At 38.6% G+C, this 143,100-nt stretch overlaps 10 protein-coding genes and 1 long non-coding RNA gene across 13 annotated transcripts; 8 read left to right on the top strand and 3 right to left on the bottom strand.

Annotated features, from left to right (window-relative positions):
- The first annotated feature begins 468 nt into the window (after positions 1-468).
- On the top strand, positions 469-14,008 carry LOC111339564 (uncharacterized). 2 transcript variants are annotated; one of them, XM_088734812.1, is made up of 10 exons: positions 469-889; positions 1,598-2,140; positions 2,882-3,082; positions 8,954-9,022; positions 9,680-10,061; positions 10,305-10,832; positions 11,086-11,171; positions 11,743-11,798; positions 12,332-12,450; positions 13,236-14,008. In XM_088734812.1, the coding sequence occupies exons 1-10, from the start codon at positions 631-633 to the stop codon at positions 13,315-13,317; spliced, it is 2,325 nt and encodes a 774-aa protein (XP_088590938.1). In that variant the 5' UTR covers positions 469-630; the 3' UTR covers positions 13,318-14,008. The 2 variants fall into 2 exon arrangements, with proteins under 2 accessions (XP_088590938.1, XP_022801977.2); XM_022946242.2 differs by lacking the exon at positions 8,954-9,022 and having other exon boundaries at positions 472-889.
- Positions 1,305-3,513, bottom strand: LOC148721975 (uncharacterized). Its single transcript, XR_015992144.1, has 2 exons — positions 3,310-3,513; positions 1,305-3,058 (listed from the first exon to the last, which is right to left on the bottom strand). It is a non-coding gene; the product is annotated as an uncharacterized LOC148721975 (long non-coding RNA).
- A 3,199-nt stretch (positions 14,009-17,207) lies between the features above and the next one.
- LOC111339547 (fatty acid synthase) lies at positions 17,208-39,079 on the bottom strand. Its single transcript, XM_022946224.2, has 14 exons — positions 38,287-39,079; positions 37,612-37,967; positions 36,700-37,285; positions 29,516-29,623; positions 28,164-29,384; positions 27,632-27,859; positions 24,340-25,357; positions 23,754-24,117; positions 23,340-23,627; positions 22,661-22,928; positions 22,264-22,542; positions 21,458-21,918; positions 20,062-20,311; positions 17,208-19,030 (listed from the first exon to the last, which is right to left on the bottom strand). The coding sequence occupies exons 1-14, from the start codon at positions 39,077-39,079 to the stop codon at positions 17,997-17,999; spliced, it is 7,254 nt and encodes a 2,417-aa protein (XP_022801959.2). The 3' UTR covers positions 17,208-17,996.
- LOC148721976 (uncharacterized) lies at positions 30,340-34,456 on the top strand. The gene has a single exon (XM_088736076.1). It carries the CDS (start codon positions 30,596-30,598, stop codon positions 34,454-34,456), a length of 3,861 nt encoding a protein of 1,286 aa, XP_088592202.1. The 5' UTR covers positions 30,340-30,595.
- On the bottom strand, positions 38,964-51,073 carry LOC148721977 (uncharacterized). 2 transcript variants are annotated; one of them, XM_088734813.1, is made up of 2 exons: positions 49,560-51,073; positions 38,964-39,098 (listed from the first exon to the last, which is right to left on the bottom strand). In XM_088734813.1, exons 1-2 carry the CDS (start codon positions 50,869-50,871, stop codon positions 39,061-39,063), a joined length of 1,350 nt encoding a protein of 449 aa, XP_088590939.1. In that variant the 5' UTR covers positions 50,872-51,073; the 3' UTR covers positions 38,964-39,060. The 2 variants fall into 2 exon arrangements, with proteins under 2 accessions (XP_088590939.1, XP_088590940.1); XM_088734814.1 differs by lacking the exon at positions 38,964-39,098 and having other exon boundaries at positions 46,373-51,073.
- Positions 51,074-51,197: 124 nt separating this feature from the next.
- Positions 51,198-74,923, top strand: LOC111339562 (centrosomal protein of 112 kDa). The gene is made up of 32 exons (XM_088734811.1): positions 51,198-51,618; positions 53,374-53,440; positions 53,642-53,759; positions 54,596-54,652; positions 55,144-55,195; positions 55,317-55,362; positions 57,109-57,391; positions 59,055-59,091; positions 59,623-59,687; positions 59,999-60,085; positions 60,611-60,710; positions 62,375-62,493; positions 63,054-63,197; positions 64,026-64,121; positions 65,021-65,079; positions 65,923-66,052; positions 66,419-66,511; positions 66,728-66,787; positions 66,896-66,975; positions 67,102-67,237; positions 67,649-67,756; positions 68,171-68,272; positions 68,659-68,739; positions 68,821-68,865; positions 70,009-70,107; positions 70,397-70,483; positions 71,338-71,400; positions 71,659-71,711; positions 71,942-72,038; positions 72,309-72,398; positions 73,084-73,149; positions 74,529-74,923. Exons 1-32 carry the CDS (start codon positions 51,489-51,491, stop codon positions 74,673-74,675), a joined length of 2,997 nt encoding a protein of 998 aa, XP_088590937.1. The 5' UTR covers positions 51,198-51,488; the 3' UTR covers positions 74,676-74,923.
- A 3,482-nt stretch (positions 74,924-78,405) lies between these two features.
- LOC148721978 (uncharacterized) lies at positions 78,406-80,788 on the top strand. Its single transcript, XM_088736589.1, has 2 exons — positions 78,406-80,047; positions 80,561-80,788. Exons 1-2 carry the CDS (start codon positions 79,813-79,815, stop codon positions 80,722-80,724), a joined length of 399 nt encoding a protein of 132 aa, XP_088592715.1. The 5' UTR covers positions 78,406-79,812; the 3' UTR covers positions 80,725-80,788.
- Positions 80,789-87,625: 6,837 nt separating this feature from the next.
- LOC111339553 (substance-P receptor) lies at positions 87,626-90,086 on the top strand. The gene is made up of 2 exons (XM_022946232.2): positions 87,626-88,014; positions 88,177-90,086. The coding sequence occupies exons 1-2, from the start codon at positions 87,799-87,801 to the stop codon at positions 89,068-89,070; spliced, it is 1,110 nt and encodes a 369-aa protein (XP_022801967.2). The 5' UTR covers positions 87,626-87,798; the 3' UTR covers positions 89,071-90,086.
- An 11,881-nt stretch (positions 90,087-101,967) lies between these two features.
- On the top strand, positions 101,968-104,331 carry LOC148721979 (substance-P receptor-like). The gene is made up of 3 exons (XM_088736475.1): positions 101,968-102,007; positions 102,577-102,803; positions 102,967-104,331. Exons 1-3 carry the CDS (start codon positions 101,968-101,970, stop codon positions 103,852-103,854), a joined length of 1,155 nt encoding a protein of 384 aa, XP_088592601.1. The 3' UTR covers positions 103,855-104,331.
- Positions 104,332-110,412: 6,081 nt separating this feature from the next.
- On the top strand, positions 110,413-118,805 carry LOC148721980 (substance-P receptor-like). Its single transcript, XM_088737166.1, has 4 exons — positions 110,413-110,547; positions 114,253-114,341; positions 116,122-116,348; positions 116,512-118,805. The coding sequence occupies exons 2-4, from the start codon at positions 114,302-114,304 to the stop codon at positions 117,403-117,405; spliced, it is 1,161 nt and encodes a 386-aa protein (XP_088593292.1). The 5' UTR covers positions 110,413-110,547; positions 114,253-114,301; the 3' UTR covers positions 117,406-118,805.
- Positions 118,806-133,262: 14,457 nt separating this feature from the next.
- LOC148721981 (substance-P receptor-like) lies at positions 133,263-135,858 on the top strand. The gene is made up of 3 exons (XM_088736788.1): positions 133,263-133,302; positions 133,955-134,181; positions 134,345-135,858. The coding sequence occupies exons 1-3, from the start codon at positions 133,263-133,265 to the stop codon at positions 135,260-135,262; spliced, it is 1,185 nt and encodes a 394-aa protein (XP_088592914.1). The 3' UTR covers positions 135,263-135,858.
- The last annotated feature ends 7,242 nt before the right edge of the window (positions 135,859-143,100 follow it).

Raw genomic sequence — 143,100 nt, forward strand, 5'->3', positions numbered from 1 at the left:
AGTACTAGCACGCTAAAGTTGCTCAATTTTACTGTATTTTTTGCATAATTAATTAGGTAAAAACCTGAATTTTCGTTTTTCCCCATTTCCTCGAACACATTTTATTTTTCAAACTTTGAAATATTTTTTTTTAATATATCTCTCTAAAGGGGTTTTCCAGGCAAATTATCAGAATTTTCGATTTTTTTAGCCTGGCCAGCAATTCTCGATATTTACAGTCACGGCCTCTTAAGCAGTATTTTTAATTACTGTTATCATGGCTGTTTTTAGTTACAAGATCTAAACTGGCATAATTTTGTCTTAATTCAATGAGACAATGGTTCAAGAAATAGCTTTCGCAGGTGACGAAGTTTCACTTTCTTATTCAAACCTTTACTTCCGTTTTTCAGAACTGGTAAAAGCCTGGGTACGATTTGTACACCTGCTTCCTCAATAACTTCCTGCGGAAGCGAACAAGGGGAGTACCCTACTTTCGAGCCTCAAAATATTTTCTAAATATACCCAGTGACAACTCTAGTAACTGTTAAAAGCGATCAGGTCTCAATCAAGGAATTCAGTTTGTCTGTGGAAGTCGATCAAGGCAAAAAGCTCATATTTCACGATTGTTCTGAAGTATCCTAAAAACAGAGTATGGATCAGCTCGAAAGCGATACTCATTTTTCTGTTAACAATGAACTTGGTTCCTACGAAACCCAAAAACTGAAGTTGTCGTTGAAAGAATGTATGGCTGATGCGGCATCCACGAAATGCGCAGAGAACGGCGTGGTTCAAACTCTGGAATACTTAGGAGAAATGGAAAGAGAACGTATCGTCTCTCCAGCCAAATTTGGGTCGATGGAAACGGCGCTTGAAACAGTTTCACCCAGTGATATTACTAATTTTGAAGAAGGTATGTAAACTGAGGCACTTCACTACTAAGAAAAGCGAAACCTTTATAGGTTTTAGGATGGAGATTACGCTGTCAGTATTTGCTTGATGTTTCTTTCGTCAAGAATCCTATTATTCGATCATCGTTAGCCCAGCCCGGAAAATTATTTGGAATGCTGTCTATCCTGTGTTTTAAACCATTATAGATCCGATTAATACATGTAGTTGTGCCTCAGACAAAATTAAAGGGTTCCGTGCACCTCGATTACCCGGATTCCTCAACTATCCGGACTTTTTCTCTGGTCCCAATTTTCTGATGAATAATTGTTAATGTTAAATATTCGTAGCCATATTCTTTTTAAAACTGCAGCGTTGAAGAGTGAAGTAAAGGCGATGTTCTTCTTTAAAACAAAATGACTTACTTCGACATTTTAGGCCAAAGTAAAAACATTTTTTATTACTCTTAATTGTTAATACACAAGTGTATAGGGGTACTCACAACGGACAGTGAAGATGTAGGCCAATTTTTTTCAAAACGATTTGTAAATGTTTTGTTTCACGATTAAATGTCGCTTTCTTGATTAGTTCAGCTTTTGTTCCACATTAACATTCATATTCTCGATTATCCGGACCCTCGATTGTCCGGACTATGTCGTTTAGTACTAACGAGTCCGGATTGTCGAGGTTCGACTGTATTGACTTACCGTCGCAAACTCCAATTTTTCCTTAGAGCAAGAGGGTTCAAAAGCAATAAACTCCTGTGAGAAAGGCGAGTTTCAAATAGAGAAGACTGAGGAAAACATTCAACCAACAAACAAACAGGTATCATCGGAGGGAGCCGTGCTCTGTCAAATTATGGAGAAGGGCAATTTAGCCTTTGCACACAAGGATCCCCAACGCGTTGTTGGGACCAAGGCGAAACCCACTTCACCCTTGCCAAGAACTGACCATGGTAAGCAATTAAAGCTGACATTAGCAGCCGAACAAGTTAAGTCGAAAATCAATAGAAATGAATCTGGTAATAAGCTGAAGGAACATGTTAATGAGAATGGGACCTTGGAAAACAGTGGCTTTGAGAACGTTAAGACTAAGGAGACTGCTCTTTATAACACAGCGGCAGAAGTGATCACAAGGATACCAACCTGTCCCACTCGTTTCTTCGGATTTCAAGAAACATCAGATGAAGATGTAGTCACTCATAGTACCAAACAAATCAAAACCAATTTGCAAGATTCCCAAGAGATGGTAGCTAACAAAACTTTATGCAAAGGGGGTATGTGACTAATTACTTTCCTTTAGTATATGTTGCATAATTATTTTTTGCTAATAGCATGTAGTCAGAATGTACAACTAGATTACAACTGAGTGCATGATACATAAACAAAAAATTTTCTCAAGACTGGTCAACAGTTCACTGGACTGCATGATATGTTACCAAGGTAAAGAATGTCTATAGATTTGACTTTGAGTACTTTAAGTCAGTGCTCATCTTTTTCTCTCAATATAAGGAAACTAGAGCTCAATTTGAACTGAGGTGGACCATGATAAGGAAAGCAATATAAATACATGGTACTCTGACTTGAGGACTTAAAAAAACTGCTCATTGCCTCAGTCAGCTTTAAAAACAATTTGTTCACAATGTATTACTGAGGATAATGAATTTATAGATGAAACAATTTTTAATGTAATAGAAAAATCCGAGCCCCATCTGTCCCATCTGGGGCTCGGATTTTTCTATTAAATGAATTTATATGCGGCAAAAATGATATGTTTCAAGAAATATCTATTAGAAAAGAACAGCTATGTTGAATCTTGAAAAAGAGGTAAACCAACTTAAAATTTCAATATTGCGAGATGGCCTACCATGAACTGAAAGGAAAATTTTCAAGAGGAAATGGTCTGTAATTCAAACTGTCACCCCGTTTGAGTGAACTGCATGAGTCCACATTGCACCACAACCCTGAATAGTTCAATACCAATATTTCTTATCATTATTTAAATTATCCATTTGCAGAAATTGTGCCCGATGGGGGCAAGGATTCACCCTTGCATCCAACAGAAAACCTGTCTTTACTTTCAAATTGTTACAGTAAGGCAGGCTATTCAGTCTTGGTCAGTGATGGAAGTCTCTGTGAAATTACATCTGAAATGGGCCTTGTTGAGATGGAAAATGGAACTGCCTTTCAAATTGCTGTACAAAATAACAATGATTATGGTGAGTTACTGTACAAATAGGCAGTTAATAATTAGTGTTCATTGTTTTGAATGCCATATCATTCCACTGTGTCAGTTACACCTTACAATAATGGGTACAAGTTTCAGGGCATCTGACTGGATGTGGTGGTGTGGATCCGCATAATTCGCCCACTTCCGCATCCTTGGAGCATTTTTCCGCATAAAACTAGAAAATTTCTACATATAAGCGAGAAAGCAACTGCTTACCATCCTCAGAAGCAAAAATAGCGAAAAGATTGATCATTTTGAAGAAGTTATTCACCCAAAACAGCGACGAAAACACGTCTTTCGTTCGTAAACAATTTTAAACCGCCAGGCGTTCCATGCATCAGTCTGGTGATCAATGGGCCTGCGTTCAACTTTTGTTTTTGAGACTTCCGGTGTCCAGTTTTCCTCGTCCGATTTATTGGCTGGTTAATAAGTTTCGGACAGACTCAACGACGAAAAATAAGAAAAACTGCGTTGAACCATAGTTAATCGATGAACTATGGTTGAACGAAGACATACCTGTCCACGAATGGCAGCAAAAGGTCAAACATGTTGTAAAGGTCTAAAATTCTCGGTAAGACGTTAGCGTGTATTTTATACGTTGGAAAAAGCCAAGGGAGCAACTTTAGTAAGTTTTAGAAATTTCCGCATAATCTGGCGTCTTTTCCTCGTAATCGTCACTTTCGTCAGCATAATATTGCCGAAAATCTCCGCGTAATTTTCCATTTTTTTCCGCACCCTATCAGAGGCCCTGATTAGTTTGTACCATTGAAGAAGTAATAATAATAATAACAATAATAATAATAATAGTAATATTTAGTTCATTTAATATATAATGCACACATTTACAAAATTAGTCCTAAAACCATAAAATTTACTCTAAAAAACTTATAAGAAAAAAAAATAGCAACTTAACATACCTAGAAACAATAGGCTAAAAATTAAAAATATGCTGATGAATAGACCGGTTCACGCTCTTGAGTGCATGCTGGGTAATTAGGGCAAGCAAATCCAAAATGGCGGATACGAACAACACTCTTTTGCTCGATCTGAATACTTATAGTTCAATATAGAAGTCACAGCTACATTTTGAGCTCTTTATGTTATTGCCATCTCGCTCAAAAGTCGTTGACAGTTCAATATCCCAACAACACGATCATGGCCACGCACCTCGAAGATTTTTTGGAACTTTCATGTGGGGAATTGCAGTTTTATCTTAAACAGCGAGGTTTGCCCTCTGGAGGGACACACTCGGATCTTGCTGCTCGTGCTTTGGTAGCTTTTGAACATAAAACGCCTATTCGAGATTCGGCCGAAAGCCAAGCCAAGTCACTACAAAATGAACATGTAGAACTACTACGCACATGCGGTATAAAGGATCCGTTATCCATGGTCGATTGGGAGGACTGTGTAACAAAGTGGCCGCATACAAACATTGGTCAAATATTCTCGTTTATACTTGGAAAAAAAGCTTTCGACACTGACTATATTGGTCAATATAAAATCAGAAAAGCGTATTCATACTTTAAAAGTGGTTTTGTGCACACTGTATACTCAAAAACAATTCATGGACAAGACAAAGTTCTGTTGTTTGCATCTGTCACTCCATCTCAAAGAATTCGCGAAGAACCTCATAAAGTGTGGATAATTTGTAAATCTCCCGGTGAAATTCTTGGGGCATATTGTAGCTGTACAGCTGGATACAGTCAGTGCTGTAATCATGTCATAGCCCTTTTATATAAAGTTGAGTTTGCCAACCAGAAAGGTTTCACAGATCCTTCCTGCACAGATAAGGCATGTGTGTGGAATAATACTAGCAAGAAAGACATCCAACCCATGAAATTAAAGGACATGGTGTTCCAAAGCCACAAGGTAGTCAAAGAAAACCCAAGTTATGCTATTAATAGCAAGGAAAAACAGAACTTTGATCCTCGGCCAGAATCCTTGAGGGTTGTTACCGAAGAAAGCAAGCAAAAGTTTCTAGCTTCTCTTCGAAACATAAATCCTGATGCTGTCATCCATATTTCATATGCACCACCAACTTCTGATGATGTTCCCCCATCACTACAAATTATAGCTGATGATATATCCTCTAAAAACAATGGTGTAGATGCTGATGAATTAGTGAGACAATTTCTGGAACAATTATCTTTCAATGACAGTAGCATTAAAGAATTAGAAAAGGCCACAAGGGATCAGGCTAACTCCAGTATATGGAAAGAGCAAAGAAAAGGTAGAATAACTGCATCTCATTTTCATGAAGTATACACAAAGACAAAAACAATTCTTAGAAAAAGAAAGCCAAATTGCAAAGTAACACCTCTTCTTGAGCGAATTTTAGATTGTACCGATCTGTCAATGATACCTGCCATTAAATGGGGAAGAGAACATGAGAGAGATGCTGCTGCATCATTCTTTGCACAAGAATCCAAAAAACACAAAAATGCAAAGCTTCAGACTTGTGGCTTGTTTATATCTAAAACTTACCCTTTTGTGGGAGCTACCCCAGATGGTATTTTTCACTGCGATTGCTGTGGTCATTCTTGTATTGAGTATAAATGTCCATACTCACTTGCAGACATGAAATTTGATGAGCATTGGAACAATACAACTTATCTAGAATTAGTGAATGGGAATATCATGCTCAAGAGAACCCACAGTTATTATTACCAGATACAAGGACAAATGGCCCTAACAGGATGTCCTAAAACCTTTTTTGTTGTTTGGACTCCACTTAGTGGTGCTCATATTGAAATTATTGAGTTTGATTTAAAACTGTGGCAAGATATCATACCAAATCTAACAATTTTTTTCAAGACTTATGTTGCTAGGGTGTTGCTAGGTACTAGGCCTATTTATTATTGTGCTGTCTGTGAAAAACCCTGTCTTGAGCCAGATGAAATTGAATGTGATGATGAAAACAGTGTTCAGTGTGAATGTTGTATGCTATGGTTTCACTGGGCCTGCTCAAATTTTGAACAAGAATCAACATTCATTTGCAGATTTTGCAATGAACAAGCAATAGATAATGATTAAAATTATAGAGTGGAAGCAATATGACCTCAACAAACTACTAAATAGTACAAAATAGTGCGGATGAAACCAAAACATTATAGTATTTAGTATTACTAAAGTTTCAAAGTTATTGTTTGAACATTGTTGTAGCTATATACAAACATGTTTGTGTAATTCCATAAAGGAATTGTATTCTAGAAGATGTGTAAATAAACTTGACTACCATAGCTTATAACCTGTGAGAAAATTGAATGGGAACATTTTGGACTGGTACAAAATGCAAACATAATTGATGAAATGAAATCTATGTACTCAAAGGCTTTTTCATATTACATATTGCTGCACAAATGATGATTATGTCATCCAAATGGGAAAGAATGCTAATGGGAATTTCTTGCTTTAACATAGCAAAGTCTTTAATTCGCTTGATAGCCTGCTCGACATAAATCCGTACATTAGCAATAAGTGATGTGTTCCTAACATCAGCACCTGACATCTGGAGATTGGAATGCTTGGAGGGTGGAATTGTTAGAGAACATTGGTAGTATGCTAACAGGTCATGAATCTTGAATCCCCTGTCTGCCATAACTTGGTCATGTGGCTGAAGATAGTTTAAGAAACCACTGTTTTCTACAATAAAAACATCAGATGACCTCCCACTGAAGGTCTCAGAGACAAATGATATGTGGCCATTTGGTGTTATCCCTATCAAAAACTTTAACGTGTAGTGTTGTTTGTAATTTGACCAACACATTGCCGCATTCTCTAAGCTTGATGGGGTTTCAGAGAATAGTTCTGTGCAGTCAATGATGACTCTACACTTTCTGTAATATCGTCGAAACATATCAGGCATATTTCTTTGAATTAAATACCTATCTGGCCAGGAAATCATCCACTTTAATTCTTTAGACATCAGCTTAACCCAAGTGGTAAAGACAGAGCTGACAGTCGCCTCGGAAACTTTGAACCTTAAAGCCAGATCAAATACAAAGAGTCCTAGCTTGATTCGCATCATGGTTAGCAAAAACTCTTGCTCCAAGGTTAGAGCTCTCTGTACATTATTTGACCTGGGCTTGGTGGTGTCCTTCAAAGCACTTTCTTTGTCTCCTTTCCAGTAGTGCATACACATGGCTTTTTCAAAGAGTGTATTAAACATCAATTGAAATGTTTCTACGTTAGGGAATCCAGTGAAACGCTGGACATCTTGCTCTGTTGTTAAATCAGCAAACTTCATACTTCCGTATGTTAGCGGATTTATTATCAAGCATTGAGTTCCTTCTTCTTTGAAGCTTGAGTTATTGGATGCCTCAGCAGTAGAGACAACTTCGTGTCTTGCCACAAGCTTTCTTTTCTTGGGTGAAGGTTTGTTAGAGTCACTTGGCACCATATACAAAGTTGGAGTTGGTGAGGAGTACGTTGGCTTTCCATATTGAAAGTGATTCGAACAAACAGTCTTGTAGTTGCCGGGTTCGAATCCAACAAGTCCTTTGGATATGCTGGCAATCCATTGGGCTCTTTTCTTTGGATCCTTCGGAATAAAATGCCAGCGAAGATTTTCGACATGTGACCGTTTCACTATCTTTTTTGGATATCTTGAGTCGTTGTTACAACCTCCAACACAACATCGGTAGTTAACCATTATATATCTTATTTTTTGACGCATTAAAATCGAAAATTTGCTTGCCCTAATTACCCAGCATGCACTCAAGAGCGTGAACCGGTCTATTTAGTAAAAAAGGAAGGTCTTGAGTTTTTTCTTAAATAACAAAGTGTACTTGATTGTCTTATTTCCAACAGAATAGTGTTCCAAATCTTTGTGATCTTTCTTGAATCTTTCTGTTGTTGTTGTTGAGTAAAAAAATTTTCATCTAGCAACGGGCTTACCTTATTAAATTAATTGTAAGGTGGAGATGTTCAATCTTTTTTATAATTAACAATTATTCGCCTCAGATTCGGTGAGTATCGTCGAATAATCCCCAAGACTAAGTCGAGGGGATTATTCGACAATATTCACTGAACCTGAGGCAAATAATTGTTTTAGTATAATTTCAGAGCTGAACAACAGAGAATTTTCTGAAATCATAACATTTTAGTAACATTTATTACCATTTTATTTTAACATTTTATATAACCTGCGTGGAGCGGTTTATATAGCATCATATAAGGAACTGCTCGACCATTCAGATTGCTAGAAACTCTTTGCTCAGCTCTGAAATTATACTAACTAGAATTATAACCTCAATACATGACAAAAATGATTTATCAACTAAAACAGCTCACAAAAAATATGAAAATACAGTCGAAACTCTTGTAAGTGGACACCCCTCGGGACGGGATAAAAATGTCTGTAACTGGAGCTGGCCGCTTACGAGAATAGTTCTCATAAGTGGCCACTAGAGGTGTTGGGGATAGATGGCCGCTTACAAGGGCTTGCCCAGCTAACAATAAATATTGGTATACAAAAAAATACTGCAGTATCAAATGACACTTTTGTTTTATTGTGCCCTATACAATCCTATGATAATGACAAATAATTGAACAGTATTCCAGTCACAAGCGCATATGCTTCAAAATGTAACCGGACATGGATGATGACAAAACAAACATTGAAATATTCACGTGCACTTCACATGCACCTCCACCAATGTAATCTATTGCATAACTTGCACTTATTGCAAAAAGATTTACATCGGCGAAACAGGCAGAAGACTAGGTGACCGATTCCGAGAACACCTTCGTGACGTGGAGAGGAATGACAAGGACACATCGAAACCAGTCACTAGACATTTTAATTTACCTAATCATTCTAAGCAACATATGGCAATCTGCGGTCTTTCCTTACACTTAGGTAGCACGGAAAGCCGTAAAACTCTTGAACAAAAGCTCATCTTTCACACCAGCAGTCTAAATCTCACAGGTATCAAGGAACGCTTTTCATTCCATTAATTTGTTTTTCTCGTTGCCATGTTCCCACTAACAACGTAGCTCCATTTTCTGCCTTTAAAAGCACACACAACCCACAATTCCTCTATTTGCTCCGACGAAGGGCTAACGATCAAAACGTCAGCTTTTATAATCGTAATGGTGGCCAATTTACCATTTCAACTTTGTTGATATATTCAAATTAAACATTGACAGAAATACCGTACTGTAATTACTGTAAAATCATTGTGACGAACGGCAATGTAAAATGGTTGATTGATAAAAACAAGATACTGAACAGAGGTTGTTGATTTTCTTTCGGGTGTCTGCTTACGAGAGCTTAAAACAAAGAAAAAGTCTAAGTCATAATCCCTGAAAGTGTCTGCGGCCGCTTACGGGAATGTCTGCTTACGAGAATGTAAAAATACAGAGTTTGTATGGAAGTTAAAACAGGGTTTCAAACAAGGCGGCCATAAGTAGAGCTGTCTCCTCACGAGTGTCCGTTAAGAGAGCTTCAACTGTATGCAACAAGAGAAAAAGAAGTAATTTAATCAACATATTTCTGGTTGAATTTTAAATTACTGATATTTTTGTGATCATGATTTGTATTTATAATTTAATTCTTTCTACTGTTTTTTTTTTTTTTTTGAAGCTGTGGAAGTGGACGTCACATTCAGTGGCAGGTTTCTTGGGTTTTGGACTGTGGATGCTCGGCAGTCATATCCTCTGATCATCGAGGGTTCTGCTTGGGAGAATGGCAAGCTAACATTTATTAGTGAGCCATCTGAAACTGAGCATGGGGTGCTTTCAGAGCCAAATGGAAAATTAGAATTGGAATTTAAGCCTGAGGCAATGCTGCTGTTTGTTAGGCATTTAGGAACAGAGAAAAGACATGAAGTACTGTTGACTGATTTCAAGTTGGCAACTGTCAGTGACCTCAGAGATGAGATTAACCAAACACTGTGGGACCAACTTGGGTGTATTACTTGTTTGATTAAAGATGGAGAAGTTCTTGATGAACTGCAGTTCATAAGGTAATTGCTATCAACAATTAAACTTTTAAATAGAAAGAAAACAATAACAGTTATGATCATAGTAATTGTAATGATGATAGGAATTGGCCCTGAAATATAGCCTCTTTAGAAGAGTAATCAGGCCTGCATTCATACACAATCACAATTGATTCCAAGAGGCAACATCCAATGGATAAATTTATTTTCATTTCAACACTGTGGTCTACTCCCTGGAAATATTAAGTTCCTTCTTGTTCTTTGTAGATCTTACTTTTTAAAGAATGGTGACATTATCGAAGTCCTAACCAGTGAGGAGCCAATACTGATAAAGTCCTGTCACATGGATCCCTTTACTCTCTGGGTTGATCCTCGCTATGATTCCATCGAGTCAGTGAGAGAAACAGTTGCCACAAAGATGAATGTCGACATTACTAGAGGAAACCTTTCCCTTCTACTTGATGGGGAACATATTGAGGAAAGGAGAGGCCTCCTAACCAAAGTATTCCTACAATCAAGAAAGCCAGTTTTAAAGGCCATAGTAGCTTGTAATTTCATAAACATCACTGTGCACCTTCCCAGTAAGGAAGCAAAGAGAGTTAGAATCTCCTGTTTTGCAACTGTAGATGAACTCAAGAGATGTCTCAATATACCAACCTCTGGTACCTTGCTCAAGGTTGGTGACAGAGAGATTCAAGAAGGCAGTGGTCTGAAAGAGCTTTATGACCTTGGAATAAGAGATGAATCAGAGGTGATGGTGACCTTTCCCACCGAAAGCAGAGCAAGTTCTTGCGGGTAAAAAAAAAAATTTGTTAAGTTAAAGGTATACTGCTTTTAATTTCATGATATCAATTATATTCACAATTATAATGTCACCTTTTCACCAATACAAGGTTTAACAATACAAAGGACATCTTAAAATCTTAAGTAAAGTTACACATTGCTGCAGTAGAAATCTTAAAAAAAGTTCTAAAGATGTGTTTTGGGCAAGAGACATGGTGTTTTTCTCAGTTTTAATAACAGCTCACATTTTTTTCTTTAATTTTAGAGACCCAAGCCATGAATCAATCCCAGAAGAACTGGCTGAAAATGAATCTCATTCTCCATCATCACACATCCTGGGTCGCTCATCTGGTAATTTTTAACCCACTACAGTCTTTTCAAATACAGAATCAAAAGAACTGAATGGATAAAGATCAATAGTGTTACAGCTAAACATAGTCATCTAATAGTAATCATGTCACTGTGAAAAGTCTTTAATTATCCCTTTCACTCTATGGAGTAACCAAAGAGTAACTATGTCCTATTACATCATCACCACACTGTCAACCAGAAAGTGATGGCAAGAAAAGAAAACTTTGATGAGAGAGTATGGCCTGGCAGAGGGTAAAAAAATGAATTGAGATTTTAATCCATAATTAATATTTGATAATTAATAATTAATTTAGTGATAAATTGAGATTTTAATCATTATCCTGGCTTGTAACAATTTCATTTGTTTGTGAAGGATAATTTTTTTATCCTCACAATGATGTTAATATTATCAGTTGTTATTATTTATCATATCCTTAAGTAAATATCTTCTCATTTAACTCAATGGTCTCATGACAGTTTGTTTAACTGAGGGGTATATTAAATGTTCTTCAAAATACTGTGTGATACCACACAGTCTTAAGTAATTTATTTCCGTGTGATTTGTTTCCAGAATTTAACCCTTTCCCAGAGGACATGTATGGAATTTCAGGTCACTTCAACAACATGGTAAATAAACATTTTCATGTATCATCCTCAGGCCATCCCCTTTTGTTGGTTTAGCATTGAATGTGTTTCCTGATATTGGGTAGGTTGGTTGGATTGAAAAAAAGAAAAATCAAAACAAGTCTCTGAATAGGAGGCCTGGTACCCCAGCATCATTTAAATAAGTAAATATTTACACATTTGGATTAACAAAATGCACAATATTCTGCTAAAAAATATTCCTGATTTCGTTCCTGCAGTTTTTCTCTGTACCATTACTATGCTTATCTTTCAGATTAAAAGAATTACGTAAAGTGAAAAATAGTTTGAGTACATCCATCATTACTTTTTTTTTTTAAATTCCAAACACTTGGCTTCATCAGTCGGACAACTCTAAAAGGAGAAAAAAAAAGAGGATGGCCTTCATTAGATTTTTATTGAGCAAGTCTTCCTCCCCATAACTTGTTTTTATTCACTGATTAATTTGCCAATTGGAAAGAGTTATTCCATACCCTCTAAGAAAACTATGCCTTCTTTGTTGAATGATATACTTGCAGGAGTGGATAGGAGAGGATGAGTCTTTTTGTGGCTGTTATCAACTGGACAATAGGAAAAGAAGATTCACAAAGAATAGATTGAAGTCAGTCACTCTGGTTGTTCAACTGTGCTCTAGAAGGCGAGAGTTATCTGGATATTGTCCAAGTACATAAGGACCATACTTGGAGATCGACATTAACTCAATTTCATGCAGGAGGAGAGCCAAAGCCCTATGTAGACATTTGCTAGAGGGCTTCATTTTAGTATGAAACACATAGCAGGCAGGGAAAAACTAATTAAACTTTTGAGGGCTAATACAATTTAACCTTGAGATCATGCATCCAGTTTCATTATACATTTTCATGTATATGATCTTAACAGTGCACATCCCTTCTTATCATGGTTCACATGTACCTTGCTAATTGGCTTGGTACGCCAATGATTTATGTAGATCCCTATGCTTGTTTCCATACAAATCACTATCACCACCTATTCACCAAAACAATGATTATGTGCTGGGGATAGGAAACTATCTACCTTCACATAGCTTTTCTGATTTCTTAAAAATTATGAGAAAAGGAAATGCGAATTCCCACAGGAAATTAAGAGATGTAGAGGTGAAAAATCTCTCAGAGTAAGAAATGTTGAAAATGAAAGTTTTTTTTCCCTGAAAGAAACAGATGCAGTACTAGAAACACCACTAATTTGAAGTAGTTCTGGTCTGTTGATACAACAGAATTCTATGATCTGTTGTTTTTTACGTGTATATTTATACCGAGGCTGTTGTTTAGTTGAAACACACGAGGCTGTTGTTTAGTTGAAACACAAAAGCTCCAGCTTACCTGGTACATATTAATACAAACATCACAATTTAATATTATTTCTTAACTTAATTCTCAACTGTTTTTTCTTGCTGACCTCTAGATCTGTGTCGCAAATGCTGTCTTGCAGCATAACTGAGAACCACACTGCAGCCAGATTGATATCAGCCTCTTGTATGTTTTAATTGCTTGAGAAAAAAAAAAACAAAGACAGTTCAAGATATGGAAACATCTGTGGTTTTTGAGTCACGCTGTGTACTGAAGATGTCACGCAACCAACTTGTTCCCATGCATCCCCCTGTTGGGACAATTTTTCGATTGCGAATGTACGGTTTTTTAGACAGTAATTTGTAAGTTGTTTATGATTGCCTGAAAAAAGTTTTGTAAGTAAATGAGTGGTGGATGATGGGTGATGTATTGTTTCAAAAATTCAATTATTTAACAGTTGATTTCTCTAAAATGCATATTTATCTGTATCATGCGTATTAAACTTGAATTTTACGTTAGCAGGAGGGGATACATAAAATAAAAAGTAATAAAATAATATGTACTTATTGACTGAGTGGGATGGCCGGACGGGAAAATATTTGGCTCGAGGTCATGACGTACGGACTGTAGTCTCCTTGCAATTTTCATTCAGAATCAGAAAACCCTTTCGAACTGATTTTGTGCTCTTAAAAAATCATCATCTCATAGGAACTTGACTTTGGAGGTAATAAATGAGTTTTTGATCGAACGATCGTTTAAGGAAGGAAAACAAATAGCCGTCTTTGATCGGCTCAGTTTGACTGACTGCTTAAAAGATTTATCTATTTATCTATCTTTTTTTTTTTCGGCTTGTCGATTAAATTTGCTTCCTGTGTCGAGGAAACTAAACACTGCTTTGGACCTTTAATGTTTACGTGCATATTTTTAGTTACTTGCCTTGCTCATAGATAGTAGAGGGGAATATGCCTTGCTCGTTAAAAAAGTGTCTGATAAAACTAGGGGTTTGGCGTATATCCAGATCGGTATTTAAAACGTGAATTGAAAATTTCCACATAAATGTGTTACCGATGATTTGATCAACCTCAGCAAGAAATTTCCGTTAGCTTTTGCGAAAACAAAGGATAGAAATGCTTTTAATTAAGTCGTCAATAAGCATTTAAACGATGTGGTTTCTCGTGAGAAATGTCACTTTCTTGTCAAGTGCCGAGACCATGTCCACATCAACAAGAAAGAAAAAAAGAAAGAAACTGAAAGAAAAAATTACCGTACAAAATATAGAGTCACAATCATTGTTACTCCTGGTGATTTGATATAATACCTTTATAAAACAAGCCTGTTACAAGTATTCCAAATGGTTGTCTCTCGTGTTTCCTGATTTTCGGCGGGCCTGGATATTTTTTCATCATAAGACTAGGCATTGGTTGGTAACTCGAATCCGCGACAAATTTTTAACTACATTTATTTTGTCATGCCGTCTTGGTTTGTACTTGATTACAATTTGATTTCCTTTTTCGGGTATGGGGCTTGGAACTTAAAATCCCCCAATTATTGATCATGAACATTACCTTATTTCTTTTTAGGATCGACTCATTCATTGTTAAAGATTATTTCTTTCTTTTTGTATCGATAGAATATCAAACTTTTCACTACTGACGCAGCAAGTAATCAACGAAACATTAAAGGAACCCTACTTTTCTGGACCACGTAGTAAAGGAAAAACGTACGCCGTTTTCGTTTTCCGACTGAGGGCGTACTGAAAATGTTACGGTTTAGCACGCGCATAACGAAAACATGGAAATATTTCCCACGGCTTCCGCTGCTCTCACTTTAGCTCAGATCAAAGTTACTCTGACTACTTCTTTTCTTTTTATTGAGATTTCCTTATGATCTACAATTTATCGAGCAAAATGGCACGCTTCATGTAAAGTAATCAGTGCTGTATCACTGAATCGTAAGTTGATTTACGCGTAGTTAATCGCTTTCTACTTCCAGCCTGCTATCACTATTCGCCGAATTCGACAGAAAATGTCCGAATATTATAGATACAGTTTCTGCTCTGCACAGGGCAAAATATCGAAAATTTTACAATCTTGATTCAAATAATTCAAAGGGAAAGAGCGCATTCAGTTAAGTGATCCAGTATTTCTTGTAGTGTCGGCATTCACGGAGAATCTTTTTTTTTTTTCAAAGATAAAAAACAGTGTTGAAGTTGGAGATATAAGTAAGTCAGTCAAAGTAAGGTTTTCAAGCAAGTCAGAGGCCACTCAAATCATTAAAACGGCCATCTTTTTCAACCTCGCAAGGCATTTCAAAAATTCTTCCGTCGGTAGTGGCGTAAGTCGGCGGTCGAGACAGCCCATGATCAAGTCTTTCTTGCTGGGCTTTCTTTCTTCCGTTCTTTGCCAAATATTTCTTGCAATGTCTCTTGTTGCAGGCAAGCCATAAATGAAAATATCCCAGCATACAAAGGAAGCTACCAATCAAAACCAGTATACATATCATGACAGGGATTGAGATGGTTCGTGGCATCATTGTGATGGTTTGCTTCGTGTTACGATGACTGTTGTAGCACTGAAATGTTCGTTCCTAGTCCGCAACAAAGTAAATTTCAAAACATGCTTGCGTACGATCGAAGTAAATTTTCTTTGCGAATACAATAAAAATCAGCCAACGAAATTTAGAAGGCAGCTGATTTTTTATTTAAAATTCGCTGAGCACCTGAACAAAACCTTGAAGCGTCAGTTCCAACAAAGGAAAAGATGTCAACTGTCAAAGAAGAACTTGACGGATGGTATGGGACGAATATAACAAAAAACTGAAACATTAAATTAGAGCTACCCATTACAACTAGAAAGATCTCATCATATCACAAATGAAGAAAAAAATTTCAACCAACTCGTTTAACCATATACCTCGATAATCGAGAAAAGTAGAAATAAACATAACTCTGCTTTAAAAATGTTATTTTACTATACTTCCGTAGCTTCGTGATAAGAATATAATAAAAATAAATTTCACTTTCAGTAGGAAATTTTTAAAGAGTTATTTCGGCATGACTTATGCCATCATCAGCTCAATGTACTGAACTTTGTTTTTACACGTCAGTGATGCAAATACATTGTAAGTTAAAATCGAATCGCAATATTCAAAACTAGTACCGTTATTATAGTTAAAGTAAACAATAGCGCGCACTTGCAAACGCAAACGCACTTCTGAATGTCCCTTTTCTCCGCCCAAAATGTAAACATCTTAATGAAGAACCGATACAAGTACCACTTTCCCACTTCCTTTTCCTGTTTGAAGGTAATTGAAAGGTTTTGTTTAGCCTTTGAGCAGGTCCTCATTGTTAGCGATTCCGTTAGAACTTTAATGATATGCATATGCATAAAAAAAATCACATGCGTCTGATTGGATTAAAACGAGTGCGTTTTCCATGTAATAAAGTACATAGTAAAATTACGCGCGTCTGATTGGATGAAAACGAGTGTAAAGTTGTAACGCGAATGCAAATTACAAATAGCGCGCTTGCTGTCAAAATTTCGTTTGTCTCTACTTCCTGCGGGGCTTTTTTCATGTAAAAAGTAATAACATGATTTCTCGTGCAATTTGATGTAATGAGCACTTAGGCTTGTGCAATTTTGTCGTCTTTGAAAAAGTTTACCTGGGCTTATTAACACCCTCTTCTTTGCTTGCTAGAAGTTTAGGACTTGGAGCAATGCGAGCCCGACGTCATGTGTGCAAGACTACTAGATCACCTGCAGACCTCTCACCAGTTCGCCTTGCTCAAGGCCTGAAACTTACTCGCGGGTGAAGCAGCGTTATAAGTTCTATACGTTCGATTATCAAAGGCAAACATTTCCTCCAGAGACTTTTGCGTGGATATCATCTGATTGACTGCGCGTGCTATAGCTAGGTTTTCCTTTTAAATGTTTTTTGTTGTTGTTCCTTTGCAGAGTACGTGACGCTACTTGTGGCAATAAAGTAGAAGCCAAATTACAAATTTTATCATTTCTCTCTTCAATAATGATGAGAAGGAAAAACGCTTGTCTGTTGGAGTAGGGGCAGCCAGATAATCACAGGCATAAACTTTCAATAAATTTCTTGAACCTTTATTATGATCCACTTATCGTTGATATGATTCTCGTTTGATTTAACGTAACACCATAGAATTCTCAAGCCTCTAATCCTGAGGAGCAAGGTGTGTGTGTGTGTGTGTTGGGTGTGTGTGTGTTGTGTGTGTTGTGTGTGTGTGTGTGTGTGTGTGTGTGGGGGGGGGGAGGGTTGAGGGGGGAGGGTGAAGGAAAGAGGGGGAATTTGGGTGGGGTCGTATGTTCTTTGAAAAAGTTTATTTCATTAAGACCCTACTGTTATGTACCTACAATAACAGCTAACCAACGATAAGCATTCGTGTTTCTTCTTCCAATATTCTATAAGAAACCCCAGACAAAAAAATGCATAATACCCTTTGCAGCAAAAGCAGCATGTATAAATTTCAAATATCATTTTCTATGGTTTCCTTTTTTATATCAAATTTCTGTGGAATAATTTAGTTCAAACGATAAGATAATCGGAAGAAGATTATTTACAATCCCACTCCAAATTCCACTTTCAACGAACGACAAGCTCTGTAATTGGCTTTGATCTACAAACACTAAATTTTGACCACAACTACCAGTATTTTCTAAGTAATATATACTGCTTCCATCCAAACACAACACTCTTTGAAACCAAGTCTACTTAAATCCACTTCTATTTGAAATTACCCTTGACCACTTCAAATTTAGTGTCATTACAGACAAAACTGTCCTGTTGTTTTTTTTTTGGTTTACTTAGGTGCTTTATGCAACCTTCGTCGCTATGGTAACCCCGATAAAGTTCAACTGCTCAAAGCCTTAGTTACAATGTTCGCTACTTCCACGGCGCTCTCGTTTTGAAGGAAAGACTCGTGATCACCCTCGACCCAGTTCACGCTCAACTGACCACTGCACACCTCACGCAGACTGAAGTCGTCACCTAGATTCCTGCCCATCTCGTCTACAATTTTGGCGCGAACAAGATGTACGTTGCCATGGAGACGCAAAGCCGGCTTGTATTCCTCACCCATGCGCAACAAAGCCATAAAGCTCGTGATGAACCTGACAAGGCTCCCTTTGTCCAACGCTGGATTCGCTTCAGAGATTATGCCAGCTGTTACTTGGATTTGTTTGTCAATGGATGTTTCTATCTGAAGAACTTCTACGAGCTTGGCTTTGTCAACAGGTGCGTACTGCAGTGCTAGGGCACTCAGGCCCTCTGCCACAGCTCTTGGTTCCCAAGACCCTTGGGGCTGAAGAGACAACCTGTTTCTATGCCACGATGTATGTGCTGCAACATAGGTGTGTGATCCATCCAATAAGATTAAGCTCTCCACCTCGTTTGTCTTTTCCAGTTGCAGCGCCATCTCCATTGCCACAGATGCCCCAAACGAGTAGCCAGCCAGACGGTAAGGACCTTGAGGGATAATTTCCCGGATGCACTTAATATAGCTGGCTGAGAGAGACTGAATCGAATCATTGGGGGACGTCAAGGAGTACTGCAGGCCAAGCACAGGGCAAGAGAGATTGTTAGCCAGGGTACGCAACGGCTCTACTGTCCCATTAATATTGTGGATCATAAAAAGCGGTTTCTGCCCATTTTTCACATCATTCATTTGTACCAATAATTGCTCGCCAATCTCTGGGAGGTAAACGTTTGTTGCTTCAATGGTTTTTCCTTTCTCAGTAGCCTTTTCAGAGTCCTGGAGTGCATCACCGCTGGTCAGTTCCCGCATTTTATTCACTGTCAGTAGTCGCACGTCTTTCATACTCATTTGAATGTCGAAGTCTCGTTCCAGGGTTTGGCGGACTTCAACTCCCATAAGAGAATCAAGGCCTGTAGTGAAATAAACCGTGTGAGAATGTTGTTGTTTTATGATATTAAGCCTTTTCCCTCCTTTTAACCAATTTGGCTCAGTTTCATTGAATCTAAATCTTAAAAATGACTATGGCCTCTGAGGACACTATTAAACTCATAGTGGCATGAACACAGTCATTTAAACAACTAGGATTATTATACATTGGAGTCACCATCTATCTTCTCATTGGCTAAACGCCCACAGTTAATTCTGGGAAACAGCGCAACGTACAGATTATTCACTAATCTGTACCTACAGATAAGTGAATAATCTGAGGTTGCGCGCGCAATGCATGATTTCCGGTGGAGCAATGTCAAGTTCACGGACAGCGTAGTAAGAATGGCTTCTCGATTCGCTTCAACGACCCAGCGAGAAATTGAGAAATTACTTGAAGGTAAAGATTCGGAAAATACTAAAAGATCGACAATTTTCTTCAATGATACTTTCTTTAGAAATGCATTTAACTTTTCTGCACTTGACTGTTTTATAAAAACGGTGAAAATTTGTTTACCACACAGTTGTACATTTTTAAGTGTTCGAAAATAAACTGTGTTCGCTGCGATAATGCATTTGGTGTTATTTTCTTTAAAACAATGTATAATTAAACAATTACTGGATGAGGTTTTTGTGATATCCGGAATAATCAAGGTCTCGGTTAGTGTTATCAGCCTCAGCCTTCGGCTTCGGCTGATAACACTCACCTCGGCCTTCGGGTTCGGCTGATAACACTCACCTCGACCTTGATTATTCCGGATGTCACAAACACCTCATCCAATAATTGTTTATAATCTTCCGTGCATTGGCAAAGGATAAAAGGTGTTGTTTCTGCGTTCTTTCTGCGTTCTCTCCTCGACCTTCACCATTCTAAATTAGTGTTCAAATCGTTTGAAAATTCCGTGGCCTTATATATCTCTTCAACGTCTAAACATATCAGCCACATTATATTACTAGGAAGCTGTTAGACCATAATACGCTACACTCATTAAAAACGATTTTCAAACTATGTTACCAAGGTCAGCTAAGGTCGTGTCAGGGTTGACTGTAGAAACATCTTTCACTCCAAGAATATGCGCTACAGCTCCAACCAGGTCAGATCCAGAACCCTTATCTCCCTTGCTCATTATCTTGGATGCTAAAACATATGATGACATCACGGGGTGAGCCTGCGATAAGAATCTGTCCAGCACCGCTAAGCAGCTACTCATGCGCTGCGGAAGTGTACCACCAATGACAGTCTCGTTTGAGCCGCCCATGGTATCCTGTGACAAACAAAGCACAGTAAAAAAGTTAATTTTGAGACTGATAACTTTCTTAACAAGAACTCTTAATCAGTACAATGAAATATATGAGGTTCATATATTTTGAACTGCGGTATTAGATACGTATGATGCACGATCCTCGCAGTAGATAGCGCTATTTAAGCAATAGCGAAAATCAGACCTGAAAAAAAAAAAAAATCAGGCCTGTACGGGATTCGAACCACTGACCTCTGCGATACTAGTGCAGCGCTCTTACCAATTGAGCTAACAAGCCAACTGGGAGCAGGCCGTTAAGTTGATTCGTAGTAAACCCGTGAAAGTGATAAATCAGTACAATGAAATATATGAAGTTCATATATTTTGAACTGTACAGGCCTGATTTTTTTCAGGTCTAATTTTCGCTATTGCTTAAATAGCGCTATCTACTGCGAGGATCGTGCATCATACGTATCTAATACCGCAGTTCAAAATATATGAACTTCATATATTTCATTGTACTGATTTATCACTTTCACGGGTTTATTACGAATCAACTTAACGGCCTGCTCCCAGTTGGCTTGTTAGCTCAATTGGTAAGAGCGCTGCACTAGTATCGCAGAGGTCAGTGGTTCGAATCCCGTACAGGCCTGATTTTTTTCAGGTCTGATTTTCGCTATTGCTTAAATAGCGCTATCTACTGCGAGGATCGTGCATCATACGAAGAACTCTTAAGACATACAAAAAGAAAGACTAACATTTTCAAATGATACAACTATAATTGGACAGCCCACTGAGGGAGAATCCGAGGGGGGGAGGAGGGGGGAGAAAAACATTTTTTTTATTTTCTGTCTCAAACACAGATGTTCCAATAAGCCAGTATGGCAAAAGGATGGGTGGAGCTCAATCCTTTGATCCCAAAGAATGCCTAGCAAATAATTTCTCCTTGCAATATTAGCAGCCAGATTAAACATAGGTTACGACCATAGAGAAAATGATCACCAACTAAACAAGCTGCTGATTCCTAAGCGTCAGTATCTTAGGAAATGTACGGAGAAGAGTATGGATAATATGCATACTGATGTTAAGGAGTAAAGGCTAAAGACGAGGGGATGATAACTTATCACTTATCACCTATAACTTATAAGAGGTCTAGTAAGGGTTACATACCTGAATAAGGCCCACGTCTCCAATAGCACCCCACTGTATTGCGACTCCAGGGAGGCCTTCTTTCACACGATCCTCGCATATTCTCTCCATAGCCGAGTTGGCGAAGCCGTAGTTGCTCTGGCCAGCATTACCACGCCCACTGGAAACGGACGAGAACACCACGAACCAATGAAGCTCCTTAGCGATATCCTTTTGTCGAGTCAGCTGATCAAGATATATGGTACCATGATACTTGGGTTTGTTGACCGCCTGGAATGCCTCTATGGTTTGATTCTCGAGCATACCATCCCTCAGTACAACTGCCAGATGAAAGATTCCTCCCAAGGGACCGAGTTCGCGAGCCTTTTTCAAGACACAAGCAGCGCCTTCTTTTGTGCCAACGTCATCTGTTAGGGAGAAAACTTTCACACCCATTTCCTGCCAGACTTTGACGCGACGAGCCTGGTAACCAGTGCGAATACCTGTGAAGAAATATCATCGTCATAACGTGTGACAACAAAAACAAACAAACAAACAAACAAGAAACAAAATCATCAGGAAATGACCCAGGCATTGCACAGAACAGTTTTCCACATCTAGCCATACAATACTTCCTTATTCTAACCATTTTACAAAATAACAATCAACTGTGTTCAATCTTGTTGAATATCGCTCTCTAAAAATCCTAAAATAGCGCTCGTCAACGACTACCAGAAGCTCCACTCCATTTAAATTCTATTTGTCTTAACGTACTAAACTTAAACAGGGCTGAAAGTAAAAACAAATATATTTGTTTCAAAATTGCTACAAGTCCGCGGGACACCTACCTCTTCGACTTGTCAGAACCAGAAAACGCGCACCTCTCTCAACCAGCCAATGCGCAAGTTCCAGACCAAAGCCACCCAAGCCTCCGGTGACTACATAACTCTTACAGGGGTCACACATGCTGCGCGCATGCGCCATAAGTTTCACCACTGATTTGGACCCGTCTTCTGGTTTGACTTGAATGACTACCTTTCCAATATGTTTTCCCTGAGCCATGAAACGGAATGCGGGCTCAATTTCGTCACGATCGAACACTGTGGTTTTCAGAGGTCGTACAGCACCTGTAAAGATAATACAGAAATATCGTTTTTAATCCTAAAGGCCCTCAAATGTTCATGTTTCTGCTCTATCTTTTACAAAATAGAATTCAATAATTAATATTCGAAGTTGTTTAATTACCTGATTTAATTCCTTCAGTAAAAAGTTTTGACACTTCGATCCACTCCGGGTTGTCCTCCTCGAAAATAGCATCCAACAAGATTCCGTGGAAGGACACATTCTTAAGGAACAAAGCCATGCCCAAAGGAGTGTTGTTTGACAAGTCATACTTTCCGATTTCAAGGAAGCGGCCGTGTCGCGCCAAGCATCGCAAACTAGCTTGCAACTTCTCCTCAGCCAACGAGTTGAGTACAACGAGCACGCCACGTCCATTAGTTCTGTGCATCACCTAAACATGATTGAAGGGTAAACTTAAGCGACCTTTTCAATTGAGAATGGCAAACTTGGTGTTGAAAGTTGACATGACCTGTTCCCCAACTCCTCCTCCCACCTTCGAAAAAGAAAATAAAAGGAGTGGAAAGAAAGAAAAGTAAATCCTTATAGCAACTTTCCACGGCTATTCCTCATCCGATATTTTTCACAGTCTAATAATGCCACAGAGCTTTTGAAAACGCGATGTTTTGTCAAAATGCTGCAAATTATTATCGCTCCCAAACAGAATTATCCATCCTCTGTCGATGAGATGCTACGTCAAAATGCTCGCGTTTAGCTCCCGTATGTTTCATGAAAAGCATATAAACTGTTCAACAAATAGCTCGGTAGTGTCAAAGTTCCGATTTTCTTTTCTCGTCTAGCTTACCATTTGTTCAAAAGACAAGTCTCGAGAGTTGCCGATATTGTGGGGTTTAAGATCAGGGAAGGTCGTCATCAGGTACTCCCTCTTCTCTTTCGTTCCCACTGTCGTGAACACTTCACAACCCATTTTAAGACAGATGGAGATGGCTGCCTGGCCAACTCCTCCTGATCCGGAGTGAATAAGGACTGATTCCCCTGGCCTGAGGTTTGCACGGACAACCAAAGCATAGAAGGCTGTAGAGTAAACCACTGGGACAGAAGCTGCTTGCAAAAGCGTCCAGGTTTTAGGTACCTATAAACCAAAGTATGCCAATTGAGTAGATAATATACACACAAGAACACTTTGAGAGATGATGAGTAAAATGCAGATGATAGACATTCACCTAAACAGCTAAAATTTGCCTTACAAGTAAATTACCTTCCAAGTAAACCGCTGATCTGCCATGACCGTGGTTGCTAAAGCCTGCGCCGGTAGCAATCCCATGATCCTTTCACCCCTCTGATTTCTGCCAGAAAACTCCATTCCCAGGATACAATCCTGGTGTGCTAAGTCTCCAGGAAGGGCATCCGGTGGCAATTTACCTGTAGCAAGCATGATGTCACGGAAGTTTAAGGAAGTGTAGTTGACTGTACACAGCTCTGTGGTTCCTTGAGTTCCTGGGGAATATTTCAGATGAGAGGCAATCCATCGAAGTGAAGAGAGGTCTCCACGTGTCAGCACGTTCACATACGCGTGCTCTGTTTCTTCACTTAAGCTTGGCGAGTCCTCCAGAAGAACATGTCTGATAGGAAGATTTAACAAGAGCGATAGGAAATAATGAACTTGAATGGATACGCCGTTAAATGCAATGGTTCGCTAAGATTTTCACGGATCTGTTTTTCAGATCTCATCTGAATGCGTGACTAAAACTCGTAACAACAAATAAATTATCACCAAAATAAAAATGGAGTTTTAAAGGTGGAGATTGAACATTTAGTATGAAATACAAAATGAGTTTATCTACCTATAGGAGCCGAATTTGCCACCTTGGAACACGTTCATGACCAAATCTAACTTAATCAATGACTCGAAGTGTCCCATAACCTTGGCTTTCTCTTCTGGGCTGGCGAAGAGACACCGAATCTTCTCTCCACCCAACTCCTGTCGCAGGCAATTTGTCATGCCTACTATTCCCGTAGGGGACGTAGCGAATGAACGAAGCCATATGGGTGACTTGTCACCAGACGCCATAGCAGTCTGAAGCTTGGGCAAAAACTCGAATGTTTCGTCGACGTCGATAAAGACTGGTTTCTCCTCTGAGGTATTCGTGAGCCTACAAAGAAGGAGACTTGACACGGAGCCGGTCCTTTTCATTGACACTACATTGAGTCCAACACCTCGCAAAGCTATAACCCATTGCTGATCCGTCAGGAAATACTTCTGTTCTGGTCCGTTTGGAGTGAAACCGTTCTTTCCAAAAACAGCATGCACTACCTCCAAACTAGCTGTGACTTCATGTAGCAGAACAAAACCATGCGGGCTGAGAGCAGCCTTGATGTTCTCCAACGCACTAGAAAGGTCCGATGTCATATGGATCAGATTGGAGGCGATGATAAGATCACTTTTGTTCACAGCACCTGGCGGTTGCTTAGAGACATCCCAAGTGCAGACCTGAACGGAATCATCTGGGAGCAGTTCAGTAATGCTAGCCAAGAGTTCTTCAGTGTTATCTGTAGCTGTGTAGTTAAGTTCAACCACAGGATGAAGACTTATCAAAGGCACAGCACGCAAAAAAGTCTTCCCTTCTGCAGCACCTACTTCGCTAATTTTTAAATTAGTGCCAACTTTGTTCTCGATGACAGTGTCCAGCATGACTTTCAAGAAAGGACCCTCTTGTATGGCTTCGAAGAAGCTTTCTTTACTAACACTCTCACAAATAGAGCTTGTGGGTTTTGGATCATCAACATATGGCACAAATGTGAACTTTTCCAAGACGGGAACTTGTCCATCTTGTTTTTTAGGTGCTACGGTGGCATGAAGACCTGGCAAGTGATAAAGGACTAATGGTTAGAAATTATAGCGGGGCTCCCACGCGCGCGTGGGGCAGAGCCCCATACCCATGGAATATGGTCAACCTCTCTTTGTTTGGTTGTCACGTGACTGACCGTGCGTAGGTACGTGCCCCTGTCATGTATGCTATCACGAAAGTACTATAAGCATCATGGGATGAAATAAACCACGAGGTTTGGCTGTTGTGTGATACAGTACATAACTCCTTCAGATTGCACGGGTAGGCTAATTTTTGCGTTTGTAATATGAATGACACTCGATTCAGCCGAAAATTAACGGCTAATTTTTGCGTCTAGAATATATATGACACTCGATTTATATTGTAAGAAATAGACATCTTTTTTGAGAGACATGTTTTGGCATGCTTATGCCATCTTCAATCAATGAGTAACAGAACGTGAGTAATTATATAACAGACAAGTAGATGAATAAATTTACAGTATGATGTAATACAAAAGCGGGTACTAATTACAACGTGACACCAAACATCAAAGGTGTGAACTAAAACGCTAGAAAAGTGTTATAATGCTGTAATTGTTTGTTAAGTTCAGGTTTGATCTTATTTATATAAAAAGCTTCTTTGAGTTTTGAATCAGTTGAGTTGTTAGCAGACTCCAGAATACTAAAGCAAGAAAGGGAGTATTTGTTCTTACAAGAAGGAGATGTGTTGAAATGCTTAAAAATATTCCATCATGCTACAAAATTGGCCTATCCGAACTCTTATTGACCGTATCAACAAAATCAACAACACCTCTTCCGGCCTTCAAAACGATCTTGAGAAACTTTCCGACACTTTAAAACGTAATTATTTTCCTTCGCATATTATTGAAAGAACTTTCAAGCGGTATCTTGACGGGTCCTCCTCTCAAAATAGCCGGAACATCGATGACAATAATACACGTTACTTTAAACTCCCTTTTGTCGGCTATTATTCTAAAATAGCGAACCTCAAACTCAGACAACTCACTAAGTGCTTTTGTAAATCGGACCTAAATATCAAACTAGTTTTCACTTCTTTTAAAATTAAAAACGCGTTCAGTGTTAAAGATCGTACTCCTGATGCTCTCAAATTCGTGGTAGTTTATCAATTTTCTTGAGCGGGATGTAATTCCCGTTATATTGGCGAAACTAGTCGCTACTTCTCTACTAGGATAAAGGAGCACACGGAAAGCGATAAAAACTCGCATATTTTTAAGCATTTCAACACATCTCCTTCTTGTAAGAACAAATACTCCCTTTCTTGCTTTAATATTCTGGATTCTGCTAACTCAATTGATTCAAAACTCAAAGAAGCTTTTTATATATAAGATCAAACCTGAAATTAACAAACAATTACAGCATTATAACACTTTTCTAGAGTTTTAGTTCACACCTTTGATGTTTGGTGTCACGTTGTAATTAATACCCGCTTTTGTATTACATCATACTGTAAATATTTTATTCATCTACTTGTCTGTTATATAATTACTCACGTTCTGTTACTCATTGATTGAAGATGGCATAAGCATGCCGAAACATGTCTCTCAAAAAAGTTGTCTATTTCTTACAATATTTATCATACTTGCTACTACTACGACCTTCTGGAAATATCATACACTCGATTTAGCTGTGAATTAACGGTGAAATTTTTGGTTTCAATATATGTGACACTCGATTTAGCCGTGAATTAACGGCTAATTTTTGCGTTTGTAATATGTATGACACTCGATTTAGCCGAAAATTAACGGCTAATTTTTACGTTTGAAATATATGACACTCGATTTACCCGTGAATTAACGGCGAAATTTTTGGTTTGAAACATATATGACACTCGATTTAGCCGTGAATTAACGGTGAAATAAATTATGTCTTTGCAATAATCTCGCGAAAAATTTGGCCGTGAATTAACGGCGAAATTTTTGGTTTGGAAAATTATTACAAACTAAAAAATTTCGCCGTTAATTTACGGCCAAATTACGGCTTTCTATATAATATTAAATTTAATTTTTTTGCAAAATTTAATTTACACTGAATGAATTATTGGCTAAAAATTTTTAATATATGTAAAGAAATTTGATTGCAAAATTTTCACTTATTGGAAGCTCCGCTTTTAGGCTTGGCTAAATCTATATATTATTGTGTTTGCTCAATTAAACCCCACGATTGAACTTCAGATGAATCAAAGTTAGATTCTTCTCACAACTTAAACCCTACCAAACTGACAAAACATTAGAATCAAGAAAATGTTTCTTGTGCTCTAAGGTTACCTTTGAGTTCTACACCACCAGCCACAACCAGGTCCATCTTTGGATCAACCTTTACCTCACAAGTCCCTTCTTTTGCTTTCTCGAGGTGGATGGCTGGGTCAATGCGTAGTGATCGTAGTCTGATAGGCAGCCTCAATCCTCGTCCAGGAAGTCTTAGAACTGACAATTGAAGCATGGTGTCCAGGAATGATATCCACTCTCCTGTCCACTTGAGTTCACCTTTTGTGCCTAAAAAAAAACAATGAGGTTAGATTTCCCGATGCAAGACACTGAGGCATTCTTGCAATTTTTGTCCTTGTGGCTGTCGTGTGGAAAGTTTAAGTTTCATCGATCAAAACAATATGTGATAAACAAAAACATATTTTTTACACAGAGGATAACGTTACTAGTCCCTGGTATGGCATCTCAACTCTTTATAAACATCATGCAATGGGAATTTAACCTTAAAAGATCGCCTTGAGAAAGGACATGTTAGTTACAAAGGATTGAAGTAGAAAAGACTCAAAAGCTGGATTGAAGACGGAGAACCAACCTGAACTGTTTACTCCCAAAATTCCTTGAAAAGTAGGTCCATAGTCATAACCACGCAACCTAAGCTCCTTGTAGATGCAGTCTGCTGTCAAGTGCACATCTCCTTCTGGTGGAGGAGCTGCCTTAAAGCCTTCACTCAATGCAGGCAATTCTGGCATGAAGATCTTGCCAGACACTGCTAGGCTGTCTCCTTCAGACACATCAAACTTGTTGGAAGCTGGCATGAGACGCACTGTTAGAGTCACTGAACCAGTCTTTGAGAGAATTATAGCCCTGTGGATAGTTATATCTTCAAAGGCGACTGGAGTGTGTTCCAGAAGAAGCCCAGCAGATTTGGCAAGGGTCTTCCAGGCCAAGACCAAGTAACCTGTAGCAGGGAAAAGGACTCGCCCATCAATACAATGTCCTTCAAGGTACTTGTCTACTGATGATGGTGATATGTCAATCTCAAAGTTGCAAGATGTTGCTGTACCACCACTGCTACTGAACTGGAAGCTACTCATTGTGGGAACATCCCATTCCTGAGAATGGTCCCATCCCATGTGAGGAGCAATAGAAGGAGTTGAGACATGGACAGGAAATGATGCCTTGCTTGTAGTAATCAATGTTGGATCAAAGTTAATTCCACTGGCATAAAGTCTGCCAAGGCCTGTCAGAAAGAACTCCAAGTTGTTTGGATGTTTCCTTTTCATTAAAGGGATGTTTACAGATTGTGGGCTGAGAGATCTCTTGAGAATGGCCTGAAGAAGGCAGTGTGGTGCAATCTCAATGACAACAGCATCAGCTGGGATCTTTTCTAGTGCCTCTTGGAACAGAACTGGGCTAACCAAGTTGTTCACATGGTAATCTGCAGAGGAATACTTTGCCAACTCAGTGTCCCAGCTGTCTTCAGGAATAGATGTACTTATCCAGCGTGGTGACCTCTTCTTTGGTACAATGAACTTCAGCAACGACTCCTTGAGCATTGGGGCAATAAGAGCCATATACTTGGAGTGGAATGCAACACCAGAGGTGTTCACTTCCTTTGCAAAGGTTCCTTCCCCCTTTAACTCCTGCACAAATTTATTGACAGCTGCAGCATCACCAGAGATTGTGACAGTGTCTTCAGCATTGTGGCAGGCTGGCCAAACACCTTCAGGACACCTCTTCTTGGCTTCTGCCCAAGTGAGACCCACTGCAGCCATAGCTCCCGGAGAAAGTTTAGCCTCCTGGATACAACGACCTGAATCGAAACAAAACAACCTGTATAAAACTTCTGTTTCCATAAACTTAACACGTCTGTCTTTTTCTAATTGAAAGATTGTCATGAGTAAAATTGATCTCAGCCTATCCGATAACATTAAAGAACCTCACCTCTCCAGTAAGCAGCCAAAACTACTTCCTTAGCAGTAAAACTTTCATCAGCATAAGCACAGCCTAGCTCTCCTACACTGTGTCCAACTATTCCATCTGGGGTTATTCCTGAAACCAAAATTAAGGACAAACATGAGCAGAAGGCATCCAACGATACATGGCGATAAGAAAACAAGTCCTAAGTAACGATGAGGATCGCTGTTTCCAAATAGTCATACTGTTAGGTACTTTTTGAAGTTATTTCCAACAATGATGGGCAAAGAACTACCGTAATTTCCAGGCGTTTACCCGCGGGTAATCTGTTGGTTTTGCCTTGAACACGCGCCACTACGGGTAATAGAGAGGTGGAGGTTATGTGACAATTTTGAAATCTACAGGCAGTTGAATTAAAAAAAAGCACTCACCCACCTGCGTTTCCACCTCTCAAATGAATTTTATTGTATTAAGAGTGCCACAAAGCGGCACGAAAACATGCCGACTCTAGTTTATTTCATGCACGACGAACAAATTTTTATCGGCACGCGTGTAAACAAAACCTTGATGGTGACAAAAATAATCCGAGGATACCCGGCGCATCGGTGACAAATTTCCAGTTACGGTAACACAAGCTTGAGCAGAAGGGAATTTTCCCGTTTTAAGGGACTTGTTAGGCTCAGTAGAACCAGAGATATCGATATCTTTGAGAAATCAACAAATCAACATGGCGCTGAACGATCGCTCGCACAAACTGTGGTTGTAAGAAATGTTTTGACTGCGTGACATGTTGTGTTACAGCTTTAATAATCGTTACTTTTGCTTTCATGTTGCTAAGTGATTAAAGGATCGAATTTCGAATCATGTGAAATGTAGATGGGCTTTTAGAAGCACGTTGGAAGTAGCTGTTAAGATTATTAAAAACGTTTAATTCTGCAACGCGAGTCTTCAGTGTCACAGGGAATTGGGGCCGGCAATTAGACTCCCCACACTGAAAGGTGGCGACCCTGCCAGGACTCACTGGGACTTAACAGGATCACAAGATTATTTCTTCGAACGGGAATCAACACACGTGGCAGCGAGTGGAAAATTATTGTTCAATTCAGCATGGCTCAAACGGAGGACAAATTTAGGAAACAGCTGGAAGTAGCGAAGCTAAAACTGGACGAAATCATGGAAATCTTAGCGAGTGGAAACGCAGAGGATATTTCTGGGGCGTACGAGCAGATTGGAGAATTGATTAAGCGTTTGGAAAAATCAAAGGATGCGACCGCCGATTACTTGATGGAGACGGACAAAAACCTGGAGTACATCAAACAATGGACAATGGATCACAAAGACGACATTTCAGCGTTCAGAAAAGTACGCGACCAAATGAAGGGTAAAATGGAGGAGATCGCAGGTAAAGAAACAGAATTGGAACTCGAGAAGCAATTGTATACGCAACACAAGGTGAACGAAGAGCAAACGAAGCTCAAATTGCATCAACAAAAGGAAATTGAGGAGGCTACTTTTCTTCAAAACCAAAGACAAGAAGAGTGGTACAGAAAAAAGCTGGAATTCGAAAAGGAAATTACAGAAAGTCAGTTACAACGAATGGAAGAAGCGAAAGCCGGGAAAAACACCACTGCGCCGCAATCAGTGAAATTACAGAAATATACAATAACACCCTTTTCCGGCGATTATAAAGATTGGTTACGATTTTGGAACCAATTAACGGTCGAAGTGGATGGTGCCGCGATCTCAGAAATAAGTAAATTCAATTACCTTTTGGAATTAGTAAAAGGCAAGCTAAAAGAAGACATCCTCGGGCTGCCGCACACAGAGGATGGATACGGCGAAGCGAAGCGGATTTTAGAGCAAACATATGGAAAGGATTTTAAGGTCCACAAGGCGCTCATAAAAGAGATGGAGGAACTTCCGGCCATATCAAACATTCACAGGATCGCGATCATTCACGATTTCTACAACAAGCTCTCAAGAGTGGTTCGCACCCTTAATAAAATGAAAAAGCTAACGTCCGCTCAAAGCATGGTGTATACGCTGATGGATAAGCTAGGTCCGGTGCGAGAAATACTTGTTCAAAAGGATGAAGACTGGGAGGAATGGGGATTGGAACAACTCGTGGAGAACTTACGGAGGTACATAGAGAGAAACCCCTTGAGAGACAGCGAAGACAACAAAAGGAGGGCAGAAGATTTCAAGCATCGCCCGTGGATAAAAGAAAAGGAAAGGCCCGAAAAGCTTCTTTTCGGAAACAATGGGGGAAAGCCAGGCCGCAGACTAAATTGTGTGTACTGCAACTCTCAAGAGCACAATAGCCTTAACTGTACGAAAGTACTTGGCATAGCCGCTAGACGAGCTATATTGCAAAAGAGTGGATTGTGTTGGAACTGCACTGGTGGAGGTCACGGCGTGACACAATGCAAGTCAAGAGGATGTAAGAACTGTAACCGGAAACATCACACCTCGATATGCGACCAAGAGAAATCTACACTTGATCAATTTCAGAATCCGAGGGCTGAGAAGAGTATGAGTGCACTCATGAACCACGCCAGTACCCTTCATCCAACAGTACTAGCGAAAATCGGTGAAAAGGAAGTGCGTGTGATGTTTGATTCGGGCGCCGGGAGTTCCTATTTGTGCACGGATGTAATAACAAAACTTAACTTGAAACCTGCGAGGAAGGAGCAACGCTGCATACAGCAGATGTGCGGGACAATGCGGAAAATCGTAGAAGTATACAATGTTACCGTACGTTCACTTGCCGTCGAAGGGTTTTCTATTGACGTCGAATGCATTAACGCCGAAAAGGACGTACTGACTCACCTGCCAAACCCAAACATCAAGGCCCTAAAGAAACAGTGCGGCAGATTCAGGAGATTAACCTTCACCGAGGAGGCGACAAGAGGCGACACAATGCCAGTCCATGTCATTCTGGGGGCAGCAGACTACCAAAGGATCCGCACTACAGAACCGTTAATCCTGGGGGCGAATCCTGATAAAGATTCGGGCGCAGAATTCACGATGCTTGGTTGGACTGTTTATGAAAGTCGACCAGTTACAGAAGGTGTCACAGCAGAAAAGCAATTCCTTCTCACGACGGGTCAAGAAGAGTTTGAGAAGCTGTGCTCGCTGGACGTCTTAGGGCTCATCGATACAAGGACAACCAAGAACAAGAACATACATGAAGATTTTCTCCGGCAGCTAAATAAGACGCAAGGGGGATTTTATGAAACAAGGTTGCCGTGGAAAGAGGATCATGTACAACTTCCGACTAACAAGAACCTGTCAGTGGCTCGACTGAAAAGTAAAACCAGGAAACTAGAGAGAATGGGGAAGCTGGAGGACTACGATCAGATAATGCAGGAACAAGTGGCCGCTGGAATTATGGAACCTGTACCCCCTTATAAAACGGGCGAGGAAGTACATTTCATTCCCCACCAAGCAGTCATCCGAGAGCAAGCAGAAACGACAAAGATGAGAATTGTCTACGATTGTTCATCAAGGGCCAACATCCAGACCCCCTCTCTCAATGATTATTTGGAGACTGGACCGCCACTACAGCCTCTCCTGTTTGACATTCTCCTCCGGGACCGGATGCGGAAACACTGTGTTACCGGAGACATTCAGAAAGCGTTCCTCCAAATTCGGGTACACGAGCAAAATAGAGATGCACAGCGGGTCCTATGGTACGACAACCTAACGGATAGAAACATGGCGGAGTACCGTTTTACGCGAGTGATATTCGGAGCCACGTCGAGTCCGTACATCCTTGGGGCGACTTTACAGACGCACATCAAAGGTTACAACGAAGCGTTCAAGACCACAGCGCGGGCGCTTTTAGAAGACACCTATGTTGATGACATTCAAGGGGGAGGCGATGTGGAAGAAGACGCGGCTAAATTTAAAGAAGAGGCTTCCTATATAATGTCAGAGGGCGGTTTCACACTACACAAATGGCACAGTAACGTGGAACAACTAAACTCAGCTGAGAAAGTGACGGAAGGAGAAGAGACGTACGCTAAGAGTCTAGTGGGAAATAGAGGAAACAGAGAAACTAAAATCCTGGGTACACTGTGGAACAAGGCGCACGACACACTGAGTATCGACTTCAAAACTTGCTTAAAGGAGGACAAACCTCTGACAAAGAGAAAAATGATTTCAGCAATCAACAGCATTTATGACGTGCTAGGGTGGGGCTCTCCGGTCACTATCACTGCTAAGCTCCTTTTCAGTGAAGTATGCCTTCTGAAGTTACATTGGGACACAGAATTACCAGCCAAAATTCAAAGAGAATGGAAATCATGGAGAAACAGCCTGCAACAAGTACCAACCTTGATATTACCTCGCTGTGTTTTCCAGCAGAATCGAACTCACTTTGAGATTCATGGTTTTTCGGATGCGAGCAAAGTTGCTGTTTGTGCTGCGTTGTACATTGTTTCATATCAAGAATCGACACCCGTAGACCAGAACTTACTCGCAGCGAAATCAAGGGTTGCGCCAAAAGGGTTGAGCATCCCGCGTCTGGAGTTGGTCGTCGCGCACACGTTGGCAAAACTTGAAAACAACGTAAGACGAGCATTGGCTTCCTCTCCCATTACAGCCTACCATAACTGGGTGGACAGCATTACCGTACTCTGCTGGCTGGCGAGTCGTGGAGAGTGGACAACTTTCGTACGCAATCGAGTGAAGATAATTGGTGAGCTCACAGAGTCAGGAACTTGGAGGTACGTCCCTACGACGGAGAATCCCAGTGACCTTGGTACACGAGGATCAGCGTCAAACAAGCTCAAAGAGTTTTGGCTAAGGGGACCAAGCTGGCTATCGGATGAGTCCGCTAGGCCTGAAAAACCAGCCATTCTGGAAACAAATGAGGCTAAAGCGGAGAGACAGAAGAAAGAAACTTTGCTACTGGCTGAGGACAAAGCGCATGGAGCCGTCAAGACTGGACAAAGGGTCTGTTGAACAAGTTCCCTTACTGGAAGTTACTGCGCATAACGGCATATGTGAATCGATTCAGAGATGGTTGCAAGAAATCAAGACGGGTTGGACCAATCACCAAGTCTGAAATTGGGGAAGCAGAGAAAAAATGGATTCTGATCACACAAGAGACATGTAACATGAAAACTGACCTCAGACTAGCCAAAGATGAAGATGGATTGATTAGGCGCAACGAAAGAATCCAGGGGTATACTCCCATCTTCATTCCGAGAGAAGCAACGTTAGCGCGTCGCATCATCGAGCACAACCATGTACAAACCTTGCACGGGGGAGTGGCAGCGACCATGAACAAAGTGCGCCAGAGGTATTGGGTTCCAAGACTGAGATCCATAGTTAAGAGTGTTCAACGTAGTTGTAACTATTGCAAGAAATACCGCGCGACAGCCCTAAATGCTCCACCCACCTCAGCCTTACCGACGTTCAGAACAGAATTCACCGAACCGTTTAACGTCACTGGAGTAGACTTTGCTGGGCCACTAATGTACAAATCTGGAAGCGAGACTGGAAAGGCTTACGTCGCGCTGTTCACATGCGCAAGTACAAGGGCTGTACATCTGAAGCTTTGTAAGGACATGACAGCCGAAGAGTTCAAACGAGGCCTAAAAGAGTTCGTTGTGCGACGAGGCGCGCCAGATCTCATAGTCAGTGACAACGCCAAGACCTTCCAAGCGATAAAAAAATGGCTATCGACCCTACAGAAAGACGAGAACCTCTTTAACTATCTAGCCACAAAGGAGATCAAATGGAGATTTAACATGTCCCGCGCGCCGTGGTGGGGCGGATTCTTCGAGAGGTTGATTGGCATCACGAAGAACGCTCTTTCTAAAGCAATCGGACGAGCGTTGTTGAAATTTGAAGAGCTTGAGGTTTTGTTGGACGTGGAATCATTCCTGAACAACCGACCCCTTTGCTACATGGGAGAAGAATTTGAAACACCGGTAATCACACCAAATCTACTGTTGCGTGGGCAACCAGTACCTTACCTTGAAGAAAATTGCGATGAGATGAGCGACAGGGAAGAGATGACCAGACGACTAAGATATTTGAAGGCTTGCCGAGATAACGTCCGTAAACGTTGGCTAAATGAGTACCTTCACGCCTTGCAGGAGCGATTCAACTCTCGGCCCGAAACACGACATGGCACGACTTGTATGAAAAAGGGTTCACTGGTATTGATAAAAGACACGACGAAGAACAAAGCAACCTGGAAAGTTGGGCGTATCGTTAACCCAATCGTTGGAAAGGATGGAGTCACCAGAGGATACAAGATCCTAACTGGCAGTGGGTACGTCATCAAGAGGCCCCAACAGTTGGTATGCGATTTGGAAATCGGTGGTGTAGGTAATGACTCCAACTCCTCTGAGAGTAACGCCGGACCGAGCAGCGATGTTCGACAGCAGCGACAGGTGGTTAGGGCAGGGCGACAAGCAAGGCGCGCAGCAGCGGATCGTTTGGTAGGAATAATGGCCAACGAGAACGAGGAGGATTGAAGAACCGACGCCAAACCTCCTGTAGTTGAAGTTGCGAAGAACGTTGTGTGACAGTTCGTCACGCTAGGAACTCAATATCGGAACTATTCTATGCATTTATAATTGAACGAGTTCTCATTTATTCCGCAATCATTCTGATTTTAGAGGACACGTTGAGCAGTGTGCTTAATTCAGTAGCCAGTTATTACAAAGTTATTTCGAGCTTTAATAGGGGGAGGGTGTAAGAAATGTTTTGACTGCGTGACATGTTGTGTTACAGCTTTAATAATCGTTACTTTTGCTTTCATGCTGCTAAGTGATTGAAGGATCGAATTTCGAATCATGTGAAATGTAGATGGGCTTTTAGAAGCACGTTGGGAGTAGCTGTTAAGATTATTAAAAACGTTTAATTCTACAACGCGAGTCTTCAGTGTCACAGGGAATTGGGGCCGGCAATTAGATTCCCCACATGGTCACGCATTCGCATTCTGTCAAGTATGAAACTTTGTGAATTCTAATTCTAGAGCCTTTTTATACAAATTTTCTTTGCTTTTAAGGTGCAGGTTATCCACCAGTGCGGGCAATCTGTTGACTTTGTTTTCGCCGTATGCAATAATCGGCCGGTGCGGGTAGTAGGCCGTGCGGGTAAACGGCCTAGGGTCTGATTTCAAACTTCTGGTATGAACTGACTAAAAACCTTTTTCCAATTTACGAGAAAAAAATAATAGTAAAGCTCACCCAAAGCTTTCAAGCAATCAACCAGGGCAATCTGAATGGATGCTAGTCCCACAAAGGAGTTGATGGTTTTGGTGTATGTCTCATCATCACTCTTGGTAATAATCTTAACTAAGTCAACTCCAAACTCCTTCAAAATGTCAGCAGTCTTGTGAATAGATTCACTGAATGTTGAAATCTGCATCAACTTCTCTCCCATACCAGACCACTGAGTGCCCATGCCAGAGAACACATACCATATGGAACGCTGATTCGACTGTAGCTTGAGGACTTCTTCAACATCGTTCTCACCACCAACAATTGCATAGCCTCTATGTGAGAAAGTATTCAAGGGTGTGGATGAAACCTCTGTTAGCAAGGTCAACAGACCTTTACTCTCAATATTCTCTCTTGCAAACTGCAACATTTTCTTTACACATTCTTCAGTCCTTCCTGATGCAGGGATCACTATTGGTAGGGTGGGCTTTGGATATACTTTAGGTTTGGGTGCATCTGGGGACCTCAAGATAACATGAACATTGGATCCACCAAATCCAAATGAATTTATTCCAACAAGGCCGCCATTCCAAGGCAAGGGCTCTGTAACAACCTAAAATTGACCTAGGTTATTAGTTTCTACAGATACTACAGCATCTTCCTACCATCTATTTCATTCCTTTCTTGGCATACATCTGGTAAGTATTTAATACCACTAGTGAGTTATACAGGTTTCTCCATTTCTTTGGGGATCTTCGAGTGCATTACCAATTCAACTCCAATCAATTTAACACTCCTCAAGATCCCCTGTTCTTTGTCTCTCACAGCTAAGTACTCATTTTTACCCAACAACACCTACTATCAGGGGGTAGAAGAGCAAAAAACTCTTCACTATTCTCTCCTATTCTTGATTCCTTACAAAGAAATGGAGTCACCAACCTTAAGTCTACCATCAAGAAGAGCTGGAATGTCCGGATTTGGCGAGTTGAAATGCAGGTTGGGTGGGAGGATACCATGTTGCATGGCAAGCAACACCTTGGTCACTCCACACAATCCTGATGCTGGTTCAGGATGCCCCATGTTGGATTTAACTGAGCCAATAAGGAGGGGTCCTGCTTCAGGTGCACGTTTCTCACAAAAGACAGATGTGAGCGAGTTCAGCTCTTCAGGATCACCAGCCTTGGTGCCTGTGCCATGTGCTTCAACATACACAACATCTGCTGGGTTTATGTTAGCTTCTTGGTACACCTGTTCCAGCAGTTGCTTCTGAATAGCTCCACTTGGGTAGGTTACACCTAACACACACATGAACAGATTACTAAAATTAAGCTTCAGTGGTAAAGTCAAGATATTTTAAAGTGTGGAAATGTCGCTTTCATCCATTAGTGAGAAAAAAATGCAGGCTGAAATTCTATCTCAGTTGCTTAAAAGTTCTTCTCCAAAGTTTTCACCAATCAATCTACATGTAAATTCTAAGTTCCTAAGTTTTTCATCAATATTTTATAAAAAAGGTTTGATATTCATTATACACAAGAATAAAAAAGGTAAACATTAGAGCTGCAGTCACAGTCTGATCTGTCAACAGTACAAGTATGAAACCTTTGATATCCTCACCTTGTGTCTTGTAGCCATCAGAGTTGGTTCTTGAGTTAATAACATGAGCATAAATCCTCTTGGCAACAGATCTCTTGGTTAGGTAAATGGCAACACAACCCTCAGAACGACAATATCCATTACCACTCACATCAAATGATTTACATGCACCATCAGGGGACAACATGTTGAGCCTTAAGAAGTCTACTGAAGTGTTTGGCTTCAATGTAAGACTCGCACCAGCCACCATAGCAGCATCACAACTTCCTGATCTGATCGCTTGCACTGCACAATCCATAGCAAGCAGTGACGAGGAGCAAGCAGTATCTATAGCAAAGCTTGGTCCTTTAAAGTCAAATGTGAATGACACACGATTAGCAAACATGGAACGGGAACAACCAGTCATACCATAGCCAACAATGTCTTCAGTGTTTGCACTGAAGGCTTCAAAAGCTTCTGAGCCACTGGCACCAACAAAGACACCAGTCCTGGAATTACGAACTTTCTGGGGATCAACAGCAGCATCAATCAGTGCTTCATATGTTAATTCGAGTAAGATTCTTAACTGAGGATCCATTCTATGGGCTTGCTTTGCATGAACACCAAAGAAGGTTGCATCAAAGTGCTTTATGTCTTTGAGTTTTCCACTACGTTTTGGCAGGCCATGAAGTCCAGGCGTCCAGCGTCGATCATCCTCTGTAACCATATCCTCCTTGTTCATCAGATGTGACCAGAATTCCTCTGCATTGTCTGACTCTGGAAGCCTGCACGCCATGCCTGCCACCACAATGTCATCTAGCTGCTGTTGGACCATGTTTGTTTAGCTATCTTCCCTGCAAAACAAAATGGAAAATTTGCATGACTAAGTCACTCATTAGATGACATAGAAATAAAGAGCCACTCTTGTACACTGCAAACATGGGCAAAAAGGCATATCAGTTGTAGTTGGCTTGCCGTATGGGCTTTATATCTCAAACAGCATAGCTGCTCACTCCTCCCATATGGAGAAAGTTGTTTAAGTGATGTTCAGATAAAAAAACCAATATAGCAGGCTTAACGGGACATCACTCTTTCACAACTATATTTAGAAACACTGAGTATCTTGTCACAAATGTACCATTTTCTCTTGAACCCCTTTGACTCCAGCACAAATTTTCTGCACTAACTCCCAAAAGCTTCCCAAAGAAACAGTTTTAAATATGTAAGAATAGATGGACATTTTGACATATGTCTCTTAATATTTAGGATCCGCATGATCAAACAAATCCTAGGTACAAAGGTATTGACATCTTGAAGGGATATGACATCCACGATGTCTTAGTTAGCTTGATGTATTTAATCCTTTCAGGTACAGCTGGCAGTATATGCCGTTAGAAAATACCCCCAGATGCGTATTTATCCAATTTATTTGTACATACACTTACTTTTGTGTACCACAAAGGCTAATTAGAGTCTTTTCGCTACCATAGAGCTATTACTAGTAGAGTACTTAGTGGGATTAACTAATACGATATATTGTGGAAAAATATTGCGAAAAGCCCTCTTGCTTTCTCTCATTAATTAGGTTTTCAGGTTTTTAGCGACCTCCTTAAACAATGAATGTAATTCCTAATCTGCATGAAAAACGTTTACAAAAGGTCAGGTGCATATCTTTTGTTTGAACAGACGATGGAAACTTTGCAGTATTAATTAGATTGCGTGAAATCTCAAATTGCGGTCGTATGTGTCGGAATTAATTTCATCAAGTCCTTAGATTGTTTATTTAGATATCACGAAATAGTGGAAAATACAATTTGTTTCTATTGAAATACTTAACTCGGAGAACTCAACCCAAGCGAGTTTATGCTTCTCCCGACTGAACAAAACAAATTACGAATTAAAATGTGAACTTCAAAACCTGTTTCAATGGTTATGCCTAATACAAATTAAAAGTGTACTCATGGCTTACGTACTTGAGGTGGTTTTTTCTGACTATTTGTCGATGTTGAAGGCGGTTTACCACCAGTTAGAGCTGTGAGCGTAATGAACATCAGCAGCTCACAGACAAGAAGGACCTCAGAGAGTATCTTTCTTCCAGGAGAATCAACAAGTCCAGTTCGACTTGATGTGCTTCGGGTGCTAGGCCTGCGACCTTTCATTGTGCGCTGGAAATTCAAACTCTGTATGCAAACAGCGGAGCTGGAATACTACGGTTGAGTCTGCAAACAAAACCTCACGAAGGAACTATCGCGATGGAAAGTCACAACTAATATCGAAATCTTTTGCTTACATATATTCTTATAGGCGATTGCAATATCGATAGCTGACTCAAATTTCGCGAATGACGTCAATAGTGGAAGCAGTACATCAACCACAATCCCCTGTGTCCAGAGCCCTTTCTCATAGAAATTCGCAGTAGGCACTACTCAAATAACACCAAATTCAGTCTCTCTGCATCAAGACAACAAAAGCATTCATTTCTAATATAATCGTGCAGTATCAAAAACAAAAGAACATTTCGAAATGTCAAATGTCAACCCATGTTGTTTTCTGTTTACGATCATCATGTTTCATTCACGTGCAAAACTCATGTGACCTTATCAGCTCAAAACAATGTTATATTTTTATCCCGATCGGAAATAAACGCAGCAAAAGTCATCAATAAGTTAAGCTCTATGACATAAACATTCAACTCCAAGAAAGTTAAAGCGCTGAAGATTGGAAATGCGTTTAGCTAACAATTCAAATATTTTACGTTCTTGGGAGTGTTGTGCATGTTAAATATTCCATTTCTCTGCCCCGTTGCGCTGAAAATGCCTTCACATTTGTCGTTAGCACACTACTTTTTGGATCATCTGCCGAAAAAAGTCTCAAGAGTTGAGCTTCGCTTTCCGTTAACATGACACTGCTTGCCACATCGATAGGCCAGATCACGTCCGCGTGACTTACGGTAAGTTGCGTTACACTAGTTCAATACTGCATCACACAAATAAAAAGATTGTTTACATTGATATGTAGGGCTGACTTCAAATCCGAAGATATAAAAGCACAGGGGGCCAAGACAATCGACGAGTCTGGTTGTTTATTCGAAGTATAAAGGAATATATGGGAGAATACTAAAGAGTCTTATTATCGTAAACTTATATCACGAAATGTCTGAGATAAAGCTCAAAATAAATGTAAACCTACCTTGAATTTGAGCCATTTCGCTCAAATTCGCCATTTAGAGCCACAGAAACGACAATACACAGCAAGTGAGGTAGGTTTACATTTATTTTGAGCTTTAACTCAGACATTTCATGATATAAGTTTACGATAATAAGACTCTTTAATATTCTCCTATACATTCCTTTATATTTCGAATAAACAACCAGACTCGTCGCTTGTCTGGGCCCCCTGTGATAAAAGAGGAAAACACAGGCGAAGAAGGGATACCACCAGTTTAACATTTAATTCACAATGAGACAAATCTGACAAATTTGCATCAAAATATGAAGAACGAATTTAAAATGGTTCATCCACACAAATTACAGACTTGGTTAAGCTCGGTCAAGCAATGTGGAATTATCTTGCTTAAAATTAACTTAGAAAATTTGTGAGCTACAAACACCCTCATGTGCTTGATTTTAAAATTTTATTTAATATATTCTGTTACTCAAAATTCAAAGGGTGGATGGGACCCGGTGAAACAGCCTATTCAATCTCTCTCAAAATTCATATTCCACGAAAATTACGAGGTCGCAACGGTACTTTTTACGAACGAACTTAACGAGGTGGCCTCCATTGATCTAACGTTGACTAAAACAACTGGCTAACATAAGGGCATGCATCAATTTCTTTTTCAAAGCAAAGCAAAGTTTTCTAGTTGGTCGACGAAGTCCAAACAGAGTTTTAGTTCAGAAAGACTAGAAGCACAAACGAGTGAGTGTTATGCGAGTCTCACTCAACCCCAAACATATTTCGTCTTCATACGTTTCTTTGAATTTAGCATTTGCTGTCAAAATCAAGACTGCGACCGGTTGACACACCTCCGACACCCCACATGTTTTGACCAATCAGAACACTCTAAGTACATTCAACGCAAGTGCGATCACATGGCGTGTGTCGGCTGGCGTGTGATAAAAGAATTATTCCTCGAGTCTCACCTTAAAATAAATAATTTGAAAACTTCGTATGGGTTGTACAATGCAGTGCGCAATTTCTTTGAAACGTTCCCAAAAGTTCTGTTAAATTAACCTGTCTCGATACAAATTCCTTACATCAATGATTTGAACTAAGCACGTTTAGGTTGCCCTGGATGCCCCTTAAACCCATCCCTCACATTTGATCATCAACAGGTATTAAATGCTCAAGTTGACCGGGTTCGCCGAGAATTTTAGCCTGAAAAAAGCCAAATTCAAGGAGAGATGGAGATCTAAGATACTTGGCGAGGGGGTGGGGGTAGGGAGGGATGGGAGTGAGATAAAGATACTTCAGTTCTACTGTCTGAGATCCGATACAGTTTGAGACTACTACAAACAACTGTGAAACGTTAGCGTACGCTTTTTCCTTACTGAAATATCTAACTGGCCATTTAACTGTCTGAATCGCGACTTGAATTCTTTTATTGTTCAATGGTCTTTCAAGAAATCAAGGCGTTTGCAAATAACAGAATGATCTGGCCTTACGCTTGAGCTTCCCAACGCATCATAATCTCTTGCATATGAAAGGCAAACTCCTTCAGTTCCACTGTATGAGATCCGATACAGTTTGAGACTACTACAAACAACTGTGAAACGTTAGCGTACGCTTTTTCCTTACTGAAATATCTAACTGGCCATTTAACTGTCTGAATCGAGACTTGAATTCTGTTATTGTTCCTAATTAGCAAAGCACACAGATTTATCAGTCTTCCTCGGGTCCTATCCGATTCATCTCTAAAATGCCCCTCCCAATTTCCTTAAACCAGAAACTATTTTCAAAAACACTATTGAGATGGAAATTGACTCCGATACGGTTTGAGAAGACGAAAATTGAAATCATAACATTAGTGATACTCTTCTCCGAAGACAGCAACCTAAGCAAACCCAAACCGAGTTACGTAACGGAAGCACACCGGGTTAGGTTGCAAACCGTGTTTGCTTACTTTGAGTATCGGCGCTCTTGAAGTGAAGGAATTTTTTTTCTGAGTTGGAAGCAGGCCAGTCATCAAATAATCTCCTTTTCGCTTTTTTTTCCCCGATAAGTTGCACCTTGTTCTTTGAGCTAACATTACTTGAACGTCTCCTACACTTAACTCTTTCACCGCCGGGTTTTTTTTTTTTTTTTTTTCAAAAAAATGAAAAAAACAGACATTTTGAAAAATAAATAAAAACAATAACAGACAATAACAACTCACCGTTACCGCGTTATTACAAATAGTCAACTGATCAAGGAAATCCAAACAAAGCCTTCAACTCACAGAGACTTACAACACAGTTTGGTACAAATTAAGCACTGCAACTATTATCCCCCGTAATCGAATATTTCGCCCTTAATATCTTACACCACGTAACCTTGCACGCATCCCCATCAGAGCGCTATGCTATGTTTTCACGTGCAATGACAATGGTCAACTCGTGGAATCATAGGGTATCGCTATCTCCAGCGTGCAATCACAAGATCTAAATTCATTGACTGCACTGTAAGGATATCCCCAACTCTAGTAAAACGCTCATTGATATATCATTTTTTTAGACTTAATCCTTACATAATTTTTAACAAGGTCACTTGTAAAGTTCCGGCTAAAATTATGTTGACTCCTTAAGAATTGAACGTGAAAGTGATCGTCTAAAAGCCACCCATTTAAGTGAAGAGAAGACGGACTTTTGTGAGTTGGTGTTTGAAACGAAGTTTTCGTATGAGGCAAAGTAATTTGTCTGAAGCATGGTAGAACCTTCCATGAGTCCATTGTACATAAATGTGTGATCAATAAGCGGTTACTATATATAGATGACTGGTGTGTCAGATTACGATATAAGGTGGCACTTTTTTTTTTTCTTCACCAATCACTGGATGAGCTTGCTGCGTGCTCGCCCAGTGATACTAAGACAAAGCTTGCAATGATTCAGGTATGCAAAATGCATTGTATTTAGTGAACGATTGGGGAATCTGCCTCGAAGTTCCCTTGTGCCTAGTTTGGGTTCATAAATCCAGACCGGAAGTGCTGCGGTTCTTGTCATTAGACTCCTGTCGTTGTAAAATCGCCAGTGACTGGTTCGTTTTCCACTGTTCGCCAGGACAGGCTGAATGAAAAAGAGGTCGACAATCGACTTCCACCCAATTTCGTCGATAACAAACAAAATTGTTCAAAACAAAATTTAATCAAACATATGCCATATTTACCCAAACCTTGACACCATCTGAAATATTCTGGCAAAACACAATGGGCCACGAATTACAATTTTTATTCCTCGGGCAAAGAAAAAAACTCTCTCAAATCACGTTTTTTCGGCTTGAGAGCATGTCTCTCATCCGGGGAACGCACCAAGGAATATTGACTACCACGTGCGAGAGAAGCCGACAGCAAGAAATTGCAATACCCGGAAAATGGAGGACTTGTTTTGACAACCACGTTTCCGACAAAAAGTATTACGCCTTCGCCCATGAAACTGTAAACTTTCGTCTGTTTAACTTGTGGCCAACACGTGGTTCTTGTCTGGGAAAATGTTGATAATAATAAGCCGGTTTTCAAAACGGAAAAACCTCATGATCACGATAAAATTAGCTATTGTTGGAAAAATTCTTCTCTCTGATTAAAAATAATTTGATCTAAATTGCATCACGAATAAATTTATCTCGTTTTTCCTACAAGTGTGCGGTGCAATTTGATACACACCTTACAAACCAGTTACGTAAGCCACTCGTTGAGCCTTAAAAACTGGAATTTGTAATTCCTTCGTCGCCTTTTTGCTCGTCTAGCTCGGCTTCAACGTTTTCACGTTCTTCTACGCTGGGAATACACTAGTTTTCCCCCTAATTCTCAAGGAGAACAACGATAGGAAGGTTACACCGGTAAGTAAATTTTAAAAATTTATAGGTCACAAATTTTGTCTGCATCCTATTCATTGTCTAGTTTCCGTCTGGTATTTAGTGCTCAAATAGCTTCTTTGAGAATGTTCATAAAGCGTAGATGTAGTGTCGTTACCTAATACGGTCATACGCTAGGGCCCGGATGTTAACGCACGAGGCGAGCTAGGCAAGAGAGTGTACATGTATAGTAGTGAAAGCATGAATTAAAGAAACGTTCGAGTAGAGCACTCGCCTGTATTCAAAGCCACTTACCCTCCATTACAGTAGATAGAGGTGCTGACTGAATACAAAGCCTGTACAAGAAAAACGTGTAAATGTCGACGATGGCTAAATGAAAATATTTATTTTTAAAAGGCAAAGTTCTTTCGATTTCATGATGAGCAAGTTCTTTATTATTTTGTCAAGAGACACTCCAATGAAAAAAAGAAAACAAATATCTGGGATGACTTTTATCAGTGGATCATATTTCTTTACACTAGCCTTTATCGCTGGTCGAATGCTGATTTTTGAGTCTCTCTGTGTTTTTCGCTAAACATATTCACAATCTTATACCATGAGAAACGAAACCATGTTTAATTGTAACTTCTCTTTCGCGAAGGGTGCGTAGAATCCAGTTCCTCTGAGCTAAGGGAGAGAAGCGTGCGCTAAGCAGGTGTTACGTAAAGCTATAGGGCGAAAGGGAGTTTAGGCTGGTCGAAAGCTGAAACAACAGAATCGCTGCACATACTTGAAGTGCAAATCCTCGCTGATAGCGTGTATCAGCGAGGAGCTGGGTGACGAAAAGTTATTACACAGCTAGCGGACAATTTCCTGAGGTACCCGAGCCCGTGGACCTAAAAGTACACCTTGTCCTCTTGTTCTAGAGAGCGGGTAAGATTTTGCCAAACTATTTACTAACACGCTCGAAAAAAGCTTAAAACGACACAAGATCAGGGGGTCAACGTAGATAAGAATTACGCAAAGCCAAGTGAACTATGTCGATTGTTTTGATTTTAGTTGGAAGTGATGATATTTCGGTAAAGAGTCCTTGCATAGAGGAGAAAAAATTTTTTTCCTAATCCATACTATGAGAGGACAGTTGGCTTTTAAAGAACATGATTTAATGCAAAGGGCAAACCATAACTACCGAGCAACAGATTGCATTTTCCAGTTTACACAAACAATATTAAGTACTTGGACACCAAATCTAATTTACTCAGGAAAATCATTGTTTAGGTAGACTTGTTGCTATGTATAAAAAACGTACGGTAGATCTGCTTTGCCAACTTAACATGCGTCAAGCGGTATAAAACATGGTTTACTTCAGCATGCTAGGCTTATTAATTCCCCAAGTGTTTCTCTGTTACATCCAGCATTTCTCTAAGAGAAAGCTTGAGGGGATTCAGGAGCGAGCACTTAGGGCGGTGTACAAAACTGGATCAGCGTCCTATCAAGAACTGCTAAGTCGCGCCAAACTACCGACGTTGAACAATCGGCATCTACAAGACATTGCCACTTTGATGTTTAAAGTTAAGCACAGTCTCGTACCCGAGAATATTTCTGACTTATTTAATATAAAGAACACTCAGTATAACTTACAGAATAGTGACTTCGAACTGCCAAGATTCGAAACTGTAAGATTTGGTACGAATTCTATTAAATATATGGGACCTCTCATTTGGTCGAAGTTACCAAGACACCTAAGAACGATTGAAACTCTAAGTTCGTTCAAGAAGAACATAAGAAACGTCGACCTTTCAACTCTTGTTGAAATTTAAAATTTAACTAAATAACTTTATAATCTTTTTAATTATCTACTGTAAATAACTATTATCTACATATGTAAATGTATTTGACTTTTAAATTTTTTAGTGTCCCCCATTGGCTTATAGCTAAAAACATAGACACTTAAATAAAGTTCTTCTTTCTTTCTTTCATTCATTCATTCATTCGTCCTTATTCCTATCAAAATCCTATTTGAAAGCTAGTCATAAATGAGAAAAGCAAAATCAGGGTTTTGACCACTGGGCTGTCTGAATTCTGCAGCCTTTTCGGAACAAAATTTGTTTACTAAACCCACATTTGTTTTCTTTACCTAATTTTCAGTATTTCTCATTGTTTCCCTATCATAATTTTCACAAAGAACAACAGATTTCTAGATTAGGAATTCTAAATGCAAACCAAAACTCTCCCTAAGTCCTAAGGCTCTATCATCTCTTGGAACAAAGGTTTTATTCATTAAAGCAATGTCAATGACAAGGGCTCTTGGAAAAATTAAGATTGGGTGTTCACATTTCAAATGTGATGGGATCAAGCTCTGTTGAACAGCAGTATAGAGAGGTGTTTGGACAGAAATTAATCCACAACTATTTTTAAGTTTTCTATGTTTTGTCAAAAATTCGAATTTAATCCTTTAAACTCTAGGAGTGACTGGCAGCATCTACGTTCTTCTTACAGCAGTCATTCATTAAGGTCATGTGAATACACTACCTTTTTCCCCTAATTCTTCTGGGGAACAACAATAGGAAGGTTACACCAGTTTGTAAATGTTAAAAATTCATAGGGCACAGAAACTATTTCAAATTTTTTGTCTGTATCCTAGTTTTTTGGTCTGGTATTGCTCAAATAGCTCCTTTGAGAATGTTCATAAAATGTGTAGGTGTTGACAGAATACAGAACTTGTAAAAGAAAAACATGCAAATGTCGACGAAAGCTAAATGAAAATATTTATTCTTAAAAAGAAAAGTTCTCTTGATTTCTTGACGAGCAAGTTCTTTATCATTTTGTCATGAGACACTCCAGTGAAAAAAAAGAAAAAATATGTGGGATAACTTTTATCAGTGGATCACATTTCATTACACTAGCCTCTATTGCTGGTCAAATGCTGATTTTTTGAGTCTCTCTATGTTTTTTGCTAAACATATTCACTATTAGGAATTGATCACCAGCCTAAAAAGCTTTGAGGGTTAAACAAATTCTCCTTGTCAGCACCAAAGGACGTGTATGGACAAGAGTATGGGATAAAGAGCAAGGAAGAATAAAAGGAGATGAGATAAAAATGCGACATGGCAAATATGGCAGGGTTAGATGAGAACCAGATGCAATTGTTTCCAGCTGTAAGTGGAAGGAACAGCGGTGAAAACATACATTTTCTCAATTACAAATTTGGACATATGAAATTCATATATGTGTACTGCAGTTTCATGAAATGTATGAAAGTGATCTTTGCAGTAATGAATCCTACTTATGTAGTAGTGGAAATAAGGCCTGAAAAAACATTCAGGCCTGTACAGGATTTGAACCCATGACCTCTGCAATACCGGTGCAGTGCTCTACCAATTGAGCTAACAAGCTAGCTGGGAGATGGTCATTACGTTGGTTTGTATTAAACCTGTATAAGCGATAACAACGAATCTGAATATAAGAAAATCATGTATATGTGGAGTGCAGTTTCATGAAATGTATGAAAGTGATCCTCACAGTACTTAATGAACCCTACTTATGTAATAGTATTCTAAATAGCCTTTGTTATAAATAACCACATCCTTTGTATGTGCCTTGATTCTCGTTGGCATCTTTAAATTCATAGTCTAAGATTATCAATTAAGAGTTTTTAAACTGTTAATTGGTAATAAGTATTTCAGTGTTGGATTTTACCACCCCCACCCTATGCAGACTCACTCAGCTGCACCTTGTGAGTCCACAGCATTTTTACCTTAATGATGACAAATAATGTTGTTGATAAGTGTACTGAGACCACATTAAACTACTGTCAATTGCTTTTTACAACAATATGACCGTCAAATAGAACGATTCTTTCAATGCAGTAAATGGTTTGAACCCGGGGGTAACATGTGAAGGTGTAGTCTGATCGTCCGGGTGAGTGTAGTCCTGAGGACTGTTGTCGGTGGCAGTGACTGACGTTTCGACAACCTGTGCAGAAGTCATCATCAGAGTCAAGTGATGATTGTTGTCAGTAGACAACAAGTGAATGATTGTTGTCAGTCTACTGACAACAATCATTCACTTGACTCTGATGATGACTTCCGCACAGGTTGTCGAAACGTCAGTCACTGCCACCGACAACAGTCCTTCTCAGGACTACACTCACCCGGACGATCAGACTACACCTTCACGATTCTTTCAATGCGTGACACATTGTGTGACACATTGACCCTCGCAGCATTGTCTGGGCTCTTATCAACAACAGCAAATTGACATTACTGCCAGTTGTGGTAAAATAATAAATCTGTATGATTCAAGTTATAGTGTAATACTTGCCATACCTGGGGAAATACAGACAAGATCTTGCCGAACCTGGCAAATTTGCAACAATTTTTCCCTGTGTACCTCCTCTAAGCTTCTGAGTTCATTTTGAAGGGCCTCTTTTTCTTGTCGCAACCTTGATATTTGTTCTGATGCCATAGACTTGTTTGCAGTGTCTTTGGTTGTCCTCATCACCTTATTGGATTCTCCTTGAGTTAATTTTCTCAAACAAACAGAATCTTTAGCTTTAGGTTTCTCTTGACACTTCAGTGTATATTTCTGAAGTTCTCTAATTTCTGACAAAAGTTTACTATCAAGCAGAGATAAGGCATCTGCTAAATTAGCTCGTCCCTCCTCACAAGATTGGAGACTTGCTTTGATCTTCTTCCATGTTTTAGAAACTTTCCTGTAGGTTGGTTCTTGAGCATTCAAGATTTGGGAAAGTCTAACTTGACGCCCTTTGGCAATTTGCAAATCACTGCTTGGTGTAATTCCCTGTTTTTGTTGAATATCATCACACTGTTCATCAGTATCTTTTGCTGCATCTTCCAATATTTTTGCATCTAATACAGTCTCCATCCATTTCCAGAACGTAAGCTCGTTTAAGGACCAGCAAACAAGAGCCTTTGTATAGTCACAAAACCACTCAAGCCTCTCTTGATATTTTGCAAGTTCATTTGGGTAGCGCAAAAAGTAGATATCTTGTGATGAGAAATGGCTGGAACTTTGAGACTTGGAACTTTTTGGTATTGAATGTAACTTGCAGATCACTCTTGTGTGTTCATTTCTGGCACCCAAAAGGCTTTTCAATGAAGTGTGTAATTTGTTGTACTTCAAAATTAACCTTTCAGCAAGATCAATGGTGCTGTCAAAATCGTTTTGCTTTATTGGTTCTGAACAAGCATCAAGTCCTTTAGCCAAGGGAATCTTTTCATACAACGTTAAGTTCAATGGAGGATCCTCAAAAACCACAGGCTCAAGCTTTGCTATTAAGGCAGACGTGACATCTTCCTTCGCAATTAACCAACCTAAAGCTAATATCAATTCTCTGCTGCCACGTGACATATCTTCTGGGAGCTGGTAAAGGCTTTTCCCTCCATATCCTTTGTGAAACAACTCATGCTTACAGAAAGCCACCATGTTATTACCACTGATAGCTTCGGGTTCCAAATCGTCCACAGAAAGGACTTTTCGAATTGTAAGCCATAGCGACTCTGTTGCTTCATCCTTATCAAACTTGGCCAAGCGAAAACTCTCTGCAGACACCTGTGTAGTGGATTGACTGCTTAAGACGGTGCAAAGTGCTTCAATTGTTTCCCGAATTTGTGCCATGGTGAAAATTAGACTTAGGAGGAGTTTGGTGAGTTTTGAAGTTTTGCCGCCATCTTGACTATGAACGCATGCTCCCTTGAGGAAAATAACTGAACACAAAGAACGTGGAACGTGACTTCACGACCTGTCCAGAAAAATTTCAAAATATTCAGGAAATTTCTTGTTCTATCATTTTTTTCTTTTTTTTTTTTTACCAAATAATCCTATCATAACACCCCTCTTGGTTGAAATAATCTTTCAAACAATGAGAGAAAATAATTCCAAAGCAATTAAAAATGTTACTCATTCCCAGGCTACTTTCTCTCAATCCCCTCACTTTCGATTTCTGTTTGTTTCAACCGTTGGCGCTTTTTACAAACTTCATTTATAATTTATGAACGTAAAAACAGATGTTATTGTTAACGGGACCATTATTTGGGTGACTTAATCTGCCCAAATGAAAACAGGATACAAACGAAACAAGAGATATCGGATCCCAGCGTGAAAAAAACAGCTAGATATTTATACCCAAGGAACTTGCTGCGAACAACGGACTTATTTTCTCAACTTGACGTTTCTAATCTTTTAATTAGTAAAAACTGGCTCTCGCCTTTAGTCATTTGAAGTCAACTGATAAGATGGCATCTCATCGTTACGGGGAGCTGAGTGGATTCGATTCAGGATCGCTTAGTGAAAGACAAGACTCAATGTTTGACCGATATCTTGATGAAATGAAACCGTACGTCCTTCGGCTGCCTCACAAATCAGGTACAGCTTTCAGATCTTGCCGAATTTTAACCTTTAATTTGCAGATTTAACGCAGTTGTATAATTTTTGTCGTGAACTTGAAAACAAAACATATCAAGTATTGTGATAGTTGTTGCATGCACTCAGGGCTTGGTAATCTTTTCATAGATGCATGTATGCACGGGGATTAACTCCATAACAACACAACAACATCAGGTACTAGATCGCACAAACAGTCCTTTTGGTTGACCGTGAACATTCTGTTACCATACACTTCTTTGTTCGCTAATTTTTATCTCAGTAGATAGCTTTTCTGACCAAAAAGTCTTACTTTGATTCTGCATTGCAAAGTCATCGCAAATATATTTCTTCCTCCTTTACGAGACATTTTTTATCATACCAATAGACACAAGTAATCCCAGTAGAACTCTTTCAGTCGCTTTGAGATACGAATGAACCACTTTAAACTTGATGAAAATATTTCCTTCGCTTTCGGATTATTCAGAATTGATTTCTGCCACCAAGTGCATGTGATCTTATTGGTGAGAATCACTAAATCAATTCATATTAGTTAAAATAATTCATTCTAAATGCTAGTCTTTTCTTACTACTTATCTGACTGTTTAAGATAATTTGTTTTTTTCTTTATGCACATGTACTTTAATTGTGAGGATGGTACTCTCAGATTTTGCTTATCAAGAAAGTTAATTATTGGTGTGACAAATTTCTTGCTTCCTTTTGTGTATTAAATCCCTACTGGTCAGGTGTCAATTTTGTCCTTTACTTTATTTAGACAAAACTGTAAATAGATTGACTACTAGCAGAAATAAAATTCCCAATGAAGAAGTACTAAAAATTTGATTTTCACAAGAAAGGCAGAAATTTATAAGGTTCCTTTATGCCAAAAGCTATGCTTTATGCCAAAAGTTATGCTCACCATGGACAGAGCATTCATATTCTTAATGAAAGAAGTGACATACCTTGTTTTGGTTTAGAAACAAATAAAATCTAAGCATTCTTTTAAATATGCCTGGAATCAAGATAATGTTGCTATAATTAAATGATTATCCTTTTTATTATGCTTAAAAATTATCAAAGTTGAAGGATTAATATTTATAATCTAGATGTTGAAGAAGTACTATAGTTTTGCCTGTTTCAAAAACACAATTTCTTTGTGAGGTATAGGCAATGTACCATTTTCATCTTCACATGGGAAGATAACAATATCAACATGATTACCAGGTTTTAATCAATATAGTGGTTTTGCTTTTACTTTTATTTAACAGAAAAACATTACATGCCCACTAAAAGTTACAAATAAAAATTTTGTCTTCCCTTGTTTCCATGCCAATCGTGCAATATCTGCAAAATGTACAAAATCAAGGCTGAATTCAAAGAAACCCCTACCAGCTTCACAAGAAAGTTGTTGTTAAATTATTGCAAATATTCTGTAAACTTAAAATGCCAGAAAGATTGTCTTTGCTATTCCCTCTCCTACCAAATAATGCAGAAAGTGAATCTGTTGTGTTACATACTTTTTTTACTGTAATTTAAATTCTCTGAGTTAATCTTATATTTTTTTTTTGGCTCTCATTGAGAAATGAAGATTGAAAATAAACATTATTTTGTCATCAATTTCAGAGAAAAATGAAAATTGCATGTACATGTAAGCTTTAATTTTTCATTTTTCAGGAAAGAACAAAAAATGAAACACTGGTATTCCATTTAAGAACCTTTTGACATGAAATTACAAAACTTGCTTCTGATTATTTACAGAGAGGCAAAGAGTGGCATTGTGGATTAAAAAGCTGTGTGAGCCACCTGGCCCAGGAACAAGTGGAAGGTGACAGTTAACAGCAAATAACAGTCAGTCACATTGATTAAACATAACAGATAAGGACAGATGAAACTCCTTAATTTTTTCACATTTTGATCTTTTGTTCCACTAATTATTTTTTGTGGAAAAATAGTAAATGCTAAAACCAACCCCAAAATTTCCAAATACTTATGGGAAATATTTTGTGTGTTGATAATTTCTTTACAGGAAAAACCGCAATCTCTATGCTCAGCTTTTGCTACACATGGTTAAACGCAACCTGTTAGAGGAGCCATTTACCAGAAGACCTGAGGCAGGACCACTTAAAACCTTGCCATCATATATGGTACTTAAGTGTTCAAGTTTTTTTATTATTCACTTATTTTTTATATTATCAGTACATATTTGTTTCATTTTGACTCACAGTCATTAGGTATTTGAGGCACACAGAGGCAGTGTGGCCGAGTGGTTAGAGTGTCGGACTCGTAATTCGCTGCTCCTGGGTTCGAGTTCCACCCTGACCACTGGATTTGTTTCATGGTAGACCTGTGTTCAGATCCTTGGCCACGCTTGTAAATAGCCAACTGGTTTGCCTCCAGCTGGTTGGGGTTCTTAATGATGTTTGCAAGGACCACAATGGAAACTACTGGTTCACCAGTAATTGTGTAATCCTATAAAAATACTTTTTTTGTGTTTTTTTCTTTTTTTGTTGAATAGGCTATGTTTGATATATACATGTACAGTATGTAAGTACAAATGTATGTGCTTATCAACCCACAAAGTCTCAATTAGACAGCTTCAAAACTTTAATGTAATACTGATCAGTAATTGTAAATAAAGCATTTTTTGATTGAGTGAATCAAAACTGAAACCAATATATCCTAGTGACCAGAATCAGAGGAAAGGGAAAAAACAGGTGGGAACCAATGAAAACTCAAACTAAAAGCAAGCAAACTGCCTAAAGTGCAGAAAAACACATGGGTATTGTACATGGGTGACTAAGTCGTATTTAGTTTTATTTTTTTTTTATCTGAGTGGCACAAGTTTTGTGGAGCAATCATAGACTGAGGGAAGCAAAGCAAAAACCAATGCAATCTCTGATTACATTGACACAACTTGAAAATGACTCTAATAGATAGATCAATCACAGCCTGACATATGAACTTCTGAACCTTTTTGCAGTCTATATATCTTGATGAACCTATACACAAGAGAACTGCCAGTGCAGAACTTGAAGAGGTATTTAATATATTTGGTAGAACTTAGGTGTAATATTGTAAAATCTGCACTGAAGTATGCAACAGTTCACCAGGAAAGATTTAATATACATGATGTATCTGTTGTGGTTAAATTTGAGTTTCAGGCTGAAAATTTTCTTCTTTAGTGGTTCTCTGACTTCCTTGTCTACTTAACCTTAGTTCTGAATGAGTAGAAGTAGAAGTAGAAGACAATGTAAAATTGGAATTGATCAATTGTGGGCAGATATTTTTTTCAACTAAAAAAAAATTCATTGTAATGTATTAAGCAAAAAAGAACAGAATTGAGGTTTCTAGATATTGTAATTGAAAATTGTTGTTGAAAAAAATTTTATGTTGAGACTCCTGATAAAATGACGAAAGAACGATTTGCAATTTCTATTTTGGTATGTTCATTTTAAAGAATCACATTTTTACAAGTACTTTTAAAGTGGTTTTTAAAGCTGTTATGTTCTTTTGTTTATAATTTTGAAGGAATTTGGTCATAAACCACCAGATTGGCTTAAAGAAATCCCCAGTTCATCAGGTATCTGAAGTAAAATTAATAAACCAAAATTTATTTTCTTTATAAACTGCTTTCACAACTTAAAAGCATATAATATGATCAGTATATAGATAACATGTAATTTATATTGTATATTTTTCAGGAAGTGCTCTTTCAGATATCTCAGGAAGCATCACCTCTACCTCAAGGTGTGTAAACTTTCCTCAGAAAATTGAATTTAAAATTTTGCTTACATTTCCTCTGAGAAAAAACCAGGAAAGATTTATTACTCGACGTTTCGGGGTCATCGTGACTCCATTATCAAGAGACTAGTTTAAAAACATGCAAATAAGGAAAGGTACAAGAATAGCATAAATTAGACTTAACGGCTTAAACAAACACCTTGGCGCGGATGGAATCCGTTTGCACGTTCAGTGTTGGCTTACGCATGCGAATATACAACATTTCTGAAAAAGCCTTTGCCCAGGATTGGTTCAACGAGACGCACAGCTTGAACATCTCTAAAGCGGACCTAATCGACCTCCTCCGAGCAGCTACGAAAAACCAGCTTTTCCAGTTTGACGGTGCTTTATATGAGCAGACAGATGGAGTCGCTATGGGTTCTCCCCTTGGACCGTTGCTGGCTAACGTCTTCATGTGCTCGATTGAGGAAAACCTCGAACGACACGGTCAACTTCCGCGCTATTACCGGAGGTACGTCGATGACACCTTGACCGTAATGCCTGATAGGGTGACCGCCGGCCAGTTTCTAGACACCCTTAACTCTACCCATCCCTCCCTCCAGTTTACCATGGAAGTCGAACGGGAAGGATCCCTTCCCTTTCTAGGAACTGAACTGCTTAACCGTGCACCAAAGATTGAGAGTAAGGTCTACATCAAAAGAACCAACACGGGTCTCCTTCTGCATTTCCAGAGTCATGTTGACATTAAGTACAAGCGCAGCCTAGTTAACACCATGGTGGATCGCGCTTATCGATTATCTTCTAACTGGTCTTTCTTCTTCGAGGAATGTGACCGCCTTAGAGGGGTTTTTCATAACTTGAAATACCCAAAGCCACTGGTTGAAACTACAATCAAGCGGTTCGTTGAGAGAAGGATTTCATCTGCAGAACCCTGTCCATCACCAGACGTACCATCGGAGACTGTGAGATTAGTGTTACCCTTCAAGGACCAGTCGTCAGCTAATCATGTTAAACAACAACTGAACAGTCTAAGCTCGAAGTTAAGCGTGACTGTCCAACCAGTGTTCGTTAGCCCTAAGCTCGATCAACAACTTAAGCAACACGAAATTAAGCCCCCTATTGTTAACCAACAATGTGTCGTTTATGAATTTAAATGTAACCTGTGTGATGCAGGGTATGTGGGCTATACTCGTGGTCACTTACACGAGCGCGTAGAAGGGCACACAAGGAAATCATCTTCTATCTACAAACACTACCACCTCCAGCACAATAGTGAAATGCCTGAACGCTTGATCGAGCAATTCAACGTCATCACGAAATGTAACGGCAAATTTGATTGCCTTGTTAATGAAATGTTGTATATTCGCATGCGTAAGCCAACACTGAACGTGCAAACGGATTCCATCCGCGCCAAGGTGTTTGTTTAAGCCGTTAAGTCTAATTTATGCTATTCTTGTACCTTTCCTTATTTGCATGTTTTTAAACTAGTCTCTTGATAATGGAGTCACGATGACCCCGAAACGTCGAGTAATAAATCTTTCCTGGTTTTTTCTATGCCTTTGCTTTAGCAAATTTCCTCTGAGATCTTTTTAATTAAACAGGTTTTGGTTGGCTCACCTGAGACTTAACATAATATTTCTCATATTAAGGAAAATGAAACTTTTTCCCTGTTTATATACAGTCTCATCTAAATACATATTTAAGTGAAAAGAATTTGACAAAGTTATCAAAAAACCTAACGTTTGCTTTCAGAGAGTTGCCAACTACCAGTGGTGTAAATCCAGTCACTGGGCCAAGATCTACAACTTATAGCACTTCCAGTAGAGAGGAGAAAAATGGTTATGAAGTGGCTCCTGGATTTGATCAACCTCTTGATGAAAAACGCTACAAGGGAAGGTTGTCTGCAGGCTACCCAGGCTCTGATGACATTCTAGAGTCAAGATATGGGGGTCGTATTTCCCCACCACCTCGTCGGCGTTATGAGAGTCCATCAGAATATCAGCATACTGACTCAGGTTATCCTTCTACATCACCAGTGAGTCAAATTTTTTATGATATAGACCTGGCCTAATGGTTGTTTGAAGGGTGGGTAATGTTATCCACTGGATAAATCTCTCTTCAGTAGGCAGTACAGTACTTTTGGTTAATACTAATCCCCTGGACAGCGATTTATCCGAGGCATACCATTATCCACCCCTTTGAACAACTGGCCCCTGTAATATAATGGGGATTTTCAGTTTAACAATAAATTTTTGACCATATTATGATACTCTCAACCTGATGTAGAGGATATTACATGGCCGTGCAGGGATACAAATTTTTTCTTCGAGTGCTGTAAGTATCTCTCATGAGTACAAGCAAAGTGAACAAGTGAGAGATGTACTTTCAGCAGTGGAAGATAAAATTTGTATCCCGAAGCAGCTATGTAATGTTCTGTTTATTTTATAGATACTGATGAAATTTCCACATAAAACTCCTTGCACCTGAGCAGGAAGCTCTCTATGTAATTGGCTAATCATGTTAGTAACCATGATGACACCAATATCTTCACACATGAAAGATAAAAATAGTATCTTCACTGTGCACAATGAAGATATGATTTTTTAATAAAAGAAAAAATCCTGGTATTTCATTGGTATTATATAATAATTATAGGTTATTTCACGGTTGGTGAGCACGTACGATTTTTATTCACAAGTTGTGTAAAACAAACAAATGAACGAGTGCAGCGAGTGAGTTTGTTTTACACAACGAGTGAATAAAAATTGTACAAGCGAACTAACCGTGAAATAACTTATTTATTATATACGTACTGAGATTCATAAGCAAACAGAACTCAGAGATAAACATATCTTTATTTTCTTTCAAAGGAAAAGAATGTGTGGTCAAGCCACCATTCGGGAGTTGTACTGAAATGGCTTCCTTGTAAAATACTTTTTTACATCTAAATTATCAAGCAAAAATGCCGTTAAAAGGCAGAACTAAGTGGAATAAATTAAGACATCCTGAAAGTATGTCAAAATAGTTCTATGGACGTTCAAAATTTGAAATAAAGAAGTGAAAACCCGAGACTTAATTTTTTTGTTTTTGTTTCGCCTTTCAAACCAAGAAATTCATGGAACAGAGCAACATTGTGTTTTGTCTTTTTCTTGGAGTTTTCATTTTCCTGTCCGTCTATGAACTCTTCTACTGATGAATCTAGGCTCTGAAAATGGCTAGTCTGATTTGAAGCCATCTTTCTAAAGAAAAATGTGCCTAAGCTCTTAGAAATGTGCTATTTGTCAGTCAAGAGGAGTGGCGAGCTAGCGAACGACACGGTTTAGTTCACTTTTGAAAATAATGATATAGCCAATCAGAGCGTCGATACGTCGTTTTTCACTAGTGAAAAAAAATCGTATCACCAATCAGCTGGCTCCTCTAGCGCAAAGAGACTATTTTTATCTCGATTTTTTTGGCACATAAATCTCGGTATGTATATAATAAATGATGGTATTTCACTGCAATCAAATAACTGTGTTATTTAACTGTACATGTACAAAGTGAATGATGGCAATTGTCCCTTGAAATAGTTTTTCGGTAGTTAGGCCAATCATATGCTCATGTTAACACCCTTTTGGAAATCAATTAGATGGTAACCCTGGTCTTAGGTAACTGTGGAAAATGATATTTGTTATTTTTCTCCTTTCTTTATTTTTTAGCCATCAAAAACAAATCAGTACAATGGGTTTACAAAAGGTAGGTTTGTTTCCTTTGTTAGGGTTTGAAGCCCTCTCTCCTTCCTCTTCCACATCTTTATAAATTTTACCAACATTTATAACATCCAAGATACAAAAAAGATGTAAACTTGATGATTTTATTGTGTGCATCAAGCACTGTGTAATTCTTTAAACTACACTGCATGATGACAAATAAAATTGGTGATTGTCTCTGATCACCCGATCGAGAAGACAAATGATTTTGCTCTTATGGTCCTGGGAATTCCCCACTCTCTGTCATTCATATATATCCCGGGTTACCCTAAGTATTTTTGTGATCCTTCCTTAACAGACATCAACCAAGTGCTACCCATTTCTGTTTATTGACTGGATATCTGTGCTGTGAGTATCCGGTCCAAGAACACAAACAACATAACGATTGCAGCCATTAAAAGACCCAGAAAGATTGTTGTGTAGTCTTCTGTACTGCAGAGCTTACTGCCTACTGTGCTCAGAAAACTGATGAAAGTCTCTTGCAATAGTTGATTTTTCCACTATCTTTTTTATAAAGGAATATCATCTTTAAATGGAACTTTGCGAGATGACCATAGCTTCAATCGTTCAAGTGACAGGGAGGTAACTATTGTTTTTTGAAATTGCCTTTCACTCTCATTAGCCATCATAATAATTATTGTAACTTGCATTGTCTCTTGAATTAATAAATATACAGGTATCAACTAAGGGCTTTTTTGGGGAAACATGACATGTATAGCAGAAAATGCTAAGGAGCAACCAAGAAAGAGATGTCAATATATAATTTATATGATTTCAAAGAAGAGGATCAATTATTACAGTACTGTTGAACTGAAATTAGTATTTTGTAGAGAGATTGCAGATTGATTGATTGATTGAGTGTACTTAGTTTCAAAAAAAATTTTTTTTGGCAGATTGAGCTAAGAACAAAGATGGTTGAGGCCAAATATCATGAAGATAAGCTTAAACTTCAGCAACAACATGATGTTGCAGTTCAAAAGGTATTCTCAAGTAAATTGGTGATTTTCACAAGTTGGAAAGTAGTCAAGGAAAGAGGAAATTTTTCAAGGTCAGGGAGAAGTCAGAAAATTTTCCAGTTAGTCAAGGAAAATTGAAATTTGATCAAATTTAGGGAAAAGTGAAACACCACCTTGATCTCATCAATATTTTTCATTAACAAAGACGACAAAAGTCTTTTTGTCGTTATAATAGAAATACTATTGGAGTAAATATTGCAATTTGTTCAGAAATTTTCATTGGTAAGGATGGGCACTTGTAAAGGGAGGCTAGAGACCACTGCTAAATGTTACACTTTGTGCTAATTTGTTTTGGGAATTGTACTTTTATTAGAGAGGAAAGTCAGGCAACTTTTGAAAAGCAATGTCTGTGAAAACCATGATTTAAAAAGAACAGCTTGTCAGTGGATGGTGGCAGCCAAACTTTAAATTGTATGTTGCTCTGTATACATATTCTATGGTTTAATTTGTTTTAATGTAGTGTTTTTGTTATATATTTCCATGGTTCAGATTCTAGACAGAAAGAACATGGAGTTGGAGGAAGTTAAATCACACTACAGGAACAAAATTACTGAAATGGAAGCAACTGCTAAGAAACAGGAAAGGAAAGGTGAGGAAAGAAGCAACATGTGCTCTTAAAGTAAAACATTTATTTAAAGTGCACCTAAACCCAAAAAAATTTTTTCATGTAACGAAATGAGCGTATTTTTTGGAGTATTTCTGCGCAAAAATGTTTTATTCGCTCAAATCTTCAATTTTCTGTGCCCAGTCAAAATACAGAAAATTGGCCGCCATCTTGCCCCACGACCAAGTTTAAAGAGGAATGGCTCTAGCGGGTAATGTGACGTCAAATCGAGAACATGAAAGTCTGCATTTCACACATTTTCACTTGTTTGGAAAGGTTGTAGTCGATATTGTCCGAAAATATGCGACTAAGTGTGTTGTAGAAGGATGTAGCAACGTGCGAAATTTGCAAGAGGGTATCGCACTTCATACATTCCTCATAAAACACACTAGTTGGCATATTTCGGACAATATCAACGACAACCTTCCCAAACAAGTGAAAATGTGTGAAGTGCAGACTTTCGTGTTCACAATGTGACGTCACATTACCCGCTAGAGCCATTCCTCTTTAAACTTGGTCGTTGGGCAAGATGGCAGCCGATTTTCTGTATTTTGACTGGGCACAGAAAATTAAAGATTTCAACAAATTAAAAAAATTTTGCACAGAAATACTCCAAAAAATAAGCTTATTTCGTTAAGCGAAAAAAAAGTTTTGGGTTTAGGTGCACTTTACCCTTTAAGCCTTTCATCCATGTTTTCCCTCTATTGTTCTATTGAACATTTTCTTTGGTACTGACAAGGAGAAGTCATTTTACAGTCCAAGCTTCTTAAGTTGGTGATCATTTTTTCCATTCTCCTGATATTAATGAATGATTCAACAGTTTTACTGTAAGGAGAAATTAGAGGCTGGTCATTGGTTGGGTTTGAAAAGTTTATTACTAGACTGATGAAACTTCCCTGTTTTATGTTATGAATAACTCTTGAATGGTGTGACATAAATGTTTTTGAAATATTGAACCAATAAAGTGAACACAATATTATAATTGTTACTTCAGTCTACCACAGCTTGTAACCTTGTCATTTGACTGCCAGACTGTAGAGTTTTAACTCCCATTCAGGTCATCCCTGTCATGTCACATAACTGAAAAAATATGGCTTCACAGTATGAGATAATTTATATAACAGGAATAACAGTTATCATTAGCTGTTTTCGCCAGTCTACCACCACTTATAATACCACTTTCTACCAGTTGTAGTGGCTGCCGCCTCCTATAGGAGACATTAAGCCACATGCGTGTATGTTGTCAAGATGAGTGTGTGTAACAATATAGGATTCCGATCTTGACCCAATTTTGACCTGACATTTCCCGGTACTACTTATTGTTAGTTTTAGAGTATCTTTAAGTTAGTGGTTGGACATTTGCACTCAATACACAGTTGAGTATTCTCCTTTTGTGATTTCTGGCTTAAAGCCAGACTCTAGCACATTATGTTTTAGCCTGTAAGTAGGCTCACAAGTTTGAGTTTTGTCCTGCTGCCCCTTTCCAGGGACAGTGGCCTATATTACACCCTCGGTCACCACTGATGGAAAAAGTTATCAAAACCCCTGCATTATCATTATTATTTTATCCCACTCTAATGTATGTCTGTGTATGAGAGATACAACCATGTCGGTAAGTGATGATGCTGATTATGGTGTTCTATGTTCAGTCTCCCAGCTTGTTAGAGAAGCTCAGACAATGAAGGAACAAAGGGATGCACAATTAGCAGAGTTAAAAACCCTTGCAGAGCAGAATGGTGAAACAGTGCAACATGACTTTGAGAAGAAGGTCAGTGAGTGTTTTTGTCTTCCAGTTTAATTGTGTTGAGATTGCTTTGCACTTCCTTGCAAACTTTTCTGGACATTGATCATATGTTGTATGATGTACTGGACATAACAGCAGTCAGTGGAATGGTATCAGAATGTTGTAGAACAGTAAGTTAGTTAGTGATGTAAATATCATAAGTAGTCTTGGCATAGTAAGTGTAAGTGTTTGTGATATTCAATAGAATTAATGAAAGTTAGAATCAATTGATTCACAATAAGAAGTGTTCGATGTCGGTACCTCTGATCCTTTTAGAGATAACTGATTTGGAATGGAAATTTGGGTGAGCAAAGCAAGCAAAGCAGATATATGGGTGTCAGAAAAAGGAAAGGAAAAAAAAAGTTTATTCCTTTTTGTTTGCCCCCCCCCCCACCCCCTTTTTTCTCTAAGATCTTGAAACACAGCTCTATCCTCAAAGCGGGTATTTTATAATTATCCGTAATGTGTTTTGTCAGAGTAGACATTCAAAATTATTGCATCCTTGTACAATGTTCAAAAGCCAAAACAAATTTGACTCTTTACAGTTGAATGACAAGGTGGCTGAGTTTGAGCAAGAAAAGTTTGAGATGCAAAAGCAACACACTCAAAACATTCAAGAATTGCTGGATGAAACAAATCAGAGATTGCAAAAAATGGAGACAGAATACAACCAACAGAATGGTACTACTGTAAGTAGAAAATACTTGATGCATTGTAGAAATATAGAAAGATGTTTTTCATCTAGTTGCGAGCATGGGACAAAGAAAAAGTTCAGAGTGTCCATGAGGAATCCAACCTCAGACCTTGGGATTCTTTACCTTGATGCATTGCAAACCATGTATGAATCCACTACACTTATATTGCCTTTTAGTATAATTTCAGAGCTGAGCAAAGAGTTTCTAGCAATCTGATTGGTCGAGCGGTTCCTTATATGACACTATATAAACCACTCTACGCGGTTTATATAAAAATTGTTAAAATAAAATGTTAATAAATGTTAGTAAAATGTTATGATTTTAGAAATTTCTCTGTTGTTCAGCTCTGAAATTATACTAAAACAATTATTCACCTCAGATTCGGTGAATATTGTCAAATAATCCCCTCGACTTTGTCTTGGGGATTATTCGATGATATTCACCTCACCTTCGGCGAATAATTGTTCAATAACCATTTAACCACTAAGAGTGACTAACATCTAATTTCTCCTTACAATATCACCCCTGAATCACACATTAAGGTCAGGAGAATAAAGGAAATGATCAGCGTAAGAGTGACCAGCATCTAATTTCTCCTTACAATATCACCCCTGAATCACACATGAAGGTCACAAGAATGAAGGAAATGATCACCAACTCAAGACGCTCTTGTTGTTAAACAAATTCTCCTTGTCAGCACTTTAAGAAATGCATGAAGATCAGTAGGGAGAATATGTATAATGATGTTAGGGTGTGAAAAGATAATTTAACTGGACAGCATTTTATTTTCTCAGTATTCAGTTGTGATTTTCTTCTGCTCAGAGACTGGTCATTCAGGAATTGGAGGCAAGAGTGCAACAACTTACCCAGGAGTCAGAAGAACTTCAGAATTCTAGATCAAAACTTGCTAAGGAAAAGGTGTGTACATAATGAATAATACCATAATCTCTTTACTTTTTTTTTTTTTTTTAAATTTTGCAACTGCTTTTGAAAGAAATCCCAATGCTAGAGGTTCAGCTTTGAAACCTGACCAGGCCTTTATGTTGTGTTTTTGGGCAAAATGCTGTACTCACACAGTGCTTATCTCCATCCAAGATTGCCGGGGAAACTTGATGAACTAGCATCCCATTTAAGGGGGGGGGGGGGGGAGAGTAAAACTCTTAGTCACTTTATGGTATGGAAACCTGGATGAACCCTAGCTGAGTGGGCCACTTAGCTCAAGCACAAACCTAACCCTTACCTTACATTTGGAAGGAATGATAAAGGAGTGGCATTGGCAATCATCAGAGCCAGGTTGTTCAAAGCTGGCTTGAGATAACCTAAGATTAGTGTGAAATTTGATACCAGTTCTGAAAGCTTTAAAAGAAAATCCAGCATAAATTTTTTTGTCTACATTGTGTCTACAATGTTGTTATTGGATGCTCTAAAGTGAATGCAGAATATTATCCCAAACAGGCTTGTTAAAAAAAGTCAGAATTGAAGAAATCTGGATTGAAATTTAACCTTGTGTTAGCACTAATCGGCCTTTGAACGACAGGGTCCTAGGGATTACAAAAGTGTATGTTAATGAGATTTCTTTATTCCACAGAGCAGTACAACTATAAATGTAGGAATGTCTACTGCTATAACATTCCAGAAAAAAATAGGGGTGTTTCGGTTTGGGTTCCCTTTCCCCTTAGAACTCAATTTTAGTATCACTCTTACCTTCACAGGCATTCAATACGATATCATGTACAGTGTGTGTAGGTAAAGACTCAATTTTTTGTCATTTGTTAAAGATTTTTTGAAAAGTGGTTTGCTTCAACTTGTCTTTGTAGGAAGAACTTGAACAACAAACATCATCTTTGTCGACTGAATTACAGGAAGCAAAATCAAGGTAATGTTCTCGTTGTTGTTGTTTCTTCTTGAGATTTAGGTGCTATGGTTACCCATTTTCAACTCAATGATTTTGATTTAGGATTTATAGAAGGAGGTGGTCACTCAGATTATTCTCTCTCTACACGAAAACCGTCTTCATGACAAATCCCTGGAAATGCGATTTCTTGTGAAAATGAGCGTACCTCATGTGGTCTTCAACTTTTAATTCCTCTGGCTGTGTGGCCAGCTTTGCATAATGGGACTGAACAGGCAAGAGGACGAAATGTAGTGAATCCTGTCTTCCGAATGGCCACTCTTCGCGCAGAATGCCTATTGTTCTTGAGACATTTACTTGCAGTAACGAAAAAATTATAGTTCTGTAATATTATAGGCGAAACGTATTCTGAAGCTAAGTTAGCCCCAAAGAGTAAATTTAAAAGAAAAAAATTGCTCACAGCCGGCAAAAGTCGCCAGAAGCTATAGCCTTCCCTCTTTTTAAAAAATGAAAACAAAGAAAATCACTAAAAGTTTGGTGAATACATTTTCCTGTTCTATAGTATAATCCTTTGATTTCCTTCACCCCTCAAGTCACCCATCAAAATACGGGCCCTGTTTTTGAGATTTAATGGATGAGGCGTGAGATATCTGTTTATTTGATCCTTTAGCGACCACCCTGATGTGAGTACCCTTCTTTTTCATTTCGTTACGTTTTTCCCTCTTTTTTTTGCATTTTTTCCTTTTTTATGTTCTTCAACTTGATCTGAGCCCACTAAACGCAAATAGAACTCACCCAATTTGCTGTCATCTTGACCGCGTCCTTGTTCAATGAAACACGTTTAATACCCCTGTCTGATATTTTCAGTCTGTCCAAAATGGAGAGGGATCATTCGCAAGCAATAAATGAACATAAAACAGTAGTTAAACAATTGAACAAGAAGACAGATTCCAGTATGGAGAGCATGAAGCAACAGCATACCGCAGCAATTGCTAAGGTATAGTGACTAACGTAAACATGCCAAGGAGACAAGCGGCCGGGGGTCAGGTGCGCGAGAAGGACGCAAGTGTCGAGACACGTACGAGAGAAAGAGCAGTTTTCCTCTCTCGTCTGTCTGTACCCTTGCATTCGCCAGAAAAATGTATAAAAACAGGAAAAAATGGCACAGATCTCGCGAGCTTGCGCGTAAATTTCGCGGTAACCTTAAAATAGGGAAAAATAAAAACGACTGTGGGCGTACTATCCTGGGAATGATAACGATAAGTGTTGTAACGATAGGGCTCGTTTGATAGTTGCAAGAAATTCTTTATCTCTTAGAGTCTCTTCTTAACTTGAGGTAAAGTTAACGTATTTTGATCATCAGGCTACTGACACCATAGCAGAATTGGAGACACAGGTTAACCAACTTAAACAAGCTCTTCAAGATGCGGAGTTTCAACGACAGAGGCAGCTTAGGGTAACAATTAACCAAACATTTGCTCTTTGCGTTTTTTGCTTGTCATTATTTCTCTTTCCATTGATGACGTTTAGTTGTTTGTTTTGTTTTGTTGTTGTTGTTGTTGTTGTTGTTGTTGTTCTTTGTAGATCAGTGTTTCGGCGCTCCCTTGCTTTGTTTGTCATTCGTATATGTTTAATTTCCTCCATTTAAATTTTTATTCTCTGTTAACAACAGGAATTGGAATCTACTCACAAGCAGGAGAAGTTAAACTTAGAACATTTACACGAGAAAAAGGTAGGTGAAAAATAAGCCTTCTGTTGAGCTGAATAAACAGATACACGTCTTGTCATCTAGTCATTTGTTTCTCTAATTGTCTGTCTGGTTTTTTTTTTTTCCCTTTAGATTCGAGGTATTCAATCCGAGCTCGAACAAGGCGAGGCAGAATCGGAGAAGCGCATGAGAAAGTTGGAGAATCTTGTCAAGTGAGCTCCTTTATTTTGCTCCAGCCTTGGAATGTATCTTCGCCAATGTTCAGCTATTTTGCTTCGGACTCGTTACAAAGTTTGCTGATTGTAAATTTACGCCTCAGTTTATATTATTTTTCACAGAGAACGTGAAGATGAAATCCAAAAGCTGTCAGAGGCACAGAAACAACAGGCCCAACAAGCTGAGCATGCGCTAGAGGATTTTAAGAGCCAAGTGGAGAGAAATTCGGGGAGGATGTTTGACGAGATGAAAGCTCAGGTATAAATCTCGTTAGTCGTGCAATGAACTTCGTAATGAGCCCTGCTCACCATATAGTCTATGTTGCTCAGCGGTAGAGCATCGGAGCGCGGAATCCAAAGGTCTGAGGTTCAATTCCTCAAGGGGATTCAGAGTTTTTTTTCCTTTGTCCCACGCTCGTCGTAAGACGGAAAAACATCTTCTCTGTTTCTTTACCGAGCTCAAAACTTACCATCCTTCTTACTCTGTTTACAACGATTAAGAACTTGGTAATTTTAAGTTTTAACGGCCTATCGACGTGCAACTTCCAGGATAGTTTTTTACACGCATGTGAAATTGTTCTATGAAAAAAACTTGATAATTAAATACTTGTAAATAATCAAACTTGGTAACTGCATTAGAATGGTGCGAAATTTTTTTCCATTCTTACAGATGGAAAAGGTCGAGGAAGACCTGGCTCGCTCAAAGAACCTTCGTGAAAAGCAAGCGAAGGAGTTCAGCCGGCAACTGGATGATCTTAAAATCAAACACGAAAAAGAGGTTAGATTGCGTGTTGAATCGTTAGAGGACCGATGGGTTTGTTTGCATTTTCAGAACTTAAACCTGGTAATGACCTTGCGACTGAAAAAAGGACGAAACGAGTCACTTCCTTATCGTAATAATTTTAATATCGTTTGCTGTCACGTTGGACTGAGAAAGCGCTATTCTATGAAACCCCTAACGAAAGCAGTCTCGCTGAGTCCTCAAGGAATCTTTTTTGCGCGATTTATTGAAGTTACTTGTTCTTGTTTTTAGTTTTGTCTGCAGACCGCCTATGAAAACAATTTTCCGTTGCTATGGGCGACAATAGTTTTTTACCGATATGCAGTCAGTTTTCTCCGTCCGTTATTTGAGGGTCAATCTAAGCTCAAAGTTAAATGACGGCTTGATGAAACCAGTTTCGCTTTGTTACAGATTGCAGAGATAAATATTCGCCATGAGCAAGAGAAAGCACAGAGTTTGAGAGCGCACCATATAGAGAGAGACTCGTCATTAAAAGAACAAGAACAGGAAAAGGTTAGTAAAATGATCCAGTTATCTTACAGGCCACAGGCTTGGTGGATCAGTTTTTGAATCATCTTGTTAAGTTTGCCTCGTCAAACTGACAAAATCTTAGGGTTCATGAGGGAATCAGACTTATCAACTTTCCATTCAGGGCTGAAAATCGCTAGAACTTTCATTGCTCTTCAATAGCTGAAGCCAGGATCAGAGGCAGTAGCAGTAGGTGTTGTCTTGATGGTGGCCCTGCTTATTCCAGGCTGACCTGAAGCATTTGGTTTTTTTCTGACGAAATAGAAAATAATCTCTGATAATACACGAGTTACAAAACTTTAGTGAAAATCGCACTTTCATACAAGTCATCATTATTTGTTACTTTTGTGTGTTTGTTTTTTATTTTTTAGGAAATGCAGTTGGAGAAACTTCGTCAGAGAATACTTGAACATGAAAATCAAACGAGAAACCGAGCTAACAAGGACGCCAAGGTAACACGAAAAAATCTTTCATTATTTATGTATCCCTTACTGAAGTTTAAGGCTCAGTGTCGTTGATATTTTGTCTTACAGACTATCGCCGAGTTGGAGCAACAAGTGCGAGAGTTGCGAGAAGAGGTAAGATAGGGTTAATGGAGCGCAACCCGCTTGAATTTTCTAGTTTGAAATACCGGTAAGTTGTAATTGACCTGTATACATGAAAAACAAATAACGAAAACTTTAACTTCCTATCCTTTTAAATTAACCGGGCAGTGCTTCGAGTATAAGGTATTATTATCCAACTGAGCTTTGTAGAGTACAAATAACGCGCGAGACGAGTACAATTATCACGTGATATTTTTACTCCAGAAATATCCGCGAAATTCGCCCGCACTGAAATAACAATTTGACGAGTTGGATAATAAATCACTTATTAGACGTTTTGTTGTGTAGTATCGTTGAGTATTTTTATTCATTTGTATTTTGACTCGCTCTGCGGGCTCGTCAAAATACGGCACAACTCGTAAAAATACTCAGCGATACTACACGACAAAACGTCTAATAAGATATATGTATTAACATGCTAGAACACTTTTTAATGTAGGAGCGAAAAATCAAAACCAAAATAATCTCAGCAACCAATCAGATCAAAGGTTTACATTATCATGAGCCAATGAGAACTCCAAGTGAAAACAAGTAAACTGATTGAAGCGCGGGAAAACGCCAATAACCGAGTCGCAATTGTTTTTAGTTTTGCATCTGATTGATTGAGACAGTTGCACAAGTTTTCTGAACCAATCAAAGGGAAAAGGTTTAATAAAATCACACAATCCTGGTTTACTTTCGACATTTAACTGAAATTTGCTGTAAGATAAGTGGATGACATTTGGTGTGGTATGTTTAGTTGTTGCACCGTTGGATAATACTTTCTTCGCGAGGCGCTCAACTTTTTAATTTTTTTTTCCCTCAAGTCGTAGGACTTTGCTCTTTCACTACAATAGGGTTACGATACTTCCTCAACAGATACCACACCTGATCCATACAATTATATCCCTCTCGCTCAAATAATCTGTCTTCAAGACTTGCTTGGTTCCTATGCAGCACTGAATAGAGGAAAAGAATGAGTTTCTCAACCTGAGCCTCAATTGAATTTAATATAGGATCATGATGCAACTATTTGTCTCAAATACTTTTCTCACTCATTGAAGTATCGAGTCGTTCTGCGGAGATCTTTTTCTCGCTGCAAATTTTTGTCCACTCAATTATTTTTCTTTTCATAAGCTTATTCAAGCGAATTCAACGCACAAAACCCAGCTTATGGAACTGAGTCTGTTGAGAGAAGAGGAGAAACAAACATACAAGAGACAAGATGAAAACTCGGTTAGTAGTGCAAGGGGTATTTTCTTCCACAATGCTGCTTGATCTTCCAAATGAGTTAATGGTCATGAGCGTCAAACTTCCAAATAGAAATCACGTAGAGAGAGATAAGGAGAAATTAAAAGGGAGGTTTATCAAGAAATATAAGCTAGGTCCCAGTCTGTGAGCATATACAGATAAGTGGAACCTCGCTTTAATGCAAATGAATTCATGACGCTCCTGTAACCAAAGGGAAAAAGGCTCTTTTTCGTTTTGGCGAAATCCCTTAAAAGTGGTCTTTCTTCTTTGACAGCAAATGAAATTTAAGAGTCAACTTGAGCAGCAGAGACTTCAGTTACAGCGCGAACATAGCAGCGAAATGGAACAGATTCTGGAGAAAGTGAGTAAGGTTTCTAATGTTACATTAGGGCAGGAAGGTGCAGGTAGAAAATTCATGCTAAATTCTAGCTGACATCGCCCAAGTCCAAGACCTTATCACAGACTCCAGTGATGCTGTAGAGTTTATTTAATCTCCCAGGGAATTCCACAATTCGCATACTTTGTCCTTGTTTTATTGATAGTTATGCTATTCAGCTGAATTCTGGTCGAGTCAGAACCCTTTTGGTACGATGAATATATGAAGTTCATATATTTTGAACTGCTGTTATAGATACGTATGATGCACGATCCTCGCAGTAGAGAGCGCTATTTATGCAATGGCGAAAATCAGACCTGAAAAAAATTAGGCCTGTACGGGATTCGAACCACTGGACGGCCTGCTCCCAGTTGGCTTGTTAGCTCAATTGGTAGAGCGCTGCACTAGTATCGCAGAGGTCAGTGGTTCGAATCCCGTACAGGCCTGATTTTTTTCAGGTCTGATTTTCGCTATTGCATAAATAGCGCTCTCTACTGCGAGGATCGTGCATCATACGTATCTATAACCGCAGTTCAAAATATATGAACTTCATATATTCATCGTCTCTGATTTATCATCATGGGTTTATTTACGAATCAACTTAACGGTCTGCTCCCAGTTGGCTTGTTAGCTCAATTAGTGGAGCGCTGCACTAGTATCGCAGAGGTCAGTGGTTCGAATCCCGTACAGGCCTGATTTTTTTCAGGTTTGATTTTCGCTATTGCATAAATAGCGCTCTCTACTGCGAGGATCGTGCATCATACAGAACCCTTTTCTTCCGCACCTTTTGATCTAGTTCTTAATAAACCGGCAGATTCTTGTGTTATTCCCTTTTTTAGACGAACAACAGGATAAAACAGATGGAGGAAGAGTATACAACACGATCATCCAAGGGACAACAGGTTAGAGCATCAAATCTTACGAAATTTAAACCAAACTCACTCATCATACCAAAGGGACTGACCATTAATGAAGTGTCTGTCGAACTTTAAAAAAGCTATTGAATATTTTTAAGTTTGATACTTAAAAGTGTGAGTAGTAACGGTACCGAAAATTAATTTTGGGTCTAATCTTAAGTCTTTAAAAGCAGCCAATTTATGAGTGGTGGTGAGACGTAGGAATAAATGTTAGTAAGTTGTGTTTTTGTTTGTGCATCGTAGGTGGTAGAAACGCTCGAAGAAGAAATAAAGAAACTAAAAGAAGAAAACAACTGGTAGGTTTTATTGACTTTTGCTTTAAGCAATCAATGATGCCCTCCAGAGGTCTGCCTCATTTATCACGTGATTCAGTTAGGACTGTTAGTAATCAGTTCATATTCGTTGTTCAAGCGGTATTCTCGCTGCTAAAGAAGATTAATTACCGTTGGCATTCGCATGGTCTCAAAACAACTGAAACCAGGTGTTGCGCAATTTATTTGCGCTCTGTTGCGTTTACTGTTCATAGCACAAGAACTAACTTGGAAAAGAAGCTTGCCCAAACAACGGCAAAATACGAAGAAGAGAAAGCATCGGCGAAAAAGCACCATTCTTCAATTTCTAAGGTACGTTGATGGTAGAAATTTGTACACCATTTTCCGGCTTATTAGATTAAACCCAACAACCATTTCTCGTTTTACCATCCTTGGCACCTGTTACAATGTTTTTGCTTCGCGTTCTGATTGCTCCAGTGCCAATAATCCGTGTCTTTAAGTCTATTTTCTTGGTGTATCGAAGCGTAGATACAAGTAGAATTCTTCAACTTCACCCCAATACATACTCGGGGTTTTTATGCCGACGTAGACATTCCTTATTTTTTTTCCATTTTACCTCAGTCTTTACAGCAAGACGTAGAAACGCAGAAAACAATGGTTCGACATTTAGAGAAGCGCATTCAGCAAGTGGAGCTGGACGCGCAAGAAAAAGTAAGTTGAAATTTACGAGGTTTTGGTTTTATTTGTTTGTATTTGCTCCGTTGGCATGTGTAATTCCGGCCTGGCTTGTTTACTTGCTTTGTTTTGTTTTCGTTTGAATTATTTCGGTGTAAACGAGAAAATATTATGTTTTCAGTCGCCTTTTGTTAGAATGCTCACTAATGTCAGCAAGATACTAAATGGGAAAATGTTTTGTCCGTGGCTACGAAACTAACTTGGCCCGGCTATTTAAAGCGTGTATTAAGTATTTTCCTATTTGGTCCTTGAACCTCGGAAAAGAATTGCGCGAGAGCTGGATACGAATAACGAACCTAGGAGTAGCAGGGGTGGGATGGAGGATGCGAACATGTAAAACTTGTTTTGAGTCGCCCTTAGAAAGTTTGGATATATCAACAAAGTTGAAATGGTAAATTGGCCACCGTAACGATTACAAAAGCTGACGTTTCGAGCGTTAGCTCCGTCGAAGGGCTAACGCTCGAAACGTCAGCTTTTGTAATCGTTACGGTGGCCAATTTACCATTTCAACTTTGTTGATATATCCAAATTATTTCGTAACCCCCACCGACGCAGCCCCAAACAGTTTCTTTCGAAACTATCAGCCATTGTTTAGAAAGTTTGCCTTCCTTAATAGAGGGTATTATGGGGGAAAAAATGTGCTCTCGATTTTGTTTCACAGTTGTCCAGATTGCGTCTCCAGCATGAAGAGAAAATAAAAGGTCTTATGCCGGCTTCTCTTCGAGAGGTAATTATCTACAAGTGCACTTCATAAAGAAAAGTCGAGCATGAATCATAAGAAAATGTCGCTTTGAAAGGTGGCTTATACCCCTGTACACCCTAACATCAGTAAGCATACAATGAATATATGAAGTTCATATATTTGAACTGCGGTTTTAAATACGTATGATGCACGATCCTTCGCAGTAGATAACGCTATTTATGCAATAGCGAAAATCGGACCTGAAAAAAAAATCATGCCTGTACGGGTTTCGAACCACTGACCTCTGCGATACTAGTGCAGCGCTCTACCAATTGAGCTAACAAGCCAACTGGGAGCAGGCCGTTAAGTTGATTCGTAATAAACCCGTGATGATAAATCAGATACAGTGAATATGTGAAGTTCATATATTTGAACTGCGGTATTAAATACGTACAGGCCTGATTTTTTTCAGGTCTGATTTTCGCTATTGCATAAATAGCGCTATCTACTGCGAAGGATCGTGCATATACGTATTTAATACCGCAGTTCAAATATATGAACTTCATATATTCATTGTATCTGATTTATCATCACGGGTTTATTACGAATCAACTTAACGGCCTGCTCCCAGTTGGCTTGTTAGCTCAATTGGTAGAGCGCTGCACTAGTATCGCAGAGTTCAGTGGTTCGAATCCCGTACAGGCCTGATTTTTTTTTCAGGTCTGATTTTCGCTATTGCATAAATAGCGCTATCTACTGCGAAGGATCGTGCATCATACGTATCAGTAAGCATATTGACTGTGAATATATTAAAATCATACATATGAACTGCAGATTAAGAAATGAATATGGAAGCACTCTTCGCAGTAAAGAACATTACTTGAGCAATAGTGAAAATGAGGCCTGAAAAAAATTCAGGGCTGTACGGGATTTGAACCCATGAGCTCTGCTCCAAACTGTCCTCTTTGCATTTCCAAAGGTACTGGCAAGGAGAATCTGTTTAGCAATCAAGAGTTTGTTTAGTTGATCATCATTTTCTCGATTGTCGTGAACTTATTGGGGTGATACTGTAAAGAAAAGCTTGATGCTGGTCACTCTTGGTGGTTAAAGGGTTAACTGATTTGTTACTTCGCTCTCACACTGCTTCGCCTGATAAGGGAGGGGTGTCGCTCAAAGGGGATTTTAATTCCAAATAAATTCAACTCAGATTTGATCAGTCAGATTCAGCTAAAAACATCGTGAGTACAGGCAAATTTGTTTCCAGTCTTTCGAGTTGTTTTTTAGATAATCTTCATTTTGTTAAGCCGGTAAGGTAGTAATCAATGAATTGTAATTATTTTTGTCAAGTGAATTGTGGAATAGCCCTCCATTAGGACGGTTCGTATTTTATTAATAATTTTCCTTTTCCCCTGTAAAATTACCAGGACCTTGAGGATACCATTGAATCTCTCAGACAGCAGATCTCAGTGTTACAGTCCCGCACACGGGTGCTACAGGAAGAACTGGATACTAGAAACCAGTTCTCTTCTTCTTTTAATGTATCATCGGTTCGCGAGCAAGATGAATCATAACAACCACTGAAGGGACTCATCGTTAAACAGGAAAGACCTAGAGTTTATTTCCTAACCGAGTAAAGTGCACTGTATGACAGTGGTAGAACTCATCTACACCATGCACACTAAAAGCGCTTTCTTCTCCTTTGGCCGTGCCTTCCTACGTGCAAATGCATCTCGCAAAGGCGAATTGTAATATAAATAACGAGTGATTATATGATTGTATGAGTCTAATTTAATCTGTTTCATAAACACTGCGTGAATGATGTCGTAGTTCTTCCGTGTTTTAATGTTACCAGGTGTCAGACACCAGAAATCAAGCTTGTCTCCTCCCCAATCAAAGCCGCAGATAGTTGCTCTTTTCTCTTACATTAACAATGAATCTATTGATGAAAAGTAACTCAGTTCAAGGCGTTTAGTATCGCAAACGCGTTTCTTTCGGTAAACTGAATTTTGTTGATATACTTTCGATTCCGTTTTACTTTTCGGAGCCTTGTACATCAAATCCTTTCCAACCACACGGACAGGTTTTTGGAAAACTGGATTATTTTCAATTCTTATTTAGTTTCACCCATAATAAAGAAAAGAACATAAAGTGTGAGTTTTTCTTTACTGTGACGGTGATCGGAAATTTTGTTATAATTGGCGCTTACTTTTCAAAGTTAGCAACCCAACAGGCAAGCCTCTATCATCTTCAGAACCACTCGTACACGCAACCAAACACAAAGTGAAGACTCGGGTAAAAATATCATTTTCGAAACTAAGCTTGAGGACATCACTTCGAAAGATAAGAAGCGCTCACGACAGATACTTTCCGCTATCACACAAAAGCCAACACACCGCCTAAAAGTAAACAAGTAATTTACTGTGGGTGGGCGTAGCGGGAGCCAATACCTTGCAGAATTCTTTCGCTTTCGAAAATCTGCAGTTACTGCCAATAATTTTCTGTTACCAGGAAACCTAAGCCTGTATTCTCAGGTATTTACTTAGCTACTTACTCAGGCTGGTGATCGACAGCTTCGCTAACATTGCTGAGCACTTATTAGAGTAAACCCTCAAGTAAGCACACATGCGTACAGGCAAACTGTCACTCAGGGTGGAGATCTAACTTCATAAATTCATTGGTTTTACCGGTAAACCCCACTTTGTGATCCGCATCAGAGACTTCTTTGAGATGCCAACAAAGTCCATATTGCAGAACGCTGAAGGTTTCATGCTAAAAATGTGAAACGGCATGGAAGCTTTTTTTTATAAGGGTAGAGATTGACCTCATAAAAGCCGCACCCAAATTTCTTAGACTAGTCATTGATCCCTGGTTAAACAATGTGTTGCCGTAGACGTTTCAACAACAGGAAATCTTGATGCGCTCGGAAGTTCATCTTCTTCTTTACGACAGAAGCTCACGGCGGCTTTCTACATACCGCTCCACACTCGACATGATGTAAACTTGTCTCTGTCGAAGGAGGAGAAAATCGCTGGGTGGTGTGGTCAACCGCCAAAATTAATGAGTTATAAAAGAAGTCAGCCCTTTTTTAATATTTAACAATTATTCGCCTCAGGTTCGGTGAATATCGTCAAATAATCCGCGAGACTTCGTCTCGGGGATTATTCGACAATATTCACCGAACCTGAGGCCAATAATTGTTTTATTATAATTTCAGAGCTGAACAACAGAGAAATTTCTAAAATCATGATATTTTAGTAACATTTATTAACATTCTAGTTTAACCGTTTTATATAAACCGCGCGGAGCGGTTTATATAGCGTCATATAAGGAACCGCTCGACCAATCAGATTGCTTGAAACTCTTTGTTGAGCTCTGAAATTATACTAATGATGCACGATCCTCGCAGTAGAGAGCGCTATTTATGCAATAGCGAAAATCAGACCTGAAAAAAATCAGGCCTGTACGGGATTCGAACCACTGACCTCTGCGATACTAGTGCAGCGCTCTATCGTGCATCATTCGTATCTATAACCGCAGTTCAAAATATATGAACTTCATATATTCACCGTATCTCTGAAATTATGCTAAAAGCAATTAAAATTGAATTTGAATCTTTTCAAACTGTTAGTTTAGGCGAAAAGCAATAAACATCACCACTAAGTGAGCATGTATAGAAACCTGGAGACTGGTTTACCAGGTTAAAGATCCTTTAAGACCTTCAACTTTTCGCGGTAAGCAGCGAAAATGGGGAAAATAGCGAGATCCGAAACATCTTCAAAGCGTCTGACGGTTAATATTGACCTTCTTTTTTGACAGTTGGCGGTAAAAATCTACCCCTATTGACGACTGACGGTTAAATTTTTAGGCCCTTCGACGGCTGACAGTTAATCCTCATTGAGCCTCTTACAACACACCTCCTACGCAGAACAACAATAACATCTGTTAATCCTTGCACTCGGCTTATTTTCTTAAAATTTTTTGTTTTACCTTATCCAAAGTATTGGTCTCTAATGTTCATATCGTTTTCGTTATTTTACACGGCCAAATACGTCACATCTAGCAATATTTTATTAGCGGGTAGAAAAGATTATATCATGGGAAAAAGAAAAAGAAAATTTCTTTCTTTTTAGCCGACAGGTGCCTTTGAATTTATGATCCTGTCTTTTTATTACACCTTTATTTTTGTTGACCTAATTCCAATCAGATGTCCATCAATAGAAACGTCGAAACGTGAATTATTCGAGCTCTTCTCTCTACGATAAAATCCATCAGCAATCTGTTTGTCCGCCATTAAGCTTAATTATCTGCAGGAAAAGTCAACCATTCAAGCGGGAAACAGCTTTAACGTCAAGTGGACTTTAGCCCTTTCAAGACGAAACTTCCTCAGTGTACATGAAATATCGAACACTTTTGAACGCCGCAAAGAAGGAAGACGGTGAGGAGTATTCCTAACCTTGAACAGTTTTCGCCAACAGCATTTTTCCGGACAACGTAAAATTGCTAATAGCTGGCATATCTTGCGTTGCTTCAATACCAAATTCGCTTACCTCTTTAAACACCTATAAGGGAGTTTCACTTGAAACGTGATCGGACTAATTTATTTTCTGTGATCCGTACTCTAAAAGTTTTAAAATTCGTAAACCGTGAATGATATGATTGTCGTGATGCGTGAAACAGATAAATGATTTTCCGATACCCGTGATAACAAACATGTAAACGACCTTTTTCCAGTGAACGGCTACGAAGACCCCACAAAGGAACTCTCCAGGTGATCGCCGTGTCTGTTTTCTTCAGCTTCCGTGACCAAACAATAGGGTTTCGCATGACCCGTTGATCCAAAAGTAAAGCTGATGCGACCTCTGACACCAACGATCAGGTCTTCAGAGGGTGTTACGAAAACGAAGACCCTCGAAAACGAAGACCTAAGACCTAAGACCCGGTCTTCGTTTTCGTAGTACGAAAACGAAGACACCCGGTCTTTGTTTTCGTACTACGAAAACGAAGACCCTGTAACAGAAAACCGTAGAAATTACAAGTTAAAGACACATTAAACAGTAACAACGCTTAGTAATATAATACATTACACTTCGAGTGTTGGGCGTTGCGAAAACGAAAACCCTCGAAAACGAAGACTAAGACCTAAGACCCCTGGTCTTCGTTTTCGTAGTACGAAAACGAAGACCTTGTAAACAGAAAACCGTAGAAATTACAAGTTAAACAGACATTAAATAGCAACAACGCTTAGTAATATAATACATTACACTTCACGCGTTTCTTCCTATTATTATCCGTATTATCATACGGCCCGTCCTGTCTGTTCTGTTTCGCTATGCGAGCCAATTTGGTGTTGATATTCTCGAGGGTTTCCTCGGGTAAACTTACAACACATATTATTATTCTGGAACAGCAGGCAGAATTCGAACGCTAGCCGCCTTTGATTTATAGCTAGCATTGCGTGACAGAATGACAGAGAAGGCGTTCTGTACAGGAAAAATGACTCTTGGGTTCTGTCAATAAATAATCAATTTCTACTGTATTTCGTAGCTAAAATAGATTCTCACGGTCATTCAGATTTCTCTGCTGGAAAATTCTCGTTAAAAAATAAGCAATTCTTTTGGCTAATGCAGGGTCTTCGTTTTCGTAGTACGAAAACGAAGACCCTCTATTAAAAGCAGACAATCTTTTGAAAGTACGATTGCTTCAGATCATTCAATTCATTGTCTGACGTCTTGTCTTCATTTCTCACGACCCACAATGTCGGAGAGCGAAGTCAGCGAAGAGCCGTTTCGTGTTTTAGAAGGGGTTGTCTACTTCGTTGATCCCAAATCTCCTGGATCTTTCAGTTTTCTTGGGGGAAAGGAAAGGATCAGAATTCCCCTGAAAAGAGAACATAATTCCCTTGATGCCCTGAAAAGGTATATTGTTGAACACGCGAGTCTCAAGGCCGAAGCTGAGAAGCGGGGAATAAGGTCATCTATTGATCTTAAACTGTGCAGACTAGTCAAAAGCGCAGAAGGCAGTAAAGCTTTCTCAATCAGTACAGAAGCGCAGTGGAACACGAAAAGGCCGCTTTTTGTCGATTCTGCAGCTTTACGAGGTTAGTGTTTTCATCATGAAAATTTGATAAGAGATCATAGTTTATGACACGTGTTACTTGAAAGTCACGTGTGAAAGGTATCCATGCTTTCGTGTTAATTGTCTTAAATCGCGTTAATTTCTTACATCTCTTACAATACTAGAAGTCCACAAAATTTTTGTTCAGTCCCCCATACATATTTTATTTGAAGTTTGCTTAAGAATCGACAATTTTCTCAGAAATTATACAGAAAGTGAGTCATTGATGAGAGCCGTGATTTCGGTTAGGGTCGTTAGAGGCGATATTCAACACACCTCCTTACATATTTCTTGATGATCCTTGATCGCTCGCTTTGCAAAAAGGGCGTGTTAACAATAATAAGAAGACCTGAGACTAGGAACAACCTAGGAAGACAAGGAAGAGAATATTCGGACAGATTTTTTTCTCGACTAAAAGCAGCCTAAATTTTATTTTTATGGACTACGAAAGAGACTGGAGTGGGGTTTGAAATTGCCCAGAGAAAATGACACCAATATAAATGTAAAAGTAGATAGACAGAAGATAAAAATGACGTAGTCAAAGGATTATTATTTGGTCAATTAATATTATTGTCATTATTTTTCCTTCAGTCAATGTTCTTAAAAAGGAAAATTAATCGTCTTTTCGAAAGATTCCCCGGTGATAAATATCACAGTTGCTGGTGGCGAAGAACAGCGAAAAGCATAATCAGCAAACGAAAGCCAAGAGGTGGAAGGAAAAGGTCAGCTTCAAAGGTAGAGGACGACCACCTTGTAAAGCACCTAAAACAAGGCGAAAGTGTTGAGCGAAATGAACGACAGACCAAGATGTTGGATGATCTAAATTTGGGTATGTGCGACTAAAAAAAATCGTTAAGAGTTTTTGTTATTATTAACAGCCATGGTTTTTCCTAAAATTTTATCATTTTATCACTATGATGGAGACGATGATGATAATGATGATTATTTAAATCGTCTTTAATGTATTTGGTTAATTAGCGTTTCAATGTGTTTGTAGCAGCGCTCATTGAATTTACTATAAGGTGTGGTCGTTGCCAGAAGTTAAAGATTGTACCAACGGACAGGACTCCGCAGACTAAAGCTTAATAATTTAATTTAAAAAAGTACGTTAAATGTTGAGCATTATCCTTTAAGCTTGTCTGCAGAAACATTTCTTTGTAAAGCTTTGGAAGTTTGAGTTTGAAGTATCATCATCACTCTTACTTTAAAAGAAAACCACTGGAGAAGACAATCCAGAGAACTTCTGTATTGTCAAAGAATAAAGCAGGTGTTTAAAATTCATTGTTTTCTTAAAAAAAAAGTAAAGATCACTGGAGGTCATATTTTTGTTGCTGCCTTACAGAACGCTTTAATACAGCTTGTCAAAACCGTCGAAACGAGGAAGATAATGCCAAGAAACACAATGCAAAAATAGCTGGAATGAAAAGAAATATGGAAGCCTTTCTTAAGAAGAGCGGAAGCCGTGGTGGAGATCAAGAACGTCAAAATGATGGAAGTATAATGTGAAACGTCGATTCACCTAAAGGAATATCAGAGGGAAATGATAGTGATCGTGACTTAGAGTTAGACAACATGTAAGAGTCTTTTCTTATTATTTGTAAGATTTTGATATTATACTAACCAATCTGTCACCACAAGCCTAAGTAAAACATTTTTTTTACTCTTTTTTGTTAAAATCCTCTGATCTATTTACTTCTCGATGTACCTTAAGCTCTTTTGCAAAACGGCGTATTTAGTTATGTTGTTACACAAGACAAGATGAATCCACATTTGTACTGACGCAATTTTACCTTGGAATGGACAGGATATCCCTAATAAAATACAGGGTTTATTTTTTCAGTATTCATACCAGGCTCTCTCCTTTTAACCATGATATACCTTCAATCAAATTTGTACGAAGGTAGTACTTTGCTCTCTTTACGTTGCTAAAGCACGTATTTATTTTTACAGACCATCTCTGTACTTATGACAATATTTCCCCTCATGTGAGCAAAACATCTTTAGCTTCGAAAGGGTAACAACATGGCTTCCTAGCAATCGTGGATCGGTCCAGTTTCCGAAGCAGTGATGTGTGCGCATTTAATTCATGTTTTATTTTTATTATTCTGAGAGAATTTTCGCATTCTCACCAGCGCGATTGGGACATTACCTCGCACACTTTTTGAATTCTCTTTTATTCGATTGTGACGTTAGTATCTCGCACAATTCTAGAATTCCCTTTCATTCGATTGTGATGTTAGTATCTTGCACACTTTTAGAATTCCCTTTCATTAGATGGTGACGTTAGTATCTCGCGCACGTTTAGAATTCTCTTTCATTCGATTTTGACGTTAGTATCTCGCACACTTTTAGAATTCCCTTTCATTCGATTGTAACGTTAGTATCTCGCGCACTTTTTGAATTCTCTTTCATTCGATTGTGACGTTAGTATCTCGCACACTTTTAGAATTCTCTTTTAATTTGATTGTGACGTTAGTTTCTCGCGCACTTTTCGAATTCTCTTTTAATTTGATTGTGACGTTAGTATCTCGTGCACTTTTAAAATTCTCCTTCATTCGACTGTAACGTTATTATCTCACACACTTTTTGAATTCTCTTTCATTCGATTTTTACGTTAGCATGTCACGGTACTGTTAAGATTCTCTTCCATTGGATTGTTACGTTAGTAAGGTATCATTGAAGTCAGATATCATTCAGTATTCAAGGACAAGAGATTCTAATATAATTTTAAGATCAAAACGCTTTCAAACTGCCGGCTTTATAGGTGACTAGACGCATAGCTGTGTGAATGACAGGGGCTTCCAACTGATCGCACAAGGGGAATGCCCTATTGCCATTGTTACTGTCGTCACGCAATCTCGTCATTGCCGGTAATGAATAAGTCTACTTATGTTTAGTTTTCTCTGCTGGAGTGTTATGAATGTTGTTATGGTACTAGACAACAATCAAACCCCATACCTAATTATCCATTCCACTTCTTTGTCTTTCACGACAAAAATTTAAAAACAAAGTCTACTAGTCTGAATGCATAATAATGTATGGGGTTATATGGTACTCTTGCCTATTTGCCTTTAACTGCATGGAGAAGGGAATTTTTTATCGAATATTAGTACCGAGTCATGGTTTGTTGCCAAATGTTCACCCAAGGGAAGTTGTCAAAAATCAGTATATTGAAGCAATATAACTGTTCAATAATCCATATTGTTTTTAATAGAAAAATCTCTGAAACCATTGCAACTATATCTGAACTCATTTGAAATTTACAATAGTTTGATACGTGTGTCTGACTGTTATGAAGACACATTGGTCTATTACAAGAAAACATCGATAAATACCGACTTGCTCTATGCTTCAGTTTAATCATCCTTCGATATACCCTCACAGAACAATTCAACTTCTATACTTCAATACTTCAATACTTCTTCTCATGTTGTGTAACTTTATTTAATCTTACCCTCTTCGTATTAAGCTTACAAATATTCTTTGTAACTCTTCTAACCTTCACATAACGACGTAGCCAAGAAGACTTCCGTATGCTTGGACGAATACCCTCACAAACAAATTCCTTCAGTTTTCTGCCCTTTCTTCTGAGACGGTTCAGCGTTGCTTCTGGTATTCTACTGGATTCTCGATCACTTCTAAATACGCGGTTTTGTTTACATGTAAACATAATATGAGATATTTCTCGATAGAAGGTTCACTCGTAACGGATCGCTCGTAAAGTTCGCGGGCCGACCCGTTCCCAAAACCCTCCACAAGTTTTAGAGTGGGTCCATCGCGAACGATGTGTGACTTGGTATGTATATTGAGCGTAATAGCCATCGAATTTCTTCCGCGTACATTAAGCAAGGAATTGTCCACGAAGGCAGCCACTGCTTTAAACCATGCACTCTTAGATTCATTCAAAGCATGCGCTCTCACAGTTCACGCATGCGCTGTAGTGGAACTGCGTTTTGTGACTGAACTCGAAAACAAAAAGAACGAATTTATACCTTGGGCGTTTCCTTCGGAAAGCCCGAGTAAAAATGACGGTAAACTGAGCACTTTTGGAAATTTGGAGATTTGTTTATTTTTCTAGATTCTCACCAATCTAAAGCTGTTGCTGAGGTTAAAAATCCACCATTTTTGACGGTTGATGGCTGACGACTGAATTTTAAGCTCTATAATGGCTGACAGTTTAACTCTTTTGACCCTCTCTCATTGAAGCAGCTGGTTATAACTACAACAACTTTTATTCTTACGGCAACTTTTTCTAATTTGTACAAAAGTTTTCCGACTCGACCCAGCCTCTCTCTCTTTGTCAATCCTCTCTTTTACCATGGCACCACTTACTATTTCGCTCCGTTTTACTGAATGACAACTGGAACAGGCTAGAAAAGTAAAAGTGCCCGAGATACCAACGTAACGTTAATTAATCGTTGTTTACTCCTAGAAATGTTTCTTCGTAATAAACGTCAACCGGTAAATGCCTTGAAGTTTAACCATCAACTGTGGAAATCGAAAAAAAATTACCATTAACCGTGAAGCTTTTCTCCATGAAGACCCTCTTTCAAGTGGAACGGAGCGGTATCAGTCGTCGCCAATAGGGCATAAAGGGGGACTATAGAAAATTGACTGCCAATTCAGGGGAGGGAGGTCATATGAATGTTAGAGACCCAAAGGGGGAATCAGATAAATTCAATCTCTACCCCGGCGATAATCGGTTCTAAAATAAATCGAGATTGTTTTCTTCATTCTACGGTTGTAAGAAAAGATGTAAAGGCCAAAAGTGGTAATTGATAAATGATAAAAACAGTTGGAAACAATTCACGATATTTTCATGGTGCAAAGTATGAGAACCACTTTAAATCGCTGCAGAACTAATTTTGAGGTGAAGCAAATACGCCTTAATTTGTACCATCAGTTTTGGTGAAAATTTTATTTGTGGAAGATCAATTTTTAACATTCCCTGCTTTGTTTCAGGTTCAAACCACAGTAAAAAGACGTTAAAATTTTTGATAAATGAGTGGTAATGAGTAGCATGATGGCAGCAAATAATTCTTCTATCCCAGGTACGTCTTTATGCTATAATTTTGAAGAAATTTGTTTTGGCAGGTTTTGGATGAATACGAATTCGTAATGCCACCGTGGCAGCCTCTGCATAAGACTAAATCAACAGAAGTGAAGTGATTTTCGTGATACATTAGGAGCTACCTTCAGTTAGACGAAAAGCTAACATACTCCAGCCATATAAGCAAGGTTTGCAAGAGAGCGTCCTATCAAACGAGTGTCCTTTTGATATTACGTAATCTTATTCGGACATCTGCCAAACTACGCATAGTCAAAAAAGGCCATAATACCTCACCTCACATATTGTCAGACTGGCATTTTTGTCGTGCTTCCGATGCAAGAAAATTAGAAAGAATTCAAGAACGAGCGTTACGCGCTGTCTACTGTGATAATGTATGAAGAACTGCTGCATAGAGCGAGCCTGCCTACACTATACACGCGAAGACTACAGGACATAGGAATTATGATGTTTAAAGTGTTACTGAAGTGATTTTCATGAATACCCTTTTTAAAATGAAAAAGGTTTTTCAATCATAGAAAAGTGGTTTTAAAAAATAAAAACGTATAATAACGGTCCAAAAATTTCTCAGATCGGAGCTCAAAGAGTAGTTCTTACGTGCGTCCATTTCGCGAATTCTGAGCCTTAGAAGTTCCCAGCGGTTGACAACACCTGTGACGTCACACGGTTGACACGCTGTAATCCACAGTAAATCTTCGAGTTCTGGGCGACTTCAATTCGGCAAGTACATCTTAGCCTACTACTATATCTTATATAATGTCCAGTTCTGACGATTCGGACTCCAACTCGAGTTCTAGGAATGTTTCGGAGGCAGGAGAAAACGAAAACGAGAGAGATTTCGGAGTGGTTGGCGGACTCGTGGAGACATACCGATTCGAGCCTGAAGAACCTGAAGGGTATGAAGAACCAGATGAAGAAGACGAAGATGGTTTGACTCCGGCGATATAGGAGTCTAGGTCCGAGAATCAAATAACCGTAGATAAATGGTAGGTGAAAACTTAAAGCGAAACTCCGACATAACACCTTCTCTTCGTTTGTTTTCGTCCACGCGAGTGTGTTTGTATAATACTAAGTTGTCTCGGGCTCGCGCTTATCAGTCTTTCCTGATGTTTACATTATTCTGAATTCAGGTGTCGTTGCAACAACTGCGATACAGAACTTCTGTGGAATGCCTTGGAGTTTCGTTGCTGTAAGGAAGTCACGGCAGCCATGGCAAAACTGACCTTTGAAGGCGTCGAAGGTAATTGCGTACTCGACCATCCAGACTTCGACGCTCTAACAAACGCCACAGTACTTGAGCAGGTTTGCCCTCTGATGAAGGACAAGAATGGCCGGGCTTACAAGTTTCCAACCAGAGGAACTCTAAATGCGAAAAAGGAGTAAGTAGGATTTCTTATGTTTATAAAACTTCGCCTCATTTCCGTCAAGCGCATCGACCGAATGTAGATGAGGCTCACCTACTCGAGTACATAAAAATAGCTTACAAGTTAGGTTGCTGCAGAATGTTTTTCTGTGTAATTTGACTAAAACCGACTTCATTTTAACAGCAATAATGCTCCGATATTATTGGCAATATCTAAGCAATAATTTCAGATGTAAAAGTCTTTTGTAAGAATTAAAAGGAGAACCTGAAAACAATATTTTGTTGATCACTCTAACATCAATTATGTCAACTTCACTCAATGTTATTATTTTTTTTTTTTGATGGTTTTGGTGGAGGGGAGGAGGAGATGACACTGGTTTGTTAAAAATACAACTCCAAGTGCTATAACTCATAAAAACTGTAAACTTTTCTTCTTTCTTAGAAGCTGTCGTGCCACTGCATACCGCTTTCTTGTGCGATGGATATTTGGGCCCCTCGGTTGGAACAACACTAGACCACTTCCTGCCTGTATATACAATAGAATTAGGCAGAAGTATCAGACTGCCTCCACCAGAGGTTACATCACTGCAGAGCAAAGGCAAAATTAAGCAACAAAGTAAAAACTCTGTACAACAACGGCTCTTTTAGGAGCCACCACATTTTTCAAAAGTCATGACCTCCGTGCGTTCAAGTTGTTGATCTTTTATTTTCCAATGCTACATACCACATGCAAGATCCCTGTATCCTTCTCACAGTTAACATTTCTAAATACATGTATCTATTGTGACAAGTGTAAATATAGTACAATTTATTTTTTAGTCTCAACATTTGGCCATGATAAACACAAACAACATTTATTTACTAAAGTTTCTTTTGATATCCAGTCACAATGTCTATATGTTCATTGACTGGCATATGTGTTTTAGGTGATACTAGCACCAGAACAGCTTCCTCTTGCATGGTTTTTCATTGGCAGCTTCCACTTTCTGCGTGTTGGTGTTTTTCTTTTCTCCTTGGCAGGCTGTTGGTTAGCATGGGTGCTTGATGCCTGAAGTTCACTTAGAATTTCAACTGCAATTAGAATATGTTTATTTAATGTAGAAAAAAAAAAAACAAATTTCTTGTTGCTATAGTGTTCTTTTGGTAGATGGTGCAATGTTAACACCTTCCAGATTCAGGGTTGTATTTAAGAGGCAGGAGCATGGGATTCCTCCTGGCTTCTACAGTATGAAGTTGGCCTCTGGCTATTTGTATAGGAAAAAAGAAAATTAATAGAACCAAAGGAAACCCCAAGCTGTCTGATTCTCCGCATAATTGTTGTATTTATCCTGCAACTTGAAATTTTAATGACAGCGCCGTTGAATTACCGGGCTTACAAGTTTCCAACCAAAAACGGTTTGGCGCCCCAGTATATCACGGACTTATTCGCTGTCTCGAGTACTCATTATAATTTAAGAAATTCAGACTTCATAATACCAAGATTGAGGACAGTTGCAGACGGTAAACACAGCCTGTCGTACCTAGGCCCTGTCCTATGGTCAAAACTCGAAAAATTTATTCGGCTGTCTGACTCACTGGAAACTTTTAAAAAACGCATGAAACAAGTTAATTTTAAAAGCCTACTAGACATCGAATGTGAAGACTGCTTCTTATGTAATAATTAACTAATCATTTTAAACATTTAAATACACAAACATACATATAAATTTCATATCTTGTAATTTTTAAAGTAATTTTAGTACTATGGTACGCTAGAGATTTTGGCACGGAAATAAAATTCTTACCTTACGTGGGGAAAGACGTCGGGTACAAATCGCACGGTATTGGCAGGCCACTAGTTATATGAAGCACCTTGCTCGTGCGATGATTCATTCAAGTAAGAAATCACAGATGCCTCTCTCCTCTCACAAGTTGTTATTGAGAAACTCGATAACATCGGACGAAAGGTTTCCTCGTACAATCGTGACAAAAACGGGTGGCAAACTGAAGAGAGATCTATAAAAAGGTTTTTCGTCTTTAAGGTAGCGTCGTAAAGCAGGCAAGGCTAAGCTAAGTTAGGTTCTTAACAAATTAGCTGTAAGAAAATTGTAGAAATCTCAAAATCGAAGCTGATTTATTCCCCATTTTTCTTTTCTTAGATGTGGCAAACATGAATTCATCAGTTGTTAACGGTTACTTTCGTGTCAGCAGTACTGTATGCATGACTTTAGCATATGTGGTTATATTCGTCCTTGGCTTCTTTGGTAACATCTGTATCATTTACATCGTGGTTTCTCGTAAAAGGATGAGAACTAACTTCAATTTCTTAGTCGTAAATATGGCGGTTGCAGATCTCCTGGTTTCTCTCTTCCTCATGCCGGTTGTGGTGAGTAACAGTTGGCCAATTATTAAATGTTACTCCATCGTTTAGTTTAGTTACAAAAAACCTCTCACTCACTCCCAAAAATTTAACACATTTTGTTATCCAACGCTATTAGCTCGGGTTGTTATTGAAAAACCTCTTTTGTGTACTTCCCTGTCCCCGTAGGTGAAATTCTTGTATACTGGCTCATCCTGGATCCCAGGGGCAGTGGGAAAAGTCACGTGTAAGTTTGTCAACTTCTTGGGGAGCCAGTCCATTGCTGCGAGTATCATAACACTTGTTTTCGTGACAGTGGATCGTTACTTCGCCGTTTTACATCCACTTCGAGACATTTGCTTCATTCGAAGCACAAAACTAGTCACCTCTGTGATATGGATCTCATCTTCCCTGTATTTTATGCCGTATCTCTTGCTCTTTGATGTTGTAAAGAGTGCTGATGGTTCTCACTGGGAATGCGGATTGGTTTGGAATTTCTTTACCTCAGATATAAGTGTCCAGGTTTCCATTGGTAGAGCCTATGTCACGACCATGTTCTTGATACTTTATTTGGTTCCTCTTGTTATCATTGCATGGGTTCATGTTCTTATTGGTCGACATATTTGGTCACACCAGATCCCAGGGGAGTCAACAGCTCATCAGAGATATCAGAATGAACTGTCAAAGCGTAAAGTAGTGCGCATGATCATCATCGTAGCGGTGACGTTTGCGTTGTGTTGGTTGCCAGCTCATATCCTGCATTTATTGAGTTACTATTTTACCGACACTTATAGAGCTTTGATTAAAGTTAAACGCCTGGCATCCGGTTTATTTTTCATATCACACGCCAATAGTGCCATAAATCCTTGTCTGTTTATTGGTTTAAACCAAAGCTTCAACGATAAATTCAGAGGAATTCTCAGATGTCTTTTCTGCCGAAATTACTTTCCCACGAGTAGAAGCTTTAAGACAGAAACACCTTTTGTTCTAACTCGCATACGAAAGACTGTAAGTCAATGTAGTGCCACTGTAATCCCTCTTCACGCTCAACAGCGCGCACGGTCTCAGAGCTGTACGTTTTGAAACTTTTCTTTGGTTAGACAAGAAGATGAAAACCGACCGTATTGAACCTTTTTTTGCCATTGGTTAGACACGACGATAAAAACCTACCAAAACCATTTAACATTGATATTGTAAAAATTTTATCATCGCTGATCTGTTCTCAGTCGTATAAGTATTATTAAACAAATTAAAAAAAGGGTCATAAATGATAAGCCAACCCAGGGGAAGGAGTTGCATGGAAATAATCATGGTCTATATGAAAAGCTACACTTACTTTGTAGGACTTTAGAGGACCACGTTCAACTAGTGTGTTTTGCGCGTCGTTATTCCTATTATCATCCGGAAACTCATTAATGTTTCTTAGAAACCACACATAGCTTGTCAATATTTTCATTGCAAGAGTAGAACAAGGTATTATCAACCACTGCACAATTAAACCGCCAGGTTGAAAGAGGTATATGGAAGACGTTATCTGTCTGTTGCATATGGCCAAACACAAAGTAGAAGAATTTTTAAGACAGACAAACAGTTACCACGAAAGAATCAATTTACGGCTGAAATATCAGACTCAAAAACTATATACTCTTAGGCAAATAAATTGACCAATTAATGTTTTAAAAAAACCTGTGAAGTCCTTGAAGACCCATATATTATTTGGTCTCCGTTATAATTGTATCATTTGATTGTGTGTAATGTAGCTCAGGCAGACAAAAGTATAGTTTAAGAACCATTATTGATAGAGTTTTCAGCGAAAGATGTGACCTGATGTGTATGGTCGTCTTCATGTAATTTCGGTCAGGAAATGTAAGCATTGTAATTAATTGTTTAAAAGTATCTTCTGTACCGTTGGAGATGAAAGCACTGTCAAATTGAAACAGTTAGTGGTTTAGCACTTCTGGTGTTTGTCAACAAAGAAAAAAATCAAATACACAATACTGTACTCCCTAAATAAGTAAAGGTTTAGTAACGTCTCCCCAAGATATCTACATAGCATAATATAACAAAGAACTACCTTAAGCGATTGAATAAATGAAAAATTCCTTTGAAAGATGTGCTGTTCTTGAATGCACCATCGAGAGAACCACGATTTTCCATGTCTTCAAATTGAAAATGGTGATGTTTATCAATCTTTTGAACCCATAACCTGTCATTTGACAACGTTTCACAGGCCTATTACGTTCCTTATTTAATATTGCAAAGGATAATCGGCTTAAATGACGCCCCAAAAAGTCCATCTTCATTTCTTTTAGTTAATTTTCAGAGTACCCTTAGATTTCACCCATATCTGGGAGTTAATTAACGTTTACATAGACAATATCAAGAAATTTAGGCGTCAACTTTTTGGTATTTCAGAGAGCAACTTTCCAGCATTTTACGAGCACAATCAGGACAGGCCTACCTCCGGTAACCGATCACCTACACTTGACATTTCTAATAGTCGCTTATTTGAGGTATTAAAGCCAGCTTTTTAATATTTACCGTGTATATCTATTGTCCATGTAATAAAAAGAAAATTACACGTTAACTTGAAGATATAAACAATGCTATCTTTTTTTCGTTGCCCACATCGTTTGATAATCGATCTCAACAGAACTTCCGTGTTTGATTTAGTTCGATCCCCGAACACAATTAAATTCAATTTAAGGATTGTTTTATTTAGGCAAACTTTGTACACCTCTAACTCTGTTCTTGTGACAAATTATCTTGTCTGCAGCTGCGTTTGCTCAGATTTTTGTTGTAATGAAATGAATCCAATTTAGTTGAATGGTGAAGTGCACATGTTTCTACCTTGTCTTCGGGGAAAAGCGGATCTTTTGCCTGTCTTTCTCATTTGACGGAGCCAAAAATTGTACGTTTCCTATTTCTGATATACGATGCTTTCCTTTGGTGAATTTTCATCTGGCATTCTGCAATTTCGCCAAAGGGCGGTGACGCAGTCGACGCCATTTTGGCCTCAGTTTTCGGCTTCAGTTTTCGGTGGAAAAAAGACAGGATTTACAAACGCCATTGTAGAAAACAATTGTCATTGAAATTGTACAATACTTTTCCGTAAGATCTCTAGGTTAGGGTTCGTGTTTTTTTTTAAAGAGAAGATCGTCGCCATAGTCATTTAATTCGTGTGTGTTTGCCATACTAGTACTGTTGATTATTCAAAAGAATATCCGGTCAATTCGCCACCACAACAAACTCGCCACCACTCGAGGTCAAATCACCACCGGTAGCGACTTGACTTAAGCGTTACGTGTAGCCTCTCGAGTGAAACTTACATCAAATGAAAGCTAATATGCAGTAGTACATTGCGAAAAGGGAAAGGGACTCAGAAGTTAGGTGTAGCGTCTCAATAATGGAACGTTAAACGAAATGAAACATGTTGATATCACGTAGATTATGATCAGTTTGTGAACAGCAAAACCAGAGTGATTTATTCGCCGAGTGATTTTCGCTAAGTGGTTTCCACTGTGTTGTTACCCTTTATTGAATATTTTCATTTGCTAAAAAGATTTCTTGTTCTAGTGTTGGGAGGTGTGTCCCTCCCATGAGGCATAGCGGTCTTAGAGCGAGCACGAGGAAAATGAGTCGCCATGTTTGCTGTAGTTTACATTAGCTTGACTACGGATTTCCAAAAGCTCCTACATAATGCGAGTTCTTTAGAAAAAAAAAGACAATTCGGCGTTTGAAATTTCCAGGTTTACTTGTCGCTCGTATATTTTTCATTCAGCGAATCGTGCAAAGGTTAAGAAGTGTATGTGGATCTCACCTGATCTCGATTGTTAAAGTTTATAAATAAATTGTGGATTTGCGACTACACTCCGATATGAATGATATCGTATGAAACTTACATCATATATCGCCTGATAAGGGAGGAGTGTCGCTCAAAGGGGATTTTAATTCCAAATAAATTCAACTCAGATTTGATCAGTCAGATTCAGCTGAAAACATCATGAATACGGGCAAATTTATTTCCAGCCTTTCGAGTGGTTTTTAAATAATTTTCATTTTTTACGCTGGTAAGGTCGTAATATATGAATTGTAATAATTTTTTGTCAAGTGAATTGTGGAATATCCCCTCATAAAGGGAGTTCGTATTTTACTAATAATTTTCATTTTCCCCTGCATAATTACCAGGACCTTGAGGATACCGTGGAACCGCTCAGACAGCAGATCCCAGTGTTACAGTCCCGCAGATGGGTGCTACAGGAAGAACTGGATACTAGACACCAATTCTCTTCGTCTTTTAATGTATCATCGGTTCGTAAGCAGGATGAATCATAACAAACACTGAAGGGACTCATCGTTAAACAGGAAAGACCGAGAGTTAACCGGGCGAAGTGCATTATATGACTGTTATAACTCATCTATACCATGCCCACTAAAACCGCTTTCCTTTCCTTTGGCCGTGCCTTTATACGTGCAGATCCATCTCACAAAGGCGAATCGTAATATAAATAACGAGTGATTATACGATTGTATGAAATGAATTTAATCTGTTTCATAAACCACTGTGCGAATGATGTCGTAGTTCTTCCGTGTTATAATGTTACAAGGTGTCAAACACGAGAAATCAAGCTTGTCTCCTCCCCAGTCAAAGCCGCAGATAGTTGCTCTTTTCTCTTACATTAACAATGAATCTATTTGAAAGTAACTCATTTAAAGGATTTTAATATCGCAAACTCGTTTCTTTCGGAAAACTGAATTTTGTTGATATTCTCCCGTTTCCGTTTTACTGTTCGGAGCCTTGTACATCAAATCCTTTCCAACCACACGGACTTTTTTTTTTAGAAAATTGAATAATTTTTCATTCTTATTCAGTTTCACCCATAATAAAGAAATGAACATAAAAGTGGGAATTTCACTTTACTGTGATTGAGATCAGAAAGTGTATATAATTGGTGCTTACTTTTCAAAGTTAGCAACCTAACGGGCAAGCCCCTTTCAACTTCTGAACCACTCGTATACTCAACCAAACACAAAGTGAAGACTCTGGTGGAAAAAATTTTTGAAACTAAGCTTTACGTCATCACTTCGCGATGGCGATTTATTAAGTTGTGGCTACAAGTTATTAAGTGGCGATCGCAATAGATACTGTCGTCTACCACACAATTTACTTTAAGTAAACAAGTAATTTACTGTGGATGGGCTAGCGGGAGCCAATACCTTACAGAATTCTCTCGTTTCGAAAATTTGCATTTATTGCTAATAATTTTCTGGTACCAGGCAACCTAAGCCTGCATTCTCAGTTAATTACATTTAAACTCAGAGCCAGTCATGCTGGTGACCTACAACTTCGCTAACATTGCTGAGCACTTATTAGAGTAAACCCTCGAGTAAGCACAGAGGCAAACTGTCACTCAGGGTGGAGAGTTAACTTCATAAATTCATTGGTTTTACCGGTAAACCACACTTTGTGATCCGCTTCAGACTTCTTTGAGATGCGAACAAAGTGGATATGATTGCAGGAAGCTGAAGGTTTCATGTTCAAAATGTGAAACGGCGTGGAGGCTTTCTTTTGTATAGGATGGTAGAGCTTGACCTCATAAACGCCGCACCCAAATTTGTTAGACTAGTCATTGATCCCTAGGTAATCAATGTGTTACCGTAGCCTTCCAAATCTTTTCACCAAAAAGAAATTTTGAATTGCTCGAAAGTTTTATCTTCTTCTTTATAATAGAAACTCACGGCACCTTTTCTATATATTGGTCCACAATCGACATGATGTAAACTTGTCTTCTCTCTGTCGAAGGAGGAGAAAATCGCTGGGTGGCGAGGTCAACCGCCACAATTAATGGGTTATGAAAGAAGTCAGCCCTTTTTTAATATAAACTATTAAAATTAGATATCAGAATATTCTCAAACAGTCAGTTTAGGCGAAAAGCAATGAACATCACCACAAAGTGAGCATGTATGGTAACCTGGAGTCTGGTTTACCAGTTTAATATTGACCTGCTTTTTTGACGATTGACGGTAAAAATTTATCCTTTGTGACGATTGACGGTAGAAATCTATCCTTATTGACGACTGACGGTTACATTCTAGGCCCTTTGACGGCTGACGGTTAATCCTCATTGAGACTCTTACAACACACCTCCTACGCAGAACAACGATAACATCTGTTCATCGTTGCACTCGCCTTATTTTTATAAAAAATGTTTTAGCTTATCCAAAGTATTGGTCTCTAATATTCATATCCTTTTTATTATTTTACACGGTCAAATATGTCACATTTATCAATATTTTACTAGCGGGCAGAAGAAGAGAAACCATAAAAAAAGGAACGATAGAATTTATTCCTTTTTAGCTGACAGGTGCTTTTGAATATATGATCCTATCTTTTTATTACACCTTTATTCTTGTTGACCTAATTCCAATCAGATGTCCATCGATAGATTGAAGATGTCGAAACGTGAATTATTCGAGCTCTTCTGTTTACAATAAAATCCATCAGAAATCGGTTTGTCGGCCATCAAGCTTGGTTTTCGTAATTAATCATCTGCTGGAAAAGTCAACCATTCAAGCGGGAAACAGTTTTAACATCAAGTGTACTTTAGCCTTTTCAAAACGAAACTTCACCAGTGTTCATGAAATGTGGAACACTTTTGAACGCAAAGAAAGAAGACGGTGAAGAGTATTCCCAACCCCGAACAGTCTTTGCCAACAGCATTTTCCCAGGTAACGTAAAATTGTTAATAGCTGGCATATCTTGCGTTGCTTCAATACTGGATTCACTTTCCTCTTTCAACACCTATACATTTTTGCGCAAAACAGTTGTAGTTTTGAAAAGCCTCGAGATATATTAAAAATAATTCAGATTTTGTACTGACGCAGTTTTATCGTGGAATGGACAGGGCATCTCTAAGAAAATACGGAGTTATTTTTTCAGTATACATACCAGGCTCTCTCCTTTTAATATATACTTTCAATCAAACGTATATGAAGGCATTACTTTGCTCTTATTACTTTGCTAAAGCACGCGGCTCTAAGAGCATCTGAGAAACATTCAGAGGCGACAATCGGTAGGCAACAAGTGAGAGAGAAAGTAAACCACACAGAAGTTGTCATACCCGTGAGAGTCGCACAAAACATATGAAACATGTTTTTTAAGCTCAGCGAGATATCTTACACCGCTTTCAATTCTCTATTTCTGTTATGTCTAATTAACTGCAAAGAAAAGTAAGCCAATTCAGAGTGAAATCTTGCCTTCCCCCTTGCGCTAAAGGGAATCCTCTGCAAGCGAAAGTTTACAACCCTTGAGGCTCTTCTACCACTACCCGTAGCGCTTGCAATGCCATTTGTTTCATCTTCCTTTGAACCTTTATTGGCTCTTGTTGCACTCAGCGTGACGTTTTGTCACAGACCATCTCTGCACTTGTGGCAATATTTGTCCTCAAGCACGCAGTTTCTCCCACGACATGGCTTCCCAACAATTGTAGATCGCTCCAGATTCCTCAGCAAATTTTATGTGTACGCATTAAATTTATTATATGTTATTTTTGCAGGAATTTTTTTAATGCGCAGCAACTTTATCATTGCAGCAAATGCTTGTAATTGCGACAACTTTTATTGTTTTGGCATTTTTTTAATATGCAGAAAGGTTTTCTATAATCAGTTTGCAGCACCCAAAAAAAATCTGTCAAAAGCACAGGCGGCCCAAGCGCACTGTGTGTGATTTTGGGGTCTGAATTTCATTAACGGCAATACCTAACATATTAAGATCGAATTTTACGCGTAAGTGTGAGCTGTTAAAAAGGAAAAAATTAAGAAAAAATTAAAAGGATACCAAAAGCGAGAAATGAAACGTGTGAAGTCTTCTTGCCTTTTTTCCGCAGCCGCTTTGTTGCCAACAGCGCGTGCTTCACATAGAAAGTCGCCAAAACAGCGTTAAATTAAAACGACCGTTGGCAACAAAGCAGCTACGGAAAAGTTCAGGAGACTTCACACGTTTTATTCTTCGCTTTTGTTATCCTTTTTAATTTTTTTCTTAATTTTTTTATAATTTTTTTTAGCGGCCCACAATAACGCTTAAAATTCAATCTAAATATGTAAGCTATTGCCGTTACTGAACTTTTCACCCCAAAATCATACACAGTACGCTTGGGCCGCCTGTGTGAAAAGTTTCTTCATTATGCTACACGTCATTTTTTTTTTTTTTTTTTTTTTTTGTGGACAATGACTGAAAATAGCAGCAATTTTTTATTTTGCAACATTTCCCCTGTGACCAACTGTTAGATATTTTTCTTCAGATTAGCACGCTTACTTTGAGGGTCTTAGTGGGGGATATATAGCTGAGACTGACGGTTAGTTTTTTTTCCATTTTGACGGTTGACTGATAATTTTTAACGCCTATGGTGGTAGACGGTTGACAACCTCGTTCCCAGGGCCTCTCATCTTCTAGCCCCCTGGAAGATGAAAAATCAAAGATTTACTGTATCCCGTCGGTTAAACGGCCACAACATCTCTGCCCGAATATATCGCTTCTAAACACTGGACTTATTTGGGTTCTAAATTGAGGTTACAATACCTGCTCGGAGATATAGCGACTTGCATGCTGCTATAAAACATGGCGACCTAAAAAACGATAAAGACTCTTTTGAAGATGACAAAGGAAATGATGCAAAAATCGAGCAAACAAACGACTCTTCTCTAGGGAAATTTGTTTGCTTTGTAAACACGTGACCAGACCAAACCAGGGTCTCCCTTTTCTCGCTCCACGGGGCAGGAAGATGAAAGACCCTGGGAAAGAGTTTGGACGGTTAAATTTCAAAGTCTTTGTTGGATGACGTTTATTAGGAAGATATATTTCTATGAGTAAACAATGTATAATGAACATAACGATCGTATTTCACACACTTTTAGGATTCTCTTTCAAACGATTGTTACGTTAATATCTTACACATATAAGGATGGACCTACATTCGATTGTTACGTAAGTATCTTATGTACTCTTTGGATTCTCTCTCATTTGATTGTTACGTTAGTATCTCGCGCACTTTTAGGGTTCTCTTTCTCTCTGTGGTGAGAGCACTCGCCTCCCATCACTGTGGTCCGGGTTCTATCCCGGACCTGGCGTCACATGTGGGTTGAGTTTGTTGTTAGTTCTCGTCCTTGCTCCGAGGGTTTTTCTCCGGGTCCTCCGGTTTTCCTCCCTCTGCATAAACCAACATTCCAAATTCCAGTTCGATTTGGAAACAGTGGACAAGAAGAGCCACCCAGTGGAATATCCATTGCTAAATTATTTATTTATTTATATATTTACTATCTCTCACACTTTAAGAATTCTCTTTCATCGGATTCTTACGGTAGTATTAAGCGGTCTTTTAGAAAACTCTCTCATTCGGTTATTACGTTAGTATTTCGCACACTTTATATAATTTTTATTTGATTGTTACGTTAGAATCTAAAGCACTTTCGAATACTTTTTTATTCGAATTCGTAAGTTACGTTAGTATTTTGTGCATTTTTAGGATTGTCCTACATTCGATTGTCACTTCAGTATCTCGCACTTTTAGAATTCTCATTGATTTGATTGGAAAGTCCGTGTTTTCCTCGCTTTTAGCATTTTAAACATCGGTTATAGATAAAAATGTCATTGATCTCGAAGAAATCATTGATATGCTGGCGATGATAGCTTTCGACAGAGTACAAGACTCTCGACATGATCTAAGCTTGATCTCAGTTATGATCTTGTCGAACGGCAAGAAATGTTTCTTCATAATAAACGTCAACCGGTAAAGGCCTTGAAATTTAACCATCAACTGCCAAAATCTAATAAAATTAATTGTCAACCATCAAAGCTATTCCCCATGACGGCTCTCTTTCAAGGGGTACGGAGCGGTATTAGTGGTCGCCAACAGAGTATAAAGGGGGACTATAGAAAATTGACGGCCAACTGTTTGAGTTCATTTCAAGTTTATTTCCAACTTCATTTATAGTTCAAAGTGCTGCTCTAGTATGAAACCCATCACGGAACAATTTACAGCATTTTATCCTCAAGTGTTCTTCTCAGGAGTGGTACACCATTCTAATAAATTAATTCTTATCAATTCTTATTAAACATATCCGAAAAAGAAGTAGTGTTATCAGGTGTCCCACAGGGATTGGTCCCAGGACCCTTGCTATTCCTTATTTATATAAAGGATATATCTAATAACTCTGATAAATTGAAGTTCTACTTATTTGCTGATGATACCAATTTGTTATACGCTGACAAAAATCTCAAATCGCTTCAATCTACAGTTTTTGCAGTAATTTTTAGGGTTTATAACTGGCTGATCGCAAATAAATTATAACTTAATGTAAAGAAATCTAATTTTGTCCTTTTTAGACCAAGACAAGAATAGTTAAATCACCAAGTCAACTTGAAAGTACTTGACCATCAAAATTAACAACTCGTACAATTCTTTAAATGCAAAAATTACGTCAAACATCTAGGTTTGCTTATTGATGAAAATATTTCTTGGAAATACCACATCGCCCACATTGCTTCAAAAATAAGTACAACAATTGGAATTACTGCCAGCCTTAGACACTATACCACTGAATACTTTACACCACATATACATATCGGTTATTCAACCCTTCTTATTGCATGACATAGTCGATGGGGCCAAGCTGCTAGGACTTACAAAAAGAAAATTCTTATTCTTCAAAAACGCGCTCTCCGCCTCATGTTCTTTGGTGACTACAATTCTCATGCAGTACCTTATTTTGTCTCCTCTAGCTTTCTTCCCTTAGATCTACTCTACTTTAAATCCGTTGCTATTCCAATGCATGATAAATCTAACAGCTTAACACCTACTAAAATATCTCACTTATTTGCTTCCAAACCTAATTTTCACTCATATAGTTCAAGATCATCTTTAAGAGGTGACTATTATGTTAAACACTCAAGGTTAGACAAACATACTAAGTCTTTTTCAAGGTACAGTGTAAAAATCTGAAACAGTCTATCGTGTGAAATGCGTCAAATTCCCAAAAATAACTTTAAAACCAATGTCCACGATACTTTACTCCGAATACTTTCAGAAGAAAATGATTATATTAGTTTACCCGACTTAATAACAAAATTTTCCTGAAAACTCGGCTTCGTATATTTGCAATGTAAACTTAATTAGATTGCATTTATTTTTATTTATTTGTTTATTTATTTAGCATTTTTTCCTTTTTTTCTCTAGTCTTTCTTGTGAGCCAATTGTACTGGCATAAAAATAAAATACGTGTAACCACTGCCCGCCTCGACTAGCTAATCTACTGACTGCGGGCAGTGGATATTGCTTCTGTAAATTATGCCACAGTTAATTAATAAAGTAAAGTAATTAAGATAACAGAAAAACAGTGGTGATAAGCCAACTGATTAACGTTACAGTAAACACTAATAGTTAAGCGTTCCCGGTCTAGCATATCATTGAGTTTGTGATCTTTGTAAATATTTATTTATAAAACCATATAACAGCGGAGCTCGCAGCACGCGCAGCGTAGCCCCATAATTATACAAAATAGTAGTAGTAACCCATCAAGCCCAAAAACTTGGACCTATTACCCTACGGGCGTCCGCACAAGGTGCTACGTTTAGCATGCACGGGCACGCCAACGACACGGAGCTTTAGTTTTGTTGACGAGACGTGCGGGAAAAAAAATGCGAGCTCCGCTTTTAGGCTTGGCTGAATTTAAATATTAGTGTAATGCCACGATTCAAGTTTAATTGTGTTTAGCTGATAAAAGCAGAGCACTTAATTCGAGGGGAAGTTCTTAATTTTAATCAGGTGAATACAGAAAAAGGTTCTCGTATAAGGTCAATTGACGATAGAGACTATTATTTTGTTGGGATTAAGTTGGATCGTGTTGATGTTGAGAAAGACCAAGGGGTTTTGGTTAGCCAAAATTTAAGCTGGAATAATTACGTTGATCTTATCTCTTTTAAAACTCAAAGAATGCTCAATGTCCTTTATTGAACATGCACGAGCATAAATGATATTAGTACAAAGAAATTACTTAATATTACCTGTGTTCGTTCGCGCTTTGAATATGCTAACGTGGCATGGCTACCTTATACCAAAAGAGACATCAACAATTTGGAACAAAATACGCGCGCCTTAAAAAGTTAAATTTATCACCTTAGAAGTATCGAAGAGAAATTAATGATTTAGTCTTCTTTTTCAACTGTCTTAACAATATATATAAATTAAATATTTTCGATTATGTATGGCTTTCCTTTTGTACCAAACCGCTCAGGAATGTTGACCATTTAACGCTTGATGTGCCTTTCAGTAGGACTGACGTCTTAATAAAATCTTCCTTATGCCACTATATTGCTATTTTCATGTCTCTAACTATGCAAGCTGTTAAGTAGTTATGATATCAGTGAAACTAGAAATTTTTGTGTGAATCTTATAAAAGAACAGGGATTTAGAAGGGAAGGGTAGTTGTCAACAGCCTTGTGGGGCTCGATTTGGGATTAAAGCACAAACTGCAATTAACAGCTTTTAAATTATCAGGTTAGTGCAAAAAATCTTGGGCTCAGCAAGACCAGTGCCATCTGGATACTTGCCCCGGGGTGCTAGGGGGCAATGAGAATGCTTGTCACTTGACTTGTGGTTGCTCAAACCCTAACCAAACTGTAACCCTAGCCCTAAACTGTAACCATAACCCTAAACTGTAACCCTAACATCAAAATACTGGAAAAAGGTCAATGGATTTCTGCAACCCCAACCCTAGCCATTGGGTTAAGTCGAGACTCGCCATAGCTGTCTCCTGAGAGTGTAAAATACCTTAGTCAGGTGATTTTAATTGTTTTCATTATTTAGCTTAAATAATTCTGTTTTTGTTCGGATTTGTCGAATGTGGAATGAGTTACCTGTTAGTATAAGAGAGTCAAATACCTTGTCAATCTTTCGTAAGAATTTGATGACCTTTTATTACGATAAGTTTAATACAGTTTTTTTCTAATTTTAAATGGCATAATTTTTAATAATATTATTTTTTAAATATATTACTTAATTACTTCTCTAGATATATGCAGGATGTAATAATAGGTTTCTTGATTTTAAAGAGGTCTTTTACTCCGTTTTAAGCCTACTCCAGATTGAGCAAGTGATTGATGTAATTGTCTTTGTGATTGTAAAAATCTAAAATTTGATTAAATAAAATAAGTATAGGAAATCGAATGGGGCCGAGTAAAATGAAGGATTAATATCACTTGTGTTTTCGGAAGTTGCAGAAATTGCCCGAGTCGCGCAGCGACTCGGGCAATTTCTGCAACTTCCGAAAACACAAGTGATATATTAATCCTTAATTTTACGAGGAACCACGGTGATTATTTGTTTATAATATAAGGGGCAAAATGTTTTCTTACTGATCTCGCGCAAAACGGGACGCCATTGTTGCAAAACAAACAGAAATTTCTTTACCTTGGCAGCCGTTGCTAAGCGATTTTCAGCCAATCACTCTTAAGTAATTTTGCCCTGGGCAATTACAAAAATTAAGAAAAACTGCCCTCTGCCTTGACCAATCATAATTCAGTAATTTTGCCCCTTATATGATAAACGTAGTTATTGCACGTATACCATCAAGTTACCATTTCATTTCCTAACAAATTATCTGAAAATATATAATTTACACTTGGGAATGGGTAAGTCGAACTCCCTCGGATTACTCAAAGTACTTGAATATAACCCAGACCGTGTAAGAACGAAATTGTTTTGCTAAATTACCTTACATTTCTCAACTTCCGGTACACTCGGACCGTACACGTGACGTATTCGAAAAGTAATATGAAGATGTTACCTCCTGTCGGTTGATGTTACTTCGAAGTGACCACTTAATCGCTACATAACTGACTTTGAGGTGAACGAAATACACCTTACTTTGTACCACTAATTCTTGTTTCGCTTCAGGTTTAAACCACAGTATAAGTATTGAGCTGTAATGAGTAGCACGAAGGCGGCAGATAATTCTTCAATTGCAGGTACGTTTTTATGTGCTACCAATTTCAAGATATTTGTCTACGCACGTTCTAGATGACTACGAATTTTCAATGTTACCGTGGCAGCCTCTGCGTGAGTGAAAATCAACGGAAGCGACGTGTGTTTCGCGACACGTGGGTAAAGCCGTCAGGTACAAACGTCAAGGTATCGTTAACCCACTTGTGCAGATAAGCAGGCGCTACTAATATGATGCGCCTTACTCGAGCGAAGATACCTCTCTCTTCCTCTCTCTCTCTCTCTCTCTCTTTCTCTTCCTCTCTCTCTCTCTCTCTCTCTCTCTCTCTCTCTCTCTCTCTCTCTCTCTCTCTCCCCCCCCTCAAGCGCTGTTATTGCGAAACTCGATAACATCGGACGAGAGGTTTCCTTGTACAGTCGTGGCAAAATCGGGTGGCATACTGGAGAGAGAGATCTATAAAAAAGATATTTCGTCTCCTTGTCGTTATTTAGGCAAGGCTAAGCTGAGTTAATTAGGTTCTTAACAAATTATCTGTTAGAAAAATTGTAGAAATCTCGAAATCGTAGCTGATTTATTCCCCACTTCTTTTCTTAGATGTGGCAAACTTAAATTCATCAGTTGTTAACCGTTACTTTCCTGTCAGCAGTACTGCATGGCTAACTTTAGCGTATGTGGTTATATTCGCTCTCAGCTTCTTTGGTAACATCTGTATCATTTACATTGTGGTTTCTCGTAAAAGGATGAGGACTAACTTCAATTTCTTAATTGTAAATATGGCAGTTGCAGATCTCTTTGTTTCTCTCTTCATTATGCCGTATATGGTGAGTAACAGTTGTCCAATTATTAAATGTTACTTCATGGCTTAGTTTCATTACGAAAAACGCTCTCACTCACTCCCGGCAATTTAACACATTTTTTATTCCCACGCTATGAGCTCGGGTTGTTATTGAAAAACCTCTTTTGTGTATTGCCCTGTCCTCGTAGGTGAAATTTTTGTATACTGGCCTCTCCTGGATCCCAGGGGCAGTGGGAAAAGTCACGTGTAAGTTCGCTAGGTTCTTGGGGAGCCAGTCCATTGCGGCGAGCGTCATAACGTTAGTCTTCATTACAGTGGATCGTTACTTTGCCGTTTGCCATCCACTTCGAAACATTTGCTTCATTCGAAACACAAAACTAGTCACGTCAGTGATATGGATCTCGTCTTCCCTGTTATTTTTTCCATATCTCTTGCTCTCTGATGTTGTAAAGAATGCAGATGGTTTTCACTGGGAATGCAGATTGGTTTGGAATTTCTTTACCTCGGACAGAAGTGTCCAGTTTTTCATCGCTAGAGCCTTTTACATGACCATATTCTTGATATTATATTTGATTCCTCTTGTTCTCATCGCATGGGTTCATGTTCTTATTGGTCGACATCTTTGGTCACGCCAGATCCCAGGTGAACCAACAGTTCACCAGAGACATCAGAATGAACTGTCAAAGCGCAAGGTACTGCGCATGATCATCATCGTGGCGGTGACGTTTGCGTTGTGTTGGTTGCCAGCTCACATCCAGCATTTATTATATTTTACCAACACTTACATAGCTTTGCTCAGGGTTGAACGACTGAGATCCGGTTTATTTTTCATATCACACGCCAATAGTACCATAAATCCTTGTCTGTTTATTGGTTTAAACCAAAGATTCAACGATGAATTCGGAGGAATTCTTAGATGTCTTTTCTGCCAAAATTGCTTTCCCACGAGAAGAAGCATTGGAAGAGAACCACCTGTTGTTCTAACTCGCATACGAAAGACTGTACGTCAATGTAGTGCCACTGTAATCCCTCTTCACGCTCAACAGCGCGCACGGTCTCAGAGCTGTACGTTTTGATCTTTTCTTTCGAGTTAGACAAGGCGATAAAAACTTACCAAAACCATTGAAGATTGATATTTTAGAAATTTTATCATGTTCTCAGTAGTACTAGTATTATTCGACAATTAAAAAAAAGGTCGTTAATGATAAACCAACTTGGGAAAAAAGTTTCATAGAAATATTTCATAGTATATACAAAAAACCTACACGTTAAAGGACCACGTTCAACCACTGTGCTTTGCGCGCCGTTGTTATTGTTATATAACGCTTTGGAATTAACAAAATTGATATGAAAGGGAAAACTAAATGTATTCAAGTAGTAGTAGTAGTTGTAGACAGTTCACAGTCCCCTATTTTTCCGTAAGACCGTCGAGATCGAGCGCTTTGCGTTGTGCTATTAGAGCGACTAAATACAGGAATGGCTCCGACTAATTGGATGATAAAAAGTAAAAGTTAATAAGTTATATCTTAACTCCTTGCACGTGAGTATTTCCTTTTTTCAGGTATAGTAGAGTTGTTAAAAATTACCAAGCGAAATTAAAGTAATCCGCGACTTTCTTCCTTTCGGTGTTGTGCAAAAATAGACGAGGAGCCCGATGAATGGATTTGTCTTTCATGTGAACAATTTTCCCAGAAAGTCAATGTTCCACGAAGAAAACTTCCTCGATTGCGGCCAAGCCACATTTCTCCAGCAGAGCATACTGTAAATTAAAAATATCGGTCGGAGCGTCACGTAACATTGCGTGATTTTCGAAACGTGACATGCAGTTGCTGCATTAAACTTTAGACATCACATGGCCTTGTATTAATTTATGAGGGCTCCATTCACAAGCATTGTAATGTTCAACTTAAGAAGAACTTAATAAAAAGCTCATTCGATTTTATTTCAGTTTAAAATTCATTTCGCCAAAAAGAAAAAAAAAAGGAAAATTAATAAACGCATGAGTCGGAGCCATTCCTGCCAGCGGTGAAATACGGGAATGGCTCCAGTCTCTAGTCGTCCACCTGAACTGAGCCTGAACTGACTAAATGAGTTTAGTCAGCGGACCGAGTCAGCAGATGACTTAGTCCTCTCCGGAATATCGCTGAACTAGAAAGGTCTCCCTTTCGTTATGTGGGTTACACCATCTCTTGTTTGACACATTGGAGTTTTCAGTCGCATTGATATTTCACTGTTCCGCTTGGAGACACACGGTTAAACAATACTCACGTGCAAGGAGTTAAGATGTAACTTATTAACTTTTACAAACTTTTACTATTTTTATCATCCAATTACAGGTCGTAGCCATTCCTGTATTTAGTCGCTGGCGGCCATCTTGGTTTCATATGTATCCAGGGAGCAGGTGTCGGAGATTTTAGGAGGTAACGCAAAGTCTTCCATCCCGACGGTCTCACCGAAAAATAGGGAACTGTGAACAGTCTAAACCGGTTGTAGTAATAATGACGCCATCAAGCAAATGCCCTTTAGAAAACCGTTTTAAGGTAAGAGAATTGTTATTCACTATTAGGACTGTATTAGGGATCACACCTCTCTTCACGTTTTCCGTTTTGTATACTCTTACCAAAAGGTTGACCGAATGAAGTTTACTTTTCAGTGAAAATTTGCGAACTGCCAAAATATTTAAAAAATAAACATCTTTATGCATAAATGCCGGAGATAATGAAACGCGCTAGATGGAAGCAACCATATGTATGCGGAACCGATTATAAATGTAGTTAAAATATGCGGTATCGGTATTAAGTCGATTTGCGACGCGTTATTTCGGTATTTGCCATTTTTTCGCACGGTATTGCGGTATTGGGTACCCCCCAATGTCCCCCTCGGAAAGGACTAAAACAAGGAGGACAATTCACAGTTTCAGATATAAATCAAACAGAAATCTCGTCACTTACATATGTATCTTCAATAAAATCTGCGCAATTCACAGTTTCGGACATCAACTAAACAGGAATCTCATCACTCATCTTTAATAAAATTTGTAATTATTACCGGCAATTGAAGACACGATTATTATCGTGCCTAGCTCCTCAGTTGATCGGAAGTCACGTAACAAAATAACGCAACTTTTGGTAAAATAAAAAATTCCTAGAATTTAATGAAAAAATAAAACTAGAAAGTAACAAAATAAAATGAAATTAAAATTGAAACGGTAATAAGGTGAAGTGATAATACAATATAAGATACATAAATTCATACTTTCTTATTCTACCACTAATTTTTGAGTTTCAACATTTTTTTTTTACTATACCACTCGATACTCTAAAATAGAGATGTCTTTTTATAACTCCATGTTAGCGTATCGAGGGGCAGTCATTCGCACCAATCAGATCGCTGCATTAGGGTATGTATCTAGCATCAATCAGATTTTCTGCATCAGGGTATGCATTTTGCCCAATCAGATTGGCGCATTAGGGTATATATCTCGTATCAATCAGATTGCTGCAATGAGTTATTTATCTTGCACAAACCTATCACAGCATATCTCGCACCAATCAGAGCGTTTACGCATTGTTTTCTTGCTAATGTTGTCATTGAATCAGGGGGCCTTCGTGAGAGCGTTGTCGCTCTAGTACAAGAACTATTGGGATTACAAAAGTTGGCTGGTAATTTTATGTATTACTTTTCAGTTAAAACTTGTTTTGTTTACAGCTTCTTTACTCACCACGCACAACCCAAACAACCTACACTTTCCAACACGTACTACAACAGCAACGTTCAAAGTCCAAACATAACATAACCAAACATTACACGGCATATATGTAAGGCTATTTTATTACGTGCTTAAATTGTATTCTACCAATCAATTCAATTTCGCTTCATTAGACTTTGCTCCACTGCGTGTCATTTCCTTGTGAAGAACCTACATTTAATCTAATATTCTAACTGCATTATACAACCCCAGGAAATTCACGTGGAACTCAGTGATATTTTTTAGTGAATTTTTAACGCGATTCTCACGTGTTTTTACGTTTTCTACCAATCAAATTCACTTTTGACTACCTTGGACTTTACCCCATCGAGTGTTCATTTTTTTTAAACAACCTGCATTTTATCACGTATTCCACAAACAGAGGACAAAGTTTATATAGGCAACAACCAAACAAGGAGCCCATTTTCTTCCCCTATCTGAAGAATGAAGATCCTTGGTTAAGGTCTACTGGAGTTCAAACAGAGTTCCGGACTGTTTTCCGTGGTAAAGTTACGTGGAATGAAATTCTCGAGACAACTAACTTTGAAGGAATCATTTGTATTTTGTGTTAGACGGCTGAGGATCGGCAAAAAGCGTAGTCTCCTTCGCGACCGTTATTGGGTCTCGTCACGCGACGCGCTCTCTCTCCAAGGAGGGAACGAGGGCGTTGTGGGACATGACCAAACTATGGCTGCGAAAGAGAATACTGTGAGCGTGGCACTAATGCAATTTATTTTTGTTTTTGTGTCGTTTAACTTCAGACAGACTAGAAGGTTCTTTTTCCCCCTTTCTTAGTTAAAGTAAAACAATGCAATATTTTCGTTCTTTTTAAAATGATGCTTTTTTTTTAAACAAAAATGAAGACATCAGTTACACGAAGTGTCCCACCTCAACCCACCTATCCAATAAAAATAACTCCTGGATGCATAAAATGCTTATGTTTGCCGTTGTTTCCATGCAATATAGATGCCTAAACCAATTCCAACATTTTTTGTGGAAACTGGCTTTTAAAAGCCAGTAAGTAAGCCTGGCTGAAGGTAACTACGTCGGTGGGTAAATAAGCAAATAACTAAGTAAGTCAGTGCCCTTTCGGAAGCTATCAGAGCAGTCTCATGAATTGAAACCGGATTTATCTCGGGTCTAAGTCGAGTTTTTTTAATCGCTATGAGTGTCCAGGATCTGATATGAAACGCGAGACGTGTTTAAGGTGGCAACTGTCATTCTGGATTTTTTCGTGACCTTTTTGGAAGGTTTCGAGCCATCTTACGGAACGGAACCGAAACTGAAGTGCAAGAGATTTTCTAGAACTCTTTAAGTCAACTTTAAACTTAACTCATTGCATGCACGTTTTGGTAAAAATATTGGACACTGTTTCAATAAATCCCACCTTTCGAGTAAAAAGATTTCGAAGAACGTACCAACGTTAAATAAAAATACCAAGTCAGAATTAAAGCTGGTGTCACAGCGTTCCAAACCCGCTTGTACTCCCCCACGATGATTTGGACCTCCTACAAAACTTATGGTTTTTAGTTTTCTCTTTATAATAAGTATATCTTGTTTGATTATTTTTGTCTACGCTTCTTGATTCTGGACACAGAATTCCTAGATGACTTTATTATATGGACGAGAGCGTTTTACTGGGAACTAAGACACTCGTAGAATCGATACGACCCCTATATCCGGGAAAAGCTCCTTGTAGATTGTGCAACGGTAAACGTTATTTAACGTTAATAAAGCATGATATCTTTTTTATTTTGAGTTACATACTTGCTCTGATAAAACATAATTAATCACTGCACTTAACTCTATCCCAACAGATCCAGAACGAGTGGAAACTGAAAATTGTTTCAACAGATCTCATAAAAGTGGAGCTACCGGAAGGTTTAAATTTCCTGAAATAGCGTTACTACGTGAATGAAGAAACAAACGAGCCAAGATTCTTTCACGTCAATTGTCCCAAACGCTGCGTTAGATCATTTGTGAGATACAAAACAATCACCATAGATCTAAGACGTTTTTCCCTTAAATAAGCCGCAAACGATTTTTTACTATAGGTTTCGTTAAGCGTTGGCAAAAGGGTCTTATCGCCATCTGCAAGTTACCTGAAATATGGACCCTGACCTCTTTTAGGCGACCTCCTCCCCGTAGGCCTGTCCCGAGTGTGCTAGGCAACTTTTGAGTAACTACGTTTGTTTCCTCTTTACAGTATCCTCAAATTTCGCCCATATTTGAGAGTAACTTTTTAAAGCTAAGTTTTAAGTTTATTTCTTTGCGGATATAGAAGTTATCGTGAAGAAAATAAAGCATTTAATTAACGTTTACATAAAAAATATCAAGAAATATAGGTACTTTTTGGACAGGCCTACCTCCCGAAAGCGAAGGCCTAGACTTGACATTTCGAATGCTCACCCAGGAGACGTTGGACTGTCTTTGTATTAAAGCCAGCCTTTCAATCTCTACCACAGATATCTATTGTCCATGTAACAAAAAGAAAATTACACGTTAGCTTGAAGATATGAATCTTATATTCTTGTGGCAAAACAATGATATTATTTTTCGTTGCCCACATCGTTCGATAATCGAACTCACCAGAATTTCCGTGTCTGATCTTGTTGGATCGCCGAACACAATCAAATTCAGTCGAACGTTTTATTTAGACAAACTTTATACACTTCTAACTCTGTTCTTGTGACACATCATTTCGTCTGCAGCTGCAGTTTGTCCAATTCGTGTTGTAAATGAATTGACCAAGGAATCAAATTTAGTTGAATAGTAAAGCGCACATATTATATTTCTACCTTAACCTCGGGAAGAAGCGGATCTTTTGCCAGTATCTCTCATTTGACGGAGCCAAAATTTGTGCTACGTTTCCTACCCCTGATTTCCGAGGCTTTCCTTTGGCGCATTTTTTCTTGCATTCTACAATTTTGACCAAGGAATCCAGTTTAGTTGAATAGTAAAGTGCACATATTTCTACTTTATCCTCGGGAAGAAGCGGATCTTTTGCCAGTTTTTCTCATTTGATGGAGCCAAAACTTGTACTACGTTTCCTATTTCTGATTTTCGAGGCTTTTCTTTGGTGCTTTTTTCTCACATTCTGCAATTTTGTCAAAGGGCGTTGACGCAGTCGACACCATTTTGAAAGTGCCTTAGAACCGAGTTGAACGTAAGAACTGACAGCTACCAACAAAACGCAAAAAAAATATATTACGGATTAGCGACAAGTAAATACCAACCGACAACCGACATGGTCTAACATTATCAATACTTTTATGATTCAGGAAGAGTATTCTAGGTAAGGAAATGGGGTTAACCGACTTGCGTCAAAGGCGAAGATTATAGCTGACTAACGAAAAAACGCCAAAAAAATTTACCGGTTAGCGACAAGTAAGTACCAATCAACAAACGATGTTGTCCAACATCATCGATATTTATACTAAGAAAAACGAGCTAAGGCGAGCATTTTAGATCAGGAGCTGAAACATAACATCTGTTAGCTGTTGTTCTCACTTCTACTTTTTCATTGAAAATTTGTTTAGCTCATCCAAAGTATTGGTTTTGCACGGCCAAGTGTGTCACATCCGATCAATATTTCACCATTGAGCAGAAGCAAAACAAGGAGAAAAAAAAGATAAAATTTCTTCCTTTTTAGCTGACAGTTGCCTTTGAATATATATTCCTGCATTTTTATTACACCGTTATTCTTGTTGACTTAATTCCAAGCAGATGTCCATCACTAGATTAAATATGTCGAAACGTGAATCATTGTAGTCCTCCTGTCTACTATAAAATCCCTAAGCAGTCTTTATGTCCGCCATTAGGATTGTTTTTGGCAATTAATCATCTGCAGCAAAAAGTCTGCCATTCAAGCGGGGTACAGCTTTAACGTCATGTGTTCTTCAGACTTTTCAAAACGAAACTTCAACAGTGTACACGAAATGTCGAACCCTTTTGAACCCAAAGAAAGACAGTAAAGAGTATTGTTAACCGCGTACAGTTTTCTCCAACAGCATCTTTCCAGGTAACGTAAGATTATTAATAGCTAGCTTATTTTGCGTTGCTTCGATAATGAAATCACTTTCCTTTGGAAACACGGAACAAAATTTTAAACAGAAGTTTTCATAACCATGAGGGTCCTACAAAACATGAAACATGTTTCTAGGCCCAGCGAAAGTTAAAAACACCGAGGCAAAACTATACCACTACCAGTGGCGCTTGTACTGCCATCTTTTTCATCCTCCTTTGAACCTTTATCGATTCTAGTTGCACTCAAGATGAAGTTTTCTTACAGACCATCTCTGTACTTATGAAAATATTTACCCTCAAGCGAGCAAAACATCTTTAACTTCGAAAGGGTAACAACATGGCTTCCTAACAATCGTGGATCGGTCCAATTTCCGAAGCAGTGATGTGCGCGCATTTAATTCATGTTTTATTATTATTATTAACTGAGAGAATTTTCGCATTCTTACCAGCGCTAAAGGAAATCCTCTGTAAGCGAAAGTTTACAAACCTCAGGCTCCTCTACCCGGTAGAGGAGCCCTAGCCCGCTACAGTGGCGCTTGCACTGTCATCTTTTCCATCTTCCTTTAGACCTTAATTGACTCGAATTGCACTCATCAAGCGCAGATCTTCTCTACACATGTGACAATTTTGGCCTCAAGGGCTCGGTTTTCCCGCAACATGGCTTCCTAACAATCGTGGATCGGTCCAGATTCCGCAGCAAATTTAATGTGTGCGCATTAAATCATGTTGTTTTTTAGCAGCAATCTTTTCTTTAATGTGCAACAACTATATCGGCATTGCAACAACCTCTATTTTTGCGGCAAATTTTATAATTTGCAGAAAGGTTTTCTTTTATCAGTTTGCAGCACCTGAAAAAGAACCGCCACAGGTTTCTTTATTATGCCACCCACTTGTGGAAAATGACTGGTTAATTTGACGATTAATTCTTTTCGATTTTGATGGTTGACGGATAACTTTTAACGCCTATGATGGTCGACGATTAGCTATCAGTCTTTAACGGATGGATGTTTCTTAGGAAGATGTATTTCTATGAGTAAACGATGTATAATAAATGTTACGATCGTATCTCCCACACCTTTCGAATTCCCCATCGGTGCCTTATTATGTTGGTATCTCGCGCACTCTGTGAATTCGCTTTCTTTGCGTCGTGACAGTTCTATCTCGCACATTATTTGAATTCTCTACATTGTTACGTTGCGATTGGGTGTTACGAAACCGAAGACCTCGAAAAGTAAGACGTAAGACCTAAGACCTAAGACACGGTCTTCGTTTTCGTACTACGAAAATGAAGACCCTGTAAACAGAAAACTGTAGAAATTACAAGTTAAACACACATTAAACAGCAACAACGCTTAGTAATATTTAACAATTATTCCACGAGCGCGCGTTGGATTTGAGATGATAGATAGCCAACGAGGCGCGTAGCGCCGAGTTGGCTATAATCATCTCATATCCAACAAGCGCGAGTGGAATAATTGTTTTATTAAAAACGTCCTCAAAAAATTATTTTTTTGTATGAAGAAACCGGATTTTTTAGCTGCCTTTTGATTTTAAGCTGACTCATACGCTTACCATATTTGTAGATTATGGTATATTGGCTCATATACCATAATGGTTAAGCCAATAAAAAGTCTTGGATTGCATTATCCAATGATCCAGTTTTTAATAAAATACTTTACACTTCACGAGTTTCTTCCCATTATAATACTGCCAGTACTACTTGCCCGTCTTGTTTGTTCTGTTTTGGTATGTAAGCCAATTTGGTGTTGATATTCTCGAGGGTTTCCTCGGGTAAACTTACCACACACATCTTATTCTGGAACAGCAGGCAGAATTTGAACGCTAGCCGCCTTTGATTTATAGTTAGCACTGCGTGACAGAATATTAAAGAACGCGTTCTTTACAGTAAATGATTCTTGGGTTCTGTCAATAAATATGTCTACTGTATTTCGTTGCTGAAATAGATTCTGACGGTCGTTAAGCCTTCTCTGCTGGAAAATTCTCGTTTAAAAGTAAGGTATATCTGAACTCAGTTGAAATTTACAATAGTTTGATACGTGTGTCTGACTCTTGTGAAGACACAGTGGTCTATTACAAGAAAACATTGATAAATACCGACTTGCTCTATACTTCAGTTTAATCATCGTTCGATATGCCCTCAGAAAACAAGTCAACTTATATACTTCAATACTTCAATAGTTCTTCTCATGATGTTTAACTTTATTTAATCTTACCCTCTTCGTATTAAGCTTACAAACACTCTTTGTAACTCCTCTAACCTTCACATAACGACGTAGGTAAGACTTCGGTATGCTTGGACGAATACGCTCATAAACAAATTCCTTCAGGTTTCTGCCCTTTCTTCTGAGACGGTTCAGCGTTGCTTCTGGTTGTTCCACGGTTGTGTTTACATGTAAACATAATATGAGATATTTCTCGATAGAAGGTTCAATCGTAAGGGATTGCTCGTAAAGTTCGCGGGCCGACCCGTTCCCAAAACGCTCCACAAGTTTTAGTGTGGGTCTACCGCGAACGGTGTGTGACTTGGTATGTATATTGAGCGTAATAGCCTTCGAACTTCTTCCGCGTACATTAAGCAAGGAATTGTCCCCAAAGGCAGCCATTTCTTTAAACTATGCACTCTTGGGTTCATTGAACGCATTCGCTCTCAAAGTTCACGCATGCGCTGTAGTGGAACTGCGTTTTGGGACTGAACGCGCAAAAAAAAAACCAATTTATGCCTTGGGCGTTTCCCTCGGAAAGCCCGAGTAAAAATGAAGGTAAACTGAGTACTTTTGGAAATTTGGAGATTTGTTAATTTTTCTTGATTCTCACCGATCTAAAGCTGTTGCTGAGGGTAAAAATCCACCCTTTTTGTCGGCTGACGGCTGAATTTTAAGCTGTATAACGGCTGACAGTTTAAATCTGTTGAGACCCTCTCTCGTTGCAGCAGCTGTTTATAACTTCAACAACTTTTATTCTTAAGGCAACTTTTTTTAATTTGTAAAAAGGTTTTTCGACTCGACCCAGCCTCTCTCTCTTTGTCACTCCTCTTTTACCATAGCACCACTTACTATTTCGCTCCGTTTTACTGAATGACAACTGGAACAGGCTAGAAAAGCAAAAGTGCCCGAGATATCAAAGTAACGTTCATTAATCATTTTTTACTCCTAGAAATTTCTTCGTAATAAACGTCAACCGGTAAAGGCCACGACAGTAACCATCAACTGTCGAAATGGAAAAAAAAATTACCATCAACCGTCAAGCTTTTCTCCATGAAGACCCTCTTTCAAGTGGAACGGAGCGTTATCAGTCGTCACCAATAGGGCATAAAGGAGGACTTTAAAAAATTGACTGCCAACTCAGTGGAGGGGGTCATATGAATATTAGAGACCCAAAGGGGAATCAGATAAATTCAATCTCTACCCCGGCGATAATCGGTTCTAAAAAAAATCGAGATTGTTTTCTTTACTCTACGGTTGTATGAAAAGATGGAAAGGTCAAACGTGGTAATTGATAAATGATAAGAACAGTTGGAAACAATTCACGGTATTTGCTCAGTACAAAGTATGAGAACCCCTTTAAATCGCTGCAGAACTGATTTTGAGGTGAAGCAAATACGCCTTAATTTGTACCATTAGTTTTGGTGAGAATTTTATTTGTGGAAGATCAATTTTTAACATTCCCTGCTTTGTTTCAGGTTCAAACCACAGTAAAAAGACGTTAAAGTTTTTGATCAATGAGTGGCAATGAGCAGCATGATGGCGGCAAATAATTCTTCTATTGCAGGTACGTCTTTATGTGCTATAAGTTTGAGGATATTTGTTTTGGCACATTTTGGATGTATATGATTTCGTAATGCTACCATGGGAGCCTCTGCATAAGACTAAATCAACAGAAGTGAAGTGATTTTCACGATAGGTGGGGAAAGGCGTCGGGTACCAATTGCACGGTATTGGTAGGCCACTGAGATAAGCAGGCGCTAGTTATGTGAAGCACCTTGCTCAAGCGAAGATTCATTCAAGTAAGAAATCACAGATGCCTTTCCCCTCGCACAAATTGTTATTGGGAAACTCGATAACATCGGACGAGTGGTTTCCTCGTACAATCGTGACAAAAGCGGGCGGCAAACTAAAGCTAAGAGAGATCTATAAAAAAGGTTTTTCGTCTTTAAGGCAGCGTCGTTAATCAGGCAAGCATGGCTAAGCTAAGTTAGGTTCTTAACAAATTATCTGTAAGAAAATTGTAGAAATCTCAAAATCGAAGCTGATTTATTCCCCATTTTTCTTTTCTTAGATGTGGCAAACATGAATTCATCAGTTGCTAACGGTTATTTTCGTGTCAGCAGTACCGTGTGCATGACTTTAGCATATGTGGTTATGTATGTTCTATTCGTGCGATCGGTTGCGATCGTGTGCGATCAAGTACGATCATCTGTGAACAAAGTTCTGCGATCATGCGATCAGAATGTGTCCTATAATGCTATGTTTTCCCAGCGTGAAGCACTGCAAGCGTCATGATACCATGACAACCAGTTGTTTATCAACTTTTACACGTGCGTGTGTTTCGACAAGATGGAAGGTGAAATTGACACGGAACAGTTTACGGAAGAAATTGGAAAATACGACTGTTTGTTTAATCGCTTTAGCAAAGAATTCTCTCTTTCTTAAGACTTTCCGCACCAAGAAGCGACGCTTCTTCTTTATTCTAGCAACGATTTTTCATTTAAGTAAAGACAACAGAAGCAGAATGTTAGCACCTGTTAACAGTTCAGCGTCCTCCGTGTCCATGTTGGTTGACTGGAGTTACATTGCTAGGCCTCTCGCTAGTTTCCAGTTCCTAAATTCGCGGAAACTCCGCGACAATTGTTACGTTAGTTAGTTACAGATGCCAAAGGTTGAAATTCAAGGACTTTTCAATCAATTTGAAGGCCAAGTTTTAGAAAATTGAAGGACCACTTTTGGAAAGGTTTACATATGCAATTTTAAATTATTTGATATTATTTCTCAGCTTTTCCATGAGTGTACTGTTATTTTCAACATGAAAATTGCTAAAGAAAAAGCATCGCAAAAATCAAGCCCTTGTCCTCAAATTAGAGTACATTCAAGGCCTTGAATTTTTATTTTTAAATTCAAGCATCTCCAAGGACGTTCAAGGCTTTTACGAACCCTATTAGGTAATGTATTTGTCTTTAACTGCAAGGAGAAGGGACTTTTTTTTTATCTATTATTATTGGTACCGGGTCATAGTTTGTTGCCAAATGTTCCTCCAAGGGGAGTTGTCAGTTATCAGCAGATTGAAGCAATATTACTGTTCAATAGTTCATATTGTTTTTAATAATATACATGAAAAAATTCCTCAGTTCTGATTGGTTAAGATGAATGCAGTTTTCAGTTAATTCCGTGCAGAAGAGAGTTCATTCAGTGCAGAAGAGGGTTAATTCAGTGCAAAGAAAGAAACAAACCAGACATTCTGATTGGTCAGAATGATTGGTCAATGTCAATGTGAAGGTCAATTGTAGAAATCTCAAAATCGAAGCTGATTTATTCCTCCATTTTTCTTTTCTTAGATGTGGCAAACATGAATTCATCAGTTGTTAACCGTTACTTTCCTGTCAGCAGTACTGTATGGATGACTTTAGCATATGTGGTTATATTCGTCCTCGGCTTCTTTGGTAACATCTGTATCATTTACATTGTGGTTTCTCGTAAAAGGATGAGGACTAACTTCAATTTCTTAATCGTAAACATGGCATTTGCAGATCTCCTGGTCTCTCTCTTCCTCATGCCAGTTGAGGTGAGTAATAGATGGCCAATTATTAAATATTAATTCATCGCTTAGTTTAGTTGCGAAAAACGCTCTTACTCACTCCCAAAAATTTAACACATTTTGTATTCCCAAGCTATTAGCTCGGGTTGTTATTGAAATACCTCTTTTGTGTACTTCCCTGTCCACGTAGGTGAAATTCTTGTATGCTGCCTTGTCCTGGATCCCAGGGACAGTGGGAAAAGTCACGTGCAAGTTTGTTTACTTCGTGGCGGTCCAGTCCATTGCTGCGAGTATCATAACACTTGTCTTCATTACAGTGGATCGTTACTTCGCCGTTTTTCATCCACTTCGAGACATTTGCTTCATTCAAAACACAAAACTAGTCACCTCTGTGATATGGATCTTATCTTCCCTGTATATTATGCCGTATCTCTTGCTCCTTGATGCTTTAAAGAGTCCTGATGGTTCTCACTGGGAATGCGGATTGGTTTGGAATTTCTTTACCTCAGACAGAAGTGTCCAGCTTTCCATCGCCAGAGCCTATGTCACGACCATGTTCTTGATACTGTATTTGGTTCCTCTTGTTATCATCGCATGGGTTCATGTTCTTATTGGTCGACATATTTGGTCACACCAGATCCCAGGGGAGTCAACTGCTCATCAGAGACATCACAATGAACTGTTAAAGCGTAAAGTGGTGCGCATGATCATCATCGTGACGGTGACGTTTGCGTTGTGTTGGTTGCCAGCTCATATCCGGAATTTATTGATTTGTTATTTTACCGACACTTATAAAGCTTTGATTAAAGTTGAACGCCTGGAATCCGGTTTAGATTTCATATCACTCGCCAATAGTGCCATAAATCCTTGTCTGTTTATTGGTTTAAACCAAAGATTCAACGATGAATTCAGAGGAATTCTCAGACGTCTTTTCTGCCGAAATTCCTTTCCCACGAGGAGAAGCTTTGGGACAGAAAAACCTGTTGTTCTAACTCGCATACGAAAGACTGAACGTCAATGTAGTGCCACTGTAATCCCTCTTCACGCTCAACAGCGCGCACGGTCTCACAGCTGTACGCTTTGAAACTTTTCTTTGGTTAGACAAGAAGATGAAAACCGACCGTATTGAACCTTTTTTTGCCATTGGTTAGACACGACGATAAAAACCTACCAAAACCATTTAACATTGATATTGTAAAAATTTTATCATCGCTGATCTGTTCTCAGTCGAATAAGTATTATTCAACAAATTAAAAAAGGGTCATCAATGATAAGCCAGCCTAGGGGAAGGAGTTGCATGGAAATAATCATGGTCTATATGAAAAGCTACACTTACTTTGTAGGACTTTAGAGGACCACGTTCAACTAGTGTGTTTTGCGCGTCGTTATTCTTATTATCATCCGGAACTCATTAATGTTTCTTAGAAACCACACATAGCTTGTCAATATTTTCATTGCAAGAGTAGAACAAGGTATTATCAACCACTGCACAATTAAACCACCAGGTTGAAAGAGGTACATGGAAGACGTTATCTGTCTGTTGCATATGGTCAAACACAAAGTGGAAGAATTTTTAAGACAGACAAACAGTTACCACGAAAGAATCAATTTACGTCTGAAATATCAGACTCAGAAACTATATATTCTTAGGCAAATAAATTGACCAATTAATGTTTTTAAAAGACCTGTGAAGTCCTTGAAGACCCATACATTGTTTGGTCTCCGTTATAATTGTATCATTTGATTGTGTGTAATGCAGCTCAGGTAGACAAAAGTATGGTTTAAGAACCATTATTGATAAAGTTTTCAGCGAAAGATGTGACCTGATGTGTATGGTCGTCTTCATGTAATTTTGCTCAGGAAATGTAAGCATTGTAATTAATTGTTTAAAAGTATCTTCTGCACCGTTGGAGATGAAAGCACTGTCAAATTGAAACAGTTAGTGGTTTAGCACTTCTGGTGTTTGTCAACAAAGAAAAAAATCAAATACACAATACTTTACTCCCTAAATAAGTAAAGGTTTAGTAACGTCTCCCCAAGATATCAACATAGCATTCTATCACAAAGAACTACCTTAAGGGATTGAATAAATGAAAAATTCCTTTGAAAGATGTGCTGTTCTTGAATGCACCATCGAGAGAACCACGATTTTCCATCTCTTCAAATTGAAAATGGTGATGTTTATCAATCTTTTGAACACATAACCTGTTATTTGACAACGTTTCACAGGCCTATTACGTTCCTTATTTAATATTGCAAAGGATAATCGGCTTAAATGACGCCCCAAAAAGTCCATCTTCATTTCTTTTAGTTAATTTTCAGAGTACCCTTAGATTTCACCCATATCTGGGAGTTAATCAACGTTTACATAGACAATATCAAGAAATTTAGGGGTCAACTTTTTGGCATTTCAGAGAGCAACTTTCCAGCATTTTACGAGCACAATCGGGACAGGCCTACCTCCGGTAACCGATCACCTACACTTGACATTTCGAATAGTCGCCTATTTGAGGTATTAAAGCCAGCTTTTTAATATTTACCGTGTATATCTATTGTCCATGTAATAAAAAGAAAATTACACGTTAACTTGAAGATATAAACAATGCTATCTTTTTTTCGTTGCCCACATCGTTTGATAATCGATCTCAACAGAACTTCCGTGTTTGATTTAGTTCGATCCCCGAACACAATTAAATTCAATTTAAGGATTGTTTTATTTAGGCAAACTTTGTACACCTCTAACTCTGTTCTTGTGACAAATTATCTTGTCTGCAGCTGCGTTTGCTCAGATTTTTGTTGTAATGAAATGAATCCAATTTAGTTGAATGGTGAAGTGCACATATTTCTACCTTGTCTTCGGGGAAAAGCGGATCTTTTGCCTGTCTTTCTCATTTGACGGAGCCAAAAATTGTACGTTTCCTATTTCTGATATACGATGCTTTCCTTTGGTGAATTTTCATCTGGCATTCTGCAATTTCGCCAAAGGCTGGTGACGCAGTCAACACCATTTTGGCCTCAGTTTTCGGCTTCAGTTTTCGGTGGAAAAAAGACAGGATTTACAAACGCCATTGTAGAAAAGAATTGTCGTTGAAATTGTACAATACTTTTCCGTAAGATCTCTAGGTTAGGGTTCGTGTTTTTTTTTAAAGAGAAGATCGTCGCCATAGTCATTTAATTCGTGTGTGTTTGCCATACCAGTACTGTTGATTATTCAAAAGAATATCCGGTCAATTCGCCACCACAACAAATTCGCCACCACTCGAAGTCAAATCACCAGCGGTAGCGACTTGACTTAAGCGTTACGTGTAGCCTCTCGTGTGAAACTTACATCAAATGAAAGCTAATATGCAGTAGTACATTGCGAAAAGGGAAAGAGACTCAGAAGTTAGGTGTAGCGTCTCAATAAGGGAACGTTAAACGAAATGAAACATGTTGATATCACGTAGATTATGATCAGTTTGTGAACAGCAAAACTAGAGTGATTTATTCGCCCAGTGATTTTCGCTAAGTGGTTTCCACTGTGTTGTTACCCTTTAGTGAATATTTTCATTTGCTAAAAAGATTTCTTGTTCTAGTGTTGGGAGGCGTGTCCCTCCCATAAGGCATAGCGGTCTTAGAGCGAGCACGAGGAAAATGAGTCGTCATGTTTGCTGTAGTTTACATTAGCTTGACTGCGGATTTCCAAAAGCTCCTACATAATGCGAGTTCTTTAGAAAAAAAAGGACAATTCAGCGTTTGAAATTTCCAGGTTTCCTTGTCGCTCGTATATTTTTCATTTAGCGAATCGTGCAAAGGTTAAGAAGTGTATGTGGATCTCACCTGATCTCGATTGTTGAAGTTTATAAATAAATTGTGGATTTGCGACTACACACCGATATGAATGATATCGTATGAAACTTACATCATAAAAATGCTAAGAAGTCGAAGTATAATGCGAAATTTAAAGCACGTACAAATACAGCGAAGTTTAGTCAAACAGACTTTGGCGTCCTTTCTTTGTTTTATTGATAAACCCTTTGTTTCAAGCACAAAGGGACTCCTAAAGGAGGCCAAGTCGCTTTCTGCCAACTTTTGCCGTGTTTGTACTCGCTATTAATTTCGCATCATAAAAACTAAAAGATGAATAAATTCAAGAACTAACCTTTCGTATGATATAAGTTTCATTAGATTTAATAGCGAATTATGTTCATAGGAACGAAACTCGTGTTAAAGCTCACGTCGACATTTTCTTGAACTTTTTTCGCTTCAAACAAAGCACACTAGTCTATTTGAGTAAACCTCGTTGTATTTCTACGCGCTTTTAATTTTGCAATAAACTTCGACTTTTAGCATTTAGATGATGTAGAAGAAAATTGCGCGAGAGCTGGATACCAACAACGAACCCAGGAGCAGTAGGGGTGGGGTGGAGGACCCGAACATGTAAAACTTGTTTTCTGTCGTTTTATGAAACTTTGGCTTTCTTAATACAAGGTCTTATGCAAAGACAAAACGTGTTTTCTGTTTTGTTTCACGGTTGTTCAGAATGCGTCTGCTACATGAAGAGAAAGTGACAGGTCTTATGCCGGCTTCTCTTCGAGGGGTAGTTATCTACAAGTGCACTTCATAAAGAAAAGTCGAGCATAAATGATAAGAAAATGTCGCTTTGAAAGGTGGCTCTTACCCCTGTGCATCCTAACATCGGTAAGCTACTGCCTGTGAATATATTAAAATCATACATATGAACTGCGGATTATGAAATGAATATGGAAGCGATCTTCGCAGTAATGAACACTTTTTGAGCAGTAGTGAAAATGAGGCCTGTACGGGATTTGAACCCATCACCTCTGCTCTAAGCTGTCCTCCATGCGTTTCCAAAGGTACCGACAAAGAAAATTTGTTTGACAATCAGGAGTTTGTGTAGTTGATGATCATTTTCTTGATTGTCGTGAACTTATTGGGGTGATACTGTAAAGAAAAGCTTGATGCTGGTCACTCTTGGTGGTTAAAGGGTTAACTGATATATTACTTCGCTCTCACACTGCTTCACCTGATAAGGGAGGAGTGTCGCTTAAAGGGAAGTTTAATTCAAAACAAATTCAACTCAGATTTGGTCAGTCAGATTCAGCTAAAAACATCATGAATACGGGCAAATTTATTTCCAGCCTTTCGAGTGGTTTTTAAATAATCTTCATTTTATTAAGCTGGTAAGGTCGTAATATATGGATTGTAATAATTTTCTGTCAAGTGAATTGTGGAATACCCCCTCATAAAGGCAGTTCGTATTTTGCTAATAATTTTCATTTTCCCCTGCAAAATTACCAGGACCTTGAGGATACCGTGGAACCTCTCAGACAGCAGATCTCAGTGTTACAGTCCCGCAGACGGGTGCTACAGGAAGAACTGGATACTAGAAACCAGCTCTCTTCGTCTTTTAATGTATCATCGGTTCGTGAGCAGGATGAATCATAACAAACACTGAAGGGACTCATCGTTAAACAGGAAAGACCGACAGTTCGTTTCCTTAGCCGGGCGAAGTGCATTATATGACAGTGTTATAACTCATCTATACCATGCCCACTAAAACCGCTTTCCTTTCCTTTCCTTTGGCCGTGCCTTTATACGAGCAGATCCATCTCACAAATGCGAATTATAATATAAATAACGAGTGATTATACGATTGCATGAAATGAATTTAATCTGTTTCATAAACCACTGTGCGAATGATGTCGTAGTTCTTCCGTGTTATAATGTTACAAGGTGTCAAACACCAGAAATCAAGCTTGTCTCCTGCCCAGTCAAAGCCGCAGATAATTGCTCTTTTTTCTTACATTAACAATGAATATATTTGAAAGTAACTCATTTAAAGGCTTTTAGTATCGCAAACGCGTTTCTTTCGGAAAACTGAATTTGGTTGATATTCTCCCGTTTCCGTTTTACTGTTCAGAGCATTGTACATCAAATCCTTTCCAACCACACGGACTTTTTTTTTTAGAAAATTGGATAATTTTTCATTCTTATTCAGTTTCACCCATAATAAAGAAATGAACATAAAAGTGGGAGTTTTACTTTACTGTGATTGAGATCAGAAAGTTTATATAATTGGTGCTTACTTTTCAAAGTTAGCAACCCAACAGGCAAGCCCCTATCATCTTCTGAACCACTCGTATACGCAACCAAACACAAAGTGAAGACTCTGGTGGAAAAAATTTTTGAAACTAAGCTTTACGTCATCACTTGGCTACAAGTTATTAAGTGGCGATCGCAATAGATACTGTCGTCTACCACACAATTTACTTTAAGTAAACAAGTAATTTACTGTGGATGGGCTAGCGGGAGCCAATACCTTACAGAATTCTCTCGTTTCGAAAATTTGCATTTATTGCTAATAATTTTCTGGTACGAGGCAACCTAGGCCTGCATTCTCAGTTAATTACATTTAAACTCAGAGCCAGTCAGGCTGGTGACCTACAACTTCGCTAACATTGCTGAGCACTTATTAGAGTAAACCCTCAAGTAAGCACAGAGGCAATCTGTCACTCAGGGTGGAGAGTTAACTTCATAAAATCATTGGTTTTACCTGTAAACCACACTTTGTGATCCGCTTCAGACTTCTTTGAGATGCGAACAAAGTGCATATGATTGCAGGAAGCTGAAGGTTTCATGTTCAAAATGTGAAACGGCGTGGAGGCTTTCTTTTGTATAGGTTGGTACAGCTTGACCTCATAAACGCCGCACCCAAATTTGTTAGACTAGTCATTGATCCCTAGGTAATCAATGTGTATCCGTAGACTTACAAATCTTTTCACCAAAAGGAAATTTTGAATCGCTCGAAAGTTTTATCTTCTTCTGTATGATAGAAGCTCACGGCACCTTTTCTATATATTGGTCCACAATCGACATGATGTAAACTTGTCTTCTCTCTGTCGAAGGAGGAGAAAATCGCTGGGTGGCGAGGTCAACCGCCAAAATTAATGGGTTATGAAAGAAGTCAGCCCTTTTTTAATATAAACTATTAAAATTAGGTATCAGATTATTCTCAAACAGTCAGTTTATAGGCGAAAAGCAATAAACATCACCACAAAGTGAGCATGTATGGTAACCTGGAGTCTGGTTTACCAGTTTAAAGATCCTTTTAAGACCTTCCCCTTTTCGCGTTAAGCAGAGAAAATGGGGAAAAAAGGGAGATCCGAAACACCTTCAAAGCGTCGACGGTTAATATTGACCTGCTTTTTTGACGATTGACGGTAAAAATTTATCCTTTTTGACGATTGACGGTAGAAATCTATCCCTATTGACGACTGACGGTTACATTCTAGGCCCTTTTAAGGCTTAAGGTTAATCCTCATTGAGACTCTTACAACACACCTCCTACGCAGAACAACGATAACATCTGTTCATCGTTGCACTCGCCTTATTTTTATAAAAAAATGTTTTTACCTTATCCAAAGTAGTGGTCTCTAATATTCATATCCTTTTTATTATTTTACGCGGTCAAATATGTCACATTTATTAATATTTTACTAGCAGGCAGAAGAAGAGAAACCATTGAAAAAATAACGATAGAATTTATTCCTTTTTAGTTGACAGGTGCTTTTGAATATATGATCCTATCTTTGTATTACACCTTTAATCTTGTTGACCTAATTCCAATCAGATGTCCATCGATAGATTGAAGATGTCGAAACGTGAATCATTCGAGCTCTTCTGTTTACAATAAAATCCATCAGAAATCGGTTTGTCGGCCATCAAGCTTGGTTTTCGTAATTAATCATCTGCTGGAAAAGTCAACCATTCAAGCGGGAAACAGTCAAGTTTAACATCAAGTGTACTTTAGCCTTTTCAAAACGAAACTTCACCAGTGTACATGAAATGTGAAACACTTTTGAACGCAAAGAAAGAAGACAGTGAAGAGTATTCCCAACCCCGAACAGTCTTCGCCAACAGCATTTTTCCAGGTAACGTAAAATTGTTAATAGCTGGCATATCTTGCGTTGCTTCAATACTGGATTCCCTTTCCTCTTTCAACACCTATACATTTTTGCGCAAAAAAGTTGTAGTTTTGAAAAGCCTCGAGATTTATTAAAAATAATTCAGATTTTGTACTGACGCAGTTTTATCGTGGAATGGACAGGGCATCTCTAATAAAATACGGAGTTATTTTTTCAGTATACATACCAGGCTCTCTCCTTTTAATATATACTTTCAATCAAACGTATATGAAGGTATTACTTTGCTCTTATTACTTTGCTAAAGCACGCGGCTCTAAGAGCATCTGAGAAACACTGAGAGGCGACAATCGGTAGGCAACAAGTGAGAGAGAAAGTAAACCACACAGAAGTTGTCATACCCATGAGAGTCGCACAAAACATATGAAACATGTTTTTTAAGCCCAGCGAGATGACCTACACCGCTTTCAATTCTCTATTTCTGTTATGTCTAATTAACTACAAAGAAAAGTAAGCCAATTCAGAGGGGAATCTTGCCTTCCCCCTTGCGCTGAAGGGAATCCTCTGCAAGCGAAAGTTTACAACCCTTGAGGCTCTTCTACCACTACCCGTAGAGCTTGCAATGCCATTTGTTTCATCTTCCTTTGAACCTTTATTGGCTCTTATTGCACTCAGCGTGACGTTTTGTCACAGACCATCTCTGCACTTGTGGCAATATTTGTCCTCAAGCGCGCAGTTTCTCCCACGACATGGCTTCCCAACAATTGTGGATCGCTCCAGATTCCTCAGCAAATTTTATGTGTACGCATTAAATTTATTATATGTTATTTTTGCAGGAATTTTTTTAATGCGCAGCAACTTTATCATTGTAGCAAATGCTTGTAATTGCGACAACTTTTATTGTTTTGGCATTTTTTTAATATGCAGAAAGGTTTTCTATAATCAGTTTGCAGCACCCGAAAAAAATCTGTCAAAGGCACAGGCGGCCCAAGCGCACTGTGTGTGGTTTTGAGGTCTAAATTTCATTAACGGCAATACCTAACATATTAAGATCGAATTTTACGCGTAAGTGTAGGCCGTTAATAAGGAAAAAAATTAAGAAAAAATTAAAAGGATACCAAAAGTGAGAAATAAAACGTGTGAAGTCTTCTTGCCTTTTTTCCGCAACCGCTTTGTTGCCAACAGCGCATGCTTCACATAGAAAGTCGCCAAAACAGCGTTAAATTAAAACGACCGTTGGCAACAAAGCAGCTACGGAAAAGGTAAGGAGACTTCACACGTTTTATTCTTCGCTTTTGTTATCCTTTTTAATTTTTTTCTTAATTTTTTTCATAATTTTTTTTATAATGTTTTTTTAACGGCCCACAATTACGCTTAAAATTCAATCTAAATATGTAAGCTATTGCCGTTAGTGAACTTTTGACCCCAAAATCACACACAGTACGCTTGGGCCGCCTGTGTCAAAGTTTCTTCATTATGCAAAACGTAATTTTTTTTTATATCTTTTTTGTGGACAATGAGTGAAAATAGCAGCAACTTTTTATTTTGCAACATTTCCCCTGTGACCGACTGTTAGATATTTTTCTTCAGATTAGCACGCTTACTTTGAGGGTCTTAGTGGGGGATATATAGCTGACGGTTGACGGTTAGTTTTTTCCAGTTTGACGGTTGACTGATAATTTTTAACGCCTATGGTGGTTGACGGTTGACAACCTCGTTCCCAGGGCCTCTCATCTTCTAGCCCCCTGGAAGATGAAAAATCAAAGATTTACTGTATCCCGTCGGTTAAACGGCCACAACATCTCTGCCCGAATATATCGCTTCTAAACACTGGACTTGTTTGGGTTTTAAATTGAGGTTACAATACCTGCTCGGAGATATAGCGACTTGAAGGCTGCTATAAAACATGGCGACCTAAAAAACGATAAAGGCTATTTTGAAGATGACAAAGGATATGATGCAAAAATCGAGCAAATAAAAGACTCTTCCCTAGGGAAATTTGTTTGCTTTGTAAACACGTGACCAGACCAAACCAGGGTCTCCCTTCTCTCGCTCCACAGGGCGGGAAGATGAAAGACCCTGGAAAAGAGTTTGGACGGTTAAATTTCAAAGTCTTTGGTGGAAGACGTTTATTAGGAAGATATATTTCTATGAGTAAACAATGTATAATGAATATAACGATCGTATTTCACACACTTTTAGGATTCTCTTTCAAACGATAGTTACGTTAATATCTTACACATATAAGGATCGACCTACATTCGATTGTTTCGTAAGTATCTTATGTACTCTTTAGATTCTCTCTCATTTGATTGTTACGATAGTATCTCGCGCACTTTTAGGGTTCTCTTTCTCTCAGTGGTGAGAGCACTCGCCTCTCATCACTGTGGTCCGGGTTCGATCCGCGGACCTGGTGTCAAATGTGGGTTGAATTTGTTGTTAGTTCTTGTCCTTGTTCTGAGGGTTTTTCTCCGGGTCCTCCGGTTTTCCTCCCTCTGCATAAACCAACATTCCAAATTCCAATTCGATCTGGAAACAGTGGACAAGAAGAGCCACCCAGTGGAATATCCATTGCTAAATTATTTATTTATTTATATATTTGCTATCTCTCACACTTTCAGAATTCTCTTTCATCGGATTCTTACGTTAGTATTAAACGGTCTTTTAGAAAACTCTCTCATTCGGTTGTTACGTTAGTATTTCGCAGACTGTTATAATTCTTTTTTATTTGATTGTTACGTTAGAATCTAACGCACTTTCGGATACTTTTTTATTCGAATTCGTAAGTTACGTTACTATCTTGTACATTTTTAGGATTGTCCTACATTCGATTGTCACTTCAATATCTCGCACTTTTAGAATTCTCTTCGATTTGATTGGAACGTTCGTGTTTTTCTCGCTTTTAACATTTTAAACATCGATTATAGATAAAAATGTCGTTGATCTCGAGGAGATCATTGATATGCTGGCGATGATAGCTATCGACAGAGTACAAGACTGTCGACATGACCTAAGCTTGATCTCAGTTATGATCTTGTCGAACGGCAAGAAATGTTTCTTCATAATAAACGTCAACCGGTAAAGGCCTTGACATTTAACCATCAACTGCCAAAATCTAATAAAATTAATTGTCAACCATCAAAGCTATTTCCCATGACGGCTCTCTTTCAAGGGGTACGGAGCGGTATTAGTGGTCGCCAACAGAGTATAAAGGAGGACTATAGAAAATTGACGGCCAATTGTTTGAGTTCATTTCAAGTTTATTTCCAACTACATTTATCGTTCAAAGTGCTGCTCTAGTATGAAACCCATCACGGAACAGTTCATAGCATTTGCTCCTCAAGTGTTCTTCTCAGGAGTGGTACACCATTCTAATAAATTAATTCTTATTAAACATATCAAAAAAAGAAGTAGTGTTATCAGGTGTCCCACAGGGATTGGTCCCAGGACCCTTGCTTTTCGTTATTTATATAAATGATATATCTAATAGCTCTGATAAATTGAAGTTCTACTTTGTTATATGCTGACAAAAATCTCAAATCCCTTGAATCTACAGTTTTTGCAGAAATTTTTAGGGTTTATAACTGGCTGATCGCAAATAAATATCACTTAATATAAAGAAATCTAATTCTGTCCTTTTTAGACCAAGACAAGAAAAGTTAAATCACCAAGTCAACTTGAAAGTACTTGACCATCAAAACAACTCGTACAATTCTTTAGAATGTAAAAATTATGTCAAATATCTAGGTGTGCTTATTGATGAAAATCTTTCTTGGAAATACCACATCGCCCACATTGCTTCAAAAATAAGTAAAACAATTGGAATTACTGCCAGCCTTACACACTATACCCCTGAATATACATATCGCTTATTCAGCCCTACTTATTGTATGGCATAGTCGCTTTGGGCCAAGGTGCTAGAACTTACAAAAACAAAATTCTTATTCTTCAAAAACGCGCTCTCCGCCTCCTGTTCTTTGGTGACTACAATTCTCATGCAGTACCTTATTTTGTCTCCACTAGCTTTCTTCCCTTAGATCTACTCTACTTTAAATCCGTTGCTATTCTAATGCATGATAAATCTAACAGCTTAACACCTACTAAAATATCTAACTTATTTGCTTCCAAATCTAATTTTCACTCATATAGTTCAAGATCATCTTGAAGAGGTGACGATTATGTTAAACACTTAAGGTTAGACAAACATACCAAGTCTTTTTCAAGGTACGGTGTAAAAATCTGAAACAGTTTATCGTGTGAAATGCGTCAAATGCCCAAAAATAACTTTAAAACCAATGTCCACGATACTTCACTCCGAATACTTTCAGAAGAAAATGATTATATTAGTTTACCCGACTTAATAACAAAATTTTCCTGAAAACTCGGCTTCGTATATTTGCAATGTAAACTTAATTAGATTGAATTCATTTTTATTTATTTGTTTATTTATTTAGCATTTTTTCCTTTTTTTCTCTAGTCTTTCTTGTGAGCCAATTGTACTGGCATAAACATAAAATACGTGTAACCACTGCTCGCCTCGACTAGCTAATCTACTAACTGCGGGCAGTGGATATTGCTTTCTGTAAATTATGCCATAGTTAATTAATAAAGTAAAGTAATTAAGATAAGAGAAAAACAGTGGTGATAAGCCAATTGATTAACGTAACAGTAAACACTAATAGTTCAGCGTTCCCGGTCTAGCATATCATTGAGTTTGTGATCTTTGTAAATATTTATTTATAAAACCATATAATAGCGGAGCTCGCAGCACGCGCAGCGTAACCCCATAATTATACAAAATAGTAGTAGTAACCCATCAAGCCGAAAAAATTGGACCTATTACCGTACGGGCGTCCGCACAAGGTGCTACGTTTAGCATGCACGGGCACGCCAACGCCACGGAGCTTTAGTTTTGTTGACGAGACGTGCGGGAAAATAGATGCGAGCTCCGCTTTTAGGCTTGGGTGAATTTATATATTAGTGTAATGCCACGATTCAAGTTTAATTGCCTTTAGCTGATAAAAGCAGATCACTTAATTCGAGGGGAAGTTCTTAATTTTAATCAGGTGAATACAGAAAAAGGTTCTCGTATAAGGTCAATTGACGATAGAGACTATTATCTTGGTGGGATTAAGTTGGACCGTGTTGATGTTGAGAAATACCAAGGGGTTTTGGTTAGCCAAAATTTAAGCTGGAATAATCACGTTGATCTTATCTCTTTTAAAACTCAAAGAATGCTCAATGTCCTTTATTGAACATGCACGAACATAAATGATATTAGTACAAAGAAATTACTTTGTATTACTTGTGTTCGATCGCGCTTTGAATATGCTAACGTGGTATGGCTACCTTATACCAAAAGAGACATCAACAATTTGGAAAAAAATACGCGCGCCTTAAAAAGTTAAATTTATTACCTTAGAAGTATCGAAGAGAAATTAATGATTTAGTCTTCTTTTTCAACTGTCTTAAGAATATATATAAGTTAAATATTTTCGATTATGTATCGTTTTGCTTTTGTACCAAACCGCTCAGGAATGTTCATCATTTAACGCTTGATGTGCCTTTCAGTTGGACTGACGTCTTAATAAAATCTTCCTTTTGTCACTATATTGCTATTTTCATGTCTCTAACTATGCAAGCTGTTAACTAGTTATGATATCAGTAAAACTAGAAAGTTTTGTGTGAATCTTAATAAAGAATAGGAATTTAGAGGAGAAGGGTAGTTGTCAACAGCCTTGGGAGGTTCGATTTGGGATTAGAGCACAAAATACAATTAACAGTTTTTAAATTATCAGGTTAGTGCAAAAAGTCTTGGGATTAGCAAGACCAGTGCCATCTGGATACTTGCCTCGGGGTGCTAGAGGGCAATGAGAATGCTTGTCACTTGACTTGTGGTTGCTCAAACCCTAACCAAACTGTAACCCTAACCCTAAACTGTAACCATAACCCTAAACTGTAACCCTAACATCAAAATACTGGAAAAAGGTCAATGGATTTCTGCAACCCCAACCCTAGCCATTGGGTTAAGTCGAGACTCGCCATAGCTGTCTCCTGAGAGTGTCAAATACCTTAGTCAGGTGATTTTAATTGTTTTCATTATTTAGCTTAAAGAATTCTTTTTTTGTTCGGATTTGTCGCATGTGGAATGAATTACCTGTTAGTATAAGAGAGTCAAATACCTTGTCAATCTTTCGTAAGAATTTGATGACCTTTTATTATGATAAGTTTAATACAGTTTTTTTCTAATTTTAAGTTGCATCAATTTTTAATAGAATTGCATAGCTTAAAGTAAACACGCGCTCTGATTGGTCAATACGTCAAACGGAAGAGAGGGTATTTAGCGTGGAATCGCACTAATGCATGAAGCGATATCGCTGACGTGAGTCGCGAGCAAAAATTATTGTTATGAACGTAAAAACGTAAATACAACTAGTGCTACGAAAATATGAACAAATATGAACAAATTTATAGAAAACGAATGTCTTCCAAATTTTGAATTGAAATTCAAATTTTTAGAAAATTGGAGGAAGCCACTCCGCTCAAAAGTACGAGAAAACGCATAGAAAAAAAAAATCAAAATGGCAGAGACGAGGGAAGAAAGCCAAACGACAGTTCTTGCCGAGGAAAACCAAACAAGCGTTAGGAAAGAAAACGAAAACAAGTATCAATGCCGAAAAAGGTCAAGCATCTTTTCCGGAAATCCAAACCATTGTAGCCTATACAGACGACGAACTGGCCTCTTTTAGAGACAACATGGTTTCAAAAAACACTAGACGGCAAATTCACAAATTCGAGTGGTCGCAAAACAGTCATCCAAGCGCTCCGTGATGATTTCGACCCACCAGAGATATCAGAGCTCACTGGCCTCTCCAATCCGGAATCCATATCCCGTACAGCCATAATCCTCTGGAAATAGCGGCGAAAGTCGAATAAGTTGGCCGGTTTCAACCCATGCCAAGCACGACAACTACCAACAGCTATTCAAGTCATGCTTTAAGGGAGATTGTTCTCAATAGCTCAGCCACGCCAAGCAACACAGCAGCTACTAGTGACCTTGACAGCAATGACAGTCGTTCTAGTTACCTGATGGTAGGAGCAGTTGGCGGAATGTTTACTGGAGTAACTTTTAATAAGTGTCCAGTAAATATTTCCATAAACTTTCAGTCTACCATTGATACCAACGAGCGACACCCTGCAATGAAAGAAAAACTGTTAAAATTGTGACTTTTAACCTTTTTTAAATTGTTTTTCGTCAGAGTTTACCGAGAAATTCCAGTCTTAATCATTACATTTTGAATACACTTGTTTTTACAACTGTAAAGCACTTACCGTTTTTTTGTCGATCTTGCTTTGATACCGGAACGCTTGAAATTTCATTTCACTTGAGGATTTGACCATTCAGTTGTTGATTGTCGGCGCCACATTTTGCCAAGTTGAGTGGTAGCAGGCAAATCTCTGTCTTAAATAACTTCATAGTTTGTACTTTCAGTTTTTTTGCTGAAGATAATAAAATGTGAGGCACTGCTTTCTCCACGAGTTTGAAATAAAAGTGTGGTTTTCATTCTAAAAATATCTTGTTCACTCTATTCGCTAGATATTGACACCTTACTTTGAATGGGTTTCCATTGTTTGCGCACTGGCGTGGCGCACAAAAATACAAAACATCTGGTTTCGCCCAGTGATTTGATGGCTTTAGCTATGCCATTCAAGAAAAATTCACGAGGTACAATTAAAACTGTCGACGGTTCAAACGTGAGCGACTTAACTTGCTTTCCGTTCCCTTAACAATGACAGTTCTGACAGTTGTCTTTAAAATGGCTTTCTTAAGGGCGCGCGTACGGGATAAAAACAAACAATAATATTGCCGTTTTAATTTCTTGTTTTCTTATTTTTATTCAGTTATGCGATTCAAGAAAAATTCACTGCCTGACTCGTGAATTCCACAATAAATTTCACTTGAAAAACCGATATCGCACTCATCGCTTCGCGATTCGTGCGATATCGGTTTTTCGCGTGAAATTTAAGGTGGAATTCACTCGTCAGGCAGTAAATTTTTCTATAATATTATTTTTTACATATATTACTTAATTACTTCTCTAGATATATGCAGGATGTAATAATAGGTTGCTTGATTTTAAAGTAGTCTTTTACTCCGTTTTAAGCCTACCCCAGATTGAGCAAGTGATTGATGTAATTGTCTTTCTGATTGTAAAAATCTAAAATTTGATTAAATAAAATAAGTATAGGAAATCGAATGGGGCCTAGTAAAATTAAGGATTAATATCACGCGTGTTTTCGGAAGTTGCTGAAATTGCCCGAGTCGCGCAGCGACGAGGGCAATTTTTGCAACTTCCGAAAACACAAGTGATATTAATCCTTAATTTTACGAGGAACCACGGTGATTATTTGTTTATAATATAAGGGGCAAAATGTTTTCTTACTGATCTCGCGCAAAACGGGACGCCATTGCTACAAAACAAACAAAAATTTCTTTACCTTGGCAGCCGTTGCTAAGCGATTTTCAGCCAATCACTCTTAAGTAATTTTGCCCGGGGCAATTACAAAAATTAAGAAAAAATGCCCTCTGCCTTGACCAATCACAATTCAGTAATTTTGCCCCTTATATGATAAACGTAGTTATTGTATATATACCATTAAGTTACCATTTCTGTTCCTAACAAATTATCTGAAAATATATAATTTACACTTGGGAATGGGTAAGTCGAACTCCCTCGGATTACTCAAAGTACGTGAATATAACCCAGGCCGTGTAAGAATGAAATTGTTTTGCTAAATTACCTTACATTTCTCAACTTCCAGTACACTCGGGCCGTACACGTGACGTATTCGAAAAGTAATATGAAGATGTTACCTCCTGTCGGTCGATGTTACTTCGAAGTGATCACTTAATCGCTACATAACTGACTTTTAGGTGAACGAAATACACCTTACTTTGTACCAATAATTCTTGATTCGTTTCAGGTTTAAACCACAGTATAAGTATTGAACTGTAATGAGTAGCACGAAGGCGGCAGATAATTCTTCAATTGCAGGTACGTTTTTATGTGCTACCAATTTCAAGATATTTGTCTACGCACGTTCTAGATGAATACGAATTTTCAATGTTACCGAGGCAGCCTCTGCGTGAGTGATAATCAACGGAAGCGACGTGTTCTTCGCGACACGTGGGTAAAGCCGTCAGGTACAAACCTCAAGGTATCGTTAACCCACTTGTGCAGATAAGCAGGCGCTAGTAATATGATGCGCCTTACTCGAGCGAAGATGCCTCTCTCTTCCTCTCTCTCTCTCTCTCTCTCTCTCTCTCTCTCTCTCTCTCTCTCTCTCTCTCTCTTTCTCTTCCTTTCTCTCTCTCTCTCTCTCTCTCTCTCTCTCTCTTTCTCTTCCTTTCTCTCTCTCTCTCTCTCTCTCTCTCTCTCTCTCTCTCTCTCTCTCTCTCTCTTTCTCTTCCCTCAAGCGCTGTTATTGCGAAACTCGATAACATCGGACGAGGGGTTTCCTTGTACAGTCGTGGCAAAATCGGGTGGCGTACTGGAGAGAGAGATCTATAAAAAAGATATTTCGTCTCATCGTCGTTATTTAGGAAAGGCTAAGCTAAGTTAATTAGGTTCTTAACAAATTATCTGTTAGAAAAATTGTAGAAATCTCGAAATCGAAGCTGATTTATTCCCCACTTTTTTTTCTTAGATGTGGCAAACTTAAATTCATCAGTTGTTAACCGTTACTTTCCTGTCAGCAGTACTGCATGGCTAACTTTAGCGTATGTGGTTATATTCGCTCTCAGCTTCTTTGGTAACATCTGTATCATTTACATTGTGGTTTCTCGTAAAAGGATGAGGACTAACTTCAATTTCTTAATTGTAAATATGGCAGTTGCAGATCTCTTTGTTTCTCTCTTCATTATCCCGTATATGGTGAGTAACAGTTGTCCAGTTATTAAATGTTACTTCATCGCTTAGTTTCATTACGAAAAACGCTCTCACTCACTCCCGACAATTTAACACATCTTTTATTCCCACGCTATGAGCTCGGGTTGTTATTGAAAAACCTCTTTTGTGTATTTCCCTGTCCTTGTAGGTGAAATTTTTGTATACTGGCTTCTCCTGGATCCCAGGGGCAGTGGGAAAAGTCACGTGTAAGTTCGCTATGTTCTTGGGGAGCCAGTCCATTGCGGCGAGCGTCATAACACTAGTCTTCATTACAGTGGATCGTTACTTTGCCGTTTTCCATCTACTTCGAAACATTTGTTTCATTCGAAACACAAAAGTCGTCACGTCAGTGATATGGATCTCGTCTTCCCTGTTATTTTTTCCGTATCTCTTGCTCTCTGATGTTGTAAAGAATGCTGATGGTTTTCACTGGGAATGCAGATTGGTTTGGAATTTCTTTACCTCGGACAGAAGTGTCCAGTTTTTCATCGCTAGAGCCTTTTACATGACCATATTCTTGATATTATATTTGATTCCTCTTGTTCTCATCGCATGGGTTCATGTTCTTATTGGTCGACATCTTTGGTCACGCCAGATCCCAGGAGAGCCAACAGTTCACCAGAGACATCAGAATGAACTGTCAAAGCGCAAGGTACTGCGCATGATCATCATCGTGGCGGTGACGTTTGCGTTGTGTTGGTTGCCAGCTCACATCCAGCATTTATTATATTTTACCAACACTTACATAGCTTTGCTCAGGGTTGAACGACTGAGATCCGGTTTATTTTTCATATCACACGCCAATAGTGCCATAAATCCTTGTTTGTTTATTGGTTTAAACCAAAGATTCAATGATGAATTCGGAGGAATTCTTAGATGTCTTTTCTGCCGAAATTGCTGTCCCACGAGAAGAAGCATTGGGACAGAACCACCTGTTGTTCTAACTCGCATACGAAAGACTGTACGTCAATGTAGTGCCACTGTAATCCCTCTTCACGCTCAACAGCGCGCACGGTCTCAGAGCTGTACGTTTTTAAATTTTTCTTTAGTTAGACAAGACGATTAAAACCTACCAAAACCATTAAACATTGATATTGTAGCGATTTTATCATCGATGAACTGTTCTCAGTCGTATAAGTATTACTCAACAAATTAGAAAAGGGTCATAAAGGATAAGCCAACCAAGGGGAAGGAGTTGCATGGAAGAAATCAGGGTATATACGAAAAGCTACACTTACTTTGTAGGACGTTAGAGGACCACGTTCAACTAGTGTGTTTTGCGCGTCGTTGTTCTTATTATCATCCGGGAACTCATTAATGTTTATTAGAAACCACACATAGCTTGTCAATATTTTTATTGCGAAAGTAAAACAAGGCATTATCAACCAGAGCACAATTAAACCGCCAGGTTGAGAGAGGTATATGGAAGACGTTATCTGTCTGTTGCATATGGCCAAACACAAAGTAGAAGAATTTGTAAGACCGACAAACAGTTACCACGAATGAATCAATTCACGGCTGAAATATCAGACTCAGAAAATATATATTCTTTGACAAATAAATTGACCAATTAATGTTTCTTAAAAACCTATGAAGTCCTTGAAGACCCATATATCATTTGGTGTCAGTAATAATTGTATCATTTTGACTGTGTGTAATGTAGCTCAGGCAGACAGAAGTATAGTTTAAGACCCATTATGGTAAAATTTTCAGCGTCTGTACCGTTGGAGATGAAAGCACTGTCAAATTGAAACAGTTAGTGGTTTGGCACCGCTGGTGTTTGTCAACAAATAAAAAAAATCAAATATGCAACACTGTACTCCCTAAATAAGTAAAGTTTTAGCAACGTCTCCCCAAGATATCTACATAGCATAATATAACCAAGAACTACCTTAAGCGATTGAATAAATGAAAAATTTATTTGAAAGATGTGCTGTTCTTGAATGCACCATCGGGAAAACCACGATCTTTCATCTCTTCAAATTGTAAATGGTGATGTTTATCAATCTTTTGAACACATAACCTGTCATTTGACAAAATTTCCAGGCCTATTAAAGTCCTTATTTAATATCACAAAGGATAATCGGCTTAAAGGACGCCCCAAAAAGTCCATCTCCGTTTCTTTACTTTTCAGAGTATCCTTAAGAAAGTCTCTTCCTTCCCCGCAGCACAAGTAACTTAACAACACCCCAAGATGGCTACTATCGACGTTTGATAGAACAACTTGTTTACGTGATTTTCAGTAACATGAGTGGTTTAAAAAGATAACCAATCATGATATGACAACAGCATACATTTACCGATTTGCCGTTAGAGACGACCTCGTTCGTAATCATACGCGTGGACAAAAAATCTAACATGGAGTCTGGTCAACGCAATTCAGTCACATTCCACGTTCTTCTGATTGTTTGTTGAGTCTTTGGATAGATGAGACTTTTTAAAATTCGTTCAACGAAAGCTAAAGAAAAGTGTTGCATAAGGCGAGAGTACATATTTATGTCAATTTCATGTCTCTGGTCCTCATATCAAGGAAGTTCTAATTCTTAAATGTGAAATATATGCTACCCTCTGATTCGAAAAAAAAGTTTGTGCAAAATACCTTACTTGTTCATGAATGATTCCTGATTATTTACAGCCTTTAAGCTGGCGCGTTTACGTTTGTTATTTTACATAGAACTTATCTCACTTGAAAATCAGATTAAGAGCATTAAACTGTAGCAGCGATCGAAACTAAAAAAATAGATAATAATATTTCAGGTCGCTCAGCGATGTACAAACCCCACTTATGTTAAAACTGTACCACATGTCTTTTTGTTATCTTTATCATTTCTTTCTCGCGGAAAAATGATCACTCTTTTCAATCACGCGAGTGGGTATATCAGTGCATATGAAACGTGTTTTGCATACAATTTTAGGTCATTCATAACTCCTACCGTGACCGTGTCTAACGAATAGCTTATCAAAATATGGTACAGTGCTTGATTCATATGCACTTGTCAGTTCAATTAATAGTCGCATTCTAAATGTCCCTCGAAGTTACTTTGATTTATGGGTGAAGTATTGAAAAACGTCAGATGCGCATATGCAACGCCCTTTAGGGTTTTAGAATTTCAAATTATCTTGGTTTCCTATTTATCTCTAATTCTAAACCAAAGGCGGCGGAACGTTTTTAAACGAGATGGGTGGGGGGGGGGGGGGTTATCTTTTGCCCAGCCCTACGCAAACCCCTACTCAAGGTTTCCAAAATGCCAGAAGAAGGTTTTTGCAATCCTTACAGCTTCAAGTGTGTCCGTAATCGATTTGCGACTTACTTCCAATATTGCCGGCAGTCTAAACATGTGACGAAAGGATTGGGATGTTTTTTACCTGTTTGGACGTCAGGTGACGCTCGTTGTGTATAAAGGAGTAGGAGTTGTAGGAATCATTTGTAAGATCAATATTGGACGTAAAGGATCTGAACGGTCGCGTGACCTCTTTGCAAGTTGTGTGATCATCGTTTCTCGGTCCCAGATCTCGTCGCTTCCTTCCCCGCCGATGATGAAGTTTTATTGCATATTTTACTTTGTCATCACCTCCGATGTAGACCGGGACGTTTTGATTGCAAGGAGACGGCTTAGGATCTTCTTCATGCAATCCCATTACGATCCACAACGGCAGTGGAGAGATCATAAGACAAACGATAGCATTTATCAGCTTTATTTGTTCCTCGCGGCACTGTAATTAGTGTTGGATGCAAGTATTTGTGTCATAGTGTGATTTAGTTGTTTTTGTTGCTGGCCAGGACTTACTATGACTTGCTAATTATGAAACTGAAACTTAAGATCCACTCGTCTTAGGAAAACAACAAGAAATTCCAGTCTTTTCTCTCGAGATTGATAGAGGATCACGAACTTGCTTATCGATCAGTTTATTAGGTATGTTGTAAAGAATGTACCCTATGAAGTACATATATATGAACTGCGGTTATGAAACGTATATGTGCACGATCCTTCGCAGTAAAGCACTATTTAAGCAATAGTGAAAATCAGACCTGAAAAAAATTCAGGCCTGTACGGGATTCGAACCACTGACCTCTGCGATACTAGTGCAGCGCTCTACTAATTGAGCTAACACGTTGTTAGCTCAATTGGTAGAGCGCTGCACTAGTATCGCAGAGGTCAGTGGTTCGAATCCCGTACAGGTCTGAATTTTTTTCAGGTCTGATTTTCACTATTGCTTAAATAGTGCTTTACTGCGAATGTACCCTATGTTGTGTAAGAGAAAACCGTTGATAGAAATTGACACTAACAACTCCGCAGTCAATTAGAAGTCTTTTCTAGTTTACTGTTGTCCATCAAAATTTCCCCTAATTTTGTAATCTATACGCTTTTATCTGCATGGCTATATATTTTGATGAAGAAATTTAAAGTATGTATTATTACTGAAGATTGTGAACCCTCTACTGAGTTATTTTATCGAAGGCTTTTCCTTCAGCGAAAGACTCCCCATGTACAACCCTATTCATGTTTACTCCATGAATTGTTACATTGCAGTTCTGAAAAGGGACTTTGATCAGAACATTCTAGTAGTCATTCAAATATCATAATGGTTCACCTCTGATCAAGAACTCGCTCCCGATTACTTGAAATATCACACCAAACACGAGAGCGGTTAGAAAATCACGAAACATCAAGTATTTCCCTAAGCTGACTTCTATCTTCTTTGTATTTAAGGAGAGAATGTGGATGCTCACCATAGAGTCTCCTGTAGCTCAGTGGTTAGAGCATCCGACTAGATCACGGCGGATCGTGGGTTCAAATCCCATCTGGAAACTCGATTTTTCTCTTAACCCTTTAACTGGCAGATTTTTTTAGGTAATTTTTCAGTTGCGCAGCCGCAATCACTATTTCTAATGATAACTAAAAAAGTATTGAAGTTACCCTCCCATAAACTATATATCATTGTAAAGCTTTGGAAATGTGTAACATATTTGCAATAAAACAACAAAATATAGGGCATACCACAAAGGGTATGAGCTATTTGTATATATTGATTACATTCCACCCTGGGCAAAACAATATTTTCTTCAAGGGGCCTGTGGTACAGTATTGTTACCTAAATCACACAATGTACTTGGGTTCAACAACCATTTATCAGGGAATAAAACACTTCAAACAGAACTAAAATATTCCTATCCTAGCCTGAGATATTGCATTTTTTGTACTTCCGGTACAAATCCTATCAGTGAACAATTCACAAAAAAATGTTTTGAATATTATTTGCAAAAGAACTATCCAGAATTGCACAGTTCAGTGCAGTGTTCCTGCCAGAATTGAAGTTACTGTTACTGCCAATATTGAACTTGTCTATGCCACTTCTCCCAGCAATTTCTGTCTTTGTTTAGGCACAAGGCCTTCCCATCACAGGTAGTGCAAACAATGGCAGATTTATATCGATAATTCCTGTCGAGATTTCTCACTTGGGCTCTCTTGGCACAAACAACACAATCCCTCCTTGCATCAGTTACTGCAATTTCATGGTAGGATCCATCCAGTCTCCTGGCATCAACTTCAGCTTGTGGCTGAGTAGGTGGGCGACCAACCTTACCACGAAATGATCTTCCAGCAATAAGCTGTCGTGCCACTTCTTTGCGATAAGTTAAAAATTCAGTGTTGCTGGGCTTCAATTTCTTCATAATAATGAAGGAGTCCAGGAGACACACTTCTAGGCCATAGCCAAACAACTTCTTCCAGGCTTTTCGTGACTTTCTAATGACACTAAATGTCTTTATAAGCTGATCTGCAAGATCTACTCCGCCCATATATTTTTGATAGTCAAGCTGAGCTGGAGGACAATTGATGTCAACATTACCACCACGAGCTGATTTCCTTTTGATAGTAGCAGGCTGACCATCAAGATCTGGAGGATGAATGGTAGATAAATGGTAAACAACCCTTCGGTCATTCCAGGCTGTTGCTACTAATCTCATTTGAGCTCTCCACAAATAGTCTCCACGATCCATTTGTTTTTGCATTCGAGTAGTGATAATCAAATCCTTGGGAAACTGTTTCCTGTTTTGACGTACAGTTCCACATGCAAGTATCTTCTTGTCAAAAAGCTCAAGGAAAAAGTGTGGGTCAGTGTAAAAATTATCCATATAGAGATGGTGATTTTTCCCTGTTTCTGTTACTGTCAGATCTCGTACCACTCTTCTAGCTAAGTGTTTTTCGGGTTGCTGGCCATGTTCTTTCCCCAGATATACTTGAAATCTATAAACATAGCCTGTAGTTGCCTCGCTCAGGACCCACAACTTCATGCCCCACTTAGTTGGCTTATTTTTTATGTACTGCTTGAAAGCCAACTTTCCCTTGTGGGGTACCATTGTCTCGTCAATAGCAATATTCATGCCTAGTCTATACTCGTCTCGAATATTTATAAGTATAATGTTAAGGAAATTTCTCACCCGGTAGATTTTGTCAAAACCATCAGTACCCCTAGGGATGGCTACTGCATTGTCAGCTAAATGAAAGTATCTCCATATTTGAAGGAATCTTGTTTGAGACATGATGTTGGCAATGCTTTCCTGGTGGATTAGTTTATCCTGGCTCCAATACATTTCGAAACGGGGCAACTTGACTATTCCCATCAGAATAATAATACCAATGAAGGCCTCCATTTCATCTCTCGTGACAGGAGCCCAGGGTCTTTTATGCTTGCCAGGGTCAGTTGCCTTCTGCTGATCGTAGTACCTATTGGTCTCTTGAACCAAGATTTCCCATATATCATTAGTGAATAGCAGATCAAAGAAGTCTCGTTCGCGAGCAGTGTTCACATTCGGAAATCTTCTTGTTGGACCTGGATGTGGTTCTCCAAAGTCAGGGATCTGCACTGGACTATACTGGTCAGACCAGTCAATGTTTGGCTCAGCGGGGTCTTGACGTCGTCTTGCTGGACCGGATCTTGCTCCCCTTCTTGCTCCTCTTCCTCTACCCCTTCCTCTTCCCTTTCCAGCTTGTCTTTCTGGTCGAATAGGACTTCTGTCACGGTTACCACAAATGTCTAACAAAATGAAAAAAAAAATGGAATATTTTCTTGAGCCAATGTAACTGAAAATTGCTTTGTTTTGAACTCGAAATATTCAGGAGCATGTTTTCAGTCCACTTCAGAAGTAGCATAAAAAGAACTGTACTTGTAATGTAAACAAACATGTCAGCCTTATTACTTGGACAATGATAGTTTACTAAAACATGTGCTTTTTGGGCAGAACAAACTCACCCACAATCGGTAATCTTTCACTTAAGATTTCTCTGTTAGCAAAGTCTTGTAAAAACACGTAGACAACAGAAATGAAATCTAATACTCGTTATTTGATAAAGAAACTTACCAGATTCTTCGCTATTTGCTTCGTCAGGAAGCAATTCGTCGCTTTCGTCTTCTTCACTTTCCTCGTGTTCTGATCTGCCATTGTTGTCATCTTCTTCCGAAAGTTCTGCTTCGCTTTCATCAGAATAATCCCCGTCAGAATCGTCATTCAGGACTCTTCTAAACACTTCCTCGGGAGATAAATACCTCGCCGCCATTTTTAAATGCTAGCGAATGCGAAACGAAGAATAAATCGCTTTTTACAATCGAAAAACTAGCCAAATTCGAGAAGAATTTTGCTCAAAACAACGACTGAAAGGTCCTCTGGGAAAGCTTCCATATTTGGGGCCACAGGGACCATTTTCATGAAAACAAGAGAGCCCTGACCTTTAGTGGTCACTCTGCGTACAAATATGTACGATTGCCGGTTAAAGGGTTAAATCAAAAATTGTTTATTTCATCTTTACATGCTCACTTTGGGGGCTGATTGGCTGCATGTGAAGCTTTAATGCATGTGATGCTTTAATGTGACAGCGTGATGCTGTTAGTGAGCTTCTATGCGCTAGCTGATGTTTGGCTGTGTAGCCGCGTGATACAGTTCCAGTCAATACCCACTAATTGACCCTTGTTCACCATAGAGTCTCCTGTAGCTCAGTGGTTAGAGCATCTGACTAGATCACGGAGGGTCGTGGGTTCAAATCCCATCTGGAAACTCGATTTTTCTCTTATATCAAAAATTGTTTATTTAATGTGCAATTATGTGCAAGAAAAGCCCCGCTGCCCCTCTTCCCATAACGTACTATTACTGATTCAAGAATTAATTTCTTAAAATGTAGCGTAAAGGACAAGGGGAGAGCTGATGTGCTTTGCTTTCCCAGTATCATATTTTGGCTGACCCCCGATTAAGCAGCTCTGCTCACACGCAACGAATCAGCGCACAAATCTGACGTTTGCAGTTGTGGACGCCTGAAAAAGGCGCCATGCCATGGATTTATTATTTCTTAAGTTCACAATACACGACACACTGGTTTCACTTTTATGTTCCTATTTACGATTTGAAGGATGATTGCGATTGTTTTGTTTGGTTAGAATTTTGACACTTAATATTAGAACCAATTGTTGTACTTAACGAAATTGTAAATTGCATGGATTCCGTAGAAAAGCTTTTGATTTAGTGTTTCATCCTTTTTGCTGCTCTGAAAAGTACTTTTATCTGAAAATTCTAGAACAGGAAGTGCGAACATAGCTGCTTCTATCTAACAGTTCTAGATCAGGAAATGCGAACATAGTTAGAAGAAGCAGTAGAAGTAGACATTTATATTTATACAGGATAGCCCCTTCAGTGTAGTAAACACTGGTATCAACGGGGGTCCTGTTACCCACCCATCCCACCCCAGGGGAGGACATCCATCACACAGTAATCTCGCGCGTGGGAAATTAACGTCTCCTTACCCTAACCCTGCAGGAGACGGGACCTCAATTTATTCGTCCCTATCTGAGAAGACTAGAATATCTAATCATTTCTTGATGTTATAGAAAGGTAGCATATTCTTCTCAATTATT

This window comes from Stylophora pistillata, chromosome 10 (assembly GCF_964205215.1).
Source record: "Stylophora pistillata chromosome 10, jaStyPist1.2, whole genome shotgun sequence".
NCBI classification, from domain to species: Eukaryota; Metazoa; Cnidaria; class Anthozoa; order Scleractinia; family Pocilloporidae; genus Stylophora; species Stylophora pistillata.

Bases quoted from the DNA above. Each gene is read 5' to 3' on its own strand.
- LOC111339564 (XM_088734812.1), top strand. From the start codon at position 631: ATGGATCAGCTCGAAAGCGATACTCATTTTTCTGTTAACAATGAACTT. The intron at 9,023-9,679 runs GTATCAAGGAAC...TTTTTTTTGAAG, and splicing joins CAGCAGTCTAAATCTCACAG to CTGTGGAAGTGGACGTCACA. The intron at 11,172-11,742 runs GTAATTTTTAAC...ATTTGTTTCCAG, and splicing joins CATCCTGGGTCGCTCATCTG to AATTTAACCCTTTCCCAGAG.
- LOC148721976 (XM_088736076.1), top strand. From the start codon at position 30,596: ATGGCTCAAACGGAGGACAAATTTAGGAAACAGCTGGAAGTAGCGAAG.
- LOC111339547 (XM_022946224.2), bottom strand. From the start codon at position 39,079: ATGGTCCAACAGCAGCTAGATGACATTGTGGTGGCAGGCATGGCGTGC. The intron at 37,968-38,286 runs GTGAGGATATCA...TGTGTGTGTTAG, and splicing joins TGATGGCTACAAGACACAAG to GTGTAACCTACCCAAGTGGA. The intron at 20,312-21,457 runs GTATGTAACCCT...TGTTTGTCACAG, and splicing joins GAGACGTGGGCCTTATTCAG to GATACCATGGGCGGCTCAAA.
- LOC148721977 (XM_088734813.1), bottom strand. From the start codon at position 50,871: ATGGCACAAATTCGGGAAACAATTGAAGCACTTTGCACCGTCTTAAGC. The intron at 39,099-49,559 runs GTATGGCAAGTA...TTTGTTTTGCAG, and splicing joins TCTTGTCTGTATTTCCCCAG to GGAAGATAGCTAAACAAACA.
- LOC111339562 (XM_088734811.1), top strand. From the start codon at position 51,489: ATGGCATCTCATCGTTACGGGGAGCTGAGTGGATTCGATTCAGGATCG. The intron at 71,712-71,941 runs GTAGGTTTTATT...TACTGTTCATAG, and splicing joins CTAAAAGAAGAAAACAACTG to CACAAGAACTAACTTGGAAA. The intron at 73,150-74,528 runs GTAATTATCTAC...TAAAATTACCAG, and splicing joins TGCCGGCTTCTCTTCGAGAG to GACCTTGAGGATACCATTGA.
- LOC148721978 (XM_088736589.1), top strand. From the start codon at position 79,813: ATGTTCTTAAAAAGGAAAATTAATCGTCTTTTCGAAAGATTCCCCGGT. The intron at 80,048-80,560 runs GTATGTGCGACT...GCTGCCTTACAG, and splicing joins GTTGGATGATCTAAATTTGG to AACGCTTTAATACAGCTTGT.
- LOC111339553 (XM_022946232.2), top strand. From the start codon at position 87,799: ATGAATTCATCAGTTGTTAACGGTTACTTTCGTGTCAGCAGTACTGTA. The intron at 88,015-88,176 runs GTGAGTAACAGT...CTGTCCCCGTAG, and splicing joins TCTTCCTCATGCCGGTTGTG to GTGAAATTCTTGTATACTGG.
- LOC148721979 (XM_088736475.1), top strand. From the start codon at position 101,968: ATGAGTAGCACGAAGGCGGCAGATAATTCTTCAATTGCAG. The intron at 102,008-102,576 runs GTACGTTTTTAT...TTCTTTTCTTAG, and splicing joins AGATAATTCTTCAATTGCAG to ATGTGGCAAACTTAAATTCA. The intron at 102,804-102,966 runs GTGAGTAACAGT...CTGTCCTCGTAG, and splicing joins TCTTCATTATGCCGTATATG to GTGAAATTTTTGTATACTGG.
- LOC148721980 (XM_088737166.1), top strand. From the start codon at position 114,302: ATGAGCAGCATGATGGCGGCAAATAATTCTTCTATTGCAG. The intron at 114,342-116,121 runs GTACGTCTTTAT...TTCTTTTCTTAG, and splicing joins AAATAATTCTTCTATTGCAG to ATGTGGCAAACATGAATTCA. The intron at 116,349-116,511 runs GTGAGTAATAGA...CTGTCCACGTAG, and splicing joins TCTTCCTCATGCCAGTTGAG to GTGAAATTCTTGTATGCTGC.
- LOC148721981 (XM_088736788.1), top strand. From the start codon at position 133,263: ATGAGTAGCACGAAGGCGGCAGATAATTCTTCAATTGCAG. The intron at 133,303-133,954 runs GTACGTTTTTAT...TTTTTTTCTTAG, and splicing joins AGATAATTCTTCAATTGCAG to ATGTGGCAAACTTAAATTCA. The intron at 134,182-134,344 runs GTGAGTAACAGT...CTGTCCTTGTAG, and splicing joins TCTTCATTATCCCGTATATG to GTGAAATTTTTGTATACTGG.